This window comes from Hyla sarda, chromosome 6 (genome assembly GCF_029499605.1).
Source record: "Hyla sarda isolate aHylSar1 chromosome 6, aHylSar1.hap1, whole genome shotgun sequence".
NCBI classification, from domain to species: domain Eukaryota; kingdom Metazoa; phylum Chordata; class Amphibia; order Anura; family Hylidae; genus Hyla; species Hyla sarda.
Genome location: NC_079194.1, coordinates 116,220,534 through 116,346,222, shown reverse-complemented (window position 1 = coordinate 116,346,222; position 125,689 = coordinate 116,220,534). Strand labels below are relative to the sequence as shown.

Sequence of the window (125,689 nt, the reverse complement as noted above, 5' to 3'; positions counted from 1 at the left end):
AAAACGTATGCGGGAACCGTAGTTGAAAAACGTAGTGTGAACCCAGCCTAACATTAGGAGCCAGGAGATTCACGTTATATCACAGCACACACATACACAACTTCTGTATGACTGTACATGAAGTTGTTGCAGGTTCATATTATGGACGTATAGGTACTCTATGTGCTGCCATATGGCGTCTCAAGGAATAAAGAGGGAAAAATACTACCGTAATATGACACTAAGCCAGAACATAGCATTTTGTGAGAAATCAGAGACACGCTGAGGCACAGTATGGCCCCATAGCTGGCTTTATGGCACTGAATATGAGACCTTATTCTGATTGGCCGATCAGCTATTAAGGGGGATCTTAGCTTGGCTAGGTGAAATATTATATGTAAGCTGTACAACAAAAATAGAGAAACATAGTTGAACATCCACCATTTGTATTTTGATCTACTTGCTTCTCAGCATAATTTCAAAAACTAACAGGTTGTTAGTATACATTTTGAACATCAAAGAAAAAACCAGGGTATTCAGGGACACAAATTTCAAACTTTATTGTTTTAGAAAAAAGGACATACATTTAAAAACATTTTTAAAAAAAAGGGGGGTACAAAATACCAAGATGGTCCTACAAATGCACAACCGGAGGTCCATAAAACAAAAGGTTAATCACCAAGGAAATATCTATATATACAAATGGCTATAAAGAGCCTACTTTATAATAGCAAAAGTGTCCCAGCTAATGGCTATAATAGCAAAAGTGTCCCAGCTAGTGGCTATATTTAGTAAGGTAACAGCCATATACATTTATACATATAGCAAGAGGATGTTAGTATCACCTTCTAAGGACACACCAGGACCTCCGTCACCCAACGTTTCGCAATTAAATGCTTCTTCCGTATACATTTTGATCAAAAAGTACAAGCCCACTCGCTAAGTCAAGGCCACCTAGTCAGAGTGGGTCCCTAACCTGACACTGACGTAGTGCCAGGTGGCGACCACTGCCTCCAAGACACCAAGCCCACCCCACTGCTGCCCAACCAAGCTGATGGCTCTGGGCCACACCACCCCACAGACAAAGCATCATAGAAACATCATGAATAGCCATCCATGTAATTTATAGATGTGCCAGGTCTACAGCAGATACAACAATGTTTTGGCCCATAGAGGGGAACCTAATTCTATGACGTCCATATTCTCCCAAAGTCCATATTGTGCTTGGGGAGACACCTGCTTCAGTTGTGCTTTGTTATAAGAAAATCAAAATGTAAGAACAGAGTGGTCCCATAGGAGGTTGCATTCTCACTGCTCTAAGGTTTTATGGGTCTGTAATATGTACTTTTGCATACATTTTCATTTACAAAATAATAGAGATTTATCAAAACCAGATTTCAACTCTCATCTACCACAGACTCTGAGAAATTAAGCATTGATCCAATCGATTGCAATAGTCAACTACTCCCCTTTTCTCTAGCAAAGTAGTAGGACTGCTGGTGAAGCAATACGACCATATGAAACCATTATACACAGCTTTTCCTAAATAATTTCCTCAGAGATGTTGCAGCTGTTCATGGTGACACTTAGGCCATTAGACAACAAAAGGGTTAATATTAGAGGTTAAGTGACCTCCATACTTTTCTTGGATCCCAATTTCTAAGGACTTTAAATGGGTGCAGTGAAGTGATAAATAATGCAGAACAAAACAGTCATAAAAGGGGGAAACTGGACACCGCACATGGGTATAATGAATGAGGTAAAGTGCTGTGGCCCATGTTCTCAGCTTTGTTCTTCACCTGCGGGGTGAAATTACATACAACAGAATGGTGTTAAGGAAGAGACCATAGCAGGCTACCCTAAAATGGAAAAGAAATCCCATTCATTGAATCTTCCGTTTCTGTCCACAGAAAACTAAAATCTATTCAGCACTTTCTGAGTGATATGCAATATGGCCTCCATCAGAATTCCCTTAATTGTTTTTATTCAACTTTTCTTAAGTCCAGAATGACACATCTACCCAAAAATGAATCCCATAGTTAACTAGATAAGTTTTGTTTATTAATCTATCATTGTGTGCTTGGTTATGGAAGAATGTTTGGATAGAGGAAAGGCAAACCTAATGCAATGTTCTGTAGCTGTTGACTCTTTGCTGCAAGACATCGCTTTTACTTTTCTATGTAATTTGAAGACTTTATAAGGACAGCTCCTGGATGTCACAACGATCTCAGTGACTGATACCTGTTCATTGAGTTAGAAAAAAAATGCGGACACTCCCATCCCCCCCCCCCCCCCCCAGCACTCCAGATTGCATTTTCTGTGTTTAGAATTCTGCCAGGCCAGCAGGAGTCCAAAGTCTGTGCAAAATATGGGGGGAAATGTGCTCTGGACAAATAGGGAGACACCTAGTGGCAGCTTTTTTAAAACACAAATAAAACATAGAAAACATAACAGCCAAATTTTTTTTTAAATAAAGTATATTAGAAATAATTTAAATTTACCATAAGGAGTGCAATAGCAAAAATTTGTTTTAATGAGAATGCCCATTAAAATTTTTGCAGAATTCAGCGGCGGAAGCCCATTGAAGTCAATAGGACTTACTTTTCTTGACTAAATGAAGATATAGGCCCTTATTTACGAAGAGTGGAGTGTAGGTTTTTTTGTGGGTTTTAATTCCCTACAATTTATTTTCCACAGTATTTACTAAGGTTTCCCTACTTTTAGGGTGCTTTCACCCCACGTTTTGTACTTACGGTTCCCGAATATGGCTGGGAGGAGGGGGGCGGGGCTTAATCGTGGCGCCCGCACTCAGCCGTATTCGGGAACCGTATTTAATGCATGTCTATGAGCCGACCGGAGTGAACCGCAGCCTCCGGTCGGCTGCGTTTTTGGCCGTATGCGGTTTCCCGACCGTAGGCAAAAACGCGGTTGACCACGTTTTTGCCTGCGGTCGGGAAAACGCAGCCAACCGGTGGCTGCGGTTCACTCCGGTTGGCTCATAGACATGCATTAAGTACGGTTCCCGAATACGGCTGAGTGCGGGCGCCGCGATTAAGCCCCGCCCCCCTCCTCCCAGCCGTATTCGGGAACCGTAAGTACAAAACGTGGTGTGAAAGCACCCTTACTAAGATTTTCCCTATTTTCCACTTTCCCTACATTTTGCTTTTTTTTTTTTTTACACATGCTCTGATCTGTAGGGTTTTCCTCAGCTCAAATCCACCACATTTTATGTGGAAACCTTAGTAAATATGTTGTGTTTTTGTGAAAATGTTGGGAACACGTCCCTTTTCTGAGACCACGCCCCCTTTTCCCAGTGACCACGCCCCATTTCCCGGGTTTTCTTAGCAAAATGGAGAGTTAGTCCGGTTTTTACAATTATACAGAAATTCTGGCGCAGACAGATTTTCTGGCATAATGCGACAGATTCTGGCGCACAACCCGACAAAACATGTCGGGTTTGCAATAGTAAATGTGAGCCGTAGTGTGAATTTTGTGCAGAATTTGCACGAAATGTAACTTTTGTAATGAAAAAAAAGCACTTTTCTCTTCAGTGCACTGTGGATTCATGCAGAATTTCTGACATCTTTGCATAAGCCTTGGCTTTAGCTTTTGGGGTCTCTTGGCCTCTGATTCCCTGTGCAACTACAACACATGCACTTCTCCCGTAAAGCCATGCCACTGCTCAAATGATCTGGTGACACACAATGTGGAAGAAATAACAATTTGGAGAATATAATAAAAATTGAGGTTAACAGGGGATATCCATATAGTGTTCACTCAGCTACCAGTCCTAACTGGCATAGCAGAGGGGCCTGGATCCATGTATTGTCTGCACCATGATAACATGGAAATTAGGATAAAAGCATGTGACATATTCTGTTTCATGCCTTGTGTGTGTTTTTTTTTTTTTTTTTTTTTTTTTTTTTTTTTAGTTTTGCAAGAACCTTCAATACAAATAACTTTATTTTATGCCAAATAGTTTGGTTTTGTGGAAGTGACTGCATGTTGTAAGCGGAAAAAAAATATGACTCACTGGGTAGGTAGAGCAAGATGTTCTTGCTCAAGCAAGTGAAGGGAGGAGAAACTCTAAAGTTCAGCAAAGTGGATGGCGTTTACAAATAATCTATTAGATCCTGTATTATTGACCATGTACCATTAAGATTCAGGAGCCTGAACATCACAGCTAGACTACAGCCACATTTAATTTACTATAGGAAGATGGGACGTGCGAGATGTTGTGATTACAGATGAGCGAACTTACAGTAAATTCGATTTGTCATGAACTTCTCGGCTCGGCAGTTGATGACTTTTCCTGCATAAATTAGTTCAGCTTTCCGGTGCTCTGGTGGGCTGGAAAAGGTGGATACAGTCCTAGGAAAGAGTCTCCTAGGACTGTATCCACCTTTTCCAGCCCACGAGAGCACCTGAAAGCTGAACTAATTTATGCAGGAAAAGTCATCAACTGCCGAGCCGAGAAGTTTGTGATGAATCGAATTTACTGTAAGTTCGCTCATCTCTAGTTGTGATCTTTGCAAAGAGTCCGAGAAAAGTTGTGAAATGTTTCACCAAGTATCGCCTTGTATTGTCTAAAATGGAAGCCCTGCCTGATTTATGGAATATTATACAGTAAATAGAAGCCCCTGATATACTGTTGCTTTTAGAATTTGGTTATGCTGGAGAATGCCAGTCGTGCTAGTGGAGTGGTCTGCAAACTATTGACCACCAGCTGTTTCAAAACTACAACTCCCAGCATGCCCGGACAGCCGTTGGCTGTCCGGGCATGCTGGGAGTTGTAGTTTTGCAACAGCTAGAGGTCCATGGTTTCGAGACCACTGTGCTATTCATATTCCAAACTGCTGACACTGTTAGGCTATGTTCACACAATGGAATTTTTGTGCGGAATTCAATGGGACTCTGCTGCACTGTTCACATGTGTCTGGTGCGGAAATTCAGATTCCGGCATCTGCAGAAAGAATAATCATGTCTATTCTTTCTGCGGAGTCCACACAGAACTGCACCGGCATCTATGAGACGGCACATTTTCATGCGGTCCTAGTGCTGGTATGTTCTGTCAGTGGTCCCCTAACAATAGAATGTCCGCGCGAAAATTTTCCATGTGGTCATTCCACCATGTGAAAATAACCATAGATAGCTGTTAGGCAAAGGAGACACATAGTACCTTTCCTGTATCTGTCAGTGCTTCTGTAATGTAGAAAAATGCTTTTATGTTCTGATGCCAAGTGTCAAAGAGGTGTTCCCAAGCTCATGAAGTGCTTAGGACTGGAACCCCACCTCACTCCCCTTCCTATCCCTGCTTGATTGACAGTCAGGGGCTTGGGAAAGGCTCTCTGCACCATGGAATAAAAGGTTTTTTCTACAATATTGATGCACAGACGGATATATGAAAGGTACTATGGGTCTCCTTCTCCTAACAGCTATCTAAGGGTATGTTCACACTACGGATTTGTAGCTGAATCTCCGCTCGCGGAATCCAGCGAGTGGAGATTCAGCCTGTCAGTCGGCGGCGGCGGTAGGACCGCACGGCACTGCGCCGTCATCATTGACGGCTATGCAGTGCTTGTGGACTTGCGCACAAAGAATGAACATGTTCTTGCTTTGCGTGGAACAATTAAAGTGGTGGAATTGTCCGCTGCTGAAATTCCACAGTGTGAACGGGTCTCGCGGAAGACCCATTCACACAGATGCTAACGTTCACTGTGCGGAATTTCACTCGCTGAATTCCGTAGTGTGAGCATACCGTAACAGTGTCAGCAGTCTGAGGCCACTAGGACAGCTTTGAAATGCGCCGTCTCATAGACGGGAATGCATTTTCATGCGGAATCCGCAAAAAAAAACTGAACATCTGGTGCGGAAATTGTGCTGTGTGCATACTGTGACAGAATCCCATTGAAATCAATGAGACTCTGCTGTTGTGGAATTTCAGTGCAAAATTATTGCATGGAAATTCCATTGTGTGAACATATCCTTAGGCCAGGTTCGCACATTCGAAATTTCCGTGCGGAATTCCGCATTTGAATTCTGCTGAAGATTCTCATTTAATGTGCACACTGCAGAATTTCTGCACCACATGTTTTTGGCACAGAAATTCTGATTTTCATGTCTGCAGAAAGAATGACCCTGTCCATTCTTTCTGCGGAATCCGCACAAAATGCATTGCCTTGCGGACACTCTGCAGACAGCAGCGGCGCTAGGACCTCACAGAGATTTTCCGTGCAGACATTCCGGATGTGTGAACATAGCCTTACAGTGTCATCAGTTTAGAACGAGGACAGCTGACAGAGTTCCTTTAAAATTGAGTTTCCAAATCCTCTGCATAGACATAGGTATAGGATAATCCGCAGGCTTCATTTTATAGAGCAGGAGGAGCTGAGCAGATATTTTGGGTCAAAGATTTAGAATAAAATGTTTGAAATTACTGCTCAGTCTGTGTTTAGGAGTCCAGTGGGTGGTCTCATTCAGTGATTGACAGCCTTATTTGTATGAGCCTTATATTGTATACCTATGTAATTCACTGAGTAGGACCACCTACTGGACTACTATAGCCCAGTTACAGCAAAGGTTTAAAGGGGTATCCAAAGAATAAGGGATAACATGTCTGATCACGGGGGGTCCAGCAGCTGGGACCCCCGTGATTTCCAGGCCGGAGCTGGTGAGGCCCTGGGGACCTAACATTTGTGAATGAATAAAATACAAGTTATAGGACTTCCGGTTCCGGCGCCATGCTGTGAGGACGTGCAGGGAGCCCGCTCCTCTACCTTCTCCTACTATACCCGCAAATTTCACCTGCCTCATTCTAACGCTGAACACCAGTGTCCGCCCGGGGTATATGGACAGATTCTTGTCTTTATGGTTGCCCATCGGGATCAAGTAACAGTCCAAAAATAAAGGTGAGCCGCGCTCGGGGAGTCGGTGCGGAAGATCAAGCATGGCCTCCTCCCCTGCATCCAGCAGAGCGCCCTCTCCCTCGCTCTCCACGTGTAGTGGGCTTAATGGGGATGATCGGGTAGAGCTTGCAGGGATCGACTATGAGACCCTGGCTGCTGCGGTGGCCGAGAAGATAGTGCCCAAGGTTAAGGAATCAATAGTGGCCGCAATACAGACTACCCTCTTAGACCTGCAAACTACTGTGTCGCAACATGGCGCACGTATGGCGGCGGTAGAAGACCGTGTGCAGGCATTCGAGACCACTGAGGCTGCCTCTCACACACGACTCTCTTCGTTGGAAGCTGAATGCAAGCGTCTGGGGGATAAGGTGGAAGACTTAGAAAACAGATCCCGCAGAAATAACTTGCGAATAGTGGGGATACCTGAATCAGTACCGGCTGTAGATCTCATCCATGTGTGCGAATTCATGTTACCAAAATTACTGGGCCTGCCCCGACCATGCAAGGTTGAGCGGGCGCACCGCTTGGGCCCGGATCTCAGAGAGGGCCGGGACTCTGGACGGCACCTGGGGTCGCAACAGCGTATTAGACCGCGCCAGGTCATCACTAGGTATCTGGATTTCCAGGACAAGACCGCAGTTCTTCGGGCGTTTAAGAGAAGAAACACTGACTTGACCCTGGACGGAGCAAAGCTTCTAATATTTGGCGACTTCTCTGCAGACGTTAGCCGCAAGCGGAAATTATATTCCCCTCTTTGCTCGTCCCTGCATCGGCGGGGTATCAGATTCACTCTTCAATACCCGGCTATCCTACGAGTTTTCTTTCCCGACGGCCATTCTGCGATCTACAGCTCACCGGAGGAAGCTTCTGCGCAGTTGGAGGTTCTTCTCCGCAACGACACCGGCGGCTCTCCTTCTCATCAGCGGAGGCAGCGGGAGGGGGTTGGAATCGCTCCCCCTCTGGATCGTCGCCCGGATCCCACAGTGGTTTCTTCTCCCCAGCAGGGTTCACCTTCACAAGAGCGCCCCCCTCTAGACAGGAGGGACAGATGGAACTCCGAGAACCCATCGTGAACATTGTATAGACTTGAGCTGCATCCTCAGGTACCTCTTTTCCTGTCTATATGTTATCCCTGTTTACTACATGTGTCCACCTGGCAAATCGACATAACACTCGAAGGTGCCCCGGTAATCTGGGAGTCTTTCTCCTCCTGCTGAATCGGACTCTGTGGACTTGGTGCCATTCTAGGCCGTGAAACCAGAAAATCCCTATGGACTTTCTCTTATTTTGATTCCATCAGAGACTCTGTGCATCACTGACTGTGCACCAGATATATGATCTAGTCATGGCCCTAGACAGGACTTTTGTTGTTCATGTTTTATTATTATTTTTCAGTATCCACCATGTCCTGACATCATGATATGTGGGGGTTCACTTGAATATGTTGGAGGTTCTGTTTTTAATATACGGGGTAGATTAAGGAGACTACCGGCCCTACTGGGTGGGGAAGTTGGAGACTCGGGAGGGGAGGAGGGTGGGGGGCTGGGAACAGGATCTTTGTATTGGAGGGGGGGTGGGAAAGTAGGGATCCTCTAGCACCTCTTCAAGTTCTCTTTTTCTGGGCTATGAGAGGGTGGGGGCCTGGAGAATTCCGGCAGTTAGGGAAGTAGTGGGGAAGATTGCTTTGCGGAGGGGGGGTAAATATGGGGAGGGAACGAAAGGGGAAGGGAAAGGGTGGGGGAGGGAGGGGGGGAAATAAACAAATACGGTAGTTCAGTAATGTTGAGGTTCTTCCTTAGGTTAGAAGGGGAATACTTAGGAAGGGGGGGTGGATTGGTCATAGTATACCCATCTTTCCCAGTTACCGGGTTTTTAGCCCTGCTACTAAGACACGGTCTCGAGTCTCCTCAGATACCTCATTCTTCGGTTAGCTGATTATTGGTTCTCCTTTGGGCATTGGGATACTTGTATGACTTGTTATTTTCACTCGAGAGTCCCCGGGCTCTTTACTATAATCTTGGCGGACATACTCACATTTCTATCTAGTCACTCAGGGGGAGGAGGGGGGGGGCTCCCTTGTTGGCTTGGCATATCCTTAGGTAGTGGTAAAGGGAAGTCCCTAGAGCAGTGGATAAGTGGTCCCCTAGGTAGGGATATCCAGCTCGGAGTAGGGGTGGGATTGTGTATCATTCCTAAAGAGTATTTGGAAGTTCCTCTTTAGTCCCAACTAGAGGTATACACAACTCATATCCTTGGTCTATTTCTTAGCAAGTCCTTTCTATGAGGTTGGTGTCGTGGAATGTGAAAGGGTTGAGATCCCCTCGCAAGAGAAGCCTAATTTTGAGACATCTTAAAAAACTTTCACCTGATATAGCATTACTCCAAGAAACTCACCTTGATTTAGCCGATTTCTCTCGCATGAAAAAATGGTGGGTAGGGAGGGTAGAGGGTTCGGCGGCTGTAGCGAGAAAAGCCGGAGTCTTAATACTATTTAATAGGAACTTTACCTGTGACATTCTTAATGTAGTTTCTGATGACAGAGGACGTTTTTGCGCAGTTCACGTAAAGACGGCCTCTGACGAATTCTCCTTGGTTAATATTTATGGTCCCAATGACGGACAGGACCAGTTCTTGACTGACGTAACAGGGCGACTAGCTCCTCTTTCTCCTTCTCAACGAGTGATAATGGGCGACTTCAACATGGTAATGAATGGGACGGAAGACAGACGTTCCAATAGGACCTTGGGACCGGTTCCTAGGCGAGCAGACGGCCTCCTGGGCCCGTGGACCTTGAGTTTAGGACTGACGGACATTTGGAGAGCGAGAAATCCCGAAATCTTGGCAAATGAGGTAGCTCCCTCCCTGCTGGCCCTGTACAACTCTTACCTTTCTGGTGACCCGATCCCGCCGTCCTCTAATGTGGCGCACATCAGGGTCTTGCCTAAGCCAGGGAAGGATCCTTTATTACCAGGGAGTTATAGACCTATCTCTTTAATCAATGTAGATTTAAAGTTAGTCTCCAAAATTTTGTCTGACAGACTGGCAACTGTATTACCAAGATTAATATCTCCGGCCCAGGTGGGCTTTATCAAGGGACGCTCCTCGGTTTCTCATATTAGAGCGGTGCTCTCGGTATTGGATGAGGTAAATCTACGGCCCCACAGACATCCCACAGCGGCATTGTTATCGATTGATGCCGAAAAGGCCTTTGACTGTGTTCGCTGGGAATGGCTGTGGGAAGTACTGTCGGCAATGGGGTTCGGTGGGCCCTTTCTCGGTTACTTACGCTCCCTTTATGCCTCACCGAGAGCACGTCTCCACACAATGGGCTTCTTATCTGAACTCTTCACTCCTGAGAGGGGGACTAGGCAGGGTTGTCCCCTATCCCCTCTTCTTTTCGATCTGGCCATTGAACCATTATCTCTCCTCATTGAGAGGGAAAGGGGATCATTAGGTATACAGATGGGTTCCCAAAGAATTTCTCATACTTTATTTGCGGATGACATCCTTTTTTTCTTATCTGATCCGGTAAGGACTGTACCGAGGGTGTTTGCCATCCTATCTGATTTTGGGGAGGTATCGGGGTTCCGAGTTAATGTAGAAAAAAGCGTCCTACTGGACATTTCTCCTATTCCCCTGTCTCACAGTTCTGCATCAATGCCATTCCCGATCCTAGTTACCAGATCCTCCTTTAAGTACTTGGGAATATTGGTGGGGAGGTCCCCCTCTTCAATTTACTCTCTTAACTTTACTCCGTTGTTCCGCAAAATAATAGGAGAGTTGCAGAGGTGGATGTCTCTACCGCTTTCCCTGCTAGCCAGATGCCACCTACTAAAGATGCTTAGCTTTTCGAAGATGCTTTACCCCATTCAAATGATTCCACTCCTCCTTAAGAGGGTTGATATCCAGGCACTTCAGTCAGCATTTACTAAATTTATTTGGGCCAATAAGAGACCCCGTATTGCCTTATCAAAGTTGATGCTTCCTAAAGAGAAAGGGGGGGTGGGGTTCCCGGATGTGAGGCACTATAATGTGGCATGTATATATAGACATTGCATAGACTGGCTTAGGGGTGAATCGACATACTCTAACATTGCACTGGAGTCAGCCATGGTCGCACCGTGGTCCTTGGCTGGAATTCTTCACTCCAAACTCCAGAACTTGCCAACACATATAAAAAATAGCATTATTATTAGGGACACAATTGCCACGTGGAAAATTGGCAGGGACCTTATGCACCTGCCCTTTTCCCTGTCTAAGTACATGCCCCTATGGTCCCACCCTGAATTCCCACAAGGTTCGGAGAACAGTTTATTTGCCCTGTGGAGATCAGCTGGCCTTCAATCTGTTGGCCAACTACTGCACCCTACCGAACGTAGATATCTCTCGTTTGCCGAAGTGAGTGCCCAATATGGTCTTGGTCCAGGTCAGCATCTGTCATACCGACAGGTTCTGTCCTTTCTAACACCAAGATTGGCTGACCTTTCTCGAATAAGCACAACTACCTCTTTTGATAGTCTGGTGACCTCAGCCAATCCATCTCACTCTCTCTCTACACTATACCGACATCTGACCAGAAAGGGGAGTGGGATTGCTTCTGCCTCTCTATTCAGATACTGGGAAACCACACTCGGGATCTCTGACTCCTCTGTGCCAATACTGGAGGGATGGGCTAAGGTACGCAAGGCTGTAATTAACGAAAATTGGAGGGAAACGCAATTTAAAATATTACACCACGCTACCTACGGATTCACCATACCCCGGACACCTGACAGACCTGACAGACTGACTGAATGCCCTAACTGTAATGCCCCCTTTACTGATTTATTGCACGGCTTAGTTACCTGCCCTAAGACTCAGGATTTCTGGACTGCTCTCTTCACGCTGATAGATAGGAAACTAAAAGTCGCTTTACCTTTGACCCCTTTACTTATAGTCCTACACATACCGCCGGAGGATGTCTCTCTGACATTATTGCACCACACGATTCTACTGGGAGCCAAGCGGTGTCTCCTAACTCATTGGCTGTCGGCTTACATGCCCTCGCCTATGGAAGTTATAGTGCAAGTGAAAAAATATCTGATGCTAGATCGCCTTGAAATTTTAAGAACAAGAGAGAAATCGGCTAAATGGTTTTTTAAGAAATGGAAAACGTTCATGCTGGCCTTTTATTCGAATGAGGAATTGATTTCTTTGATGCAACCATTTACAGACACGACCTGGTATCTTACTAGATCCATTTCCGGCTCGTTGGGCCGGCTTCGAGTTCCTGTTTGACATTGATTCGTATTTCTTTATTGGTTTCTGGGTATCCGATGCGAGGGGATCTCACCTATAGTTTCATGATACTCTCCTGAATGACTTACGCCGGTTGGCGTTCTGATTACCGATTAGGATGGGGTGGGGGAGGGGTACGGGATACTAGATTGATTTGATAATGCTGTATCGTAATATGTCTTGTTGTTATAGTTAATATTTCTATACTACACCTTATTTCACAGGAATGCCCTGTGTACTAGTTTATAAAATTTGGAAAATTTTGAATAAAAATATGTTTAAAAAAAAAAAATACAAGTTATATTTAATATTTTCCCACAATGTTTTATATCTCGATAGATCACTTTGCTCGGCTCCCCCAGCTTTAAGGGTGGGTTCACACTGCGTTTTTGTTTCCATTTAATGTAGACTTCTTATACATTTGTAAAGGTAAAAATAATATAGGTATATGCTAAAAATAACAGATGCTAAAAATGCAGCTGTATGCCATACAGTAGAATCATTTTCCCAATTGACTTATGTTCTAAAAAGTACAAATAAAAAAAACTAAATTGCAACCTATACATACATATATATCCAAGAAAGAGCTGCAGCACTCAGGATTATGAACGTAACAAAAGGTGTTTATTCCATATCAATACAGCAAGCAAGCTTGCTGTATTGATATGGAATAAACACCTTTTGTTAGGTTCATAATCCTGAGTGCTGCAGCTCTTTCTTGGATGTGTAACCTGCCTTGACCGGGGACTTGTGCTGCTGCTTGCACCACCTAATAATTTGATTGGGCGCTGCTCTACAAATCTGTTTTGCTATATATATATATATATTTATATATATATATATATATTTTTTTTTTTTGCTGTACACAATAGCATCGTTGACTGTTTATTTTTTTTTTTACACAGTAAAATTAAATGCAATGTAACAGAGATAGTGAAATGGGAACAAAGATGCAGTATGAACATGATGCTGGCAGATCAGATTACATATTGAGTATTCCAGGTACTGTTAAATAATAACATTTTGTCTGCCTGTTGCCACCACTAGGGGGAGATTACTTTATACAGTTTTATTATTAAATTCAGTGTATAGATGTATGCAGTAGCAGTGGTCTTCACACCGAGGACCTACAGCTGTTGCACAACTACAACTCCCAGCTGTCCGGGCAGGCTGGGTGTTGTAGTTTTGCAATAGCTGGTGGTCCACCATTTGGACCCAACTGTCTAAAGCATTGGTGTTTTCCTGTCTAATCGCCTATTATATAATAGATACATGGCCCCCGTTGTATCTATAAGCCTCCAATATCCGGCTTCATTGAAATAATATGGACATTTAGAAATTATTGTTCAGTCAACACATCTCCTATGTGTATTTTGGATCATATCAGTATTTATAAATAAATTCATATATATATATATATATATATATATATATATATATATATAATCATTTTTAAAAGGTATGTGCCCCCCCCTTCTCATTTCCATATCTAATAACTGTCGGGTTAACATCAATCCGTCGCGTTTACATCAATACTATGTTTTTTGGCCAGTTGTTTGCCTTTAATGCAGATGTGAAAATAACCTGCAGAGTTTTAACAGGTCCTTTGGAAATGATAACATTTTCCTTTGCATTTTGTCCCTTTGCTCTTTTCACCTAAGCCAGTCAATGACCCCTTTTATATCCTTATTCCTTTACTTCCCATTGCTGGGTATTACAACACATTAAACACCTGTATCCACAGAACCCAACATGTCTATATTAGATTGATTTACAGGTTAATTTTGTGTATACAACACAGTGTAAAAAGGAGAAACACCATAACTTCCTTTTTTTCCCACCTCCAAGTTACTATCAATTCCTACCTGCCTCATAGGGGACAGTACCCAGAGAGGTGTTTGGATTTCACTGTTTCATATCCATGCTGTTATTCATGGTTTTCCTATCTGACAGGTGGAGGGTATCCGAGAGGGACCCCCTTCTATATAGAAATTGCCCAACTGAGACAACTGTCACCAGTTTTATGGGCAGCGTAAAACTGGAGCAGGCAGCACAATGCCAGGGCACTATATATTATGCTGATATGATTGGGTGTTTTAGAGAAGTCTTAGTTAAAAAATGCCAGGGGGCATAGTTTAAAAATGGAGGTGGGTCCTGGCTGCTGCTCTAGCAAAGAGCAACCGCTGGGCCTAAGTCTATCTTTGTATAGGGAGAGATGCGCCACTCATTGCTGGTGTGGTGCGTCTCTCCAATATACAGATAGACTTAGGCCCAGCGGCTGCTCTTTGCCTGTGGTGCATCTCTCTCTTTTCAAAGATAGGAAAAAAGCGTCACTCAGGAGGGAAGCAGTCACAGGGACCACCCCCCTTTACTAGGCACCAGGGTGCCAGCTGCATTTTTATACTAGGAGTACTCTGAAACAACTAAGCATATTCCCACCATGTCAAAGACAGACACACCCATACCACAATGTAGTGGCCCAAACTTACCCGTTAGTGCATATGAGGCAGTGTTATTAGGGTTAGGTGTAGCATTGTTACTTGGGCATTGTAAGATGGTATTATTTCAATAATGTAAGTGCAGTAAGTAGCTGGGACAGTCTTTTGGGAACCATGTGGTGGTATTGTTTGTCCACCACATGGCAGTATTATTTGTACGTGTATTGACCTTGGTTATAATTCACTATGGGGCAGATTTATTATTGCAAATGTTCTAGCATTCCAGAACAATTTGCAAAAAAAAAAAAAAAAAAAAGTTCAATATGTCACTTTCTCCACATTTGTTATGTTTTTTAGGCACTTTTACATCTTTCTTGACAAGGGGGCAAAGGGGTACAAAATCAACTGGTGCCAGAAAGTTAAAAAGATTTGTAAATTACTTCTATTTAAAAAAATCTTTATCCTTCCAGGACTTAGCTGCTGTATGCTCCAGAGGAAGTTCTTTTCTTTTTAATTTCTTTTCTGTCTGACCACAGTGCTAGCTGCTGACACCTCTGTCCATGTCAGGAACTGTCCAGAGCAGGAGAAAATCCCCATAGCAAACCTCTCCTGCTCATGACAGTTCCTAAAATGGACAGAGATGTCAGCAGCTAGCACTGTGATCAGACAGAAAAGAAATTAAAAAAGAAAAGAACTTCCTCTGGAGCATACAGCAGCTGATAAATCCTGGAAGGATTAAGATTTTTAAATAGAAGTAATTTACAAATGTCTATAGCAAAAATATTTACCCAAAACCTCAAGGAAAGTGTATAAAAAATTATAATGAGTAGAATAGACCGTGCTTAAATTAACAGTAATATTTATTAGAATATCACATCAATTATATAGAAAAGATTAAGATGATCCCCTCACAGGGCCCTATCCCCCCATAGGGCCCTGTGAGGGGATCATCTTAATCTTTTCTATATAATTGATGTGATATTCTAATAAATATTACTGTTAATTGAAGCACGGTCTATTCTACTCATTATAATTTTTTATACACTTTCCTTGAGGTTTTGGGTAAATATTTTTGCTATAGAAATTTCTCCTTTTGCACCTAGGGTATAGGTGTCTACCCAATTTAACCTCGGATTAGTGTATTAATTGTGAGCTGCACTTATTCTTTTTTCTTTAATTTACAAATGTGATTTGAAAAAAATAAAAAATAAATAGTTTTTTTACTCGAGTACCCCTTTAAGGAAAAGAGGTTTGGCCTAGCAAGAAAAGGAGCATGGCTTGCGATGCAACATTGTGCACCAAACTTTCTGTGCAAAACTCTGGTGTAATTTAAGAGAAGCAATACATGCACTAAAACGATCACACATCATAAGCCACCTGATGAATTCTCAATGTGTGTAGTCTGAGTAATAGACGATTTTAGCTAATCTGTCCCAGCATGTATGGATTATTATAACGACAGTATAGCACGTTTACTTGGAATCTATATGATAATATTACATGGTCATTGTATGACATGAGTATTTAGGAAATCTATGGCTGTATAGGATTGGTGTATAGTCTGCATTTTCACTTGTAGATTGTTTGTCTCTAAACTGTTTTCTCCCCCTCCCCCAAGCAGTGCACCCACATTAATTTGCTCAAGGGCCTTCACAGCTCTTGACAGGCCCTGTCTGAGGCGGATATAAAAATTCAGCAGTTTAATTCCCATCCACATTACATAGCTGGAGGCTTGTGTTCCATATAAAGGAAACATTACTGGGTATTTGTATGAGGCATGTGAGCAGGAGAGATGCTGTATGTCAACAGCGGTGATGAGATCCACAGGCTGACTGCTGTAAGGAAACTTTTTTTTTCTCCGGTTCCCCACAGGTAAAGTCCACCTTCCCTTTGGGAAAGCCTTGTGAAGTGTCACAGAGTGTCGCTTTTTCAGTATCTGCACTGTTGACCACATTCACTTATTACCATAATTCATGTAAGGTTAGTGATGTTGACAACCACATTTATTTTGATTTAAAAAAAAAAATGCTAGCAACTGGGAAAAGGCTATGACAACTTCACTCACAATGTATTCGGAAAGTTTTCTGACTCTTCCACTTTTTTCACATTTTGTTATGTTAGAATAAAAAAGTCAAGTTTGCCCCCATCATTCTGCACTCAATACCCCAAAGTGGAAACAGATTGTAACAAATCTTGGCAAATTTATTGAAAAGGAAGAACTTAAATTTTGCATGGACATAAGTATTCGGACCCTTTACTCAGTCAGTCAGTACTTGAAGTCCCTTTGGCATCGATTACAGCCTTCAGTCTTCTTGGACATGATGCCTCAAGGTTTACACACCTGGATTTGGAGATTTTCTGCCATTCTCGTCTGCAGATCTTCTCAAGCTCTGAGGACCGTCAATGTAGGCCAAGTTAGGTCTCTCTAGAAATGTTTGATTGGGTTCAAGTCAGGGCTCTGGCTGGGCCACTCAGGAACATTCACAGAGTTTTCCCCAAGCTACTCCTGAGTTATCTTGTATATGTACTAATGGTCATTGTCTTGTTGAAAGGTAGATCTTCAGCCCAGTATGATGTCCAGAGTATCTCTGTACTTTGCTCCATTCAGATTTCCCTCAACCTTGACCATTTGCCTCTTAGCCCTTGATAAAGCCACAGCCTGTGGCGAAACGTCGGACGGGCGGGCAATGTGTTAGATTTTTAATTGTCTCACACTATAGATTGTGGACTGCAGCCACAATCTATTTTTTCAATTCAACTAATATAGCATGCAGTGTCATGCCAATCAATGGATTATGGATCAATATGTGTGAGGTTATTTTAATCTTGGCTCATTAAACGTTAAGTTTTATATTGGGTGGGAAATTTAGGGTCTTAGTGACCGCTTAGCGGTCAAATGTTAATAATATTGGTTACTTCAGACATGACACTTAGGCTAGGTCCACACTACGAAATTTCCAAGTGTAATTTCACTTAGAGTTTACACTCAGAAATTTAAGTGCAGCAGAATCCCATTGCTGTAAATGGGATTCCATTGCACAGTCCACACTACAGAATTTCAGTGGTATATATTCCGCTGTTTAAATTCCGCCATCAAATGAATAATCTCATGTATGGGTACAGTAGTGTTCACGTGGTCCTAGCACTGATTTATTCAGTCGGTGCCAGACAAACTCAGAATCTCTGTCCATCATTTTTGCGGCTGGAGATTCTGTAGTGTGAACCTAGCCTTAGAATTGAAGCTAGAAAGATAAGTCTTGGTTTAATCAGACCAGAGAATCTTGTCTCCCTGTCTGAGGTCCTTTATGTGCATATTCCAGGCACTTTCGTCTGTTGTTTACCTAGGAGAAGCTTCTTTCTGGCCACTATGCCATAAAGCCCAGATTGGTGGAGTATTGCGGTGATGGTTGACCTAAAAGTTTCTCCTTTCTACACAAGGGGAGGGGGGGGGGGGATTTAGCAAAACTTGTGCAGAGGAAGAATGGTGCAGTTTAATAGCAACCAATGAGATAGTTTTTTTTCCATTTTCAGAGGCCTTTTTAAAAATGAAAGAAGCAATCTGGTTGCTATGGGCAACTGCACCACAATTCCTCTATACAGGTTTTGATAAATCTCCCCCAGGATCTTTGGAGCTGAGCCATAGTGACCCACCTTGGACACACCTCCTACTATCTCCCCTAATTTCTGAGTTTGGTGGAGCAACCAGCTCAAGCTCCTGGTTGTTCCAAACTTCTTCTATGTAAGAATTTATTTTCTTCAGATTTGTGCCTCCACACAATCCTGTCTCTGAACTTTACAGGCAGTTCTTTCTACCTCATGGCTTGGCTTTTGCTCTGATATACATTTATAGCTGTGAAATCTTATATAGGAGTGTCTTTGTGTAAAAAAGGGAAATTTGGGAAAAATGGGATATTTAAAGTGTTGTAGCAAAGGGTCTGAATACTTATGTCCATGAGAAATGATTGTTTCCTTTTTAATAAACATGCAAGAAATTCTAAATTGCTATTTTCACTTTGTCAGTATGTGGTATTAAGGGCAGGATGTTGGAGGGTTATTTTATTTTTTATTATTTATTTAAGCACAAGACCGCAACATAACATAATGTAAAAAGTGAAAGGGTTTCCTTGTAGTATATTGCTATGTAGGGTCCGGAACCCTGATCCCTAAGGCTAGGTTCAGACCACGGAATTTCCACCTGCAATTTTGCTTTGAAATTGCAGGCGGAAATTCCGCTTGCTAAAATGTATAGTGTAGTGAATGGTTTTCCATTCACAAATTCACACTTCGGAATTTGTGAAGCGGAATTTGTGAACGGAAAATCCGCTTAGAAACTTCCGCCTGAAGAAAGGCGGTGCTCTTTCTTCAGGCGGAAATCCACGCAGAACACATTGCAGTCTATGGGAGACTGCAGTGTCCGCGCGGTCCTAGCGCCGACTGATTCAGCCGGCGCTGGCCGCACTCAGAATCTCCGGGCGGAGATTTTCTGCCCAGAGATTCCGTAGTCTGAACCTAGCCTTAGGCTGGGTTCACACTATGAAATGTTCACCCATACATTCCATGTAGAGCATCTCCGTCTAATTCAGTTGGTGCTAAGAGCGCTCGGACATGCTCCATCAACATTGGCTGTGGATCTGCCAAAAGAATGAACAGGTTCATTCTTTTGGTGAAGTCCGGAATTTGAACTTTGGCAACAGAATTCTCTGCCACGAAAATTCATCAGTGGCAGATGCTGCTGCAACAGAATTTCAGAGCAGAATTCCACTCAGAAATTCTGTAGTGTGAACCAGACCTAACTCTTTGTGCAGAGCTACAGAACATCTTCACTCACATTTCAGTTTTCAGAAAATAGGGACAGAAAATTGAAGAAGAATATAGATTATATGAGACAGCTAGACAGATATGAGATAGATAGAAATCAGAAAGATAGATAGATTAAACTGCACACTTAAAAAAATCAAGAAAAAGAGAAGATACAATGGTCTATCTCTCTGCTCACACTTGGGATCAATGCCTCATTCAAACCTCTTCACCTTTACAAATTCTTTTAGAATTCTTGAGATGAAAGTTTAACCAAGAAGTACTCAAGTGTTGAACCAGATACATTACATTAACCCTTTCCTGGCCAGCCACAATAAATTATTTTGTTCAAATACACTGTTATGCATATTCTGTGCAATGTGGTATGAGATGGTAAATTTTAGGATTTGTGCAAATTGTATTGCAGCCATATGTAAATGATTCAATTCTCTATTATAGACTGTTATTGTGGTCTACTTCTGTGTGAAGCCCTAGCTAAAGACAATGTGAGGTTAAGGCTAGGTTCAGACTACGGAATTTCCGCCTGCAATTTTGCTTTGAAATTGCAGGCGGAAATTCCGCTTACTAAAATGTAAAGTGCAGTGAATGGTTTTCCGTTCACAAATTCACACTTCGGAATTTGTGAACGGAAAATCCGCTTGGAAATTTCCGCCTGAAGAAAGGCTTTGCTCTTTCTTCAGGCGGAAATCCGTGCAGAACACATTGCAGTCTATTGGATACTGCAGGGTCTGCGCAGTCCTAGCGTCGACTGATTCAGTCAGCACTGGCCGCACTCTGAATCTCCGGGCGGAAATTTTCTGACCGGAGATTCCGTAGTCTGAACCTAGCCTAAAGGGTCCTGTAGATTATAACCGGTGATCTCTGTAATTGGAACCTATTTGCGGAGGCTTCACACTGTACGATCTCGGCACATTATACACAGGGCATTTGTATACACAATAGCAATGACAATGAAAAAGTGTGTTCAGCCAGCATTTGCTTGTTTGTAGGCCGATCGCTGTCCCTTTTACACAGGCCTATTATCTGGAATGCCAATTCATCTGATATTCGGTATGGGTAAAAGGGTTATAAGCATTGTCCATTTACTATATGTGCTAGGAAAGTTCACATTGTATACAGTTATTGTGGGAGATTTATCAAAACCTGTGCATAGGGGAAGTTAACCAGATGCCCATAAGCAACCAATCAGATTGTTTATTTTAATTTTCAGAGGAATTTTCAAAAAAATAAAAGAAGCAATCTGATTGGTTGCTATGATCTGGTCTAACTGATCAACTTTTCCTCTGACCAGGTTTTGATGACCCTCCCCAATTGTATCCATAGCCATAGAAAAACAAAAAAAGCAACCCCAATGTATACCACTGAATGAAGGCCAAAGGGTCACTCTATTCAGCAGTACTGTATTTACGGGGGATTTATGTGTATATATGTATTGCAGACTTCATTCGCAAGATACCTGTGATGCACCTATAATGAATCGCATGTTCTACCCTTGATAAAGAATCCTAACATTGCGCAAAATGATCGTTACATGGACAGAGCCCCTCATTATAGCAAACTATTTCTGAACTAGTACTTTGGTCATTTTCCAGTGGGATGAGGTAATTAGTCTTCTGGGTCCCCTGTGGCTTATCTTCACCCTGCTAAGCTTGATAGATCTCTTCTTATACACAAATAGGAAAAGTCCTGTCAGTCAAGCCCAGCGGGGTGGTAAGAAGCCATATGGAGCCGCCCAGATGACTAATTACCCCATTCTCTGCTGATAATGCCATCATTTGATGACTGCTTAAAGGGGTACTCCGGCGCTTAGACATCTTATCCCCTATACAAAGGATAGGGGATAAGATGCCTGATCGCGGGGGTCCTGCCGCTGGGGACCCCCGTGATCTTGCACGCAACACCCCAGTTAAAATCAGCCCCCGGAGCATGTTCGCTCCGGGTCTAATTACCGGCGACCACGGGGCCGGCTCCGCCCCTCAATGCAAGTCTATGGGAGGGCGCGTGACAGCGGGACCCCCGCGATCTGGCATCTTATCCCCTATCCTTTGGATAGGGGATAAGATGTCTAAGCGCCGGAGTACCCTTTTAAGTTTTTAGACAGTGGAACCAGAAAACTAGAAGTGATTAATTGATATAAGGTAGGTAGGTAGGTACACAGATAGATAGATATTTGACAACTACATAGGAGAAAAAAATATACCGATAGACAGATATGAGATACATGAAATAGGTATGAAATAAATATTAATCAGATGCCTAGAAATGAAATCGATAAATATGAAATAGATTTGTAGATAGCATAGTAGTAAAATATTAAGTCATATATTACGTTAAGACAAATAATCAGTAAGCCCTCTAGACAGACAGATTTTTAGATACTGTGGTATAACAGGTCGGGTGTTATTTTTTTTTCCAAAACAGTTTTATTTAAAACAATAATCAAAGAATAAGTTCCCTTTTTGTCAACAAGAGTTTTCAGTTTCCCTCCTGGTAACATGGGCCTGCCCTCAACGGTAGTTTTGAGAAGTACCAGGCATTAACTATTGTCTGCCTGCCACACCCCTGTGACAAGCCTGCTTCCTTCTGCCCGCACATGGCATTGCCAGCCATGATGATTCCTTTACAAAGGGAATCCTGGGCACAGGATCATCTTAAAAGCACCTGGCTTGTTGGGAGCGCTCAATCGTGACAAAGTGAGGGGATTGTCCTCGGGTTTCACCTTACATGATCTTCCTACACAAAGCAAAACACCTCTTTTCAATACACCTGGCTTATCAGGTTCCAGTGATTCTCTGTTTAAGGAAAGTCTATCTATCTATCATTGACAAATTCATGGTCCAGAATTCCTGCCAATCCAGCAATGGGCAAAAATGATCCCTGGACAGATTATCAGAATTGTACCATAAAGCCTATTATGCCCATTGTAGATCAGGTGATATATAATCATTTGGAAGGGATATAGAATATACAACACCATATATCAGTGGTCTCCAGACTGTGGCCCTCCAGATGTTGCAAAACTACAACTCCCAGCATGCCCGGACAGCCGTTGGCTGTCCGGGCATGCTGGGAGTTGTAGTTTTGCAACATCTGGAGGGCCACGGTCTGGAGACCCCTGTCATATGTGATTACTATTCACTAGAACTGTATACTGAACCTGTCCACAAAAGGGTTAAGACTGGTGTGCCAGCTGCTGCCCCGCTCTTTATTGCACTTTCACTAGCAGATAAGGAACATCTGTCCCACCTGTTCACCTAGTTTCCCATTGTCTGGGTGTCTCAAGTGCCTCCTCTCCGTGCAGGACATGGTCACAATCTAAGACACAGAATTAGTTACTTGAGTTACTGTGCCAGAGCAGAATCACTGGGCATGCTGGAGCTTATGGTTCTATAGCCTTTCTAAAATTCTTCTGCATGGATGTATTTTCAACTATTTTGCTGGGTAAAGCCACATGCATTCAAGTTTACAAGATGGACACTTTTTCTGTATCCTTACCCCTCATTGACTTCGAAACCCTCAATATTAAAATTTAAAGTAAACTGGTATGTACAGTTTTTTGGAACACAAAGGAATCTTTTTTTTTTTTTTTTACCAGACAACCTATGTGCCAACAGGGTGCAGATAAAACAACATGGCAAGTATTAATCTGCATCAGTCATGAAGCAGCACATGGCAGTGTGAAAGGTCTACATGAATTGTGCAACAAAAAAAAAGTGATCATTCCTACTCACCCGTCCTGGGCTCCGTCTGATACCTGTTGGGACGCATTGTGCCTTTTTATACTGCCTCTCGCCCACACCCCCCTCCCACACCTCCTGCCCTCTACAAATTTATCATCCTCCAATCACGCTCGCATCAACTTCCCCTTTTACTCTGTGGTAATAAAAAAAAAAATCACTTTTTCTTTGATGGCAGGAAAGTTTGAATGACTTGTACTCAGTTAGGACTTGTTCACATTTTGCAGTAAAATAGTGCATGGCGGAATTGAACAATTTTTGTTCTGCGTTTTTTGGGTTTGAAAAAATCACTACAAAAAATGCACCTTCTTTTTTCGTCTTTCACCATAAGGTTTATTTTTTCATAAAAAAAGTGCGTTTTTATTTTTTCCTTTTTTTATTTTTTCCTTTTTCCTGCATTTTGCGTGATACTTTTATCATGCAATTTCTATTAAGGAACTTGGGGCAAAAATGCCTGCAAAAATGCCCACAGATTTGACCCTGCTCCATGTTTGTAAGCCCCCCCCCCAAAAGGAAAAAAAATAAAATAAAGAAAGAAATGTGGCGCATGTGCCATTTTTTTTTTTTTTTTTTTTTGCTTAAGGGTCTATTGATACATACAGTATTCTATGCATATTTGATTATGCAGATTTGAAGCTGTGTTCTGTCATTTAGTTTACATTGAACTCTGCAGCATCTGCAGCTTTAAATCCTGCACATCAAACATGCTTTGGATACTGCACGTATGAATACACCCTGAAGCTACGTTCACATGTGCATATTTTTCTACCCATTGACTTTAATTGATAGGAAAATCATCAGCAGAAAATCTGCAGCAACATATGCACGTGTGAACGTACCCCAAAAGGGGTATGTTTAAATCTTCCATTATGCAGTCTGCCTTATTCTCCTATCCATCTGATTCTACAGCTGTTAGAAAGCTACATTTCCATTATGTTCTTTGAGTTGTAGTTTTGTAGCAGCTGGAGGGCCACATGCTCGAGGAACTGAGTACTGTATAATGTATAAATCTAATTTAAATGTTTTTGTTTTACTGTAAAAAGAATATTTGAGAGTTGTTTTCAGAAAGGTGTTGGATTTTTAAAACATACCAGGGTATTCCCAAAAAAAATGTCAGCCAGAGTGTCCCTATAAGCAGTTTCAGTCAGAAAGCACCCCATAAATATTGGTCAGTATTTCTGCAGCAGAGTCCCGTTGAATTCAACATGATTCTGCTGCTCTGTGCACATGGCGGAATTTCCGTGCCAGATGGTTCCGGCACGGAAATTCCCTTTTCCATGTCTGCACAAAGAATGAACATGTTCATTCTTTGTGCGTAGTCCGCACAGAGTCTATGAGATGGCGCAATTCTGTGTGGTCTTAGTGCCAGCATATTATGCCGGTGCCCTGCAGTGTCTGGATGTCTGCATGGAGATTCTCCGTGCAGACATTCCGACATGTGAACATAGCCTAAGTGTCCTCATAAACAGCACCCCAGTTCCCCATAAAAAGGGTCACCAGTATCTTCATAAACAGTGGTCAGCCGTCTTTTTAAAATTGCTGGCCAGACATTGTACCCAACAACAGTGCACCCAGAAAGTATCAGTCCAAGAGTGTCCCCATAACCAGTGCTAGGAAAGAGTGTCCTCAAATACGTATTAGACCATGTTCACATGTCCAAAAAAGTGCGGAATGTCTGCATGGACATTCCGCACATTTGCATTTTTCAGTAGGCGCTAGGACTGCTTGGAAATGCGCCGTCTCATAGAAGGCAATTCATAGCCAAGCAAAATAGACATGTTTATTCTTCGAAAGCCGGAAACGGGTTTCCGCGGCAGAGACATTCCACCGCGCACAAGCACAGTGCAGCAGAATCCCATTGAAATCAGCAGTAGAATTTTCAAGCGTAATATACCTACCGAATTCAGCTCTGAAATTTTGCCGTGTGTACATAGCTTTTACAAGAAAAAGGGGACAGGTGGAAGAGAAGGGATTTTGGGATTTACTCTTGAATTTACACCTTTATGTGGAGTAAAAGAAGTTGCAGCTTTTTGCACTAATGTAATTTGCAGAAAATCACATTTACACATTTTAGGCTTCTTTCACACTGCCGCTGTGCTCCTTCCCAAAATGGCCATTAGGGTCTTTCTTTCTTTTCTTTTTCTTTTTTTTTTGCCTTCAACGGAGGACGGAGCACAACGGGCAACAATGGGTCCTGATGGATACTATTGACTATAATAGGGTCCATCGGGCACCATTGTTTATAGCGGGAGAAAAAGGCCCGCTAATCTCCCTTCATTTTTCAACAACAGCTGTACTGTAGGGACATAACTGCAGTGTGAAAGAAGCCTTACACTGAGCAGGCTCAGTGCATGGGAGAGCTGAGGTGCGGGGCAGAAGTTTGCCAAGGGTCCCAGTGGTCGGACCCACAGTGATAAGACACTTATTCCCTCTCCACAGGATAGAGAATAAGTTCTTAAGGACCGGGGTATTCATTTAAAGGGGTTCTCCGGTGCTTAGACATCTTATCCCCTATCCAAAGGATAGGGGATAAGATGCCTGATCGCGGGAGTCCCGCCACTGGGGACCCCCGTGATCTTGCACGTGGCACCCGTTTATAATCAGTCCCCGGAGCTTGCTCGCTCCGGGTCTGATTACCGGCGACCACAGGGCTGACGGCGTGTGATTTCACACCTCCGCCCCCGTGTGACGTCACGCTCCGCCCCTCAATGCAAGCCTACGGGAGGGGGCGTGATAGCTGACGGCCCTGTGGTCGCCGGTAATCAGACCGATTATAAACGTGGTGCCGCGTGCAAGATCACTCCCGCGATCAGGCATCTTATCCCCTATTCCTTTGGATAGGGGATAAGATGTCTAAGCACCGGAGAACCCCTTTAAGAGAGGTGCACCTCATAATTAATCTGCTGCATCCAACTGCAGCAGAACTTTACTGTGTGAAATGCTGGTCTTGGTTAATTTGCAGTCTGTAACTATGGAAACACATAGGTCGGCATAGAAGCTGTATACATAAAGTCATACATAGGTTGCAAAGGTTGTCATGTCCTTTAAGTGTGGCATTACTGATCCCAGAATGCTGTTTATTAGACATAAAGGGGGAGTTTTATCAAAACGTGTGTAGAGGAAAAGTGGTGCAGTTGCCCATGGCAACCAATCAGATTGCTTCTTTCCGTTTTGATAAATCTCCCCCAAAGAAACGATATACTCCAAAAGTGAGGCATTGATCTAATTTATTTTTGTCTATCTAATTTACCCACGTTGTTGTTTGCATTATTTATTGATAATAATACAGTGCAAGCTCTCGAAAAGACCACCTCTTTGAGAAGACTACCCCCTTATTCAGTCCTGATTTTCTGTCATAGATTTCAGTTCCACGTTTATTATGCATTCTTTGAGAAGACCAATTTGTATTAGTATCTCCTTTGATAGACAGCAGTGTAAACTAAACTAATGAATCACAATCAGGAAATATTAAGTGAATCACACCTCATAGTGGGAATAGGTGCCATTATGAAAAAAAAATAATGGGGGAGATTTATTAAAACCTATGTATAGTAAGAGTGGTGCAGTTGCCCATAGCAACCAATCAGATCACTTTTTTCATTTGTCAGAGACCTTTTAAAAAAAAGTGAAGGAAGCGATCAGATTAGTTGCTATGGGCAACAGCACCACTTTTCCTGTACACAGGTTTTGACAATTTTCCACCAATATGTTTACAGGGTATCAGCCACATAACAATCTCTGTTCCCTCATCATTCATTCTGTAGCTAGACTACAACTCCTAGCATGCATGTAACTTGTCAACATCTGCAGAGCCACGAATAGGAGACCACCTCTATAGGACATTAGTACGATAAGAGAATGAATTTATGACATGGCAGCCTGTGTGTTGGACTTTGGTTCTCCCTGTAGTGCCGAGCGTAGATACCATCAAACGGTCACAGATATTTCCGTCTTTATCTAAGAGGTAGTGGAGGGCTCAGGGCTGGTATCTGTTGCCCATAATGGCAAACCCAAGATAACATTGAATAGCATTGTAGTAAAGGGTGCAAACATATAATGATATAAGTTACTATCCAAAGGCATAACCTGAAGCAGAATTTGTAAAATGTAACTACTATGCACCATTTATGATACTGGTGTCTGGAGTGTGGCAGAGACACCTTTGGTCCTCTTCAGGCACTAGGTCCCTGGTGAGACTACTACCCTTTCACTCTCTATAGCCATGCCCTTACCAGGAGAGAAGCGATAGCAGGTGCTTATACAGTGCAGAATAGCCAATCTGGCATATCCTACTGTATGGTGCATCTTCAGGACTATGGACATTTTACAGCTTCAAAAAATAATTTTTTCACCATATTTCACAGAATCCTGAATGGTTAATCTGTCTAGTAACATAGCAGTTTGGGAAAGAGGGGTGGTTCACTATGGGAGCTGTAGTGGCAGCCATATTGGTCACCACTCAGCTTTTCCAGAACCAGATATTGTCCCCTTTCTTGTCACGTCCATTGTAAGGTAGCTGGGATTAACCCCGAAGCCTTCAGTCCTGCCACACCTGGCATTCACAAAGACTGTTTAATTACCCCTAAGAAGATGCCTAGTAATCATGAGGCCGGGTGAGCGGCACTGTCTACAATTACACACTGGCTGTCGCGCACTTCTGTAGAAGAAAACAACAGCCTGTGCCGCCTGTTGAGGATGGTGGTGGGCACTCTGGGAGAGAAGGTGTCCCCCAGCAGGTGATGTCTAATTATTGGTGTATTGTTGAGGGTGGGCGGATGCATCACAGATGGTCCCTGTAACCGACACTCTCATTATCCTCGTTCCCAGGAAAACTTTCCTACTAAGAAAAAAATTAGGATTTAGTTAACTCCTTATATACCATGTGCTTACACCAGCTATAGAGCTGCTCCCTAAAAGAAAAAATGACCCTAAAATGATTAATTCCCAATAAGTATAAGCCCCAGATTAATCCTTTAAAGATTTTGTACAGTAAACACCTTTTGAGAAAGATGTGTGACCACCAGAAGGGCTACCTTTAGCTTTCGCATTGGTTGTCACCTAGTTTTCCTTAAAGGGGTTCTCCAATCTTATGAAAAAACAAACTGCTGCTTACTAGGGTTGTAAACTACACTGTAATCACCTCACCCGCTCTAGAGCCAGTGCTCCAGGCTCAGTTGACGTACAGTATTGCCCTAGCTTGTCATATAGATGTTCAGAACACACTACAATCTAAGGCCCCTTTCACACTACCGTTATGACCCGGTAGTGTGATGGCTGTCAGGACCGCCGTGGAGAATTGCGGAAAAAAAATAGTACTTGCACTGTCTTTTTCTCCCGCTATTCTTTGAAAATAGAGGTGCCCGACAGACCCCATTGACTATAATGGGGTCCATCAGGACCCTTTATTGCCCGTTGCGCCTGTCAAAATGACGGCCGTCAAACTCCCCCCCAAAAAAAAGAGATTTTGACAGTTGTAATTGACGGGGCGCAACAGTAGTGTGAACGTACACTAAATTGGCTAAATTGGATTTGGAAGGTCATTACGGGGGTTATCCAAGAATATAAAAACAAAGCTGATTTATCCAATAAAATTGCACCCCACCGGTCCACAGGTTGTATGTTGTATTGCAACTTAGTTTCATTGAAGTGAATGGAGTCAAGTTGTAATACCACACACAACCAGAGGACAGCTGTGATGCTATTTTTGAAAGAAATTGTCTGTGTATTTCTATTCCTAAATACCCCCTTCAAGCAACTTTTGTGAGGGTGTTATCATTCTACATGTCATTATAATTACAGCAATATCCAATTTATATATTTTTTTTGTTTCACAAAAAAAATGAAACCTATTTTCTGTGCTGTGATCTGTTGTTTTTATTAGTGATGCAAATTTTTCAGCAGTTTTTCTTCCTTTTTTTTTTTCTTTGCTTTTTTTTCTTGCTTTGTTTATAGCATTTATTCACCATGTCTGATCACTTACTTTTTATTTACTGTAATTTCAGACATTTCTGAATCTAGTGATACCAACTATGTATATTTTGGAGTTCAAATATTTGTATTTGACAAAATGGGAAAAAGGTGTAATTTTTAATTTTTCAGTTACTTTTCCAGTCTCTCTAGGGTACTTGCTTAATCACTTGTACAGTTCAGTGCAATACATATATTATGCAGTGATCTGCCATATTGGTGATCTGGTACAACCTTCCTAGCTGGTTGTAAGGCTAAGTTTCTACTTGTGTTTATTCTTTTTGTTTGTTTGTTTTTTTAAACGCCAAAAAAAAAAGGCAATTCTGCCGCACTGTGTTTTTTCGGCCAAAAAACGCTACGGCCAGATGTTAGCTGTAAATCAATGAGAAATCACAAAATTCTTTTTCCACTTGGCGTTTTTCAGTGTGCCATTTTTTTTTATCCTTTTGGTGTTTTTTCACTTATTTTTGGCGTTTTTCAGCTCCTTGGCGGTTTTGTAAAATCACAGAATGTTGAGCCACTGGCGTTTTTTTCCCTGAAATCGTGGCGTTTTTGTCCCATAGAAGTCTATGGGAGTAAAAAAAAAGGCCAAGAAAAATGCCATGTGGGTTTTAACTTTGGTGTTTTTTCAGGTGTTTTTTATTCTCTTTTGGACTTTAATGATCCAAAAAAGTGATGGACATACCTTTTTTTAAATAAAATTTCGTAGGGTACCATTTAAAAAAACCTAAAAAAGATACAGTAGTGATGGAAAAAATTGTATCGAATGAAATTGATGTTTTTTATTACAAAATGTTTATAAATTTTTAAACAGGGATCAATATATATGTGCGGTCAGGGACCTAAAAATGTAGCAAGCAATAATAAAAATGTAGTGTGTGTGTGTGTGTGTGTGTGTGTGTGTTTTTCACTTTTTTTAATTTATTTTTTTACATTTTTTTAGGTAGTACTACTACTCCCAGCATGGAACACACTGTTCCCTGATGGGAGTAGTAGTACCTGTACTAATTGACAGATCGCCCGTTGCGATCCTCCTGTATAATGTATAGATGCGGCTGCTCTTCTATGCTCCCCTGCACTGCCGTATATATACACATATTCATATTTCCCGCAGAGAGCTGTAATTGGCCAGATGGTTCCAGCCAATCACAGCTCTTTGAGGGAAATATGAATAGGTGTATATATACGTCCGTGAAGGAGACTATAGAAGAGCGGCTCGCCGCATCTATACATTATACAAGAGGATCACAGCGGGTGCCAGGAGTGACATCCGCTGTGATCTTTCCTTAACTGCAGGTACTACTACTCCCAACATGGAGCACACTCTGCTCATGCTGGGAGCTGTAGTTCCTGCATTTAGTAGACAGATCGCAACAGGTGTCAGAAGTTACACTCACTGCGATCTGTCTATTAATGCAGGTACTACAGTACCCAGAATGCAGCAGAGTGGGCTCCATGTTGGGAGTACTAGTACCTGTAGGTAAGAACAGATCACAGCGGGTATCATTACTGATACCCACTGCGATCGTCCTGTCTATAGCAGAGATGCAGAGCGGCTCTATACAGCGCTCGCATCTCTGCACTATACTCGGCCACTCACTCACTCATTCATATTTCCCTCTGAGAGCTGTGATTGGCTGCAACCATCCACTCACCACTCTGGGCGGAAAATATGAATGAGTGATGTTCTATTCACATCACTGGCCAGAGTATAGTGCAGAGATGTGAGCGCTGTATAGAGCCACTCGCATCTCTGCTATATTATGGACGATCGCACCGGGTGTCACGACTGACACCCAGGGCGATATGTCTATTAGTACAGGTACTACTACTCCCATCATGGAACAGTCTGTTCCATGCTGGGAGTAGTAGTACTACCTAAAAAATGTAAAACATTGAGGAAAAAAAAGTTAAACACACACACACTTTATTAAAAATTAATTGTAATTTAGTTATTACATTTTTTAATTTTGTTAAATACATTTTTTCCACCACTACTGCATCGTTTTATTATTATTATTTTTTTTTTGGTACCCAACAAATTTTGGGTACCAAAAAAACTGCCAAGGTGCCAAAAATGCAACTTCCACACAAATGAAAAAACGCCAGACGCAGGAAATTGCACTGCCGTTTTTTCAGGCGTTTTTTTCAAAACAAAAAACGCAGGACAAAAAAACAAGTAGAAACTTAGCCTAATAGTAGATCTGAAAGGGCAGCAACAGAGCTGAGTAGAGCTGTGCTGTAATACCAGTGTCACGCCGAGCGCTCCGGGACCCGCTGCCTCCCCGGAGCGCTCGCGGCGTGCCTCTTCATGCAGCGCTCCGGTCGGCACCGCTGACCGCGAGCGCTGCTCCCGTGTCTCCGGAGGGGACGCGATCCGAGGCACAGTACGTGCCCGCTCTCGGATCGCGCCCCATGTCTCTCACCTGCCCCGTCCTCCTGCTCAGTCCCGGCGCGCACGGCCCCGCTCTCTAGGGTGCGTGCGCGCCGGGTCTCTCAGATTTAAAGAGCCAGTGCACCATTAATTGGTGCCTGGCCCAATTAGTTCCAAGCACTCCCAACACTATAAAAACCCACTTCCCCTTCCTGTCCCTGCCGGATCTTGTTGCCTTGTGCCAGTGAAAGCGTTCCCGTGTGTCCTTTGCCTGTGTATCCAGACCCTTGCCGTTGCCCTTGACTATGAACCGTTGCTGCCTGCCCTGACCTTCTGCTACGTCTGACCTTGCCTTTTGCCTAGTCCTTTTGTACCGCGCCTGACTCAGCAGTCAGTGAGGTTGAGTCGCTATTGGGTGGAAAGACCTGGGGGTTACCTGCCGCTGCAACTCCATCCCGCTTTGCGGCGGGCTCTGGTGAAAACCAGTAACCCCTTAGATTCCGTTCCCCTGGTACGGCCCACGCCATCACCTCACTGACATAGAGGATCCACTACCTGTGTCTACCCGCATACCACTCCGGATCGTGACAACCAGACACAACCAATGGACTACTGTGGCACTGTATGTAGAAAGGAACAGCCATATTTATCTATTCCTAGACAAGCCCTATAAAGGCAAATCTATGGCCCATGCACAGTACTCAATATTCATTGATTTACCAGAGGTTAACCATTGGGTGATCAAAGATACCCACCAAACCACATGGATCACAAGTAAAGGTCACTAACCCTGGATTGCAGAATGCAGGGAATGGCACTAAACACTATAAATGTTTAAGTTCGATCAGAATAAATAGAATAGGGTATGTAAGACAAAAACTTACTACAGGACCGTAAAATCCAAAAAGGTCCAACAGATAGGTCAGTTGATCAACAGGAAATACAACTAGATCTTCAGAGGTAGTGAAGACACCATCAACAAAATTATGTCTGTTGAATTTCCTGGAACAGTCAGGATAATAACATAATCAGGGAAGACCTGTGGACCACCAAGGCTGGCTACAAACCACTTGATCACCATGGCACTAAGCTGTGTAGTGTGTGTCCAGTTATTATATAATTGGATTTCTATGCTCTTTAACCTGTACTATGGAAACACTGATTGGTTGTTATATTAACCCCTTAAGGGTTTTTTCCGTTTTTGCACTTTCGTTTGTTCCTCCTTACCTTTTAAAAATCATAACCCTTTCAATTTTCCACCTAAAAATCCATATTATGGCTTATTTTTTGCGTCGCCAATTCTACTTTGCAGTGACATTAGTAATTTTACCCAAAAATGCACGGCGAAACGGAAAAAATAATCATTGTGCGACAAAATCGAAGAAAAAAACGCCATTTTGTAACTTTTGGGGGCTTCCGTTTCTACGCAGTGCATATTTCGGTAAAAATTACACCTTATCATTATTCTGTAGGTCCATACAGTTAAAATGGCACCCTACTTATATAGGTTTGATTTTGTCGCACTTCTGGAAAAAATCATAACTACATGCAGGAAAATGTATACGTTTAAAAATGTCATCTTCTGACCCCTATAACTTTTTTATTTTTCCACGTACAGGGCGGTATGAGGACTCATTTTTTGCGCCGTGATCTGAAGTTTTTATCGGTATGATTTTTGTTTTGATCGGACTTTTTGATCACTTTTTATTCATTTTTTAATGGTATAAAAAGTGACCAAAATATGCTTTTTTGGACTTTGGAATTTTTTTGCGCGTACACCATTGACCGTGCGGTTTAATTAATTATATATTTTTATAGTTCGGACATTTACGCATGCGGCGATACCACATATGTTTATTTTTATTTTTTTTTACATTGTTTTATTTTTTTTTATGGGAAAAGGGGGGTGATTCAAACTTTTATTAGGGAAGGGGTTAAATGATCTTTATTAACACTTATTTTTTACATTTTTTTTGCAGTGTTATAGGTCCCATAGGGACCTATAACACTGCACACACTGATCTTTTACACAGATCACAGGCGTGTATTAACACGCCTGTGATCAGTGTTATCGGCGCTTGACTGCTCCTGCCTGGATCTCAGGCACGGAGCAGTCATTCGCCGATCAGACACCGAGGAGGCAGGTAAGGGCCCTCCCGGTGTCCAGTCAGCTGTTCGGGACGCCGCGATTTCACCGCGGCGGTCCCGAACAGCCCGACTGAGCAGCCGGGTCACTTTCACTTTAGAAGCGGCGGTCAGCTTTGACCGCCGCTTCTAAAGGGTTAATACCGCACATCGCCGCGATCGGCGATGTGTGGTATTAGCCGCGGGTCCTGGCCGTTGATGAGCGCCAGGACCGATGCGATATGATGCGGGATCGCGGCGCGATCCCGCTTCATATCGCGGGAGCCGGCGCAGGACGTAAATATACGTCCTGCGTCGTTAAGGGGTTAAAGGGGTACTCCGGTGGGAAAAAAAACATTTTTTTAAATCAGCTGTTGCCAGAACGTTAAACAAATTTGTAAATTACCTCTATTAAAAAATCGTAATCCTTCCAGTACTTATCAGTTGCTGTATAATACAGAGGAAGTTCTTTTCTTTTTGAATTTCTTTTCTGTCTGACCACAGTACTCTCTGCTGACACCTCTATTCATGTCAGGAACTGTCCAGAGCAGTATAGGTTTGCTATGGGGATTTGTTCCTGCTCTGGACAGTAGCTGAAATGGACAGAGGTGTCAGCAGAAAGCACCGTGGTCAGACAGAAAAGAAATTCAAAAAGAAAAGAACTTCCTCTGTATTATACATTAGCTGAAAAGTACTTGAAGGATTAAGATTGTTTTCCAAAAAATGTTTTCCACCGGAGTACCCCTTTAAGATACATCACAAAGTAGTGATTGAGATAGATCCCACTGAGGATTTGAAACACTGCTGTATCTCACTTGATGGGTGAATGAACCAGATTGTCTCTTCACTGAAGCCTCCGAAGTGCCACCTTTTTGGACTTTTGGTCAGGTCTTTGGGAGATGATCACTGGCAGGCAGGACTGCAAGCCCCTGCACTGTGCCTCTAGTTAGTGGAAACACAGTAGTGCTAGGTGGCATTAGTCTATAAATCACAAGCTTTGAATAATATTCTATTTCTCACCCTGTCACCCAGTTTAAAGTCATAAAACATAGTTGTGATGTCACAGTACAGGATATTATCATTCCACAGTCGTATCAGCTTGAGTCCCTGTACGTCCTCAGGGCTCACCTGCAGTGTTCCCTCATAATGTAATTAGTTGTATATGGAATGTAAAGGACCTTTGATATGGTCACATGGTTATTAGTCATATGATAATGGTTGTCACATGTTGAAGTCACATGTTTTGTAACCCAGAGAGCACCGGGTGACCAGATGACCCGCAGCTAGCCTATGGGCTCCTTGCACAGCCCCACTTTATAAGGAAGGGAGGAGCTGCAATCGGCCTCTTTTGCACTCTTCCACCACACTTTCTGCTGAGGTCAAGTCTAGTCCAGACGTCTCAGAGCCAGTGTCCAGTACATCTGGAGGCCTCAAGCCTAAATTGCAGCCACAAGTCAGTAAGTCAAGTCATCTATGTCTGCTGTCACTATTTTCAGTCAAGTCTATTATAGTCAGCGTGGCTGCTCTATAGTCTGTCCAAACACTGCAAGTCCCAGCAAGCTGCGAGGTCCCATGTGTTACTGGTCACCTCTCTGGGATCCAGACCGAATAGTAAAGACTGTACCATCTGTCTACCTCAGTAAAAGCTACCGTTAACCTTAACCTGGCCTTTGACTATTATTTGCCCTGTCTAACCAAGGACTAGCGGTTCAACCTTCGGGTGGTTACATAGGCAAACCACGCCCTGGCGTCACAAACACAAAGGGGTTAATACCATCTACCCCTGGGCAACACCATCTGCCCCTTACACCTCATCTCACACCCCGTGGCTCCCCACATAGTAAAATGTTGATGTTTGCAATGTAGGCCCCAAAATGTAGAAAGCTGGCCACTATTGGTCTATACTAGGTCTAGCTATATTGTTTCTCTAGATTTTCCATAAAAGGCATGAGCGGCCAACAAGCTTAGCCTGCGGTATACTCATTACTATGATAATTATAGAAAGAATTTCAGTATCACACCATGTGAGGACAATCTGCCCATAAATATTGCTTCACCAGCGTCTACCCGGTCAACAGAAATCAAGATTAATGACTGTGTGGTACTGACATGGACATTCTACTTTGATAAATGAGATGGCAATGCTGTAAAACCTAGGATGTCCAAGACCTAGGTACTTTCCACATCTTAATGGGCCCATTCCTTACATATTGAAAGACCAATTTGCAGCCACCCAAAGCGGAAATGTGATGAAGCCTGGTTTGTGGAACAATTATAGAAGCGACTATGCATGACGAGATCTTGACACCACACCTGTCCATATGCGTCCATTCCCACAACACCCCTTTATGAACCTAGATATTAAAATGTCATATTAACTCTTTCATAGTGTCTAACTAATCTGTATGGAGAAGATGTCGCTAAAATTGTAATGATATTATCAGAGTATAGGGGCTCATACACACAAGAAGAGCATAGGCTGATTTCTATGGGGGTATCCTGACTCTCTCCTTGACAGATGAAGTTTGGGGAAATAAGAATTGAATATGTTGGATTTTAGGGGTCTGGCAGAGATTTATTCACCCCATGCATGTTCAGCTAAGCCAAATGTGTATGAGGGTTTGGGAAGAATAGCTGTCGGCTGGCTGAACAAGTATTCAAGTAACAGCTATCTAAGTTGTAAGAGCTCCTGTATGCAGAGCAATGTGCATTAAAACATGTTGATACAAGCAAAAGTCCAGTAATTTGTCATGTGTGGGATCAGTGTGATAGCAACTGGATTTCCCATTCTATAGGTTGGACTTCTTGAACTTGAACTGTAGTAATCGAAGGTTCAAGATTGTCTTAGTCCAAAATCTTAGTACAAAATTTAGACTGTTGCAGGCCAAACTACTAAGGCTAAGTTTCCACTTGTTTTTTTTTTCTGGCAGTGTTTGAAAAAGTCAGAAGTGGATCCATAAGGGAGGAGAAGTATAAGTCCTTCCTTTATATGTCCTATTCCTTTTGAATACATTTCAGGCTTTGGCTCAAAATCTGCAGTGGCAGATATCCAAAAACTGCCAGAAAAAAAAACTAAGTGGAAACTTAGCCTAACAATGTCCATCCAGTCCGCAAGGGACACTGCAATGATATTTCTGAACCTTGCAAAGACAGCTGGACTCTCCAAGGGGACGATGGAGATGGTCTATTACCATTCCTGCCTTCCCAGTCACTGTATACATGGTGTTTAATCAGCTCTGTATATTCAGTTCAGCAGATGCCAGGTAGATACAGGAGCTACTAGGTCTAAACAAGCCAGGATCAGCTCTCCAGTAAATGTGAGGCCATGTTCCAAGGTGGAATGTCTGTGGAAAAACTCTGCACGGACATTCCGCCGTAGCAATTCCGCATTCCAGATTCCACACAATTATAAGACATGTCTTTAAATTTTGCAGAATTCAGTTCAGAGACCCATTAAAAGTACGGTAATAGGATTCCAAATTCGAGCAGCATCTGTGTTTTGAAAGCACAGAAATTTTTCTTGAATTTTGTTGAAATACCGCAAAAATACAGTCTGCTTTTCTGAGCGGAATTTGACCAGACCAGCAGTAATTCCGCTTGTGGGAACATAGCCTCAGGCCATGTTCACATGTCTGAATTTCGAAGTGGAATTCCGCTGGATTGATTCAATGGGATTCTGCTGCACTGTGCACATAGCACACTTTCTGCGGATGCCTGAATCAGGATTTTCCCAAATCAGGAAATCCTGATTCCAGTGTCCGCAGAAACATTGAACCTGTTCTGCTTTTGAAATGCATTGCCATCTATGGAGACGGCGCATTTTTTAGCGGTCCTAGTGCCACTAAAGAGAATTTCTGCCCATATTTTCCAGGGGGCGTTCTGCACATTTTTGGGCATGTGAATATGTTTGTGAGTTGCCCATAGCAACCAATCAGATTTCTTCTTTCATTTTTCAAAGACCTTTTCAGAAATTAAAGAAGCGATCTGATTGGTTGCTATGGGCAACTCAGCAACTTTTACTCTAGACAGGTTTTGATAAATCTCCCCCTATATTCCCTCTGTTACTTGGGTAAAACTAGGTCCACTCTGCATTAGTGCTTCCATCAGATGTATCCATTAGTGTCCCAAGAAAAATGGGATACCTATACCTATTTGGGATACTGTAATGGAATGGAGTCACCTAGTGGCCCTATTCGGGACAAATGCACTGTTTTAAGCTGACTCAAAAGCTCAGTCTGCTACGTTGTCCAGTCAAATTAAAAAAAAAAGCAGATGTCCCCAACAGAGTCACTAGGTGACTCTGTTCAGGCCATTGGAATGAATGGAATACGCTACTCTTTTTTACAGTATACATAGGCATCCTGTTTTCAGGGGGATGCTGATGTATACGTCTGACAGAAGCACTAAACTCATTCTGGATCTAGTCTGGATCTAGTCACTAAGGAAAACGTCACACGCCGCCCGCCCTGCGGTCATCCATAATCAGACCCGGTGCGAACACGCTCCGGGCACTGATTACAAACGGGGTGCCGCGTGCATAATCCCGGGGGTCCCCAGCTGCGGGACTCCCACGATCAGGCATCTTATCCCCTATCCTTTGGATAGGGGATAAGATGTTTAAGCACCGGAGTACCCCTTTAAATCAATAGGACTCTGCTGCTGCGGAATGTCCATGCGGAAGATTCATGTGGAATTCCGCATGGACATTCTGCCGTGTGAAAGTATTTTCGAGGCACTTGTGCTATTACAAAAAATATTGAAAACAAAATTAAAAAGTATTTTTTTTCCCCGCATTATCCCCACATATTAAATCTGCTGTATGCAAAAACATGATCAACTACGCTATTGTGTATGCCCCAAAAAAATATACATTATGATTCTGTTTTTTTGTCGATAATATAAGTCAATGAGAAATAAAATATGCTGTATGGCATACAGCGGCATCCATTTTTAGCATCCATAACCATATATATATTTTCCCTATAAAACATATACATTAAAGGAGTTATCCAGGAAAAAACTTTTTTATATATATCAACTGGCTCCAGAAAGTTAAACAGATTTGTAAATTACTTCTATTAAAAAAAATCTTAATCCTTTTAGTACTTATGAGCTGATGAAGTTGAGTTGTTCTTTTCTGTCTAAGTGCTCTCTGATGACACCTGTCTCAGGAACCGCCCAGTTTGGAAGCAAATCCCCATAGCAAACCTCTTCTACTCTGTGCAGCTCCCGAGACAAGCAAAGATGTCAGCAGAGAGCACTGTTGCCAGACACAAAACAACAACTCAACTTCAGCAGCTGATAATTATTGAAAGGATTAGGATTTTTTAATAGAAGTAATTTACAAATCTGTTTAACTTTCTGGAGCCAGTTGATATATAAACAAAAGTTTTTTCCTGAAATACCCCTTTAAAGGAGTACTGCAGTGTAAGACACTTATCCCCTATTCCGCAGATAAGGGATAAGTGTTTTACACTGCACATCTCCTTTAAACGGACAGCCTAATGCGGTATGAATGCATCCTAATATAAAAGGACATAAAAGTAAAGCCCTATGTATCACAGAAAGAGGCAACAATAAAATTGCCACTGTTGTTTAAAGGGGTACTCCGGTGCCTAGACATCTTATAAGATGCCTGATTGTGGGAATCCCGCTGCTGGGGACCCCCGTGATCATGCATGCGGCACCCCGTTTGTAATCAGTCCCCGGAGCAACGGAGTGTGACGTCACGCTTCCACTCCCGTGTGACGTCACGCTCCGCCCCTCAATGCAAGCCAACGGGGGGGGGTGTGATAGCTGTCACGCCCCCTCCCATAGACTTGCATTGAGGGGCGGAGCGTGAGGTCGCACGGAGGCGGAGGCGTGACGTCACACGCCACCGGCCCTGTGATCGACAATAATCAGACCCGGAGCGTACACGCTCTGGGGACTGATTACAAACGGGGTGAAGCGTGCATGATCACGGGGGTCCCCAGCAGCGGGACTCCCACGATCAGGCATCTTATCCCCTATACTTTGGATAGGGGATAAGATGTCTAAGCACCGGAGAACCCCTTTAAATAAAAACTTTTGCTCTGTTGTTTGATGTGTCATAGAGACATGTGTTCAAAACCCAACCAATGAATAGAATGAGATAGAAAAAGGGCGTGCTTAGGACGTTCTCTCCTGACTTTGTGTCACATGACATAAATGGTCATGGGGACACGCCAAAAGTTTTTTTTTTTTTTATTATAACAAATACACTTTAATAAAAAAAAACTGAACATGAAGAAACTTTATAGCTTTCAAATCCGCATGTGCCCAATAAAAAAATAAATAAATAAAAAAATCTAAAATGTGTCCTGTCATGAAGGGAAACGGCTGGGTCCACACTACGTTTTGTCCCATACGGGAGCGCATACGGCAGGAGGGAGCTAAAACCTCGCGCTCCCGTATGTGACCGTATGCGCTCCCGTGGTTGACCACAGTTTTAGGTCCGGTTGTAAAAGCGCATACGGCGCAAAAATGAGCCGACCGGACCGAACGTTTCACTCCGGTCGGCTCATTGAAGTGAATGGCATACGGGAGCGCATACGGTCACATACGGGAGCGCGAGGTTTTAGCTCCCTCCTGCCGTATGCGCTCCCGTATGGGACAAAACGTAGCGTGGACCCAGGTCTTGAAAAGGTTAATAAAATAAATAAGAAAAGTCTGACAACCAGCCAGGGGGCGCTCTTTGCTTATATATTTTATACATTTACAAACTAACAATATAACAAAAACAAAGTTTTTAATTAAAAGATAAAAAACTATTTTTATCTCAAGAAGCTACAAATAAATACTAAAACAAAAAAACCTTGTAACTGTCTTCAAGAAACGTGCATGTAAAATGAGCAGCGTGTGATAATGAAGCTAAAGTCAGTGTTTCCCAAGCAGGCTGCCTCCAGCTGTTGCAAAACTACAACTCCCAGCATGCACGGACAGCCTTCGGCTGTCCGTGCATGCTGGGAATTGTAGTTTTGCAACAGCTGGAGGCACCCTGGTTGGGAAACACTGGGCTGTCTATTCAGAGTCTGTTAGACTCCTTACCACAGGGGGGCAGCAATGTGCACAGGGAATGTCTGTAGTGGATGTTATCTATCATCGGTGTCATGCTTTGGCGTCCATGCTGTGTGTACAAGGACATACACTGTGTTGTAATGTGGCCATGATCCTGCTTCTCCTATAGGTGAGAACTCTGTTTGTCATACATGTCTTCTTTTTCCTACGAGGTGCACGGATTTTGCAGTGTGAATGACTTTTTGCACTGTTGATTTCCTATTAGATTGTCAGCTCTGCGGCTTATTCACCTGGCTGGTCCTGGTCTATCAGTATATAGGTGATAACAGGGAGCAGTAGAGCTGCACAGCAAATGGGGATAAGTCAGTATTAGGCTGGGTTCACACCACGTTTTTCAAATACGCTGACCGTATACGACTGTATCCGAAACCGTATGCATAGAGAATGCATTGTAAACCGTATTCCAAATGCTGTGTACGGCTGCATCCGTTTTGCCTCGGATACGGTTTTGCCGATTTTTCAACCGTAGGTAAAAACGCTGTCGACCACGTTTTTGCCTCCGGTTGGGAAACCGTATGCAAACCGTATGCGGTTCTTTTAACATTGTTGTCTATGAGAACCGTACACAGAATTTCAGAACACGGTTGCACACGGTTTTTCGAATCCGTTTTTGGAGTTGACACATGCGCAGATTGGAATTTCAATAGAACAATAGTAACTTTATTAAATTGCTGGAAAACTAATTCCAACAAAATAGCAAAACCGTTGGCAAAAACTGATGCAAACGGATAGAACCGTATGGGGAAAAACCGTATACGTTTTAATTTGGAGTCATACGGTTGTATACGGTTTTTGCCATACGTTTTTTTAGCGGAAAACCGTATACGGTAACCGTATTTTAAAAACGTGGTGTGAACCCAGCCTTAGGCAGTATCGCAGCTGTATGTGACTCTGTATAGTAACTGCATTATTGTATATTTTCTGCAGGGTTGTGTCCAACTGACCCCATGGCACCTTTATCTTCTCTTGGTCTTCCTCTGTTGCGGCTGTCTGCTCCGTGGTTGGTGAGGTGTAGGCCGGCCATCGCTGCACCTGCATGGTAAGTCATATGCTGCCCGTCAAGTCAAGCCCCTTTATATAGGACACATATAATGGGCCTGTTGTCTTTGTTGCACATAGCAAGCAATCAGAAATAAGGCTTTCATATATAAAACCCACCTATATTATCACAGATCTCAATACACTGAGCACCCCTCTGTCGTGCCATAACATTTAGCCTGAGCCAATAAAAATAATAATAAAAAATCCCAGTATGTTAACCCCCTTCCTTCACCAGGACCTATGGATACGTCCATGCAGCTAACATGGTAGTGTGCGAACGGACGTTTTCATACTTCAATTCGTACAGAGTTGCCCAAAAACAGAGCGCACGGGCTGCAATCCAGCCATATCTGATAACTGCTAGCCGAGATTGTGCCGGTCTCTGCACTTTTAACCCTATAGATGCTCTGGTCAGTACCGACCATGGTATCAATAGGATGAACCAGGAGAGGGAGCAATTGCAGCGTTTCAACAGTTGCCATGGCAGCAGGAAACCAGATCATGGCCTCTGAGTCTGCCAGGTACAGAAACCTTTGAGGCCCAGGCAAACTCAGTGTAAAACTGACAGGTATAGTATACAGAATTTCATGTTCTGCTATATACTGTACTTGCAATCAGACGATCACAGCTTCAAGGCTAAAAGGTATAAGAATAAAGTGTAAAACAAATAAAAAATCAATGACCCCTTTCCAGATAAAGCTCTATATTGTCCCACAAAAATACCTCATACATAATAGGTATAGCTGCGTTCAATGACTACTTTTACTATAAAACTGTAATTTTATTTATCCCACGTAGTAAACGCGGTAAAAAAAAAAAAAATTTCTTTTGGTCAACTTGCCTTCAAAAAAGCAGAATATAAATGATCCGACGATAGCATGAATTATAAAAATGGTACCAATAAAAAGTACAGCTCGTCCTCCAAGTTATAGCTGTCTGAATGTGGCAACACAAAAAGAGAACAATTTTTAACCCCTTTCTGCCCTATGACATAGTTTACCGTCATGGCCGGGATAAGGTTTGTGCAATTGGACGCTTATTTACATTGCCACAGGGTGACACTTTCGTGATCGCTGCTGCTATCTGTAGCAGCCGCTCACAGTAACACGCCGGGGGACAAATAAGAGCGGTTCCAACCTGGCGATCGCTTTGATTGGTCAGTCAATTGCAGAATATGTGATGTTGCTGGGCCCAATCTCCTGCAGCATCCCGCACTCAGCTCTTTATTTCTGCCTTAGAGTTGGAGAAAGCGTGTCCTGCTTGCTGGTCAGCAGTTTAACTGTAGATCAACCAGTCAGTAAAGTGTGCGAAAAACGTGATTTCTCAGCCTGTTTCATGTAGAAAAACCCTGGTTTCTTATTGAGAAATCCCCACTGAAATGCATTTCATTGGTGCCAGTTTCCTATAGGAAATGCGGTTGGGCTCAGGCTAAATGTTGTTGCATGACATGACAATTTGGGTGAGCCAAGATGGGTTTTATATAGGAAAACCTTGGTTACTTATTAAAAAAAATCCTCATTGAGATACAATGAGATGATGTTAAAAATCAGCTTGAAAATAAATTATTTTTTTTACAAGTTATAATACAGTTCATAGTACATTTTAAATGAATAAAATTCATTTTTGAATAAGAAGCTAACTTCAGCATCATTCGATTTTAAAGGGGTACTCCGGTCCTAATAAATCTTATCCCCCTATTCAGAGGACAGGGGATAAGATGCATGATTGCGGGGGTGCCAAGTATGTAGTGTGACGACCCCGGGGCCGGAGTATCGTGACGTCACGCCTCGCCCCCTCAATGCAAGTCTATGCCCCCTCCCATAGACTTGCATTGAGGTATCATGTGACATCATGATACTCCGGCCCTGTGGTCATCAAGCCTCACACTCGGAGCCTCCAATGCTGCGGAGAGCTCACAAAGGTGGGTGTACAATGACAGATTGTGGGGACCCCCGCGATCATACATCTTATCCCCTATCCTTAGGATAGGGGATAAGATGTATTAGGGCCGAAGTACCGCTTTAAGCAGATTTGTTACTATATTTGTAGGCAACAGAGTAGATCCCACCGCCTGTCACCGACTGGTGATGAAATGTATGAGAAGACCACAGTGACGCATGTCGAGAGAGACTCAGCGGAGATTATGTTTGTTGAGAGCTACAGCTCCCTTGGGTTCATCATTAATGGAGACCGAGTGGTGGGGCCCTGTGCGATTATACCCAGGAGCATCCTGCAGTGGAATGTGAGTACAGAGCCGCAGTGTCTGATACATCCCTGCACATGGTCCTTTTGACTTATCCTACATGTCATAAATCACAGTACCTCACATAAGTGAGTCCATCCCTCGCATTTTTGTAAATATTATATTATATCTTTTCATGTGACAACACTGAATAAATGACCCTCTGCTAAAATGTAAAGTATTGAGTGCACAGACTGTATAACAGTGTCTAACCGGTAGAGGACGCAGGGCATACAGGTACGCCCTGGGCGCCTGGGACATAGTACATCCTGTGCACTCAATATGTCCTGCCGTGGCTATGAAGCAAGTGCAGGAGCTCTGCTTGCATCATAGACTGCGGGTCCCAGATGCTATCAGCAGCCAGGGACCCACCCGTAATGGTGAACATCAGCGATCGCACTCATGTCTGCTATTAACCCCTCAGATGCCGTGATGAATATTGGTCACAGCATCTGCGGTGGTTCCGGTGGCTGATCTGATCGCCCTCCTTCAATAAAAAAATTGAATTCCCCTCTTCCCCCATTATGTTGATGATTCCCCCCCCCCCATGGTAAACAGTGTAAATGTAAAAAGCCCAAAAATACAGATTTTTTTTATCACATCATATATCAGGAAAAAAAAAGCCCTTATACAGAATCAAAAAGTTACTGTATATTTTATGGTAAAATGAAAGGTGTCATTACAATGTGCAATTGGTCATACAAAAAAACAAGCCCTCATATTGGTCTGTAGGTTGAAAAAATAAAAAATGTTACGGCTCTTAGAAGGCGAGGGGTTTATGTTGTGTCCCATCAAAATAACTTAAAACACAGCCATTAATGTCTATGCCAAGTGAGTACACCTCTAAGTGGAAATGTCCAAATTGGACCACCATTATTTTCCAGCACTGCCTTAAAGGGGTACTCCGCCCCTAGACATCTTATCCCCTATCCAAAGGGAGCCGTGACGTCAAGATCCTCTGGCCCCTGTATCACCCGTCATTACACCCAGAGCGAGTTTTCTCTGTGCAGTAATGACAGCAGGGTGCTGCAGCCGAGATCCCGGGGGTCCCCAGCAGCGGGACCCCCGCGATCAGACATTTTATCCCCTATACTTTGGATAGGGGATAAGATGTCTGGGGGCGGAGTACCCCTTTAAGCCTCTTGGCCATGAGTTCACCAGAGCATCACAGAATAACACTGGAGTCCTCTTCTACTTCTCCATGACGACATCACAGAGCTGGTGGTTGTTAGACCTTGGGCCCCTTGACCTTCTGTATGTGGATGCCCCACAGATTCTCAATAGGGTTTAGAGACATGCTTGGCCATCCATTACCCTCAGCTTGGAAAACTGCCCTGTGGCCCAGTCTCTGAAGGAAGGGTATCATGCTTTGCTTCAGTATGTCACAGTACAGGTAGCTCCCCAGTGCCAGCTGCACTCATGCAAGCCCAGACCATGATACTCCCACCAACATGCTTGACTCTAGGCAAGACACACTTGTCTTTGTATACCTCACCTGGTTTCCGCCACACACGCTTGACACCATCAGAAATAAATACATTTATATTGGTCTTATTGGACCATAGAACATGGTTCCAGTAATCCATGTCCTAAGTCTGTTTGTCTTCAGTAAACTGTTGGCAAGCTTTCTTGTGCTTCATCTTTAGAAAAGGCTTCCTTCTGGGTGACAGCCATGCAGACCAATTTGAGGCAGTGTGTGGCATATGGTCTGAGCACTGACTGGCCCACCCCTTCAACCTCGGCAGCAATGCCGGCAGCACTCCCATGTCTATTTCCTAAAGACAACCTCTGGATATGATGCTGGTTTACCCTCCTTTATGTAACCTCCCCTATTTACATATAAAACATGGCGGAATAATTTGGGGTGTAATATTGTGATGTGTGATACTTTTCTTTATTTGTACCTGCAAAATTGTAAAGTGATGTGAAATCTGTTGGTGCTATATAAATATTTTATAATTTTTTTTTAGATTTTGTTTATTATTATTATTCAGTCAATTTTTTTTGAAAGAAACTAATTTCTCTGCCTTATTTGATAGTCTTAATCTGTTCTGTACAGGTGGCTTCCTATAAGGACATTTCAGTGGAGAGTTTATCCTTGTTTCATCTACTGGTTCCCCAAATAGGTAATGCCACCATTATTTTTTATTTTTTTTTCGACACTTTCCCTTCCCACACTCCATGGGAAAAAGACACTGCAGAATGTAAATATAAATGCATACACAGTAAAGGGTCCCATTAATGGATTGAGGGTAGGGTTCCATGTAGCTTGCAGAAAATCTGTAGCATTTACAGTTGTGCACGTCAAGTCTGCAGCATGTTACTATTGGTGTCAGATCCACAGTGTTTCTCCAGCAAAAACCACAACACTTATTAGTGTTCTTTTAAAGGGGTTATCCACCATAAGGTGATTTTAGTAGTACGTACCTGCCAGAACTGGGTATTTCCTGTTGAATTTTGTTCTCTGAAATACACATCCCATAGTTCCATAGTTTGAAAGTAAGAAGTCTCTCCTCCCTCTTACACATCAGCCACCCCACCCCAAAAAAAAAAAAATTCCACTAAAATGCTGGTTTTACCCTAAATTTTTTCATTTTCACAAGGGAGAATAGGAAAAAAAAATATAATTTGTAGCCCCATTTCTTCTATGTGGATGTAAAGTGCTCTGCGGGCGAACTACAATGCTCAGAAAAGAAGGAATGCCATTGGGATTTTGGAGAATGTGTCCGAAATTGAAGGCCATGTGTGTTTACAAAGCCCCCATAGTGCCAGAACAGTGGACTTCCCCCCCCCCCCCCCCCACATGTGACCCCCATTTTGGAAACTACACCCCTCACGCAATGTAATTAGAGATGAGCGAACTTACAGTAAATTCGATTCGTCACAAACTTCTCGGCTTGGCAGTTGATGACTTTTCCTGCATAAATTAGTTCAGCTTTTAGGTGCTCCTGTGGGCTGGAAAAGATGGATACAGTCCTAGGAGACTCTTTCCTAGGAATGTATCCACCTTTTCCAGCCCACCGGAGCACCTGAAGGCTGAACTAATTTACGCAGGATAAGTCATCAACTGCCGAGCCAAGAAGTTCGTGATGAATCGAATTTACTGTAAGTTCGCTCATCTCTAGATGTAATAAGGGGTACAGTGAGCATTTACACCCCACAGGTGTCTGACAGATTTTTGGAACAGTGGTCCATGAAAATGAAAAATTTAAATTTTTCATTTGCACAGCACACTGTCCCAAAGATCTGTCAAAGATCTGTAAATGTTCACTGAACCCCTTTTAAAATTCTGTGAGTGGTCTAGTTTCCAAAATGGGGTCACGTGGGGGGGGGGGGTCCACTGTTCTTGCACCATGGGGGCTTTGTAAACACACATGGCCCCCGACTTCTACTCCAACCAAATTCTCTTACCAAATGCCCAATGTCGCTCCTTCTCTTCTGAGCATTGTAGTACGCTCGCAGAGCACTTTACATCCACATATGGGGTATTTCCATATTCAGAAGAAATAGGGTTACACATTTTGAAAGGCTTTTACTCCAATTACCCCTTGTGAAAATGAAAAATGTGGGGTAACATCAGCATTTTAGTGAAAAAAAATTTAATTTAAAATTTTCCTGTCCAAATTTAGCGGAAATTTGTCAAACACCTGTGGGGTGTTAAGGCTTATTGTACCCCTTGTTACGTTCCTTGAGGGGTATAGTTTCCAAAATAGTATGCCATGTTTTTTTTTTGTTTTTTTTTGCTGTTCTGACACCATAGGGGCTTCCTAAATGTGACATGCCCCCCAAAAACCATTTCAGAAAAACTTACTCTCCAAAATCCCATTGTCGCTCCTTCCCTTCTGAGCCTTGTAGTGCACCCACAGAGCACTTGACATCCTCATATGAGGTATTTCCTTACTCGAGAGAAATTGGGTTACAAATTTTGGGGGGCTTTTTCTCCTTTTACCCCTTGTAAAATTTCAAAAACTGGGTCTACAAGAACATGAGTGTAAAAAATGAAGATTTTGAATTTTCTCCTTCATTTTGCTGCTATTCCTATGAAACACCTAAAGGGTTAACACCCTTTTTGAATGTCATTTTGAATACTTTGGGGGGTGCAGTTTTTATAATGGGGTAGTTTATGGGGTATTTCTAATATGAAGACCCCTCAAATCCACTTCAAACCTGAACTGGTCCCTGAAAAATTCCGATTTTGAAAATTTTGTGAAAAACTGGAAAATTGCTGCTGAACTTTGAAGCCCTCTGATGTCTTCCAAAAGTAAAAACATGTCAACTTTATGATGGAAACATAAAGTAGATATATTGTATATGTGAATCAATATATAATTTATTTGGAATATCCATTTTCCTTACAAGCAGAGAGTTTCAAAGTTAGAAAAATGCTAAATATTTAAAATTTTTATGAAATTTTAGGATTTTTCACCCAATAAAGGATGCAAGTAACGACGAAAATTTATCACTAACATAAAGTAGAATATGTCACGAAAAAACTCTCGGAATCAGAATAATCGGTAAAAGCATCACAGAGTTATTAATGCTTAAAGTGACAGTGGTCAGAATTGCAAAAAGGGCTGCGTCCTTAACCTGTTAAGGACCCAGGGCGTAAACTTATGCCCTGAGTCCCGGTCCTGCGATATAACGGTGACCCCCCCCCCCCCATCATATCGCGGCGGGCCCGGCGTCATAGTGAAGCCGGGACCCGGGCTAATATTAACCCTTTAGCCACGTGTACAAAGCCGAGCCGTGCAGCTAAAAGCGAAAGTAAAAGTGCCCGGCTAGCTCAGGGAGCTGTTCGCGATCGCCGCGGTATAATTATAATAATTATACCGCGGCATCCCGAACAGCTGTAGCACAGGAGGAGGTCTTCTTACCTTCTTCTGCGCTGTCCGATCGCCGAATGAATGCTTCAAGCCTGAGATCCAGGCTTGAGCAATCAATCGCCAAAAACACTGATTGATCCATTCCTATGGAGATGCATCAATCAGTGTAAAAGATCAGTTAATGCAATGTTATAGCCCCCCCTATAGGAGCTATAATACTGAATAAGAAAAGTGTAAAAAAAAAAAAAAAAAATCATTAACCCTTTCAATTATCCCTTCCCCTAATAAAAGTTTGAATCACCCGGCATTTCCAAGAATAAAAAAAAAACTGTGTAAATAAAAATAAACATGTGGTAACGCCACGTGCGTAAATGTCCGAATTATAAAAACATACCGCTTTTTAAACCGCACGCTCAATGGCGTACGCGCAAAAAAATTCCAAAGTCCAAAATAGCGCATTTTTGATAACTTTTTATACCACAAACAAGTGAATAAAAAGTGATCAAAAAGTCTGATCAGAACAAAAATGGTACTGCTAAAAACTTCAGATCACGGCGCAAAAAATTAGCCCTCATAGCGCCCTGAACACAGAAAAATAAAAAAGTTTTATAGGGCTCAGAAAATGACAATTTTAAACGTATAAATTTTCCTGCATGTATTCATGATTTTTTTTCAGAAGTCATACAAAATCAAACCTATACAAGTAGGGTATCATTTTAACCGTATGGACCTACAGAATAAAGATAAGGTGTAATTTTTGCCGAAAAATGTACTGCGTAAAAACGGAAGCCCCCAAAACTTATAAAATAGTGGTTTTTTTCATCAATTTTGTTGCACATTGATTTATTTTTTTTCCCGTTTCACCATAGATTTTTGGGTAAAATTACTGATGTCATTACAAAGTAGAATTAGTGACGCAAAAAATAAGCCATCATATAGAATTTTAGGTGAAAATTTTAAAGAGTTATGATCTTTTAAAGTTAAGGAAGAAAAATTGAAAAAACGGAAAAGCCCGGGTCCTTAAGGGGTACTCCGGTGAAAAACTTTTTTTATTAAATTTTTTTTTTTTAAATCAACTGGTGCCAGAAAGTTAAACAGATTTGTAAATGACTATTAAAAAATCTGTGCACTGTGCTCATGATGTCAGCAGATGGCTCTGTGTTTAAAACGGAAAAAAAATTCCGCTGTAGTATTCAGCAGCTAATAAGTACAGGAAGGATTAAGATTTTTTAATAGAACTAATTTACAAATCTGTTTAACTTTCTGGCACCAGTTGATTAAAAGAAAATTTTCACCAGAGTACCCCTTTAAGGTGAAAAAGGGCTCAGTCCTTAAAGGAGAACTCCAGAATATAAAAATTGTCCCCCATACTGCCGGCAGTAATAAAATAAAGATGTACATACCTTCCTCCGCTCCCCCGGTAACAGTCTCCGGTCTCCGCCGTGATCCTCTTCCTGTTTGCCGGTGGACGGAGAGTCATACTGCGCTCAGCCAATCACCAGCTGCAGTGAAGTCCCGACTCGGCCGGCGATAGGCTGAGCGGCAGTGTGAGAACGCTTCAGGACACGCGTCACACTGCCGCTCAGCCTATCGCCGGCCGAGTCGGGACTTCACTGCGGCTGGTGATTGGCTGAGCGCAGTATGACTCTCCGACCACCGGCAACCAGGAAGAGGATCGAGACGGAGACCGTAGCCGGTTACCGGGGGAGCTGAGGAAGGTATGTACATTTTTATTTTTTTTACTGCCGGCAGTATGGGGGACAATTTTTATATTCTGGAGTTCTCCTTTAAGGGGTTAATGTTTCTTAGTTGCTTTGTACCACAATTCTCGTATATTTGAAAACACATTTCTGGCGCAGCACACCAGTCTTTTTTAATTTAAATGGCATATTCTCAGCAGAAGATTCACATCAAATCTTCATAAATTGGTTAAGATTTTCCACAGTTTACTAAGGGAGTTTTAGTTGGGAGTTTAGTTTAGTCTAGTTGGGCATGTGTTAACTGCAAAAATATTCCTCTTTATTTCCTGTGGCAGAAATCCTGGTACTAGGAACAGGAGACCGTGTGGAGAGATTAGATCCCGCCATTGCCAGGTTTATGAGAGAGAAAGGAGTGGCCATAGAAATTCAAGACACGGTGAGTGATTAAAATATGATAAACATGTAACCCTAGGTAAAAGGGTATTCAGGCTAGCTATAGAGCTAACTACTCATATACATAAAGACAGCATCAGGTGGATGCCTCTGTGCAAGTGTTCAGCCAGGCGGCCAACCCAGGTGCAATACAAAGTCCAAAGAATCACAGCACAAAACATACCCAGGATCTTGTGCAAAAGCTGGAGTATTTTATTTATCCCATACAAAATGACAACGTTTTGGCAGCAGTAACCTTTGTCAAGCATTCTTGACAAAGACTACTGCTGCCAAAACATTGCAATTTTGTATGGGATAAAAAAGACTCCAGCTTTTGCACATGATCCTGGGCCTGTTTGGTGCTGTGATTCTTTGGACTTTGTACTCCTATACATAGATGTATTTGATTGCTATACAGAAGGGCCAATAGTAATTTGTAATAACACAACTTATTTTGCTACAAAATCAACTGTGAAGCAAAAACTAAAATATTGTGGGTTTATATAAAAAAAATGCCCAATTTTATATAGGTTTTGTTTTACTACTTTAAAAGATAATCTGGCAGCTGGTTCACTCACACTAAACTCAATATACTGGGTTATAGTGTGGGTGAAGAGCTGTAAAATGAGGGGTCATTTACTGATTTTCGTTGCATCTGTGCAGAGTTATGGATGTTTATCATAATGCACCCCAAAGCGCAATGGAGGCAGGGAGCTGGCTCGCCTAGCTCCCCAGCCTCCTCATTATTACTTTCTACTTTTAAATGGGGAGATAAATTATAGTAAATTACAGTAAAGTTATGAAATAATGTATTTCTTTTAAGTTCAAGTGTAAGGCTGTGGTGAACTGCGTCACGCATGCCTCCTCCCCTGCAAGATTGATGTGCAGTATTTGGTTTCCAGCACTTTGCCTCTCTGGCACTTGAGCTTAAAAGAAAAGCTGGTAATTACTCACCAGTAATTCTGTTTCCCTGAGCCATGACAGCACCACCCGAGAGAGGGACACCACCACTAGGAACAGGAAACCTGGAGGATAAAAGGGAGGACCCTCCTCTCCTGCCTCAGTGAATTTCCTAGAGAAGAGCCTTCCTTACTGATTAGCATAACATACACACAAAATATATGCATATAACAATAACTAATAAAAAAAATTAGAACCCAACATCAGTGTAATAAAGCAAATATAACTCAGAAGAACATAGGGTGGGAGTGCCCCAGTGCTGTCATGGCTTAGGGAAACAGAATTACCGGTGAGTAATTACCGGCTTTTCCATTTGCCATGACAGCACCACCTGAGAGAAATATCAGAGAAGAAACCTAGGGTAGGACATCAGCCTGTAAGACTTTATGGCAAAAATAAATATCAGAAGAAGAATTCCCAACATTCACCCTGTAGTGTCTGAAGAAAGTAAGGGGTGATGACCAGGTGGCTGCCATGCAAATTTGATCTATAGAAGCCCCTCTCCTCTTGGCCCACGAGGAGGCCACTGACCTAGTGGAGTGGGTCCTAAGGCCTGAAGGGGGAGTAAGCCGAGAAGACACACAAGCTAGGGCTATGGACTGTCTAATCCGCCAAGCAAGGGAATCCCCAATAACTTTTGCCCCCTTATTTGGACCAGAAAATGTAACAAAAAGAGAAGAGGATTTTCCAAATAATTTAGTCCTGTCTAAATACTCTATGAAGAACCCCTTAACATCTAGGGTATGAAAAAGCTTCCCATTGTCATTAGAAGGATGTTAGAACTATGTTTTGAGACACATGATACCTGGAAACTACCTTAGGCAGGTAAGCTGGATCTAGATATAAGATAACTATCATTTAACACCTTAGTGTAGGGCTCTGAGCTAAAAAGGGCTGATAAGTCTCCTATCCTTCAAGCTGAAGTAACCGCCACCAATAGTACAGTCTTTCCTAAGAGGAATAGAACTTAGGGGTTCAAAGGGGTCTGTCATAAAGAAGTTAACACTAAGCAGAAATCCCGGGATGGTACTTTAGGAAAACAAATTGCAGACTTTTAATCTCTTTACTGCCCTATAAAATACTACTGCCTAGAATACTTGGAATTTCTGAAGTGATGAGGCCTGTAAGTGGTTTGTTTAAGAACTTTAAAGTAAGCCTTCCAAATCCTAAAATAAATATTTGATGTTACCCGTTTTCTACTAGCCTTCAAGATAGATATAACTGCATCCAAGAGACCTCTTTCTCAAAATCAACCTTTTAAGGGACCAGGCAGTAAGATGGAGATTCTTGACTTTCTGGTGGACAATCTGCCCCTGAGATAGTAAGTCTTTGATTTCTGGAAGTATCCACGGGTCGGACTTGGACAGGGCTTTTAGGGCAGAGAACCAGGCCCTCCGAGGATAGAATGGGGCTATAAGGATTACCAAAGTTTTGTCCTCCCTGATTTTGTTGATGACCCTCGGAATTAGCTGCATGGAAGGTAACGCATAAGCTAGGTCCTAGTCCCACTTGTGGGCTAAGGCATCCATCGCCCAAGAATTTTCCGCTGGGTTTAGGGAACAAAAGGTCTTTACTTGACAATTTTGCCTTATGGCGAACAGGTCTACTTGAGGAACTCCCCATGACCGTGTTATTTTCTTGAAGGTGTCTCGATTCAGTCACCACTCTCCTTGGCACAGTTTGTGGCAGCTGAGATAATCCGCCCTTTCGTTCAAGTGGCCCTTTAGATGTACCACTGAGATGGACAACAGGTGTTTTTCTGCAAAGGAAAAAATTCGAGTTGCAATAGCCATCAGATTTTCGCTTCTTGTTGTATCCTGATGATTTACTACTGCTACTGTAGTGGAGTTGCCTGAAAATAGTTTGACATTTCTCTGATGAAGGTAAGGCTGCGCCTGAACTAGACTTCTCTGAACTGCTAGCAGCTCCTTGCAATTTGAAGAGAAGAGAGACACATCTTCCCAATTTCCCTGGAAATCTATAACCAGCACATGTGCTCTCCAACATAAGGACTGGCATCTGTGGTAATGAGAATTGGATCCTGTTTTTTTCCACTCTAACCCCTTGACAGATTTTCTGTTAGCAACCACCAGTGGTGAGGCTAGGGCATTTTCTGATAGATTTATTGAACTGTATAGATCTCCCACTGATCTGTCCCAGGCCGCCAAGAAATCTAGCTGTAGGGCCCTCGAATGTAACTGCACTCAAGGGACTGCTTGGATGGCAGCTGTGAAAAGGCCCATTAACTACATTCCTCTTCTGATGGATATCCTGCGGAGCCGCAGAACTTCTTTTACTGTATTTAAAAAATGTGCAAACTGGAGTCTAGTAAAATTCCTAGGAACAATTTTCTTTTTGCGGGAACTATTGAAGATTTTTTTATTCAGTTGACAATCCAGCTCAAGAAATAGTAGAGTGTGGGCCAGAAAAGAATTTACTTCCTCTACTGACTGACCCACCATAAGGTAGCACCCTCTCTGACGTGAGCTCCCGTTTTTTAAATAATTTTCGTGAATACCCTTGGTGCCACCACAATACCAAAAGGAAGTGCACAAAATTGTAGATGTCCAATCTCTGAATTTATTGTCACTGCTATTCTTAGTTTTTTTTGGAAATCTAAATGGGTAGGCACATGTAGGTAGGTGTCTTTTATGTTAATGAGACCATGTAGCAGTCTTTTGTTAGTAGATTTATGGTTGAGTCCCCTCTTTCTTCCCAAGGGACTGGTGCTAAGACTTCTTTTTGAATTAATGACAACCTCATGCTCCAGGGCTGACTGAATTTACAGATCTGACTGATATTTTGTTACTACTAGGCGAGAGGGGCAGACTGGAGAAATCTAGACTTAAGCAGACTCTGATGGTATTGAGGAACCCAACTGCTGTTTGATATTCTTTTTCAAGCTGGGGAAAAATTCCTCAATCTGCCTCCCACTCGTCACATAACCTCATTGCTGATTTTTTTAAGCATTGGAGGACTGGTTGAACAGGTATCCAGATGGTTGAGGTATTTGCTGAGACCTCAGCTGAGTCCCGCCTGGGGTCTTCCTTGGAACTCATGGTGGCTTGCTTCATCCAGATCACACTCTTGCACACAGGGATAGGCTGGCTGACTCCTACTTGGAGGCTGGTGCTAGTGCAGAGGGCCACCTCAATACCATCAGGCCACCCTCTGCACCATTCTAGGCATCTGGCGCCATTTCAGAGTTCCCGGCAGTGACACTGTTTGCTTTGGCTTCTGCCTGACATCACTTCCGGCTCACCATCCCCCTGGTTTCTGACATTGCAGGGCCAGAGAGATGCCGCAGAATAGGAGTGCTCCCAGCAAATGCCGTTATCAGAACCTTGCCACGCAACTGCCTGGAGGTTCGGTAAGAGGCTCATCATATCTTCCCTAAGGGAAAACAAGCCAGCAGGGACAGTCTTAAAGGTCTTCCCCAGACTAGGGGAATCTACTAAGGATAACTGTGTCCTCCAGCCTATAGTATCCACCTGAGGCAGGGACTCCTGCCTCAACCAGGCTTCCCAGGAACAGGAAACCGGCAGGAGAAAAGGGTTCTTCCTTTTATCCTCCAGGTCTCCTGTTCCTAAGGGCGGAGTCCGTCTCTCAGGTGATGCTGTCATGGTGATTGGGAAAGCATGATTTCTTTTTATAACTTTACAAACAGACATCAGTTAAGAGGCATGTATAATTTGCTTTGTGCTCATGGCTGCAAATGCTGCATACGTACCTGTATGAATGATATTAACCTTACCATAGCGGTCAAAGGTGTGCTATAAACCACATCCGAGACACACCTATAAAAGGCATACCCTGTAGATGAATGAATAATTAAGGGAGGGTTTTGCAAAAGCCACATACACCCCATCTTGAAGTGCAGGGGGCATTATATACTCATACAAATACAGCCTTGACAGGCTTAATACTTGTCAGTAATCTACAGCTCTGAGAATAACCTAGATCTGACAGATTTCCTTAACTCTTGAGGAACAAAAGATTGAATGTCTTTAAGGTCTCGCCCACACTGCAGAAATTCCTCTACCTCCCAATTCATGAACCATAGCACATAGCAGTAATTTGAAACTGATTTAAGCTTTCAGTGTGGAAATTCTGCCTGGAATATAAGCCCCACTGATGTAAATAAAAGGTCCTGACCAGGATTATTTTCTGCTTCAAGAATTGAAAATGTCCATTCTTGAAATAGAAAATAATCCTCATCAAGTCCTTCCATTAACATCAATGGGGCTTGGATTCCAGGCAGAATTTCCACATGAAAATTCTGCCTTAAGCCATCTTCACATAGCAGAATATCCCCAAAAAATTCTGCCCAGACATTCCGCTGCAGCATTTCAATGGGATTCTGTTGCTCTATGCACACGGCAGAATTTCCCGATTCCGGTAAATGCACAAAAAAGATAGATTTTCTGCAGAATCCGCTTGGAAATGCATTTCAGAGTCGTCCTAGTGCCAGTCAGTGTGTTCTGCCAGCATTCACTTTCGGCCATGTGAACATAGCCTTTATGTGTTTCAAATTACTTTGTGTGCTATGGTTTTTTGCATGGAGAAGTGGAGGAAATTCAGCAGTGTGGTCAAGCCCTTAAAGGGGGTACTCTAGACATCTTATCCCTTATCCAAAGGATAGGGGATAACATGTCTGATCACGGGGGTCCCACCATATCACGCTGCACCCAGCGTTAGTTTAAAGCGTCGGGTTCACCGCCGGAGGCTTGTTAGGTCACGGCTGCGCCCCCTCAATGCAAGTCTATGGGAGGGGGCATGGTCGTGACCGCAAAGTCACAAGCCTCTGCCCCACATCGCCAGTCACCCAGCACGGAGCGAAGTTCACTCTGTGCACAGGATGCCTGGAGTACCGCAGCAGAGATCGTGGGGGCCCTTCAGATATCCTTTGGATAGGGGATAAGATGTCTAGGGATGGCGTACCCCTTTAAAAGTCCTCATTATCTGCTCTTAGAATTAAATGTTATACTGGGACTGTGAGGCTGCCCCTGTATGAACAATATTGTCATTCTGTAGCATGCCTTTAGCATGTATAGGTAGAATCCATCGCTCAGCTAAAGCCAGGTTCTTCCCATTAAATAGAGGTGGGTACGAGCAAGATTCCATTCATACAGCATCGAATATCTCCTCTCCTAACTTTATACACAGTAAAAGAGACTCCTCTTTGAAGGAAGGGGAATCTCACTTTCTCGGTCGGCTCCATTGGGGGACACACAGACTGTCGGGTATATGCTGCTGCCACTAGGAGGCTGACAATAGGCAACAAAAGGAAAGTCTGCCCCTCCTGGCAGGATATACCCCACCTACTGACTCTGAGCTAATCAGTTTTAGCTTAGTGTCTGTAAAAGGCAGACACAGGTCTGGAGTTCTTTAGACCTGGTCTATTACTTTTTAGTTCAGGGAGGTGTAGTTTTTTTTTTTTTCTCCCTTTTATTTCTCTTTTTAGGTGGAGGTTCAGGAGCATGGTGCTACCTGTTCCCCCATATGCGAAGAAGGGGCAAAGGCATAGTTATGCACTGTCAACCCCTTCTTGCCAACAGCCAACAGCCAGCAGGGTTGCACCTAGTGTCCAGGTCCCCCCTGCCTTCCCTTCTCATCTTGCTGTCTCAGCCCGGCATGATCCAGGTGTTTAATGGCTGGCTGAAGACTTCGGTAGGTAAGTCTTCTCCAGGACAGGGTAAGTATTCCTCCTCCCCCCCCCCCCTTTTTTCCCTGGTGTCTATCCTTTATTCGGGATTCTCAACCTCTAGAGTTTGGGGCCCACTCTTCCAAACCTCCTTTCCAGGGACCAGTTTTCCCTGCTTGGCCATCCTGAAGTCTGGGGTGCTCTGTTATTTCTCTGGGGCCAGCACTCTGTACTTGGGTGCATCCTTCCAGAGTTCCACAGCTCTGCAGTTTCCCTTATCTTAGAGAGTGGTGCGCTGGCCGCTACCTTCAGCTCATGCACCTCTCTCCCTGTCAGCTGCGCTGCACGCACATGGCCGACAGTTACTTTTGCTTTCGGCCACCTCCACTTGTGAGGCGACTGGAGCTTTGGGGGTTGTTAATTGAGGCTACGGCCTAATTACCTGGACGACTCCTGATTAAGGCTCCAACCTGGGACCAGAATCAGGAGTTCTCATTCTCATTGTCCAACCAGTTCGACACGGCGAACGCCTGGGTTTGGCTCCCGAGGGACAAGCGCCGCTCTGTCAACAGGCGTTCATCTTCTCGGTCGTCCTGTTCCAGTTTCCTTTTTGGTTCTGCATGGAAGTCCTGGGTCGGATGGTGGCAGCACCCACCCATTTGTTCTGGTGCCTTTTTGGTTCGGTTGTCTGTCCGCAGAAGCATATACCCCACAGTCTGTGTCCTCCAAATGGATCCTCTGAGAAAGATTTATGGTTTAGGTTTTTAATTTAAAATTTTTTTTTAAATTTTAATAAAAAAAATATATTTCCAGTGTAAATGTCTTTGTACTATTGACGTGCATGTTCTTTATTCTCCACAGCCCAATGCTTGTGCCACATTTAACTTTCTGACGAGCGAGCGAAGACTCACCGCAGCAGCCTTAATCCCAGTATCAGAGTAAATGACAATGGACTATTTATTAACATCTGGATGTGAGGCAGAGGATGCCCCCAGTTGGTCTAGGATTTATATTACAACACTGCAGGCTGACCACTAAAGACACTTTTTTGTTCCATTATTAAATAAATGAATGTTTTTGACCCAAGTACTCAGAAGACCTGCATCACGACGAGTCTAAATTTTACTTATTCAATTGCAAGACACAGATTTTAGATTTTTATTGCAAAACTCTAGCAGCAGTAGTGAGAACAATGAACAGTATTTACCAAATACCAAACATCCCTTGTAATGAAGACTGGCCAGTGAGGACAAGGCAGCTGCTGGTGTGGTCTCCACCCAGACGACATGCAATGCAGGCAAATGCTATGTTCCGTGTTGTGGCTGGTGGAAGAATGATGGTTGCCAAGGTTAAAAGAGTCTTTTTTCATATCTGGAAGAGAATTGAAAAGTTAGAAATGTTCATGCTGTCTGGTTCATAATAATAATAAACAGATATGCTTATTGCAGAACCTGATGAAAGGAGCACAACACAAGACTAACTCAAAGCTATGTTCACACTATGTAACGTTCGCATGGAAAGTCGCCGTGTGGGCATTCCGGCGATTGTGGGCAATATGCCGATGCTAGGACTGCACAGTTTTATGCTGTCTCAGACTTCTATGCATTTCATGCAGAGTCTGCAGAAGGAATGAACAGGTTCATTTTTTTCTGTGGATGTGGAATTTGTAATTTCCATGTCGGAAACATCTGGCACGGAAATTCCACTGTGTGAACATAGCCTAACTATTCTGCTTGGAGTGTTCCTTTAAACAGTCATGATCTGAACATTAAGATCCCAGCTAGTTTCTAAAATGAAATGTAGGTCAATCATGAATCCTGTTCTATTATAGTTTATGGGCGCTAGAGCCATTTAATCCCTCTGCATTATTTTGCTTCCTGTTTTAGCTATATTATTGTCTGAATTCCTGGCAGTGCCTAGGTCATAGTTCTACAGCTGCAGTCTATATTATAAGACATCCAATCCTGCCTACCAACAACCCACATCACATCTGCACAGTGTCTTGGCAGAAGTTTTCCAGAGTGCTTACCTCCCTGTGAATTATTTCTTGTTGTTAATAAAAGAAATATACATTTGTACATAACCAGTCTTGAGTTTCTAACTTTTAGACAAGGTAGTTTGTTCACATTGTGGGCTTTATGGGGCTCACAAACGTTGCCTTAGCAAGCTCAGCATTCGCCAATGTTTATAAGCACTCATCGAGAATAAATGTGCATATGTACTGAGCTCCATTGATTAACCCCATAACGACATAGGACTTAAATTTATGTCCTGGTGCGGTGGTACTTAGCGCACCTGGATGTACATTTACGTCCTGTACATGACCGCGAGCAACGGAGCGATGGTCGGGTCATGCTTGGCAGGTCCCAGCTGCTGATTACCTGCCAGTAATGGCAGACATCCGCGATCATGCGGATGTCCGCCATTAACCCCCCCAGATGCAGTGACCAATACAGATCAGGGCATCTGCGGAGTGCGGTCACTAAAATGGATGATCGTCCGCAGCGCTGCCGCCGGGATCTGATCATCCATATTGGCGGACGGAGGTCCCCATACCTGCCTCTGCCGCCTTCCACGGGTCTTCTGCTCTGGTCAGAGAGCAGAAGATAAACAATAATACTGATCAGTGCTATATGCATAGCACTGAAAAGTATTAGCAATCAAATGATTGCTATAAATAGTCCCCTATGAGTGATGTAATTACAAAGGACAACTGGTCGTGCAAAAAACAAGCCCTCATACTAGTCTGTGGATGAAAATATAAAAAAAAAATTATGATTTTTTTGAAAAAAAGAAGAAACAGAAGGCACTCCGTGTGTAGGATCTCGAGATGGCAGGGTTGGGGAAGGAGAACCAACAGCCGCTTACCAGAGTAGGTTGCGTGAGCTCACACAACAATGGGTAGCGCGTGGATATAATATGGCGTCTGCAGCCTTCCTGAAGTAAATGTATGGAAAGTAGTGACTGGAAAATCTATGAAAAATTATTTGGCGCTGGATGTGTGAAGACAGCTGGACCACAAGGATAAAAACCAGGTGCTGTTTATCGTGCAGAGATGCAACGCGTTTTGCTGCGCATGTGCAGCTTTATTGGGCATGTAAACTAGGGGCAGTCGCCCAGGGTATATACCCAAGACAATTAACCCTTTACAGAGCTACATTTCAAGATTGACAACATAATATGCATATATAAAGTAGAGATGAGCGAAGTTACAGTGATTCGATTCGTCACGAACTTCTCGGCTTGGTAGTTGCCGACTTTAGCCTTGAGTTCAGCTTTCAGGTGCTCCACTGGCTGGAAAAGGTGGAGAGAGTCTCCTAGGACTGTATCAAACTTTTCCAGCCCACTGGAGCACCTGAAAGCTGAACTCATTTAAACAGGCTAAAGTCAGCAACTGCCGAGCCGAGAAGTTCTTGACGAATGGAATTACTGTAACTTCGCTCATCTCTTATAAGTACATACAATAAATCCATCTTGTGTATGGAGTTTTTGAATGTTACTGTCCTCTTCTAAGATTGTGCTCAATGGAAATGCACAGTCACATAATATACATAACGCAACCCCATATTAAATGTTGCATCCTTTTGACCATGCAAATCAAACGCATGGACATAAATCAGCAAGCATTTATTATTATAACCAAACAGAAACAAAAAAAGTTTACCTTGAAAATAAATGGTTAATGGTCAGAAGCAGAGCAGCAATCACATTACATAACACTAAAAAGGACACACAAGCGCATATAAAATATGCAGATCGCAACCCCCTCTGGAGTATATATGTTGTTACCGCACAAGCATAACCCTCAGATAAAGTAAAAAGGCAGTTTAAAAATGTACGTCAAAAGAGATGGTTGTTAAGGGTAACAGTCAGGAGTAAAGCAGAAATCATACTACGTACCGCCACCAAGGAATAACTTGACTCACGTGACATACCTCGTGACGTATCTTAACCTATTACAACATTAGTGGGTCTGACTAACTGTAAGCAAAGTAAGGAGCAAATATAGTGATAATTATTACCCACCTTCCACACAAACTATTTGAAAGTAGTCACTTCACTTTTGATCCAATTACAACAAAGACATTAGTTTTTCATACATGGTGTGCAACCAGCTACTACATGAGATTACGAAGATTCTTCGGACGACTAAGTGACATTATGTATTAAATCTCTGTATGACTGGCCAATTTTTTTTGCAGGATCTTTTTTATATGCCATGTTATAATTAGTTAGAAACGTTTAATCTGGATCTACTGAAGTCCCACTTGATTGTAGATCATTTGGTTTATTAATAGTAGTTGGTTGTACATCATTTTGTTTTAGAGATTCAGCAGATGTAATTTATGATATCCAGCAACTTTCATTTGTAATTTTTATTTGTGACTTTGGAAGTGTGCTCCCTCTACTCCAACATAGATACTGAGCTAGGTGTCTCCGCAATAGTTTTTTTTTTAAGCGGATATATGTATATAACATGTATATAACACCCTTGACTCATCCTCATGAGCTGAGTGAACCAGGGCCTCTTGAGCCAGAATGGTATGATGGCAATCACTGGAGGTTTGGTCTTGCCTGACTCAATACCTTCGGTATCATGGAAAGTGGAGGGAATATGTAGGCCAGCCTATAACTCCATGGAATGGACAAAGAGTCTATCGCCACTGCATTGTCCTCTTTGTAAAAAGCAAAACCTGTTCACCTTGGTGTTCAGACCAGTTGCCATGAGATCTATCTCTGGCACTCCCCACCGTAGAGTTATCTTCTTTCAGAGATATCTTCGTTCAGGGACCATTCGCCTTGGACTGGAAGGCTGCGACTTAGGCGATCTGCTACTATGTTGAGATCTCCTTTGATGTGGACTGCTGAAAGTTGGGTTAGGTTGGTCTCTGCCCAGGATAGAATTAGTCCGGACTCCTTGAGGAGCACTTGAGACTTTGAGCCACCCTATCTGTTGATGTAAGACACCACCGTGGTGTTGTCTGACCTAACTCTTATCGCTTTCCCTAGAATAAGGGGTGTGCAGTGGTGGAGAGCTAGACAAACTGCTCTCAGCTCTCTCATGTTGGAGGAGATAAGTCTCTCCTGAGGGGTCCAGGTACCTTGTACAGGATTCTCGTCCAGATGGGATCCCCAGCCCAGAAGGGAGGCATCTGTAGTCAGTGATCCAACAAGGTTGAATCAAGGACTTCCCATCTGTCAAATTCGTCCACCATCTGAGAGATGCATGGACCTTGGTTGACAATGGTGCACTTTTTTTTCCAACCCCTTGAGTTGAGACTTGATCTTGAAGCGGTTGGAGAGGGCCCACAGAACTGCCTCTGCAGACGCTGACATATGACCCAACATCTTCATCAGAGTTCTGATGGATACCTTGCAAGGAATCATCAGAAACTCTGTGGCTCTTATGACCCGTTCTTCTATCAGTAGTGAGGGACAGTCATCTGAGAGGAGTTGGGAACGAAGCCCAGTAACCTTCTGGAGGTGGAAGGGATGATTTCGGACTTTTCCCAATTTATAATCCAGCCCAAGTGCTGGAGAAAATCTAGAGCCAGATGAATATGAGAATGTAGAACGGCTAGAGTAGCGGCTTTTAGAAGCCAGTCGTCTAGGTAAGGCATGATCTCTAGACCCTTCAGTCTGAGGGCAGAGACCACCGCAGCCACCACCTTTGTAAAGGTGTGGGGAGTGGAAATAATGCCGAAGGGCAGAACTGAAAACTGGATATGCCTTACCATACCTTTTATGGTGACGGCAACCCACAAGAACTTCCTGCGAGCAGGAAATATAGGGACAGGAAGGTAAGCATCCTTCAAGTCGATGGTAACCATAAGACCTTGAGGGTCCAGGATGCTGACGACTGAGCGAATGGTTTCCATTCTGAACCGTTGTTTCTTTATGAAGCGGTTTAGAAAGGGAAGATCCATGATCATACGCCAGTCACCCGATGGTTTCGGTACTAGAAAAATTGGGGAATACACTCCTGATCCTCTTTGATCAGGGGGGGGGGGGGGGGGGGGGGGACTTCCTCCAGAGCGTGCTTTCCTATATACTGGAGGACAGAGGAAGTAATTTTGTTAAAACACATTTCCTTGGAGGAGGGGAGATGAAATTTATCTTGTACCCCGACTGAATAACGTCCAAAATCCAAGGGTCCTGGATTTCTTGCATCCAGGTTGACAGGAATAAACTTAAACGACCTCCGACCGGAGGGGGATCGGTAGATAACCTCTCTACCTGACATTCTAGAAGGGAAGGGAGAGGGGAAACGTTGGTGGACCTTATATGAGACTCATAGCTCGGCCTTACGATCTTTTCCACAGCCGCGTCCACCACCACGCTTCTGATTAGACTGACACCTAGATAGGCAGCAAGAGGCCAAATAAAGGCCAATGCTGTCTATATATAGGGGAAAGGGCACCAATTTCAAATAGGCTCTGCCACTCCTGGAGGTGACCTAGCTGCTGGTGTACTAAAGTTTAGTATATTTATCAAAATATAACAAATTTAGCCTGAGCTGCTCCTAGCTGCTGGACGGGACAGAAGCAGCTAAATCTAAACAAATATTCGCAAAAACTAGCACAATCGGCGCTAGAGAAAAACTGCCAGACCGGAAGTCGTCAAGATGACGTACTTCCTGTCAGCGGCCCCGCACAGGCAGGTGCTGCTGCCCGGGCGCAGGAACACAGCCCGAAACACAAACAAGCGGCACCTGAGCACCGCCCGAGAAAGCCGGCAGCTAATTAAAAACATAAGGCAGCCGGAGTCAGATCCCCTGGTCCGTGGCAGACTTTACAAACGCTGTCCGACACAGGAACCCTGGTCAGAGCCGCAAAAGCTGCAAGGGAGTAACATAAATAAAAAATAAAAAAAAACAGGTGGGGGGGGGGGGGGGGAGGAATCAATCCATGCAGGCTCTGGATAAAAAGAGCCTGCACCATCCTGCTGTCCGCTCAGGACAGAAAAAAGCAGTGTGGTCTGTGGGAGGAGGCCTTATATGGGGTCTAATTAAAGGTTTCATTACTTGGGCGGAATTAAAAATTCCACAGTCCTGCCACAGGGGCAGAACATCCCACTTGTGCTGCTGGTTAGGACGTAAAGGAAAAAGTTTTTTTTCAGTAAAAGGTAAAATTTAAATGTGACACCAAATACGCTGAATATCTCCTTTCATGTAGTTGCAACTTTCAATATGTGGGTCAGAGATTCAATCCATACCCGCAAGGATTAATAAACATAGATGGAATATTACACACGGATTTATGCTCCATAGTGTGTCGAGGCACTTTAATATTTCCCATCATAGAAATATGGATTCAAATTAACCTGACTATATTAGAATGTATTCCACCCGAAGTTCCTAATAGATACCAAAAATTTCTAAGCCGTGAATCCTTCTGGATACACAAGCTTGTTACCCTGACCCCTCAGGGTTTAAATGAATGTAGAGAGAACAATAGATCCCTATATGGAATATGATTATATACATTCACATTATGTATTTGACATAACTGTTTCATATGTTTATTTTCTGAGATTATATATTGTGATTTGCGCATTCATACTTCCCTTTTACTTTAGCGGATCATTACGGTTCATCTACAGTTATACATTATGAATCCTTTATGACAGTTATGTGTGGAAGGTGGGTAATACAAATCTGAATAATTCTTGTCACTATATTTGCTCCTTACTTTGCTTACAGCTAGTCAGATCCACTAATGTTGCAATAGGTTAAGATATGTCACGTGAGTCAAGTTATTCCTTGGTGGTGGTACGTAGTAAGATTTCTGCTTTACTCTTGACAGTTACCCTTAACCATCTATTTGAGGTGAATTTTTAAACAACTGCTTTTTCCCCTTTTTATCCGCAGGTTATGCCCGTGCTGTAACATACCCCAGATGGGGTTGTGATCTGCATATTTTATATGCAGTTGTGTGTCCTTTTAGTGTTATGTAATGTGATTGCTGCTCTGCTTCTGATCATTAACCATTTATTTTTAAAAAGGTAAACTTTTTTGTTGTCCGTTTGGTTATAATATGGGGTTGTTTTATGTATTTTATATGTGACTGTGCTTTTATTGGTGTGTTTCCATTGAGCACAATCTTATATAGAGTTTTTGAATAATGTTACTGTCCTATTACACAAGATGGATTTATTGTATGTACATATATGTGATGTTGGCAAACTTGAAATTTAGTTCTGTAAAGGGTTACTAGTCTTATATAACCCGAGCTACTCCCCCAGTTGACATGCCTGATGAAGCTGCGCATACGCAGCAAAACGCATTGCATCTCTGCACGATAAACAGCACCTGGTTTTTATCCTCGTGGTCTGGCTGTCTTCACACGTCCAGCGCCAAAGAATTTTCCTAGATTTTCCAGTCACTTCTTTCCATGATATTTAGAAGGAGAGGAGTAAAAAAAAAAAAACGAAAACTTAAAAAATAAAATTTTCTGAGTCCTTAAGGGGCACAGTTTATCAGTATCTGATCAGCAGAGGTGCCAGATGTTAGATCTCCACCGATCCACTAGTTCTCACCTTTCCTGTCAATATGGGATAACTTGTCAAAATAAGTATACCCCCTTAAAGGGGTACTCCACTGGAAAAGTTTTTTTAAGTCAACTGGTGCTGGAAAGTTAAACAGATTTGCAAATTACTTTTTTTTTAAATCTTAACCCTTCCAGTACTTATCAGCTGCTGTACACTACAGAGGAAGTTCTTTTCTTTTTGAACTTCCTTTCTGTCTGACCACAAGTGTCCTCTGCTGACACCTCTGTCCATGTCCGGAACTGTCCAGAGTAGGAGTAAATCCCCATAGCAAGCCTATCCTGCTCTGAACAGTTCCTGACATGGACAGTGGTGTCAGCAGAGCGCACTATGGTCAGACAGAAGGGAAATACAAAAAGAAAAGAACTTCCTCTGTAGTATTCAGCAGCTGATAAGAACTGGAAGGATTAAGATTTTTAAATAGAAGTAATTTTCAAATCTGTTTTACCTTCTGGCATCAGTGGATTTAAATTAAAAAAAAAAAAAAGTTTTCCAGTGGAGTACCCCTTTAAGGACACAGCCCATTTTGGTCTTAAGGACAAAATTTTATTTTTGCGTTTTTTCCTACTCGCATTCAAAAATCTAACTTTTATATTTCCATTCACAGACCCATATGAGGGCTTTTTTTTTGCATTACCAATTTTACTTTGTAATGACACTAATTTTACCCTAAAATGTATGGTAAACGTTTTCATGCTGTACACTTTACAGTAAAAATTACATGTTTTTGTTATTTTGTGGGTCAATAAGATTAAAATGTTACATGCTTTTCTATTGTACCGCTTACATTTTTTTAATACAAAATCAGTACATTTAAAAATTGCCCTATTTTGATCACCTTTAACTTTCAAATTTTTCCGTATACAGGCATGTGTGAGGGCTAATTTTTGCTGCCATGATCTGTAGTTTTTTATTACCACTTGTCCGTGAAATATGCACTCAAGGCCCAAGCTATTTAAAGACCTGCATTACCAGGTATGAAAGTGTGTTTTCCACTGGAAAATCACTTATGGTCCATTATAAATTATAATAATTACAAGACTAGGAAAAAGTTCCCATCTGGATAGCAGTCTGAAATTATGTTTATAACAGGGGAAGTGTACAGTACTGAAGTTTCCATCCCAGCAACACACAAAACAAGTGATATAAGACTTACGAGTGAAGACTGTGGACGCCTCCCTCCACCTGTGCAGACATTGTTCTCTTCTCAAACTTGAGCTCTCCAGAATACATCATTGCCCTGTAGCAAAGCAGAAGCCAGCAATTTATGTCACCCTTTATGATTATTGCAGTCAGTAACCCTTAGCACTACTGAGGGCTCAGCTTTAGCCTCCCCCTCCTCCTTTCAAACAGGCAACAATATTCTCTGATGCCCATTTATCATTGCAGAGCGCCATTAACTGAGTGCCGTTTTGCCAGCTCAATCACGGTTGCCCAGGTTGCATGTTCTCATAGCAGATCACCTACCTGACTTGTGTTAAGCTTTTTGCACCTATATCCTGGCAGGAGTGCTGGATTCCAGCAATCAAATAGGGGACAAACTTGTGAATGGATCCTTTGTCCTGTACTGCACCGGACACACCCTGGGCTACTTTAATCTTATCTGCCTCACTGAAATAAGAAACATCAATAAGATACAGACCAGGGTTATATGTTGTAGTCAAGGAAAGTTTCAAACTGGACCTCACCTGAAATATCTTTTCTGACTGCTTATGTTCTTGTCCATAGCATCTAAAGAGCCCATACCACGGTATTTTTTCAGCCGTATGCCATCTGAGAAGAAATATTCACCCGGTGCTTCAGTAGTTGCTGCCAACAATGACCCCATCATCACTGTAAACAAAGCAAAAATAGTAACTGGTTATAGTCTGCAAAATGAATCATGCCCCAGGATACTTTTCGTATAGTCCATAATGTTAATGAAGACCCACTGAGAAAGTGTTTAGAAAGGTGTCCATAGCATTTAGGGTAGGGTCACAAGGGACTCATTTTGTTACAGTTTGCTACCCATTGACATTAATGGGCAGGAAAATATGCAGCTGCATAATATGGCACGTGTGACCCTACCCTCAATGGGGTATCCGCAAAATGTGCCATAAGTGTCTGACAGATGCGGGTCCCTTGTTGACCTGCTGGAGGTGGTCGGGATAAGTATAATGCTTAACACAATTTGTGTAGCTGTCATTTGCACAAACAGCAGAGCACCACATGCTACACCATTTCCGTAACTTAGGGGGATGGAAATTGCATATCATAGATGGAAATCTGTAGTATGGCCATTTCAATTATCTGTATCGGCCGCACATGACCCTGTGTAAAACAGGATGTGCTGCTGACAATTATGCATTTAAAACCACATGACTGATCCAGCCTGGTAAAAGAGCCTTTAGTGTGAGAGGTCAAGAAGAGAAGTGACACCTGCTGAGCATACATTTTGGTTATAAGTGGCTGAATTAACAGGCCAAGTAACAAGTCTTTACTGATCCATTAAATAATACTGCATGTAGAAGAGTTTTAGATTCATCCAAGGGCATGATGGAGCAGAGACCTGTCCAAATAAATTGTGCTCAGTACACTTTACACAGAAATGAAGGACTACTGAACTCAATGTATAGATAAAACTGACACTAAAAAGTATTAGTTTGTAAAGGTTTCCACCCCATTCACATATTAAAAAATATCCATAAAAAGGTTTATTTACCAGTGGAGGCACCAAGGGCCAGAGCCTTCGCAATGTGTCCAACTGTCTGAATTCCACCGTCTGCAATGACCGGTACCCCGAACCTTCTTGCGTATTCAGAAACTTTGTACACGGCAGTAGCCTGAGGCCTCCCACACGCCAAAACTACAGTAACAAACACAATTGTATCAGTAGCATAATAACAGAAAGTCATTTGTACAAGGGATCTTTGACAGTGTGTATTCCTGAGGTGCATATTTTTTTTATAAGATACTGTTTCAACCAAGACCCAGTCAGCTGAGTACAATAGGATATAGCTGATGTACTGGTATCTGTGGGGATACTAAAGCAATCAATCAGTCATCAACACAGGAAAGAATTCTTTACAGTTACAGCAGTCCATCTCAAATGTTCTACAAGAGGTTGTCACTGCCAATTAAAGGGCTGGGCTTTTATGGCTAAAGGTGGTTAGAATAATGTCTGTCTGATTCAGGGACGTGTATGGGGAGACTAGATCAGAAAATTGATTTTGCATACAGGACTCTAGGGTTGTGTTTAAGGCCACAAAATGTCAGCCTCCAGTCCGTTAAAGTGACAGGTCTGCTGCAGTGACATGAACTCATGCAAGATTAGTATTCCGGGTGCAGAAACACTACCTGATAAAAGGAAAATAAAAGATGGATGAGATATTCGTGCTCCTGTACACGCAAACTGGCATAACACAAGGCAGGGCTCCATGAATGTGAGTGAAAGGCAGGCGGATTACAGATTGTATGGTATCATTTGGTAAAAAATAACAAAACCCAAACACCATGAGGTCCGACTGAATACTGGAAACACAGCCCATCATGTCTCACTGACAACAGCTGTTGAGAGGAGATTAAAATGTCGACAAATACATCCCAAGTCCTTGTGCCAGGTAGTTAAGAAGGTGCAAATAGTCCCTCAAAAAGCAGGGTTCAGAGGGGAGGTAAATAGAGTGGATACCTCCAGACTCAGGGCCTCAACATCTCCCTCCTAATTATATCAGTGAAGGGAGGAAGGTGAACAGCCCACATAAGGGTAAGAATGCTGTCCACAATAGCAGGAGTAAATAAATAGAGACATTTATAAAAAAAAATGGTTTAATTAATGCTTTCCTCCTTGCCCCAACTAAAATGTATGGCTACCTTTCTACACAGTTTTAGGTATAAAGTGGAGTCATTCATTCTGTTAATACACTACTTATCCTGTTATGAGGTGTTACATCCTCAGGGTGTGTGCATGTGTGGGTTTTCTGCAGACTGACTTCAATGGGTCAAAATCCACAACAATTCTGCATGTGAGTTGCACTCACTGTTCTGCTGTTCATACGCCCAAGCAGGCGCTTTAGCTTACCCAAGTGCATACATAATAAAAAGTGCACAAGTAAAGTCTATCACAGAGCACACTTTAAAGAGATGGACCCCTCGCAAATCATTTCCTTTTTAGGAAAAAGACTTTCTGCAAGGGTCCAGGATCGATGGCCTCCCTTTGTGAAAGCTTAAAAAGGGGTAAATCAGGCTGGGTTCACATCACATTTTTACCAATAGGGGACCGCATACGGCTGGGGGGAGCTAAAACCTTGCGCTCCCGTATCCCTGCCGTATGCCGCCCATATGTAATTCATTTCAATGAGCCGACCGGAGTGAAACGTTGACTCCTGTCGGCTCATTTTTGCCCCGTATGCGGTTTTCCCACCACACCTAAAACCATAGTCGACCACGGTTTGAGGTCCGGTGGAAAACCACATACGGGGCAAAAATGAGCCGACAGGAGTAAGCGTTTCACTCCGGTCAGCTCATTGAAATGAATTACATATGGGCGGCATACGGCAGGGATACGGGAGCGCAAGGTTTTAGCTCCCCCCAGCCGTATGCGGTCCCGCATTGGTAAAGACGTGAAGTGAACCAAGCCTGAACTGATGCCAGAAAGTTAAACAGATTTGTAAATCGCTTCCATTTAAAGACCTGACAAGGACAGAGGTGTCAGCAGAGAGCACTGTGGTCAGACAGAAAAGAATTCTAGAAAGAAATACAACAGCTGATAATCCTTCCAGTACTTAAGATTTTTAAATAGAATAATCTACAAATCTGGGACCTCCCAAAATGGTGCTGCACCCTGAAAGATCCTGTGAAACTGGAAAGTGAATACACAATGAAATACAAAATTAAGTAAATAGAGATGTGGGCTGTGAATAACAGCCTTGGACATCTGGCTAAGTCTATATAAATTCCAGAAGGCCAGGCAAATTAAAGTGAGTGTGCTTAAAGAGTGAAAAAGGGCTGTCACAAGAGATGCCGCTCAGTGGGATCCAACCCCAGTAAGTTAAAGGGGTACTCCAGTGGAATTTTTTTTTTTTTTTTTTTTTTAAATCAACTGGTGCCAAAAAGATTTGGAAATTACTTCTATTTAAAAATCTTAATCCTTCCAGTACTTATCAGCTGTTGTATGCTCCACAGGATGTTGTATAGTTATTTTCTGTCTGACCACAGTGTTCTCTGCGGACACCTCTGTCCATGTCATGATCTGTCCAGAGTAGGAGCAAATCCCCATAGCAAACCTCTCCTGCTCTGGACAGTTCCTGACACAGACAGAGGTGTCAGCAGAGAGCACTGTGGTAAGACTGGAAATAACTATACAACTTCCTCTGTAGTATACAGCAGCTGATAAGTACTGGAAGGATTAAGATTAATAAATGGAAGCATTTACAAATCTGTTTAACTTTCTGCCACCAGTTGATTAAAAGAAAAATGTATTTTCCACCAGAGTACCCCTTTAAAGGCACCCAGGTCACCTGTGCTCCACAGGCTTTCAAATTTAGATTAAATGGTCTGGGTCACCTACAGGTAACTGGTGAGTAGAGATGAGCGAACTTACAGTAAATTCTATTCGTCACGAACGTCTCGGCGGTTGCTGACTTTTCCTGCATAAATTAGTAAAGCTTTCAGGTGCTCCCGTGGACTAGAAAAGGTAGATACAGTCCTAGGAGACTCTCTTAGGACTGTATCCACCTTTTCCAGCCCACCGGAGCACCGGAAAGCTGAACTAATTTATGCAGGAAAAGTCAGCAACCGCCAAGCTGAGAAGTTTGTGACAAATCGAATTTACTGTAAGTTCGCTCATCTCTACTGGCGAGTCATCCTGCATATGCCCAGAACAGAACCTCCACAAAAACATATCCATCCGAGGGTGGTTTCACACCACGTTTTGTACTTACGGTTCCCGTATAAGGCTGGGAGGAGGGGGGGCGGGGCTTAATCGCGGCGCCCGCACTCAGCCGTACAGGGGAACCGTATTTAATGCATGTCTATGAGCCAACCAGAGTGAACCGCAGCCTCCGGTCGGCTGCGTTTTCCCGACCTCAGGCAAAAACGTGGTTGACCACGTTTTTGCCTATGGTCGGGAAACCGCATGCGGCTGAAAACGCAGCCGACCGGAGGCTGCGGTTCACTCCGGTCGGCTCATAGACCTGCATTAAATACGGTTCCCCTATACGGCTGAGTGCGGGCGTCGCGATTAAGCCCCGCCCCCCTCCCAGCCATATACGGGAACCGTAAGTACAAAACGTGGTGTGAAACCACCCTTACATCAGCAGCCCAGGCCATAGCCACTGAGAAGAACTTGATCTTAGTCAAAAGGCTGAGAAGCAATTCTGCTGGTGGGGTTGTTGTGTATATATATATATACACACATGGCTTATCTTGTACTGATTGCTTGCTAAGCATTTCCAATAACTGTGCTTGCAGACATCCCTGTGACTAATTCTAAAATGATGAATGCAGCTCTGGAGTATAATAATGAAATAAGTAGATTTTTTATGCTTACCGTAAAATCTCTCTCGGAGGATCCATTGGGGGACACAGACCGTTGGTATATGCTCTTGCCGCTAGGAGGCGCTGACACTATGCAAATAAAAAAAAGTTGGCTCCTCCCGGCAGGCTATACCCGGCCTACTGGCCCTGAGCGCATCAGTTTAGTCTCAAAGCAATAGGAGGCAACGGACAAAAAAAAAAATATAATAAATAAATAAAAAATAAAAAACAGCAAAAGTCCGAGAGAAACAGACAAAAGAAAAACCCAGAATCACCCCTCGGACAGAACAAACGAAAAACTCTACCCAAACTGTGGGTGGGCGCTGTGTCCCCCAATGGATCCTCCGAGAAAGATTTTACGGTAAGCATAAAAAAATCTATTTTTCTCGGTCGGAAACCATTGGGGGACACAGACCGTGGGACGTACCAAAGCAGTCCCCGGGTGGTGGAGAAAAATACTCAACCCAAAATCAAGCAGAGGAGGATGCTACTGCCGCCTGCAACACCTTGCGGCCCAAACTAGCATCAGCAGACGCTAAAGTATGTACTTGATAGAACTTTGCAAATGTATGCAAGGACGACCAGGTGGCCGCCTTACAGACTTGCAGGGCCGAAGCCCTATTACGGAGAGCCCAAGAAGCCCCAACAGAGCGCATGGAATGCACCGTCACCCGAAAGGGTGGCACCTTGGCCTTGCGGCGGTACGATTCTGAAATGGCCGAGCGAATCCACCGAGCAATGGTCGCCTTGGAAGCCGGAAGACCCTTACGACTACTCTCAGGAATCACGAAAAAGGAGCCCCCCTGGCGAAAAGAGGAGGTGACCGACAGATAAATCCGGACTGCCCGGACCACATCAAGGGTGTGAAGAGAACGCTCCTTGGCATTGGAAGGAGAAGGACAAAGGGAAGGAAGAACGAGCTCCTCGTTTACATGAAAAGAGGAAACTACCTTGGGCAGGAAGGAGGGAGGTGGGCAGAAAACCACCTTATCCTGATGAAGAACCAAAAGGGGGGGAACGGCAGGAAAGTGACGCCAGTTCCGAGACCTTCCGGATAGAAGTGATGGCAATGAGAAAAGCGACCTTCCACGAGAGAATACGAAGGGAGGCATCCCTAAGGGGCTCGAAAGGAGCCTCCCTCAAGGCTCCAAGTAAGGATCGACCGATATGGGTTTTTTAGGGCCGATAGCCGATAACTTATACCGATATTCCGGTATAAGTGATCAGCTATTCATCCCACCGCGACACCGCTGCAGATCATTGATTTAAAGCGGGCGCTTTAAATCAATGCACTGCAGTGGCTTTTGCGGTGCCATAGGCCGCCGCCGCCACCACCCGCTTCTCTCCCCCTACCTGTCAGGGTGGTCCGGGCCATCCATCCTTCCTGTAGTGTCCGGCGGCATTCCGGGTGGAGGGTGAACCGGTCCGGGCTGTCCTTCTCCGGGGGTCATCTTCTCCACTCCGGGCAGACTCCGGCCTAGTACGCTGCATAGTCGCCGCTGCGCAGTGACGCCCGTGCGCAGCGACGCACCTGATGTCACGGCGTAGCGGCGTCTATGCAGCGTACTAGGCCGGAGCCTGCCCGGAGTGGAGAAGATGAGCGCCAGAGAAGAAGGACAGCCCGGACCGGTTCACCCTCCACCCGGAATGCCGCCGGACACTACAGGAAGGATGGATGGCCCGGACCACCCCCATTACGGGTAAGTTTAATATTTTTTATTGACTTGGAGGGTGGGGGAGGGGCCCGACCGGTATAGTGGTATGGGCAAAAATCCATACCGGTATACCGCCCAGCACTACGGTGGGGGGTGCGACGCGGTGCGGTGGGGCGGTCGTGGTGCGGTGGGGGGGTGAGGGGCATTATCTGCTTCTCGGCAAGGTAATTGCCAATACCGATAATGCCCAAAATCGTGATTATCGGCCGATAATATCGCCAATACCGATAGTCAGTCGATCCCTAGCTCCAAGCACCTGATTGAGATCCCACGGAGGTGTTGGAGACCGAGAAGGAGGAGCCATGCGGACCACACCCTGTAAAAAGGTGCGGACATGGGAATTAGAGGCCAACTGCCGTTGGAAAAGGATATTAAGAGCAGACACCTGGCCCTTAAGAGAACTTGGGGTCAAACGTTGATCCAGCCCTGCCTGAAAAAAGGCAATAAGACGTGGAAGGGAAAAAATGACCGGAGAAAAGTCTTGCGCCTCGCACCACCGAAAATAAGCTTTCCATTTCGTCCCTCGGCGGCACACAAAGGGTTAACATCTTTCTTTTCTCCTACTAGACAGAGCACCTGGCCCAGAGACCTCCTATCTGATAAATGCACCAAAGAAACCAAGACACATGTTTTTTTCCTTCTGTCCTTCGGACAGTATGGTCATTTTTCCTTTATAATTTTATTTTTTTTTCTACTTGGAATTTCTTTACCATTGGCTCTGCCTGTGGGGTCCACAGGCTTCCAATGTGTATGGGGCCCGTGTTTCTTCCCAGTGTTTCTGGGAAGTGCATGTGGGGTACTCTCAGTTTGGCGCCCCCTGCATGCTTACCGGCTGTTTAGTGCCCGTTCCCCTGCCTCCTTTTCAGAGCGCATCTCAGGAGCGTCGCGACTTCCGGGTCGGCGGTTCGCCACGCTTGTGTCGGCAGTGCGCATGCGCTGCCAGTGACGTATTTCCGGAGTCCATGGTGCGGACAGTTTTCATGCGGCGCACAAGTATTCTGTTTTCCCCTTACTACTACACCGCATTCCCCTCATTTCCGCCGGCTTGGATTTCTTATTTATTGCAGGGCTTTCCCGATGCTCGGTCCAGCCTCTGCCTGGTGCGCTATCCCTGCCACTGCAAGGTATGTCCATCTGCAACAGGGGGACCTGTTTCTTTTTTAAATTGGACTACGTTAATGTGTTATTCACTTAGGCTGCCCCTCTGCTTTTTGGGAATATTTATCATAGTGATTATGGGTTCCATTTGTCATACTAGGATATGTTTTGCTGTTTACGGGTACAAGTATCATATCTTATGTGTACTTTCCTTGGATTTTCAGAATGGACAAACCTCAGGATGCCCATACTTCTAAGAAGAGGAAGAGAAAAGAGCGTCATAGGTTATGCCTCCAGTGTGCCCAACCACTGCCGGATCATTATTCCCCGGATCTGTGTTCGGTATATTCGGACTACGCCCCTGCTTCCAGTACCTTTCAGTCTGAGGCTAAGCAGCTGTTTGGGTGGTTTAGGTCTAGTCTACAGTCAGTGTTGTCAGACATGTCTTCCCATCATAAAACATCTAAAACCTCCAGATCTAGTGCCTCTAAACCTCCTGTTTCACCCGTGTCTTCTTCAGTATCCTCATCTGACTCTGAGGGTGAAATTGTGTCCTCCTCATCTCAAGAATTTGCTGAGATCGGCTCTCCACAGGATTATTATCTCCTGAGAAAGGAGAAAAATAACTCTTTGATGAAATCGGTTATAAAAATAAAACGTGGAGGGAGAACCTGGTGAAGACAATCTTCCTAAAAAGGAGGCTCTTTTATTTTCCACATTCTAGTGCACTTTCCTTTCCAGGTCAGCCTCTGCTGGATCCCCTTATGAAAGCGGAATGGCAAAAGCCTGAGAAAAAACCTGATCTAGGTTCAAAATGCTTAATAAATTAGATCCTAAAAGCACTGATGATTGGGAGGCTTTACCTAAAGTTGATTTGGCGGTAGCAAGACTATCGAAGAAGTCTATGTTCCCCTCTGATGAGTCCTCTTTGCTGAGGGAGCAGATGGACAGAAGAGCTGAAGGCTCTCTCAAGAGAATTTACACCTCAGCCTCTTCAGCCTGTAGGGCATCGGTGGCTTCGGTCTCTGTTGGTCGCGCTCTGCGACTATGGCTCTCTCAACTCACCAGGGACCTGCAGGATGGCGTCTCCAGAGAAGAGATCTTACGAGATCTCCCTAAAATGAAGATGGCTGCTGATTTTTTTTGCGGATTTTCCTTTAGACATCCTACGCCTAAACTCCAAAATACTTGCAAGTTCCACCTCTGCCAGAAGGGCTCTCTAGCTAAAAGAGTGGTCTGGTGATGTCCCAGCAAAAAATCATTTTTGCTCCTTACCCTTTGAAGGCCGAGAACTTTTTGGGTCTCAGTTAAATCCAATATTGGAGGGTATGAGTAATAAGGAGGGAGTATTTTTTCCCTCTCCTGCTAAAAAATCTAATTACGACAATAAGAGAAGACAATATCGCTCTTCCCCTCCACATAGATGCTTTGGAGCTCAAAGGGGTAGGCAAAGACTGCAACCTCGCCAGCAATCCTCTTCTTACAAAAAGAAGTCCCCGCAAGGAGGGGAGAAGAGCAAGGGTTTTTGACGCCATCTCCTGTTTACCCCGAGTCGGCGCCAGGCTCTCCCTTTTTGCCTCTCACTGGTGTCGAACATCCTCAGATTCATGGGTAAACTCCATCATTTCAAGAGGTTACGCAATAGAACTCACTTAAATTCCTCCAAACAAGTTTTTCATAAACAAAACGATCCTCATGTCATTCCTCTCATTTCAGAATGGCGCCTTTGAACCTGTACCAGTCCATCAAAAGGGTTTTGGCGTTTACTCAAGGGTCTTCGCGGTCCCCAAGAAGGGCGGTTCATGGAGACTTGTAATAGACCTTACTTTTTTGAACAAATATATAGTCAAAAAACATTTCAAGATGGAAACCATAAGGTCTGTTCTGGCTCTCATCGAGGAAGGGGACTTCATGGTAACCATAGACATGAAGGATGCCTATCTTCATGTACCAATTCTGAAATCTCACAGAAGGTTTCTGAGGCTGGCGGTAGTAAAAGACAGAGAAATCCTACACTACCAATTTACGTGTCTCCCTTTCGGCCTGTCATCAGCGCCTCGAGTGTTTACAAAAGTAGCTGTTATTCTGGTCACCCATCTTAGTCTTCAGGGAATGAATCTCATTCCATACTTGGACGATTGGCTGATACTGGCTCACTCCAAGGATCTGTTGCTGCCTCATCTTTGTCTAACCATCTCCGTACTGCAAGACCATGGATTTCTCATCAACTTCAAGAAGTCCAGCCTAACTCCAACCACACAGGGGAGGGTTCTAGGCTTCAGAATCGACTGTCAACATGAGGCTGTCCCTGTCGGAAGACTCAATCTTCAGACTGAAGTTCGATGGCCGTCGGGTCCTGATACAAATCGGACAATCTCCCTTCCGTGTTCTACCTGAACAAACAGGGAGGAACAAGATCATCCCAGTTGATGGAGGATTGTCGCCCTCTCATGGCTTGGGCGGTAGAACATTTGATAGATCTTCATGCTGTTCATATCAGAGGATCTCCTGAATTCTTGTGCAGATTTTCTGAGCCGGAAGATTTTCAATCCGCCAGAGTGGAGCCTCAATGCGATAATATTCCAACAGCTAGGCCAGAGGTTCGGTCTTCCAGAAATGGATGTTATGGCTACGAGGGAGAACAGGAAGATTCCTTCATTCTGCTCCATAAATCCAAGGACCTCCCCGACCACCTAGATGGTCTGTCCTTTCCGTGGAACAGCAGATTCCTGTATGCATTCCCTCCGATTCCTCTGATTCCTCGCATGCTGTTGAAAATAAAGGAGGACCATGCCAAGGTCTTAGCGATCTTTCCATTCTGGCCCAGGAGGGCCTGGTACCAGCTTGCGTGGAAGCTTTCGAGAGGCTGTCTCTGGGAGCTTCCACTTCTACCGGACCTACTTCTCCAAGAAGGCTTATGCCATCCGGATCTTCACAAGTTGAGGCTGACAGCCTGGCTGCTGAAAGGGTAACTGAGCTCCCAGGGTTTCTCTGATGATGTAATCAAGCTTCTTGCTGCTTCAAGAAAACAGTCTACTCTTAAAATCTACTCTAGAGTATTAAAAAAAAATGTATTCCTGGTGTATGGATTGTAACATTGATTCTCCCTCTCGGTCTCAAATATTGGAATTTTTGAAAGATGGTTTTGACAAAGGCTTGAAGCCGAACATCCTCAGGGTGCATTTTGCTGCCATTAATCATTTTTTTCCAGGGATCTTTTTCCAACAATGCCCTAGTCTCCAGATTCTTCAAAGGAGTATCTAACCTCAGACCATCAGTTTCACCTCCAATACCTTCATGGGACTTACCGTCAGTTCTTCAAGCACTAACAAGTAATCTTTTTGAGCCTATTGATGAGTAAGATATAAAATTTCTCTCCTGGAAAACACTTTTTGGTAGCCATTACTTCAGCTAAGTGAGTCTCGGAGCTTCAAGCTTTGTCCAGTCTTCCTCCCTATATTAGAGTTCAACAAGACTGTTTAATTCTTCGACTGAATCCATCTTTCAGACCAAAAGTATGTTCTGATGCTAATCTTAGCCAAGAAATTTTTCTGCCGGATTTCTACATTCTTTGGATGTGAAAAGAGCAGTTCTCTCCTATATTGATAGAACCAAGGAGTTCAGACAATCAGAGTCTCTTTTCGTGCAGTTTCAGGGTTCTAATAAGGGGAAACCAGCATCCAAGGCTTCTCTGGCACGCTGGATTAAGTCAGTGATCTGTTTCTGTTATTCCCTCCGGGGGGGGGGGGGGGGGGAAGATTCTCCTTTGGGTGTCCGTGCCCATTCCACCAGGGCCATGTCCACATCCTGGGCAAGCCTAACTTACCGAAATGTTTTCTTTTCATGAGTCCCGAGGCGGCATAGATTCCCTCCCTATTAAAAAAAAAATATTTTTTGCTGCATTCTACACATGTCTTGGTTTCTTTGGTGCATTTATCAGATAGGAGGTCTCTGGGCCAGGTGCCCTTGATTAATTAACTTAATTGTTTTAATTAATCCTGTGATTATATCTTCTGTCTAGTAGGAGAAAAGAAAGATGTTAACCCTTTGTGTGCCGCCTCGGGACTCATGGAAAGAAAAAATTTCGGTAAGTAAATTTTAACCTTCCAAGTGCGGTGGTAGATCCTGGCCGAGGAAGGTTTGCGTGCCCGAAGCATAGTACGAATAACCCCCTCAGAAAACCTGCGGGCCTTCAATACCGCCACGCCGTCAAATGCAGCGACAGTAAATTGGGGTGGCAAAGGGGACCTTGAAAGAGAAGATCGGGACGAAGTGGTAGGCGCAGCGGCACTTCGTCGGCCAGTCGGACCACGTCTGCGTACCACGCGCGTCTGGGCCAGTCTGGGGCCACCAGAATGGCAGAGACTCCCTCCGCCTTGAGTTTCCTCAGAACCCTGGGCAGGAGGGGAAGAGGCGGAAACAAATAAGGGAGTCGGAAGGACGCCCACAGGATGACCAGAGCAGGGCCAGGTGATCCCACGATTTTGCTACAAAGAGGGGAACCTTCCTGTTGAGGTGAGATGCGAAGAGATCCACATCCGGGGTCCCCCAACGATCACAAATCTGTGAAAACACCTCCAGGTGGAGAGCCCACTCCCCCGGATCCGCCGAGGAGCGGCTGAGAAAGTCCGCTTCCCAATTGTCCACGCCCGGGATGTGGATCGCCGACAGAGCAGGGACCAGAGCCTCGGCCCAGAGGAGAATCTTGGAGACCTCCTCCATTTCCGAGCGACTCCGGGTGCTGCCTTGGCGATTGATATATGCAACGGCCGTCGCATTGTCCGACTGAACCTGGACCGGTCGACCCAGAAAGAGACGTTCCCAATGGAGGAGGCAAAGGAAGATCGCCCGAAGCTCCAGAATATTGATGGGGAGACCGGCTTCCCCGGGGGGGCCAGTGACCCTGGACCGTCATGTCCCGAAAAACCCCTCCCCAACCCATGAGGCTCGTGTCGGTGGTGATGATCTGCCACTGAAGGGGAAGAAAAGACTTCCCCAGAAGAAGAAGGGGAGAGTGGAGCCACCAAAGAAGGGACTGACGTACTGCCAGGGGCAGGAGAATCCTGCGATCCAGGGACAAAAAGGGGACTTGTCCCACCTGCCCAGAATGTCCAGTTGGAGGGAATGGTAAAGAAATTGGGCGAAGGGGACTGCTTCCATGGCAGCCACCATGCAGAAGCGAATCGGGACCAGGACGGGGCGTCGAAAGGCGACGGACCCCACCTGCAGAGAACGCCTTTTGTCCAAGGGAAGACGGACCCGGGCTACTGCGGTGTCGAAAAGGAGCCCCAGAAAAATTAGGGACTGGGAGGGGAGCAGATGTGACTTCTCCCAGTTGATAACCCAGCCGAAAGAGGACAGGGTGTGAAGTGTGATCTGCAGACTCTCCAAATTCTCGGACCGAGAGGGAGCCTTGATTAGGAGGTTGTCCAGGTAGGGGAGGATGGAGATCCCCCAGCTGCGAAGGATGGCAACGACTGCCGCCATGACCTTGGTAAAGACCCTGGGAGCCATGGCTAGAGCAAACGGGAGCGCCAAACTGAAAAGGACCCTCCGGCACAGTGAAACGAAGGAAACGCTGATGCGCTGGGAAGATCGGAATGTGTAGATAGGCGTCTCAGATATCCAGTGAAGAAAGAAACTCGCCCTGGTCCATGGAGGCCACCACAGACCGGAGGGACTCCATCCAAAAATGACGGAGGCGCAGATGGTAATTGAGCAACTTGACGTCCAGAATGGGATGGAACGAGCCCTCTTTTTTTGGGAACAACGAAGAGGTTCGAATAGAACCCTGATCCGCGTTCCCCCGGAGAGAGAACGCAGAGCAGTCTGAAAAGTCGCCAAGGAAGGGGACTGAGGAGGGCGGGATTGAAAGAAACAGTGTCTTGGGAGAGAAGAGAATTCTATGCAGTAGCCTCCTGAAATAACATCTCGCACCCAGGCATCCTGGACCGGAGACAGACATATTTCCTGGAAAAGAGACAGCCGCCCTCCCACCAGACGCGGGTGGGGGCGCCCCTTCAGGAAGATTTCCGGGCAAATTCTAGGGGTCTCCAGAGGTTGCAAGCCCACTAGGAATAATAAAAAAGGAGTGCCTCTGTAATAGACACACCAGGTAATGGGGCTGAGGGGAACAAACATACTCACCTAGCACCATACTCACCTGAAGATGTCTTCCACCTGAAGATATCTTCAGCCAGACTTATGGATGCCTGCATCACGTCATCCTGCTACAGACGAGCAGGGAAAATAGGGGGACCTGGACCCAACGGTACTACCCCAGGTGCTGGCCGTTGGCGGGAAGGGGTTAACGGTGCATTTGTATCTATTGTCCCGTGCCCCTTAGCCGCATATGAGGGAACAGGTAGCGCCATGCTCCTGAACCCCCACCTAAAAACAGTGAAAAAATTTAATGAATGAAAGAAACTAAACAGTCCCCAACTATAAAATAAGAAAAAGAGAAGACCAGGTCTGGAGAACTCCAGACCTGTGTCTTGCCTCCTAGGACACTAAGCTTAGACTGATGAGCTCAGGGCCAGTAGGCGGCGTATAGCCTGCCGGGAGGAGCCGACCTTTTTTTTTGTTTTTCTAGTGTCAGCGCCTCCTAGCAGCAAGAGCATATACCCACGGTCTGTGTCCCCCAATGGTTTCCGACCGAGAAATAATGTTCTTTTAATATAGTTTACATCATTAGAATAACTCAAAAATGGTGTTTAAGGTAGACATACAATTTAGTAGAGTAAAGTGTAAAACTGGTTGTTTGGGCTTTCTGATACCATCATGTAAAAAGCTGTACCTGTTGGGACTATGCTGATTAAGCTACTTGGAGGAATAGGGGTAAAAATTTATTAAAAAAAAAAAAAAAAAGCTGATTCTCAAATATTACATCACATTATTCAAGTATTGTAATCTTGTAGGAACCCTGCTTTCTCAATGAACGTCCCACCCTCAAAACATTCAACCTGTCGCCCAAAGCCGCAAAACCCCAAGTGCATCTACAACTACCAATCAGTCAAGCAGGGCGCTGCCTTGGGGCTCAGGCCAGACAAACCTGTGACTTACTATAGGTGCCTGTCACACTAGAGGGGCATTTGGGGCTGTGAGACTTTAGGTCTGGAGGGATCGTTGGAGCAGCTGAATAGAGAAGATAAATAAAATGAATTCATTCACAGCAGAGACCCTGAGGTGGAAACAGCTAGCACAGAAACATAACACACGTGGATTTTGCTCCCCCTGTTAATTTCCATTCTCAGATACAGCAACAGTAGCATCCCCATTACACCCTATTGGACACAATCAAAAAGTCTGTGAAAGAGTGCAAACTCCTGGTGGTGTAAGTCACATGATGCCGCTATTTTCTTTACTTCTTGTTGACTGATCAATATACCTGCCCCCTCCTTTATACAGTCCATGAGGTCTAAGAGATAAGATGGTAGTGACATCACGCCAGCCCTTCCTTTATAGCCCCACCTCCTCACTGACATCACCAGCCCTCCTAAGATAAACCCTTTAACTCACTGTGGCATCTCCACTCCAAAGATAAAGCTGCTTCTCATTGTGACATTTCTAGAAATGAGTAGAGAACCCATCCATTTTCAGTGTGACATCACTAGCCCTTCCAAAATAAACCTACTGTCTTACTCTGCATCTATTTACTACACCCTAGGTCTTCAAACTGTGGACCTCCAGCTGTTGCAAAACTACAACTTCCAGCATGCCCAGACACCCACAGTTGGCAGTTCGGGCATGCTGGAAGTTGTGGACTTTCAGCTGTTGCAAAAATACACAGTTTGTAGACCGCTGCTTTACTCTTACTTTTCCATATCTGAGGCAGTACCTAAGGCAGTGTTTCCCAGCCAGTGTGCCTCTAACTGTTTCAAATAAAACTGAAACTCCCAGCATGCCCGGACATCCAACGGCTGTCCGGGCATGTTGGAAATTGTCGTTTTTGCAACAGCTGGAGGCACACTGGTTGGGAAACACTGACCTAAGGCTTTGCCATTAATTTTTTGCCTAGTAATAAGAAAGTGGCACTTTTATTCAATCTACTCTATATACTTTATTTGGCCACTAAAAGTCAGTACATTAATAAAATTAAAGAAATTAAAAAAAAATTTAAGAAATTAAAAAAATTTAAGAAATCTATATAGAGTATAATATACATTTAACATTATGTACAATGTGATACTACCTAATTATCAAGAAAATGCCATTTTCACATAAAGCAGAATCCATCCAAACACATAAGGGATGAAACTGTTCTGCTGTTCTTTTACCTTCTTGCGTTATGCAAATCGATCCACTTCCCATTCCCACCCTCAATGCATCTGCTCCGGCATCAATCAAGTTCTTAGCCTGTGCGGCAGTGACCACTGGAAACGAAAAGAAAAAAAAGATTACAATTAGATTTCATTAGGTCAAAATCATTACTTTAGCACATGACAGCTAGAACTCACTACTGCCCCTTGTGGTGGAACTTGGAATATGGCCCAATACAGAGTAGAGTTCTGTTTACTGCAGTGCCAGCTTGGCTTTGTTCCTCTTACATGTGACTTAAAAGGAAAGAATCAGGGTAGGGAATTATAAAGATAGCAATGAGCCACCGGTACGGGGCAGACACTTGTCACTGACTGTCAAACCACTTCAGGCTCACATTCCGCCCGTCCTGCTATTGGATGTGTCACTGTCTATTTATATAAGATACAGACACTCTTTAAATGCCGAGGAAAGTCCAGCACTCATGGTTCTGGATTCATATGAAACTGATGAGGAATAGTTATTTTTGGTCTAGTGTTGCTTCCAAAAATGTAACATAATATATAGCACAGGGAAAACTAGACCACACACAGCAGTCCGTAATCGTAAATGTCCGAACCTGTATATTCCACTGTTCATAGTGTACCATAACCGGGGAACTATATTGGCCAACCCGGATAGGCACCGCAAGTGTTGGAAGGGGGCCTATAAAGTAAGAAGCCTCACATGAGCACATGGCTACAAAGGGTAGGTTTTCCCCCCCCAAAGCAGCCAATCACAGCTAAGCTTCAATATCTTAACAAGCTCTAGTAAAATTAAACCTGGGCTGTGATTGGTTGTTATGGGCAAATTCAGACAACATACGTCATATTAAAAAGGTACCCTTAAAAGGGGTACTCCGCCCCTAGACATCTTATCCCCTATACAAAGGATAGGGGATAAGATGTAAGATTGCCGCGGTCCCGCTGCTGGGGATCCCCGCTGCGGCACCCCGCTATCATTACAGCACAGAGCGAGTTCGCTCTGTGCGTAATGACGGGCGATACAGGGGACGGAGCAGCGTAAAGTCATGGCTCCGCCCCTCGTGACATCATGGCCCGTCCCCTTAATGCAAGTCTATGGGAGGGGGTGTGACGACCGCCACGCCCCCTCCCATAGACTTGTATTGAAAGGGACGGGCCGTGACGTCACGAGGGGCGGAGCCGTGACGTAATGATGCTCCGGCCCCTGTATTGCCCGTCATTACGTGCAGAGAGAACTCACTCTGTGCTGTAATGATAGCGCAGAGCCGCAGCGGGGATCCCCAGCAGCGGGACCGCGGCGATCTGACATCTTATCCCCTATCCTTTGGATAGGAGATAAGATGTCTAGGGGCGGAGTACCCCTTTAAGCATTATCAGACAGACCCCACCCCATATATCTGCCCACAGCATTACATAAAATACATAAAAGGCCCCAAGAAAATTTACCATTTCCAGCAATCACCTGCAGATCTGAATACTTCTCTTTTATGTATTGGATCATATTTATCTGAAATAATGAGTTTCCTTGGGAAGAATCCTAAAAATTCAGAAGAAATGGTCTGTCAAAAGGAAAATTCTTTACAAGTAAGTATGTTACTTAGAAACGGTCAACTGAACCTGTCAACAGTACAGCACATCTGTTGAGAGTATAACCCATCGTAACCCCTTAAGGACGAAGCCCATTTTGGCCTAAAGGACCAGACTAATTTTAGTTTTTTGCACTTTCGTTTTTTCCTCCTCACTTTCTAAGAATCATAATGCTTTCAGTTTTGCACCTACAGACCCATATGAGGGCTTGTTTTTGTATCACCAATTGTACTTTGTAATAACTTCACTTATTTAATAACAAAATTTGCGGTGAAACAAAAAAGAAAAATACCTTATTAGTGAGGTGAAATAAAAAATAAAAAGACACCATTTTGTAACTTTCTACGCAGAGCACTTTTCGGTAAAAATTAGATATTTATTCTGTAGGTCCTTACGATTACAAGGATACCTTGTAGGTTTTATTTTACTACTGCAAAAAAAAAAAAAAAATCCTATCTACATGCACCAAAATTAGTATGCTTAAAATTTTCATCTTCTGACCCCTATAACTCTTATTTTTCAGCATACAGTGCTATGAGGGCTCATTGTTTTGCACCGTGATCTGTAGTTTTATCGATACAATTTATTTTTTAGATGGGACTTTGTAAAAATTTTTTTATGGCATATGAAGTGACCAAAAATGCCCAATTTTGAACTATTGGACTTTTTTTTTATATGTGTATGACTTCAACTGTGCAGTTTAACCTTATATTTTAAATAGTTCGGACATTTACACATGCAACGGTACCAATATCATAATGTTTATGTTTGATTACATTATTTTATAAAAAATAAAAAAATAGGATAAGGTGGAGGGATTTAAACTTTTATTAGGGGAGGGGCTTATTCACATTTTATTTTATTTTTTTCGATTGCATACACTGTTCAATGTTGAGCTTTGGCTCCGCACTGATCAGTGTTATCAGTGCTCTGCTGCTCCAGCTTGCAGAGGCTGAAGGCAGCAGAGGATCACTGATCCGATGGTGAGGAGGCATGTCCTCTCAGCTGATTGGGACATTGCGATGTCATCGTGATGGTTCGGATCAGCTCTGCTGAACTGCCGGGATTGTTTTACTTTTATTTTAGACCCTGCAATCAACTTTGATTGTGGTGTCAAAAGAGTTAATGCCGAGCACCTGCCCGTACGGTGATGCCCGGCATTAACCCTGGGTCCCAGCTGCTGATAGCAGTCAGGACTCATCAGATTTGAAGCATGCTCAGCCCGTGAACATGCTATAAACACTGGTAACGGGATGGTCCTTAAGTACCAGGACGCATGGGTGTACCTATATGCCCTTCGTCCTTAACAGGTTAAAGGGGTTGTTAGGATCAGACATCTGTTTACTTGGAAGGTTGTAACTGGTGTTCGCTCCAGCAATTGCTAGAACAGAGTTGTAGCTACAGCTGTGGTATACCACATGGAATCCTGTCAACTCTGATATTTTAGTTTTGCAACATTTAGCCACTAAACATAATAAGCTGAATAATAATATGGCCTCCAAATACAAGGAATCAGGAGACCACATGCCTTAGGGTCCAAAAAATAAATAACCACCAAAACCTCAAGACATACCAAGACCACAACATCCACTCCAGCCTGCACAAGAAGATCCAGCCGATACTTGTCATCCTCATGGGTTCCTATAGCAGCTCCACACAGCAGCTGTTTCTTGGAATCCTTAGAAGCCAATGGGTAGTCTCTGTTTTTTTTCAAGTCTGTCCGTGCTATAATGGCCACAAGCTCATCGTTCTCATTTACTATGGGTAATTTGCCTAAAATAAAGCATAAATTTCAATAAAACTGAAAAATAAGCAGAACATGGCCACTTGCGTCCCACTGCTGCTCAGTTCTATAGAAGTGAATGGGGCTAAGCAGTAATACCACACAACCTGTCGACAAGTATGGAGCTTTTTCTAGGGGAAAAGCAGCCATGATTTTTCTAATCCTGTACAACTACATTTTAACCTATATACCTTTTTTACTTCTCTGAAGAATTTCGTTTGCTTCCTTCAGTGTAACACCAGCTGGAGCAACAACAAGATCTTCTCGATTGGTCATGATCTATAATTATAAGAGCCAGTATACATAATGAAATGTGTTATAAAAAAGTAAAACAAAAAACTCAAGAAAAAAAAAATGTAACCTTTATTTAACGTCAGTACCCAGCACTCACCTCACTTAGGGGTACTTCATGTTCCTCAGGTTTAAGGAAGTCAATATCCCTGGATGATATAATTCCCACTAGTTTACCCCCCATCTTCCCATTGTCTGTGATAGGAATGCCACAGAAACCGTGACGAGACTTGGCCTCAAACACGTCTCGTACCCGATGTGTGGGGCTCAGTACCACAGGATCTGTAATGAATCCTTGCTCGTATTTCTGGTATGGGGTAAGCAAGAGATCATCCACTTGAATCATTTCTTATCATTCAGAGTACATAAAGAAGGAGCAGAAGGAGAGACTCACTTTTACTTTTCGAACTTCATTAGCTTGAAATTCAGGCGTGCAGTTGTGATGCATGACACCAATGCCACCAGTCAGCTAAAAACATGCAAGAACAACAAAAACATAAATAACCAATCGTCAGAAAAAACACAGGAGGTCGGCTCCAATTAATATTCAACATATTTCTTACCGCCATAGCAATTGCCAGATTTGCTTCTGTTACTGTATCCATTGGGGATGAAACTAGTGGAGTTTTTAGGGTTATTTTCTTAGTAAGGGCAGATGTGAGGTCCTTAAAGAGAAATATTAACTACATGTCAATATCCTAATAGAAGTATCTGCAACCCATCAGTTCTAGTACTCACCGATACCAAGTACGAATACTTCTATTTTAAAAGGAATCTGACACCAGGGTGACCCGGTTTCTGGCGCTGTTTACCGTATGATATGTGGGTCCTTGTTGTGTACAATGGAGGCGGCTGCTGTAGTATGAGCCAAGATTTCTCTCTTCTCCATTGGACAGAACAGGGAATTTGTATTGGCGGCGAAACGGATGACCACATGGTGAGCAGCGGCAGAAACCGGGTCACCTGCACTATCTACCTATAAATTCAAGTTAGTGCAGGTAACTGCTGTAAGATTGTCTTTAATAGTAGGTAATATCCCCCTGCAGACATTAGCTGCAGCCCCCTGGCAGTCATTAGTAGAAGCCACCCCTGTAGACCGCTGCCCCCCTGTAGACATAAGTAGCAGCCCCCCCTTTAGACAGTGGGCCCCCATTTAAACAGCAGCAGGGACCCCCCCCCCCTTTAGACAGCACCAGGGCGCCCCCCCCCCCCCGTTTAGACAGCACCAGGAGGGCGCGCCCCCCCCCCCGTTTAGACAGCACCAGGGCGCCCCCCCAGTTTAGACAGCAGCAGCCCCCCCCGTTTAGACAGCAGCAGCCCCCCCCCCCCCCGTTTAGACAACAGCAGGGCCCCCCCCCCTCGTTTAGACAGCAGCTGGGCCCCCCCCCCTCGTTTAGACAGCAGCTGGGCCCCCCCCCCTCGTTTAGACAACAGCTGGGCCCCCCCCCCTCGTTTAGACAGCAGCTGGGCCCCCCCCCCTCGTTTAGACAGCAGCTGGGCCCCCCCCCCTCGTTTAGACAGCAGCTGGGCCCCCCCCTTTTAGACAGCAGCAGGGCCCCCCCCTTTTAGACAGCACCAGGCCCCCCCCCCCCCTTTTAGACAGCACCAGGCCCCCCCCCCCCCTTTTAGACAGCACCAGGGCCCGCCCCCCCCCCCTTTAGACAGCACCAGGGCCCGCCCCCCCCCCCCCCTTTAGACAGCACCAGGGCCAGCCCCCCCCTTTAGACAGCACCAGGGCCCGCCCCCCATTTAGACAGCATCAAGGCCCCCCCCGTTTAGACAGCAGCAGGCCCCCCCCATTTAGACAGCAGCAGGGCCCCCCCCATTTAGACAGCAGCAGGGCCCCCCCCCCCATTTAGACAGCAGCAGCCCCCTTGCAGGCAGCTCACCTCCTCTGTCGGGTGCTGGTGCTGCCGCTCTGCTGCCCCGTTCTCCCGTCCTCCGGTATGTGACATACACGTCACTCTGCTTCCTCCGTAGCGTTACGCTAGGCGCAGGAGAGGATGCGGAGTGACGTGTGTGTCACATGCTCCTCCATAGAACACTATGATGCGGACGCGAGGATGGAAGAACTGGGCAGCAGAGCGGCACCAGGGATCGGGCATGGTATCGGGGACATTAAACGAGTCCCCAATACCATGCAAATGGCTGGTATCGGCCCGATACCAGTATCGGTATCTGGACATCCCTAGTGTTTAATACTCTAAATAGAAAACTTCCACTGTACCCTTAGCCTCCTTTTCTTTTTGAATTTTTTTTGTCTTGTCCACAGTGCTCTCTGCTGACACCTCTGTCTGTGTCTGGAACTGTCCAGAGCAGCATAGGTTTGCAATGGTGATTTTCTCCTGCTCTGGACAGTTCCTGATACGGGCATCAGTTGTCAGAGAGCACTGTGGACAAGACAAAAAAGAAATTCAAAAAGAAAAGAAATTTCCTCCGTAGCATACCGCTGCTAAAAAGTACTGGAAGGGTAAAGATTTTTTTTTTAAAGTTTTCCACCGGAGTACCCCTTTTAAGGGAGTTGTGTAACCCGCATAGCACTGCAAGTTCAAGTGTTAGGTATACCGCATAGCTTGTAGTGCTGGTAAGTCAATTCCACTTCCATTAACTCCAATAAGATTTACACAGACTGCCACAACCAAGCTGTCTATGGTGTCATCAGGACACTGTATATTCCCACACACTAATACTCACCACTTGATCTGCTGTGAAGTCTATGTACCCAGGGAGAATAAGAAAGTCGCTGTGAAGGAAAGGGGGGGGGGGGGGGGGGAAAAAACTATTAGTCAGCAACTAAATACAAAAGACTCTGGTCTTATCCTCTTTGAATTCTTTATTTTATCAGTCTAGATAATCAACACAGCTGTCATTACAGCTCTTGCAGGGACAGTCGCCTCGCTTTCCTAAACTCCTGAATATCAAATCTGTATTTATGGCTTAAAGGGGTACTCCGGTGCTTACACATCTTATCCTATCCAAAGGATAGGGGATAAGATGCCTGATCACGGGAGTCCCGCCGCTGGGGACGCCCGTGATCATGCACGCGGAACCCCGTTTATAATCAGTGTTCGCTCTGGGTCTGATTACGGGCGACCACCGGGTCGGCGGCGTGTGACGTCACGTCTCCGCCCCCATGTGACGTCACGCTCCGCCCCTCAATACAAGCCTACGGGAGGGGGCGTGATAAGCACCGGAGAACCCCTTTAAGATCTCTTGGAAGAGTTTCCACTGCTAAAATATTTGCCAACGCCTTTCTATTTTGCAAAAGGTTTACAGATGGGCCATAAGACTGGTGTCACGCAGTTTATATTTTTTTTTTGTGGCCTTATCTGGAGCCAAAGGCAGAAATGGATAAAAAAAAAATATAATAATTTTTAAATGGTTGTAGTTTAATAAACTACATCAAACTGCAGTGATAGAAACGTGCCATCCAACCTTAGGCTGGGTTCACATTACGGAATTTCCATGCACAATTCTGCTTTGAAATTCAGCTCAGAAATTCTGGTGCCAAAGGGATTCTGCTGCACTCAACATAATTTTTGTAGCGAAGCTATGGAAATTCATTGACCCGAAAGAATGAACTTGGCAGAATACACTTTGGCCCTCATTTACTATTCTAAACCCGACCTCTTTTGTCGGGTTTTTTTGTCGCATATTTGTCTGCGCCATGTCGCAGACATCGTGCGCCAGTCTGCGACACGATGCATCATTTTTTCCCGATGGACCCGATGTGGATTCTCCCAAACCCGAAAAAGGGGCGTAACCCGACATTTCTGAGCTTTCCCACGTATTTATTAAGGTTTCCAACCCGAATTTGTTGTATTGTTGTGGATTTTTTCCCCCCGAGAGCTCAGAGGAGTTGGAAACCAAAACCAAAAAAACCCACGTGCGACAAACAAGATGTGACATAATAATAAATACCAGGGGAAAAAAGCAGTCGGGTAAGAAAGCAAGATAGACTTACAACCCGATTTTCTTAGTAAATGAGGGCCTTTATGTGGACAGCAATTCCCTCGTGGTCCCAGCACTGACATTCAGTCGGCACCGGTCAACCTAGGGATCTCTGGCCCAAATATTCCATAGTCTCAACATAGCCTTAGGGGGGAGGGGTCATGAGAAATGAGAATAAAAACATGGCTGCTATTTTCTAGCAATAGTGCCATTCTATTGTACAGGCCATGTTTGTTATAAAAGCTCAGCCCCATTAAAAAATAAAAAAAATAAAAATAATCCATGGTGACAGCATTTATCATAACCGTTCTAGAGGAAGTGGTGCAGTTGCCATAGCAACGAGATTGCTTTTACTTTCCACAGGCCTGTCAGATAAGTTGCTATGGGCAACTGCACCTCTCGTCCTCTGCACGGTTCTATAAATCTCCCTCCATGTTTTTCCATAGTCATACATCTCCATTCTCACTGTGCATCACAAGTAAACACAATTTCATGCAGGATTCTGGGATAGACGTGAGATTTGTGATAGCGGCCATATTGGCAGACAATTTAACTGGTCTTGTTACTCCTAGCAACCAATAGTGGAGCGGCTTTTATTTTCCCAGAGGAGTCGAAAGAAATGAAAGCTGGGCTCTGGTCAGTCTTTGTGGGCAACAATGACAATGTTCTGTCAGAGTTTTCATAAATCGACCACTTCTGGTTTGTTCCTCATTGGGAGATGAAACAGGGAGAGAGTAATAAAGCTCAGGGCCTTTTTCAGGCTGGGAAGACATCCATGGCTCCTCTGACCTAGTAATGGAGCCGCACCAGTGCCCCTCAACCCCTCCTCACACAGCACAATGGTCACCAGCTTCACATCGTGTATCAGGACGGTAACATGAACCACGTGAGGCCTCAAGTTACAAAGAGAAACACAGGGAGGACGGCGACTGACAGGAAACCCAAACATGTTACCTTATAATCTGTGTTTATATCCTGACAGGACAAAATGTCTTCCCCATTACTGCCTCGTGTACTCATTGGGGGCTCCACTCCTGAAATACTTTTCCCTCACACCAGCTTTCTGTGGTATTCTACAGTAGTGGTCTTCAACCTGCGGACCTCCAGAGGTTGCAAAACTACAACTCCCAGCATGCCCGGACAGCCAACGGCTGTCCGGCCATGCTGGGAATTGTAGTTTTGCAACCTCTGGAGGTCCGCAGGTTGGAGACCACTGACACTGCATGTGTCAATTTGATTACCCACAACAGAAGCAGAAATCACTCCTGACATACTCTGTGCTGCAGGTGACCTAAAAAAAAACCTTTGACCTTGCACTCGCTTCCATTTTTCCTCACAGCTCCCCTCCAATCAAATGAAGGCCAAGATCACCGACCCCTATCGAAACAACATGAATCTCCTGAAATACTCTGTGCTGCTGATTATCCCATTATTTTCACTCATCTCCAAGTTCTTTCTTACATTAAAAAACTACCCTGTCCTAAGCAAACCTGATCTTCTGAAATACTCGCTAAAACATGGAAAGTGATTTATGAATCGTAAAAAAGGCAACGGCTTTTGAAGGTCATTTTTTTTTTTTGCTGTTTCCGGGTGACCTTCAATATGGTCCTATCACTGAACCTACAGTAGCGATCAGCCAGCTTTCTAGTCCTGAATAGCTAAGGGTGGGTTCACACCACGATTTTGCTATACAGTTTCAGCATACGCTTTCATTAAAAAAAAAAACATATGCAACCGTACAGAAAACCGTGCCCATAGACTTCCCATTCCAAACCGTATGCACCATAATGTATACGGTTGTCTCCGTTTTTCAAACCATACGTGTTTTTTTTTACTTTTTTCTGGACAGAAAACCGTGGCCTACCACGGTTTTTGGTCCAGGTGAAAAACCATTTTAAACCGTATGTTTTTTGTTTTTTTTTTAACATGGGAGTCAATGGGAACCGTACAGAACTGTATGTGTGTACGGTTCCATCCAGTTTTCACCATACAGTTTTTGACTTTGCAGTTTTTTTTTCTTGGAATTTCAATCAAACAAGTGAAACTTTATTCATAATGGAGTGAAACGTTCAAAACGTATACTTTTTTTTTCTTAAAAAACGGATGCAACCGGACATCACTTTTCAAACCGTATACAGATAAATCTTTGTACGCACGTTTTGATACAGTTTAGTCAGGTTTTGAGGAATCAGGTTTTTTTTTAATCAAAAACCTGATACAGGAACTGTGTTGCAAAAACGTGGTGTGAACTAACTGCAGAACCTGTGTGAATAAAGAATTATCATTATAAATGTAGCAGTATGTATCAACATGAAACACTGCATAATTAAGCAGAGATGCCAATCAGGAGTCTGGAAAAGCTGAGTGATCAACTTGATGAGATCTGCTGGAAGACCAATGTATAGAATAGGAAAGGAGTATCAGAGGAGACACAGTATTATAGCTTTATCTGTCCATGGTCAGTGAGAATGGGTCTCACCGGATTTGGGGGGGGGGGGGGGTCCTAAAGCACCTCCAACCCAATATACAACATCCAGGGGTCTCCACTGTGGGGGGGCACTACCCAACTGCAATACAGAAGACAAACATGGAATCTTAAGTCGCCTGCCAGAGCAAAACCGGTCAGGGTACTCTGGATATCATAAAAACACAGAATTAGCCATGGAATGCTGGGTCTTCTGGAAGGATCTAGAAACTTCTCTCATTGATTTAGAAGGAAGAATACTCATTATCTACTAGGGAACATTGCCCTTAACAGTATCATGGCAGAAGATGGCAAAAGTCTGACCCCCTATAGTACTCCACCAAAACTGTCTGGCATGCATCCAGAGAATTTCAGAATTTTGGAGGAACACAACAGGTCACATGGGGTCGTCTTGTAATAAATCCTGCCAGGGGATGTTGAGTCTATAACAGTGGTCTCCAACCTGCGGACCTCCAGATGTCGCAAAACTACAACTCCCAGCATGCCCGGACAGCCAACGGCTGTCCGGGCATGCTGGGAGTTGTAGTTTTGCAACATCTGGAGGTCCGCAGGTTGGAGACCACTGGTCTATAAGTACCTACACAAAGACTGGCATACTGGGTCATATATTACTTCTCAATGAGGATGGCATAGCTTTTTTTTTTTTTGTGTGTGTGGCACTATAACATTACCAAAGAGACTGACAGAGCATGATAGGTCTTGTAGTACCACCACAAAGCTGAGGGCATTCTGAGCATTATAGTGTTACCAAAAAGGCTGAGAGAGCATGATAGGGCTTGTAGTACTAGCAGGAAGGCTGTGAGGAGATTTGGGGCACTATAGTATTACCAAGGAGAATAACTGAGCATAATGGCTCATGTGGTAGAAAGACTATGCGGTATTCTGGGTATTACCAGAGAGGCTGGCAGGACATAGTAGCCAGAGCCAGACCCTCTCCTTGGCACAATATCATTACAGGGTGCATATAGCAGGTGACATTGAGGGTCAGGGGTCACACCAAGACTCTGCCCCCCACCCCCCATACTCACTTATATGTGAGTCCTTCGCCAGCCCCAAAGAGCTGCTGGGCAGTGAGGCCATCGTCCGGGACATAGGAGGTGCCCCCGCTGATCAGGTAGTCCGCCATGCTGCTCTGCACAACACGCGGTCCCGATCCTTCCTCTTAATACCCGGCCTGCGCCTTCACAGACAAGAGGCCAACCTGTCCGGCGCTGACACTTTATAAAGAGCTCCCGAGCGCCACCCACCGGTGACTTCATCTCCCTGCGCCACCTCACACCGCCACATGTGACTCCGGGGACTGTAGACAGCAACTGGACTGTTTTCCTTAACTGGGGGCAGCGATCTTTCCCGGTGACGTATAGCAATACAATTATTGTATCAGCGCCTGGGAAAGCTGGGTGGCCTCTATTATAGTTATGTACTCCCCCAATGATTAAAGTGGTATTCCTGACTAGCAAAGTTACCGTCTATTCACATGGCAGATTAGTGGGTGGTCCGACTATTGAGACCCCCCCATTGAGTACGGAGATAAATAGCCCCCTGAACGAATTTGTTCTCTCTGGGGCTTCTGAACATTGCCGAGCACTTGAGCTTGGCAATATTCAGAAGCCCAAATGAATGAATAAAGAAGGGTTCCCAGCAGTCAGACCCCCACAGATAGGCTTGTTACCCTTTATGCCAGTGTTTTTCAAACAGTGGGCCTCCAGCTGTTGCAAAACTACAACTCCCAGTATGCCCGGACAGCCTTTGGCTGTCCGGGCATGCTGGGAGTTGTAGTTTTACAACAGCTAGAGGTCCACTGTTTGGAAAACACTGCTTTACCAGAATGCAGGGTATATAACGTTCCCTAGCGTCCCTCAGCAGCACAATATGGGGGTGTTTTACGCCCCTGTACGCCCATTAGGAATTTTAATAACCAAAGCAATCAGGAGTCCCCTCCCCCACTAGCCTATATAATGGACTTACCTTCCGCCTAATGCAGAGTTTTTCTTTGTTTTCTTCTCTTTCTCGCGCTAATTTCTTAAGTTGCACGTTTTTACTGTCTACTGCCTTATTTTAGTCAGGCTTCTTAGAAGAATTGCCCTGCTCTCTGCCCTGGATCAGTGATCCTGATGGGGGTGGGGCTTATTTCTGCAGTTTGGAAAGGGGCGTGTCCTCCGAAACGTCGGAAGTATCCGGCAAACGCTCACATGTCTACCCCTTTGTGAGAGGAAGGAAGACCAGCTCCGATATGCCCGTGAAAGGGTGAAACTACACCGGCTGCTGGATCGGGACTGTCGGACGTTTATTAGTGAGCACTGTGGGTGAAGTAACTTTTGTACCTTTATACTTTCACAAAATGGAGATTGCTCCGATTTTGTACTAAGAAGTTGAAACTACTAAAGAATTTCTTAAAAACGCATATTGTTGTCAAGTGTGAATTACTTCTTATGTTGGATCCTACAACAAGTCACCCTAGCCTCTAAAACCATGGCCCTCTCTACGGCCGCTCGTAGGGCTCTGTGGATACGCCCTTGGGGAGCTGATAACTCAACAAAATTTCAATTATGCAATTTAGATATTTCCCCTGGAAAATTATTTGGGCCTCAGCTAGACGGCATTATATAGGGTATGTCTGATCGCAAGGGGAAGTCCTTACCGCTTCCCAAACCTGTAAGCCGGATCACTACTAGAGGATATTCACCTCCTAGATCCAGACGTGGGCCACAGTCTTATAGAGGAAGAGGTTCCAGAAGAGAGGTGCTGGGTCTTCTAAGGATATAAATAAGAAGTTGGATTTTTGATGTTTTGCGTCTTCCTGTCTTCATATTTTTTCTTACTGCCTGGGAACGTCTAATACTGGACCGTTTTGTCCTGTCAATAGTGTCAGACGGGTACTTACCTCTTCTCCATCAGTGCCCTGGAAAAAGGATGATTATTTCCCCCAGTTGTGTTCTCCAAGGAGAGAGATACTGGAGGAGTCCATTCTGGAACTTCTTTCCCTAAGGCAGTGCTTCTCAAATAGTGGGGCGCGCGGCTCCGTAAAGGGGTGCGAGGCTCCGTAAAGGGGGGCCCGACTCACTCGCAAGCAGCGTCCCACACGGCGTCGGTTGCCTAGCAACTCTACGGCTGGATCTTACTTACAGCCCTGGGTTGTCAGTGTGGCTGCCTGGGAGAGGCGCTTTGAACTCCGGTGTGGCGAGCTGCTACGTTCAGACGTGAGGTCACCGGGGTGACGTGACCTCACGTCTAAGCGCAGCAGCCCACCATGTCGGAGTTCACTGTGCCACCGAGCAGTGCGCCCGCCGCCCTGCTCTCTCTCGTACAGGCCCTGCTTGTCCTCAGGTACAGATCCCTGCTTGTCCTCCATGTAAAGAGCCCCGCTTGTTGTCAGTGTACAGAGCCCCGCTTGTTGTCAGTGTACAGAGCCCCGCTTGTTGTCAGTGTACAGAGCCTCATATACGTTAATAAGGATACAGTGTTATGCAGAGGTGTAATTATAACAATTTTATAGACAAATGATACTATTTACAGCCGCGCGCTAAATGTTTTCTTCTTCCTGGGGGGGGAGGGGCATGACAGAAAATAATTGAGAAGTACTGCCCTAAGGGCAGTTTCTCCTTCCGAAATAGGAAGGGGAGTGTACTCTCCAGTCTTTTTAGTTCCCAAACCATCAGGCAAATTCCGGTTAATAATAGATCTCAGGTATCTAAACCAGTTTATTGTCAGGAAGAAATTCAGAATGGAGACTATCCACACAGTGAAGACATTGCTTCAACAGGGGGATTTTCTAGCATCCTTGGACCTGAAGGATGCATACTTCCACATCCCCATTCACAGGTCATTCCAGAGGTTCTTGAGGATTGAGGTATGGGTTCAGGGAACCCTGTTGCACCTTCAGTTTTGAGTACTTCCCTTGGGGATCTCGACAGCCCCCTTCATTTTCACAAAGGTTGTTTCCACCATGACGGCGGGTCTTCGTATAAAGGGAATAAGAAAAATAATTCCTTATCTGGACGATTGGCTGCTATTAGCAGAGTCCAGAGAGTTATTGCAGAGTCACATACAGATAACTCTCAATCTCTTAGACGATCTAGGCTGGATAGTAAACCACGAAAAATCTTGCCTCTGCCCATCTACAATAGGATTCTTTCTTGGATACAGGATCGACACAAGTCAGATGGTCATCTGTCTGTCACAAGAAAGGAAGGAGCGATTAAAGACCGCGGTGAAGCATACACTCAGACTTCGCCATATATAAATAAGGACCTTGATGAAGGTACTGGGACTAATGTCCTCTTCCATAGTAGCAGTCCCTTGGGCACTTTGGCACCTGAAACCTTTATAGTCTGAAGTCCTCGGTCAATGGAACAGGTCACTCTCCAGCCTAGACAAGATGACTCTGACCTCGTCAGTTGGAGGCTCCCTAACCTGGTGGACATGCCTATAGGATGGCGAGCACTTAGAGGAGCCGAATTGGATCATAATTAACACAGACGCCTCAGGTACCGGGTGGGGAGCCCATATGCTTCACGAAACAGTTCAAGGAACTTCGAAGCAGGCAGAAAGGATAATGTCATCCAATGCCAGAGAACTGAGAGACATTTACTTGGCCCTACTACACTTTGCCCCCTTCCTCAGGGACAAACCAGTAAAGATCAGAACCGACAACATAGCGTCGGTATATTATCATCAACAAGCAAGGGGGCACCAGATCAAAGATCCTGCTCAGGGAAGTAGGCAAGATCATGTCTTAGGCAGAGAACTGGGTATCACGGATATCTGCAGTTCACATCAGGGGGACTCACAATGTGCTCGCAGACTACCTATCCAGGGACAGGACATTACCAGGGGAATGGTCACTGAAACCTTAAATTTTTCTTCAAATAACCAAGATGTGGGGGATGCCAGAAGTGGAGTTAATGGCCACAAAGAACAATGCAAAGCTCAAAAGTTTTTGCTCCCTCCCTACGGAGAATCCGCTGGTAGTGGACGCCATGACCATTCCTTGGAATTTCGACCTAGCTTAAGTCTTTCCCCCTGTGCCCATGATTCCCAAGGGGTTGAGGAAGATCAAGATGGTTCTGGACCAAGAGATCCTGGTTTGCCCTACTCATATCCATGAGTCGAGGGATATATTGGACCCTTCCTCTCAGGTGAGATCTGGTGACACAATGAACACAGTTCTGTCACAGCCTCAGATCGTACAATCTAACAGCCTGGAGGTTGACCGCTCCTTACTAAGGGACAGAGGTTATTCTGGAAGAGTATTGGACACGCTAGCACACTCAAGGAGTGAAGCTACCAACAGGTCTTATGCAAGAATTAGAACATTTTTTCAGACCTGGTCTTTATCCAAAGGTATATTAATCCTTCTGATCCTTCCAATCCTGAGATCTTAGATTTCCTTCAGGATGGATTTGATAAGGGTCTGTCACACAGTACGCTAAAAGTTCAAGTTTCAGCTCTCTCAGCGGTTCTTTACAGAAGACTTCTTTTAATACCAGAGTTTAAATCTTTTATTAAGGCTGTGTCTCACCTCAGACCGAGAATCATTAGACCGGGTGTTCCATGGGATTTGCCTTTAGTCTAAAAGAATTTGTCTCTTCATGCTTTTGAACCCATCCAAGAGATAGATCTAAAGCTGCTTTCTTTTAAGACTACCTTTTTTTTTTCCCATTAGCTATTACTTCAGCTAAAAGAGTAGGTGAGTTGCAGGCTCTTTCTTCTAAGGAGCCTTACACAATTTGTCTCGAGGACAAGGTTCTATTGAGATTTCTCCCTATTTTCCTACCCAAATGTGCATCCTTCCAGAACACCAATCAGGTTATTGCCCTACCTACTCTTCCAGAAAGTGAGGACCAACTTCTAAAGAATTTAGATGTTGTCCGTTGTCTCAAGGTTTACCTTGAACGAACTCTTCCATTTAGGAAATGAGAGAATTTGTTTATCTCTTTTCAGGGTCCTAGTAAGAGCTAAAAGGCCTCTAAACCCACTATATCCAGGTGGATATCAAGCTGTATTCACTTTTGCCACACTTTAGAGGGTCTAGACCCTCCTTTTTGTAAGGCTCATTCTACAAGGTCGGTAGGTTCATCCTGGGCATAGAAATGCTCTGTTCCAATTGAACAGATATGTTTAGCTGCTACCTGGTCTAGTCCATCAACTTTTTTTTTTGTTTTTATAGAATACAGTCTAGACTTTCTCAACAGCGGAGTTTTCTTAACTCGGTTATCAATACTGTCAAGCACTGACACCCTCCCTATGGAGTACTCTCTTTGCTGAATCCCCATATTGTGCTGCTGAGGGACACTAGGGAAGATATTATTTGATTGATAATCTTTTTTCCCTTAGTATCCTCAGCAGCACAAGACTCCCCCCCCCCATACTTAAATTTTATTTTTTCTACTTTATTACTACTCTGCAGTAGGCAGAAGGTAAGCCCATGATATAGGCTAGTGGGGAGGGGACTCCTGATTGCTTTGGTTATTAAAATTCCTAACGTCCCATGGGCGCACAGTGGCGTAGAACACCCCCATATTGTGCTGCTGAGGAGACTAAGGGAAAACAGATTATCAATCAAATCATATCTTGTCAGTTGTAATAAGGCCACAAGACCTGGACCACCAAGGTTCTAATGCACAGCCGTTGGCTGTCTGGCCATTTGTAGTTCAGCAACATTTGGAGGTCCACAGTTTGTAGACCACTTTACTAGTTAAATTAACAGGAAATCCCTGGTCATCTTTCTGGTCCAGTTCTGTGTGTTAGATCTGTTAGGCTGGGACAATGCTGTAACTTTTTGTAGCTCTGCTGATTTTAAAGGGAATTCCAGTTAACCTGTTCGGGACGAAGGGCATATGGATACACCCTTGCGTCCTGGTACTTAAGGGAATTTCGGTCCCCGCCGAGCACCGGGCGGGGACCGGAGCAGGCAACCCGTGCAAATGAGGCAATAGAGAAATACAGCTGGCACTAATACCGCTAATGAGCAGGACAACTGTCATACAAATGCTGATCCACGTCTTAGGGACGATAAATGCAGCCTCCAGTCTTAAATCCCGCCTCCAGCGGTGCTCTGTCCGACAGACCAACAGGCAGTAATGTCACAAAGAAGATAGAAGAGACGGCAACTCACTGGAAAATCGTGCGGCTTTATTCTCAAGACACAGGGTACAGCAGGTACACAAAGAGCAACGTTTCACCGATTGGCTTCTTCCGGCTCACTGGTACGACGTGGTGCCGACGCGCTAGATATACGTCCGCAGCAGTCGGCACCATGACAACCAAGATACACAAACCTACGGCGCATGCGCCGACAGGCGCTGACACCGTGGTGTCTAATTGGCGCGTGCGTATTAACGCTACAGCGTCCAAGTAAAAAGATAAGTGATATCAATAATAGTATAAATATAGTAAGGTGAATATGAAACAGAGTAAAAAACATTAAATTCATATATTCAATAACAGTTAGAGAAAGACACTCATGTCGTTCTTATCATTAAGTCCAGCCGGACCGATAGCGTCAGTTCTCAGGATCCAGGTGGATTCTCTCTGGAGCAAACGTTTGTGGCGATCGCCACCATCTTTAGTTGCTTTAATCACCTCCAGTCCTGAGAAAGACAGTACATCAGTATTACCTGCGTGCATTGTTCTCACATGCTCAATTAATCTGGTACACCCTTTACCTGTACGAACGGAGCAAAAATGCTCCTGAATCCTGGTGTACATACATCGGATGGTTTTACCGATGTAAAACCTACCACAGGTACATTCGAGCAAATACACTACAAAATTAGTTTTACAGGTAATAAATTGTGTGACATTCCACTCAATACCTCCTACTCTACAAAATGTACTCTCCTTGTTATATTGGCACATTATTTACAGTGTTTACATCTAAAGTTACCTCTGGGTAAGGTCCTTTCTAGCCAATTCTTATCATCTTCTACGGGTGCAGCTAAGCTGGTTACCCAGCGTGCACGTCCGACGGTAGGAAAAAAGGGGCTGTCGTTTGGCTATCAGACCCAGATCGGTATCACTTTCAATTAAGTGCCAATGCCTCCTTATAGCAGCTTGGATTGTATCATTCATCGATGAATGCTGAAATGAAAAAATAAACTTCTTATGGCGCTTTTCTAGTCTCTTCTTAGAGGATAGAAGTTGGTTTTGACTGAGGGTCCTAGCTTTGTTTAAAGCCCTATCTATCTCTTTAGGGGGATAACCTCTTTGAACTAGGCGTATAGATAATTCGCGTGCCTGTGATTCAAAACCCTGGTCTTCACTATTAAGTCGTCTGAGACGAACAAATTGCCCATATGGTAAAGCTTTCTTGACATGAGGGGGGTGGTGACTCTCGTAATGGAGCAGCCCTGGGGGGTCATTAGACCCGCCCATGTCGGCGATCGGCGCAAATTGCAAGTGAATTTACACTTGCGATTTGCGCCGATTACGGGTCTATGGTGACCCGGAATAGAAGGGGGATCGCGGTTGTCTAAGAAAACTACGATCCCCCTGAAGCGATAGGAGTGAGGTGGCAGGGGTGCCACCCCTCCTATCCCTGCTATTGGTGGTCTAGACGCGACCACCAATAGCAGATCGGGGCGGAGGGGTTTACTTTAATTTTCCCCGTCCTGCCCACCCACAATAGGCGGGGCAGGAGGGGGAAATGACGGGTACCGAACACCGAAGGTCCACTTACTCCTCCGGAGGCTGCGGGCGACGGTGATCGGCGGGCGGCGACGGAGATCGGCGTGCGGCAGAAGAAGACGGCTCCCTGGATCCTACGGAAGCCGGTTAGTTGCCTAGCAACATCTGGAGGGCTACAGTCTGAGACTGTAGCCCTCCAGATGTTGCAAAACTACAACTTCCAGCATGCCCAGACAGCTGTTTGCTGTTTGGGCATGCTGGAATATGTAGTTTTGCAACAGCTGGAGGGCTGCAATTTGAGACCACTATATAGTGGTCTCTAAACTGTATCCCTCCAGATCTTGCAAAACTACAACTCCTAGCATGCTCAAACAGCTCTTTGCTGTCTGGGCATGCTGGGATTTGTAGTTTTGCAACATCTGGAGGGTCTCAGTTTGGAGATCACTGTGCAGTGGTCTATGACAGTACATCCTGGGAGTCGTAGTTTTGCAACAGCTGGAGGCACACTGGTTGGAAAATACTGTTAGGTAACAGAACCTAACTGAAGGTTTTCCAATCAGTTTGCCTCCAGCTGTTGCAAAAGTACAACTCCCAGCATGCACGGCATGTCAGTACATTCTGGAAGTTGTAGTTTTGCAACAGCTGGAGGCACACTGGTTGGAAAATACTGTTAGGTAACAGAACCTAACTGAAGGTTTTCCAACCAGTGTGCCTCCAGCTGTTGCAAAACTACAACTCCCAGCATGCACTGTCAGGTGGAGGTTTGCCCCCCCATGTGAACGTACAGGGTACATTCACACAGGCAGGTTTACAGTAAGTTTCCTGCTTCAAGTTTGGTCTGCGGCAAATTTTTCGCCGCAGCTCAAACTCCTAGCGGGAAACTCACCGTAACACGCCAGTGTGAATGTCCCCTAAAAACACTACACTACACTACACTAACACATAATAAATGGTAAAACACTACATATACACCCCCTTACACTGTCCCCCCCCCCCCCCCCAATAAAAATTAAAAACTTATTGTACGGCAGTGTTTCCAAAACGGAGCCTCCAGCTCTTGCAAAACAACAACTCCCAGCATTTCTGGACAGCCACTGACTGTGCAGGCATGCTAGGAGTTAAGCAACAGCTGGAGGCACCCTGTTTGGGAATCACTGGTGTAGAATACTCCTATGTCCAACCCTATGCAATTCCTAATTTAGTCCTCAAATGCGCATGGCGCTCTCTCATTTTGGAGCCCTGTCTTATTTCAAGGAAACAGTTTAGGGCCACATATGGGGTATTTCCGGAATTGGGAGAAATTGCACTACAAATTTTGGGGGGCTTTTTCTCCTTTTACCCCTTATGAAAAGGAAAAGTTGGGGGTTACACCAGCCTGTTTGTGTAAAAAAAAATGTTTACAGCGGTTCTGACATAAACGCAAAAACATAAATACCCACATGTGACCTCATTTTGGAAACTACACCCCCCACGGAACGTAACGAGGGGTATAGTGAGCCTGAACACCCCACAGGTGTTTGACGAATTTTCATTACATTTGGATGGGAAAATGAAAAAAAAATGTTTTCACTAAAATGCTGGTGTTACCCTAAATTTTTCATTTTCACAAGGGAAAATAGGAAGAAAAAAAAGCAAAATTTGTAACCCCATTTCCTCTGAGTAAGAACATACCCCATATGTGGATGTAAAGTGCTCGGCGGGCGCACTACAATGCTCAGAAGAGAAGGAGCGCCATTGGGATTTTGAAGAGAAAATGTGTCCGGAATTGAAGGCCACATGAGTTTACAAAGCCCCCATAATGCCAGAACAATGGACCCCACCCCCACATGTGACCCCATTTTGGAAACAACACCTCTCGTGTAATGTAATAAGGGGTATAGTGAGCATTTACACCCCACGTGTCTGACAGATTTTTGGAACAGTGGTCCGTGAAAATGAAAAATTAAATTTTTCATTTGCACAGTCCACTGTTCCAAAGATCTGTCAAACGCCAGTGGGGTGTAAATACTCACTGCACCCCTTATTAAATTCTGTGAGGGGTGTAGTTTCCAAAATGGGGTCACATGTGGGGGGGTCCACTGTTCTGGCACCACAGGGGGCTTTGTAAACGCACATGGCCCCTGACTACCATTCCAAACAAATTATTTTTCCAAAAGCTCAATGGCGCTCCTCCTCTTCTGAGCATTGTATTTCGCCCGCAGAGCATTTTACGTCCTAACATGGGGTATTTCCATACTCAGAAGAGATGGGGTTACAAATTTTGGGGGGCATTCTCTCCCATAACCCTTTGTAAAAATGGTACATTTGGGGAGGAAACTGCACTTTAGTGAATCAATTTTTTTTTTTCATTTACACATCCGATTTTAACGAAAAGTCGTCAAACACTTGCGTGGTGTTAAGGCTCACTGGACCCCTTGTTATGTGCCTTGAGGGGTGAAGTTTCCAAAATGGTATGCCATGTGGGGTTTTCTGCTGTTCTAGCACCATAGGGGCTTCCTAAATGTGACATGCCCCCCAAAAACCATTTCAGCAAAATTCACTCTCCAAAATCCCATTGTTGCTCCTTCCCTTCTGAGCCCTCTACTGCGCCTGCCGAACGCTTAACATACACATATGAGGTATTTCCTTACTCGTGAGAAATTGGGTTACAAATTTTTGGAGGCTTTTTCTCCTATTACCACTTGTAAAAACTGGGTCTACAAGAACATGCGAGTGTAAAAAATGAAGATTTTGAATTTTCTCCTTCACTTTGCAGCTATTCCTGGGAAACACCTAAAGGGTTAACAAACTTACTGAATGTGATTTTAGATACTTTGAGGGGTGAAGTTTTTATAATTGGGTCATTTGTGGGGTATTTCTAATAGGAAGGCCCTTCAAATCCACTTCAAACCTGAACTGGTCCCTGAAAAATTCCGAATTTGAAAATTTTGTGAAAAATTGGAAAATTGCTGCTGAACTTTGAAGCCCTCTGATGTCTTCCAAAAGTAAAAACATGTCAACTTTATGATGGAAACATAAATTATATATTGATTCACATATACAATATGTCTACTTTATTTGTAATATCCATTTTCCTTACAAGCAGAGAGCTTCAAAGCTAGAAAAATTCAACATTTTCAAATTTTTCATAAAATTTTGGAATTTTTCACCAAGAAATGATGCAAGTATTGACAAAAATTTACCACTACCATAAAGTAGAATATGTAACAAAAAACAGTCTCGGAATCAAATTTATAAGTAAAAGCATCCCAGGGTTATTAATGCTTAAAGTGACAGTGGGCAGATTTGCAAAAAATGCTCCTGTCCTTAGGGTTATAATGGGCTCTGTCCCCAAGGGGTTAAAAACTATTCTTTTCATATCAACTGGCTGCAGAAAGTTAAACAGATTTGTAAATTACGTCTATTAAAAAATCTTAATCCTACCAGTACTTAGCTGCTGAAGTTGAGTTGTTCTTTTCAGTCTGACAACAGTGCTCTCTGCTTACACCTCTGTCTGTCTCAGAAACTGTCCAGAGAAGGAGCAAATCCCCATAGTTCTGGCCAGTTCCTGAGACAGACAGAGGTGTCAGCACTGTTGTCAGACAGAAAAGAACCACTCCACTTCAACAGCTGATAGGTACTGGTAGGATTAAGATTTTTTCATAGAAGTAATGTACAATAGTGTTGCTCGCGAATATTCGCAATTCGAATATTATTCGCGAATATCGCATATTCGCGAATTTCGCGAATATAGCGCTATATATTCGTAATTACGAATATTCGTTTTTTTTTTTTTTTCACAGTACACATCACAGTGATCATCCCTCTCTGCTTCCAGCTTGTGTGGTGTAAAGAAGGCTCTAATACTACTGTGTGAGACTGGCGTGCGAATTTTCGCATATGCGAACATTTGCATATGCTAATTTCGCATATGCGAATTTTCGCTTATGTTAATTTTGTATATGCTAATTTTCGTATATGTAAATTTTCGCATGCGCGAATTTTTCGCGTTTACGAAAATAACACGGGAATATTACGAATATGCGAATATTCGCGAACATATGACGAATATTCGTCCATATATTCGCGAATATTCGCGAATTCGAATATGGCCTATGCCGCTCAACACTAATGTACAAATCTGTTTAACTTTCTGGAGCTAGTTGATATGAAAAAAATAGTTTTTAACTGGAATACACCTTTAACTATAGTGACCTCTGCAGTCCACAAGATAGCAGACAACTTTGGGAACTGTAGTGTCATAATATCAATTAGTATCACTACAGTGTAGCCCTATAAAGACGTGGCAATAGAGCCGTATCACAGTCATCTGTAAGTATGTCCTCTTAGCCCATTGTCCATACTGCTGCCCGATGAATTTAGATGCTACAGCCTACTGGTATCATCACAGGTACTGGAGCTACTGACTGCCATCATGCAAACAATACAAAATACATTTCTGTAGTATATTGTCTATCAAGTTCAACGTATAACCCTTACTGTGTTAATCTAGAGGAAGGCAATAAACCCTCATGAGACAGATGCCATTTGCCCCATACTAGGGGAAAAAATTCCTACCCAACTCCAAATATGTCAACCAGAAAAAAATCCTGTTATCCCGTCCGGGCTGCAAAATAAAAGAAAACACACTTTCTCTTACCTGCCAACGAGCCCCCGGAGCTCCGGTACACTCCGGTACAGGTGTTCGGTCTCGGGGCTGTATTCTTCTTACTTCCTGTTTGCCCGGCACGTCACACGGAGCTTCAGCCTATCACCGGCCGAGGCAGGACATCGCTGCGGCCGGTGATAGGCTGAAGCTCCGTGTGACGTGCCGGGCTAACAGGAAGTAAGAAGAATACAGCCCGGGGACCGAACACCTGTACCGGAGTGTACCGGAGCTCCGGGGGCTCGTTGGCAGGTAAGAGAAAGTGTGTTTTCTTTTATTTTGCAGCCCGGACGGGATAAAAGGAAAAAAGTGCGCGCCGGAGTACTCCTTTAAGTGACCGTGAAGAAGCATGCTTTTCATGTGCTTCACTATATGGCACACAACGCACAATTAGAAGCGGCAATACTTATACTTTCCATAGTGTTGTGTTATGCTGTTACAGGGAACCCATGGGTAACCTAGCCTCTCACTGATAAGGGATTAAGCAAATATGTTTTTTGCAGGACTAGAGACACTTGTATAAGTGTTGGGAATGGAGGGTCAATAGTTCAAGACTGAAGCTGTAAACCATTGGAAAAACTGCTGCCATTCAGCTAAGGCTATAAAAACTTGTAAACTCGATTGTTAGCTTAAAGGGGTACTCCGCCCCTAGACATCTTATCCCCTATCCAAAGAATAGGGGATAAGATGTCATATCGCCAGGGTCCCGCTGCTGGGGACCCTCGGGATTGCCGCTGCGGCACCATGCTATCATTACTGCACAGAGCGAGTTTGCTCTGTGCGTAATGACGGGCGATACAGGGGCCGGAGCATAGTTGCGTCACGGCTCCACCCCTCATGATGTCATGGCCTGCCCCCTCAGTACAAGTCTATGAGAGGGGGCATGGCAGTCGTCATGCCCCCTGCCATAGACTTGCATTGAGGGGGTGGGCCATGATGTCAGGAGGTGCGGAGCCATGATGTCACGCTGCTCTGTCCCCTGTATCGCCCGTCATTACGCACAGAGCGAAATCGCTCTGTGTAGTAATGAAAGCGCAGTGCCGCAGCGGCGATCCCGGGGTTCCCCAGCAGCGGGACCCCGGCGATCTGACATCTTATCCCCTATCCTTTGGATAGGGAATAAGATGTCTAGGGGCGGAGTACCCCTTTAATCTTCAAACATGACTATGGGATTCTACTAGGGAAATCATGTTTTATAATAAATGCCCCTTCCTGGATCCTCCCACTGCCCTATCTTCAGCAGCAGATCAGCACACAAACTGTTCAATACAGTAGACTGTTGTCATTACCACAGGACAACTGGCTGGGAAGCCATGTATGTTGCCTTTCTTTCCTTCAAGGAATGTATAAAATACATTCGCATATTAATACAGAGGAGTCGGAGTTGGAAGTACAAAAAACTCCGAAGTCGGAACATTTATCTACAGCCCTGGATTTCACACTGTAGACACAGTGTCTGCTCGTAGCAGATGCAAAGCATGAAATCCGCTGCTATGAGTGAAGACACACAGAGCTACCCGGGAGCGGCAGGGAGCTCGCTCTTGTGAGTGCCATCTAGGCATCCGCAGCAGTGAAATATGCTGTGGATGCGCTCCGTGTGACGTCTTTAAGTATCATGTAAAAAATCCAAATCTCCTTTGGATAGGGGGATATACGTTTTAGATTCACGGGGGGTCCAAGCGCTAGGGCCCCCTTCGATCTCCTGTTTGGAGCCCCAGCTCTCCTTCACAGCGGTGCGTCACGACCTCCGCCCCCTTCATTTAGCTATTTGGCAGAGCCTAAGATTGCCAAACAGCTCTCCCATAGAGCTATATGGAGGAGGTGTGGCTTCCCTTCTTGAACTTGTTTATCCCCTTAACAGTTAAACCCCTTGTTAACCATCCTGGTACTTAACCCCTTAAGGACCCAGCCCATTTTCACCTTAAAGGGGTATTCCAGGAAAAAACTTTTTTTTATATATCAACTGGCTCCAGAAAGTTAAACAGATTTGTAAATTACTTCTATTAAAAAGTCTTAATCCTTTCAGTACTTATGAGCTTCTGAAGTTAAGATTGTTCTTTTCTGTCTAAGTGCTCTATGATGACACGTGTCTCGGGAAACGCCCAGTTTAGAAGAGGTTTGCTATGGGGATTTGCTTCTAAACTGGGCGTTTCCCGAGACAAGTGTCATCAGAGAGCACTTAGACAGAAAAGAACCTTAACTTCAGAAGCTCATAAGTACTGAAAGGATTAAGATTTTTTAATAGAGGTAATTTACAAATTTGTTTAACTTTATGGAACCAGTTGATATATAAAAAGTAGATTTTTGTTTACTTACTGTAAAATCTCTTTCTCGGAGAATCCATTGGGGGACACAGACCGTGGGTGTATGCTGCTGTCTCTATGAGGTGTGACACTATGGTAATAAAAAAAAGTTGGCTCCTCCCAGCAGGATATACCCGCCTTCAGACCCTGAGCTAATCAGTTTAAGTTCCAGAGCAATAGGAGGAGACCAACAGGTCAAAGAAAAAACCCCAAACTGTCCGGGAACCAGAAGAAAAAACATAACTGAACACACTCTCGGACAGAGAACCAAAGGAAATTCCAAAAAGGGCGGGAGCTGTGTCCCCCAATGGATCCTCCGAGAAAGAGATTTTACGGTAAGTAAACAAAAATCTCCTTTTCTCTATCAACTCCATTGGGGGACACAGACCGTGGGACGTACCAAAGCCGTCCCTTGGGTGGGCAGAGAAGCAGTCAGGCAGACGGACGATCCACTGCCGCCTGCAACACTTTACGACCCAGACTAGCATCAGCCGATGCGAAAGTATGAACTCAGTAAAACCTCGAGAAAGTATGCAAAGACAACCAGGTAGCCGCCTTGCAAATCTGCAAGGCCGAGGCTCTATTCTGGAAAGCCCAGGATGCCCCAACAGAATGGGTAGAATGAACCACAACCCTGAAAGGAGGAACCTTCCCCTTACAGCGATAGGCGTCCGAAATGGCGGACCGAATCCACTGAGAAATGGTGGCCTTGGAAGCAGGTTGTCCCTTGCGACGACCTTCCGTAAGGACGAAAAAGGAATCACACTGACGAAACGAAGAAGTGAAGGAGAGATAAGACCGAACAGCCCGAACTACATCCAGCTTGTGTAGTAAGCGCTCCTTAGGATGAGAAGGAGCAGGACGAAAAGACGGGAGGACAATGTCCTCATTCAGATGAAAGGCCAAAACCACCTTAGGCAAAAAGGAAGGATCTGGCCGGAAAACAACCTTGTCCTGGTTAATCACCAGAAATGGAGAACGGCAGGAAAGAGCTGCCAATTCAGACACCCTTCGGATGGAGGTGATAGCAACAAGAAACGCCACTTTCCAAGAAAGGAGGCGGAGAGACACCTCTCTAAGGGGCTCAAAGGGAGCACCCTGGAGGGCACTCAGAACCAAATTCAAGTCCCAAAGGGGAGAGGGTGACCGGTAAGGAGGAACAGCGTGCACCACTCCTTGAAGGAAGGTTCGGACATGAGAATTAGAAGCCAGGGGCCGCTGGAAAAGAACAGCAAGGGCCGAAACCTGACCTTTAAGTGAACTGAGAGACAACCCCAGTTCCAACCCTGACTGTAAAAAGGAGAGAAGACGGGGAACCGAGAAGGTTACCGGGGAGAAGTCCTGAGCTTCACACCAACGAAAATAAGACCGCCAAGTACGGTGGTAAATTCTTGCGGAGGAGGGCTTACGAGCCCTGAGCATGGTGTGAATGACTTGGGAAGAGAACACGTAGGCCCTCAAAACCACCGCCACGCCGTCAAATGCAGCGACTGTAAATTGGGGTGGCAAAGAGGACCCTGAGAGAGCAGGTCCGGACGGAGCGGAAGGCGCAGTGGAGCGTCGTCCAAGAGCCTGACTACGTCGGCGTACCACGACCTTCGGGGCCAATGTGGAGCTACCAGAATGGTGGGGACGTCCTCTGCTTTGAGTTTCCTCAGTACCCTGGGAAGGAGCGGAAGTGGAGGGAACAGTTAGGGTAGGGCAAATCCCGTCCAAGGAATCACTAGGGCGTCCACGGCCAGAGCCTGAGGGTCCCGGGACTTGCACACAAAAGGAAGGATTTTCTGATTGTGCCGGGACACAAAGAGGTCCACGTCCGGAATGCCCCAAAGGTCGCAGAGTTGCGCAAAGACCTCTGGATGTAGAGACCACTCACCGGGGTCAGGTGAGGACCGACTGAGGAAGTCCGCTTCCCAGTTGAGCACTCCCGGAATGTGAATCGCCGAAATGGCCGGAACCTTGCTTTCTGCCCAGGTGAGAATCTTGGTCTCCTTGGCCATGGGTGCCGAACTGCGAGTGCCGCCCTGTCGATTTATGCACGCCACGGCCGTGGCGTTGTCTGACTGGACACGGACAGGATGGGACTGAAGACGGGACTCCCAATGAAGAAGACAAAGAAGAATCGCCCGTAATTCCAATATGTTTATCAGATGAAGGGTCTCTCGGGGAGACCAGAGTCCCTGAACCGTTCAATCCCTGAACAAGCCGACCCAGCCCGGCAGGCTGGCATCCGTTGTAACAACCTGCCAGTGAAGGGGAAGAAATGACCGCCCTTGGAGAAGAGCAAAGACTGACGGACCCTGCGAGGGAGAACAATCTGACGATCGAGGGACAGAGGAGACCTGTTCCATCGAGAGAGAATCGCCAGTTGAAGAGGGCGGTAATGAAACTGGGCAAAGGGTGCGGCCTCCATAGTTGCCACCATCCGACCTAGGACTTCCATACAAGTGCGGATGGGAGCGGACCCCCGACCGAAGTGCCAGACGTTTGTCCGGCGGGAGACAAATTCGGGCAGAGGCCGTGTTGAATCGAAGTCCCAGGAAGGTTAGAGACTGGGTAGGACGGAGGACTGACTTGTCCCGGTTGACCATCCACCCGAAGCGATCCAGAGTGTGGAGAGTGACGTCCAGATTCTCCAGAGTCTAGGCTCTGGTTGGAGCCTTGATGAGAAGGTCGTCCAGGTAGGGTATCACCGAGATTCCCATCGACCGTAACAGGCCCATCACTGGCGCAAGGATCTTTGTAAAGACCCGAGGAGCCATGGCCAGACCAAAGGGGAGGGCTACGAATTGAAAGTGCCCCTCCGGAACAGCAAAGCGGAGGTACCGATGATGGCCTGGAAATATCGGCACATGGAGGTAAGCATCCTTGATGTCCACCGATGAAAGGAACTCCCCTTGTTCCAGGGACGCCACCACCGAACGGTGAGATTCCATTCGGAAGTGGCGGATAAGAAGGTGACGGTTGAGACGCTTGAGGTCTAGGATTGGTCACACAGAACCGTCCTTCTTGGGGACCACAAAAAGATTTGAATAGAAACCCCGAAACCGTTCCCCTGGAGGAACGGGAACACTGACCCCCTGGAGAAGCAGAGACTGGAGAGCCGCTCGAAATTGCTTCATGCAGAAGTGGGTTTGCGGTTGCCTGATTTGGGCGCAAAACGGCCGAACCGGTTGGAGTCCGACTTCCAAGATGGGCGTGCCGGGAACGAAGGAGCCTTCTTGTCCCGCGAGGGTGCCTGCCCGGACCCTTTGCTGGAGCCAGAGGTCTGAAAGGAAAAGGACTTCCTTTGGGAAGTAGGGCGAGCCTTATTTTGAGGTAACAAGAAACTCTTACCTCCCGTTGCCTCAGAGATAATCTCATCAAGGTGTTTGCCAAAAAGACGGCCACCTGTAAAAGGAAGCTCAGTGAGAGACCTTTTGGAAGTGGCATCCGCATTCCAAGCTTTAAGCCACATAGAGCGGTGGAGAGCCGCTAGGTGACCCACAGCAAAGGCAGAACAACGGGCTGACTGCATGGAAGCTGCGCACAGGAAGTCCCCAGCTTTAGAGCATTGGAGAGCCAGAGCAGATAGATCCTCTGGGGGGGATTCCGCTAAGATATCCTGATGGAGCTTTTGGCACCACTCCGACAGAGCCTTGGACACCCATGTCGAGGCGAAGATGGGAAGAAGAGAAGAGCCAGCTGCTTCAGAGGCAAACTTCTAAGGATTCTACCTTCTTGTCCGTGGGATCCTTGAAGGCAGTGGCATCTGCCAGAGGCAGTGTAGTCGCCTTAGAGATCCAGGAGATTGGTGGATCCACTGAGGGAGGGGACAAAGTCCTTGTCAAATGGATAACGTTCTTGAATCATCTTGATTCCCGGGAACCTCTTGTCTGGATGTTTCCATGCAGATTCCAGAATGTCGTCAAAGTCAGCGTGAGAGCTGAACCTTTGAGGTGCTGGCTTAGCACGATGAAAGGATACTCCTGGATTGACATCCGAAGATCCTGGGTCCTCTAAGTGAAAGGTGTCTCTTATGGCTGTCACCAATGAGTTCACCGTTGCAATTGAGTCCGAATGGTCCTCTGAGTCAGATGCCGGCTCGTAAGCCTCGTCCACCAGTTCACCAGGAGAATGGGAACGAGTAGAGGCAGTCCTGGAGGGGGGTGACCCTGACCGGGTATGCAGCTCTGGCGTGGCAGAGCGGCGACTCCGAGAACGTTCTCTGGAGGAGCGACGTTTCTGCCCAGATGACAGGGGGGGGGGGGGGCGGGACCCACGAGGGGAACGCTCACGTCTATCTGAAGACTCAATGGAAGAGTCAGACGAGGCACCCCTAGTACGCTTGTGAGAGCGTGAAGTATGTGGAGACGAGGAGCGGGCCATCTCAGAGGCCCTGCGCAGGGAAGACCCCTTCAAGGCAGACATCACTTCCCGGGAGGCCTCAGCCACCGAACGGGAGACTTGGGTCAAGTCAGCCATATACTGGGTCAGGAAAGAAACCCAGGCTGGTGGAGCGGCTGAACCCACCGGAACCGAAAGGGCATCAGGGGGTACCAGGGGGTCTGGGGGAGCAGTGGAGCAGGCAGGGCAAGTGGGCTCGGTAGAGCCAGGCATTTTGGTACTACAGTGCTTACAGACAAAATAAGTCACTGAGGTTCCAGGTTTCTGTTTAGAGGGGGGAACAGCTCTGGGTATGGACATTATGAGAAAAAAGAGACAGGAACTTTCTCACCCTAGTCTGTGTCCCCTGGCAGCTGCAGTGAGGAGAACGGCTCCGTGTAGCTAGTGTGAGAAACAGGCTAGCCAATAGCAGAGGGGGCGTGCCTGAAGCAGAGGCACTAACTAATTGGCCCCCTTCTGACTGAAAATCGTGGCGCTGATTGGAGGCTATTTGGCGCCTCAGAAGAGCTCCGACAGCTAAGGACAGGCCGAGAAGAAGCAGTAATGGCAACCGCTCCTTGTCCCGAGAGCACATGTAAGCCGCATATGCGCTCGGGGGAACAGAGCGGGCGGCCGATACGCAGGCAGGGACTGCCGGAGAAAGCGAAAGTACGCCGGCACAGAGAGCGCCCGGCCCGAACCAGCGCCGTGGCTGTCAGCCGCACATAAGGCGCTGGCGGAGAAAACGAAAGTAAGCCGGCGCTGAGAGCTCCCGGCTCATACCAGCGCCGCGGCTGTCAGCCGCGTATAAGTCGCTGCAGTCTAAACACAGGAACCACACACACACACTCCAGTGAAAAACATATGCCCCCTCAGATGTCACTGCTCCCCCAGAATAAAGGTCCAGAATAAAAGACCCATCCCCAGTAAGCCAGCCCCATAACCTTAAAAGGTGGGCCAAAACACCTGAGGAGAAAAGGGGGGAAGTACTTACCTCAGTCAGAAGAACTTACCTAATGGAGTCTTCAGTGAAGTCTTCAGTCAGCTTAATTACCTGCATCACGCCTGGCTGCTATGCGTGAGTGAGGCGAGCAGGGAAATAGGGGGACCCGGACCCATGAGGTACCAACCCAGGCACTGACCATTGGCGAGGGGGGGGGGGTGAACAGCGCATATACGCAATGTCTGTGCCCCCTCACTCACAATGGGGAAACAGGGAACTGGAGTCCCTGAGTCCCCGCCTGAAAACAGAAAAGAAAAAGGAATAAAAAAAAACTAACACGTCCCTATACTAGGAAAATAAAAAATTTGAAGACCTGGTCTGGAGAATTCCAGACCATGTCCACCTCCTTCAGACACTAATTTTAAACTGATTAGCTCAGGGTCTGAAGGCGGGTATATCCTGCTGGGAGGAGCCAACTTTTTTTAATTACCATAGTGTCACACCTCCTAGAGACAGCAGCATACACCCACGGTCTGTGTTCCCCAATGGAGCCGATAGAGAAAAAAGGTTTTTTTCCTGGATAACCCCTTTAAGGACCCGGACATTTTTTGCACATCTGACCACTGTCACTTTAAGCATTAATAACTCTGGGATGCTTTTACTTTTCATTCTGATTCCAGAACAGCAAAAAACAAAAACACATGGCATACTATTTGGAAACTACACCCCTCAGGAAATTAAACAAGGGGTCCAGTAAGCCTCAACACTCCACAACTTTTCATTAAAGTTGGAAGTGTAAATGAAAAAAAAAAAATCACTAAAATGCTGGTTTTTCCCCAAATTTTACATTTTTACTAGGGATAATAGGAGAAAATGCTCCCCAAAATTTTTAACCCCATTTCGTATGGAAATACCCCATGTGTGGACATCAAGTGCTCTGCTGGTGCACTAAAATGCTCAGAAGGGAAGGAACTCCATTGAGCTTTTGGAGAGAGAATTTGGTTGGAATAGAAGTCGGAGGCCTTGTGCGTTTACAAAGCCCCCCGTGGTGCCAAAACAGTGGACCCCCCACATGTGACACAATTTTGGAAACTACACCCCTCACAGAATTTAATAAGAGGTGCAGTGAGCATTTACACCCCACTGGCATTTGACAGGTCTTTGGAACAGTGGGCTGAGCAAATGAAAAATTACATTTTTCATTTTCACGGACCACTGTTCCAAAAATCTGTCAGACACCTGTGTGGTATAAATGCTCACTTTACCCCTTATAACATTCCGTGAGGGGTATAGTTTCCAAAATGGGGTCACATGTGGGGGGGGGGTCCATTGTTCTGGCACTATGGGGGCTTTGTAAACACATGTGGCCTTCAATTCCGGACAAATGTTCTTGCCAAAAGTCCAATGGTGCTCATTCTCTTCTGAGCATTGTAGTTCACCCGCAGAGCACTTTACATCCACATATAGGGTATGTTCTTACTCAGAAGAAATGGGGTTACAAAATTTGGGAAGCTTTTTTTCCTATTTTCCCTTGTGAAAAGGAAAAATTTAGGGTAACACCAGCATTTTAGTACATTTTTTTTTTGTTTTTTCCATCCAAATTTAACGAAAATTTGTTAAACACCTGTGGGGTGTTCAGGCTCACTATACCCCTTGTTATGTTCCATGAGGGGTGTATTTTCCAAATTAGGGTCACATGTGGGTATTTTTTTTTTTTTTTTGCTTTTCTGTCAGAACCGCTGTAAAATCAGCCACCCCTGTGCAAATCACCAATTTAGGCCTCAAATGTACATAGGGCGCTCTGACTCCTGAGCCTTGTTGTGTGTCCACAGAGCATTTTACGCCCACATATGGGTTATTTCCGTACTCAGGAGAAATTGCGTTACAAATTTTGGGGGTCTTTTTTTTCCTTTTGTCTCTTGTGAAAATAAAAAGTATGGGGCAACACCAGCATTTTAGTGTAAAAAAAAGGAAAAAAATTACACTAACAGGCTGGTGTAGACCCCAACTTTTCCTTTTCATAAGGGGTAAAAGAAGAAAAAATTCTTTTTTTAACGCAAATTTGTAACGCAATTTCTCCTGAGTACGGAAATACCCCATATGTGACCCTTAACTGTTTCCTTGAAATACGACAGGGCTCCAAAGTGAGAGAGCGCCATGCGCATTTGAGGACTAAATTAGGGATTTGAGGACTAAATAGGGGTATTCTATGCCAGTGATTCCCAAACAGGGTGCCTCCAGTTGTTGCTAAACTCCCAGCATGCCTGGACAGTCAGTGGCTGTCCAGAAATGCTGGGAGTTGTTGTTTTGCAACAGCTGGAGGCTCCGTTTTGGAAACACTGCCGTACAATAAGTTTTTCATTTTTATTGGGGGGGGGGGGGGAACAGTGTAAGGGGGTGTATATGTAGTGTTTTACCCTTTATTTTGTGTTAGTGTAGTGTAGTGTTTTTAGGGTACATTCACACAGGTGGGGGTTTACGGCGAGTTTGCGCTGTTGCGGAAAATTTGCCGCAGCTCTAACGTGAAGCAGGAAACTCACTGTAAACCCGCCCGTGTGAATGTACCCTGTGCATTCACATTGGGGAGCAAACCTCAAGCTGTTGCCAAACCACAACCCCAACATGCACTGACAGACCGTGCATGCTGGGAGTTGTACTTTTGCAACAGCTGGAGGCACACTGGTTGGAAAACCTTCAGTTAGGTTCTGTTACCTAACTCAGTATTTTCCAACTGTGCCTCCAGCTGTTGCAAAACTACAACTCCCAGCATGTACTAATCACCAAAGGGCATGCTGGTAGATGCAGTTATACAACAGCTGGAGGTACGCAACTACAAATCCCAGCATGGCGAGAAAGAAGTTTGCTGTTCACGCATGCTGGGAGTTGTAGTTTTGCAAGATTTAGAGGGCCACGGTTTAGAAACCATCGCAAAGTCCAAACTGTGGCCCTCCAGATGTTGGAAACTACAAATCCCAGAATGCACAGACAGCAAACTGCTGTGTGGGCATGCTGGGTGTTATAGTTTTGCAAGATCTAGAAGGCCACAGTTTAGAGATCAGTGCACAGTGATCTCCAAACTGTAGCCCTCCAGCTGTTGCAAAGCTACAAATACCAGCATGCCCAAACAGCAAACAGCTGTCTGGGCATGCTGAGAGTTGTAGTTTTGCATTATCTGGAGGGTTACAGTTTAGAGAACACTGTATAGTGGTCTCAAACTGTAGCCCTCCAGATGTTGCTAGGCAACTCACCGGCTTCCGTAGTCTGCACCAGGGAGCCAGCCGCACGTCATCGCGGCCCGCCGATTCCCCCGTTCTGCTCGGACTACTGTGGGTGGGCAGAATGGGGGAACCGAACGTTAACCCCCCCCCCCCCCCCCGCCCTGCTATTGGTTGACACTTCTGAACGACCAATAGCAGGGATAGGAAAGGTGGCACCCCTGCCACCTCACTCCTATCCCTTCAGGGGACTCGTGGGTGTCTTGGACACTCCCGATCCCCCTTATTTTACGGGTCACCAGAGACCTGTATGACCCGGAATCGCCACACATCGCCAGTCTGAATTTGTTGGGGCGAGGATGTCTCAGGACCCCCTGGGCATTTGCACGGGATGCCTGCTGATAGATATCAGCAGTCATCGGGGACCGAAATTCCCACGGGCGTACAGGTGCGCCCTGGGTCCTTAACCCCTTAAGGACCAAGCCCATTTTAACCTTAAGGACCAGGCCAATTTTATTTTAGCGTTTTCATTTTTTCCTCCTCGCCTTCTAAAATCCATAACTCTTTTATATTTCCATCTACAGACCCATATATGCGCTTGTTTTTTGCATGACCAATTGTACTTTGTAATGAAACCTCATTTTACCATAAAATGTACGGCAAACCCCAAAAAATATTTGTTTAGGGAGGAAATTTAAATGAAAACCACAATTTTGCACATTTTGGAGGGTTTTGTTTTCACACTGTACACTTTAAGGTAGAAATGACATGTGTTCTTTATTCTCAATACGATTAAAAGGATACCCATGGCTAGATACTTTTAGATTTTTGTATCGCTTAAAAAAAAATCTAAAACTTTTTGTACAAAATCAGTAATCTAAAATTGCCCTATTTTGACCACCTATAACTTTTTCATTTTTCCATATATAGGGCGGTATGAGAGCTCATTTTTTGCTCCTATCATCTGTACTTTTTATTGATACCACATTTGCATATATAAAACTTTTATATAATTTTTTATTAATTTTAAAAAAATAAAATATGACAAAAATGCTGCATTTTTGGACTTTTTATTTTTTAAGTTTACGCCGTTCACCGTACGGGATCATTAACATTATATTTTTATAGTTCAGACATTTACGCATGCGGCGATACCAAACATTTTTTTTTAGTCTTTTTGGGGGTAAAATGGGAAAAACTGACAATTTTTATTGGGGGAGGGGATTTTTCCCTTTTTTTTGTAACTTTATTTTAAATTTTTCAAATTTTTTTTACACTTTTTATGTCCTCATAGGGGACTATCTATAGCAATCATTTGATTGCTAATACTCTTCAGTGCTACGCATAGAACTAATCAGTATTATCTGTGATCTTCTGCTCGATCTCAGACCAGAGCCGAAGACCCGAGGAGACGGACGGAGGCAGGTGAGGGGACCTACGTCCGCCATTACAGATGATTGGATCGCCGCGGCAGCGCTGCGAGCGATTCGTTCATCTATTTTAACATGCGCATTACCGCAGATGCAATGATCTGTACTGATCATGGCATCTAAGGGTTAATGGCGGACATCTGCACGATCGCGGATGTCGGCCATTACCGGCGGGTCCCCAGCTGCTGATAGCAGCCAGAACTTGCCGTGTATGACGCGAGCACCGCTCCAATGCTCGCGGTCATACACAGGACGTAAATGTACATTCTGGTGTGCGAAGTACCACCAAGCCAGGATGTACATTTACGTCTGTGGTCGTTAGGGACCTAGGGCAGTGATGACGAACCTTTTTGAGCCCGAGTGCCCAAACCGTAATTCACGCCAACTTTTTTTTCCCTCAAAGTGCCAACACAGCAATTAAATCAGAATACTGATGTGTGTGGGATGATATAGGTTTGAGGGGTGCTGTGTGTTTGTCTGTGCTGTGTGTTTTTGAGGGGTGCTGTGTGTGAGAGGTGATGTGTGTTTGAGGGGTGCTGTGTATTTGCCTGAGGGGTGCTGAATGTGGGGGTGATGGGTGTGTGTGTGCTTCAGGGGTGCTGTGTGTGTGAGGTGCTGTGTTTGAGGCGTGCTGTGTGTGAGGTGCTGTGTATTTGAGGGGTGCTGTGTGTGAGGGGTGCTGTGTTTGAGGGGTGCCGTGTGTTTGAGGGGTGCTGTGTGTGTGAGGTGCTGTGTTTGAGGGGTGCTGTGTGTGTGAGGTGCTGTGTTTGAGGGGTGCTGTGTGTGAGATGCTGTGTTGAGGGGTGCTGTGTGTGTGAGATGCTGTGTTTGAGGGGTGCTGTGTGTGTCTTTGGGGTGCTGTGTGTGAGGTGCTGTGTGTGGGGGTGATGTGTGTGTGAGGTGATGTGTTTGAGGGGTGCTGTGTCTGTGGGGTGCTGTGTGTCTGAGGTGCTGTGTGTGGGGGTGCTGTGTGTGTGTGAGGTGCTGTGTGTGGGGGTGCTGTGTGTGTGTTTGAGGGGTGCTGTGTGTGGGGGTGCTGTGTGTGTTTGAGGGGTGCTGTGTGTCTAAAGGTGCTGTGTGTGTGTGTGTTTGAGGGGTGCTGTGTGTGTGTGTGGGGTTGATGTGTGTGTGTGTGGCGCTGTGTGTTTGAGTGGTGCTGTGTGTTTTTGAGGGGTGCTATGGGTGCTGTGTGGGGGTCTGCTGTGTTTATGTGGGTGTGTGGGGGATGGGGTACATAATACATACATAATATAAAATACATACATAATACATCAAAAAATTTTTTTATTTTTTTTATTTCAGCTACCGGGTTGGATGCTAGGTCGGTGCTGTAGTAGTTTTTAGTATATTTGCTGGTAGAAGAGCACGGACTGCAGAGTGGGCCTTGTCCCGTGTATCAGAACAAAGGAAAAAAGAAAGTTGCCTCTTTCAAGGTGCTTGTAGTTTTAAAACATCAAACCTTTAATCTGTATGCATTAAAAATAGAAAAAGCGAAACTCCAACACGTTTTGAACAAAATGTAGCTCTTAATCATGGCTACATGTAGCTCGAAAAGCACTGGAGTTTCACTTTTATGATGTCCACCTTTTTCTATTTTTAATGCATACAGATTAAAGGTTTGATGTTTTAATACTACATGCACTGTTATCCTTGGAAGAGCTAGAGGCAACTTTCTTTTATATTTTGCTCTGATTTATAATACATATATACATACGTCATACATACATACACACATAACATACACACATATATATATATATATACACACACATACACACACACACACATCACACATACATTATGCATAAATACATACTATATGCATACACACATAATACATGAATACATCATCCATAGATAATACATACATCATACATATATAGTACATGCATACATCATAAATATATAATACATACATATGCACATCATACATAATCAAATCCATAATATATACATATACACATCATACATAAATACATCATACATACACACATCTTACATACACATATATATATATATATATATATATGTACTGTATGTTTTGTATGTAGGATGTGTGTATGTATGATGCATTTATGTATGATGTGTATATGTATATATTATGGATTTGTGCATGTACTATGTATGATGTGCATATGTATAAATTATGTATTATATATGTATGATGTTTGTATTTATGCATTATGTATATATGTATTATACATATATATACATACATAATGCATAAATACAAACATCATACATATATAATACATACATACATAATATACACATGCACACATCATACATCCATAATACACACACCATACATACATACATAATACACACCATACATACATACATAATACACACCATACATATATATTACACACATCATACATACATTCCACCCCCCTCCCGTCCTCGGTCGCCTTACCCCCAGTCTATGCACTTTTCTCACCTGCGGCAGCCATGTTGGGGTCAGAGGCCGGGCGCGTGCACACCCATCTGCTGCAAACTTTGCACCATAGCCCACTTCTTCCTCACGCCGAGGAATGGACACTCGGCGCCAGGAGTTGCGGCCAGGATCATCCCAGGAGGTGGAAGGAGACGTGCGCAGGGGGGGGGGGGGGGGTAGAGTGGCCGGAGGACGGGGGGGGATAGAGCAGCTGGAGCCGCAAATTTAAAAAAATAAATACATTTTTTGACATTCCGCCAAGACAGACAGCCCGGCCAACCGGTGTGCCGTGAAAGGCACCCATGACGAACTATGGCCGCGTGCCCACAGAGGGGGCTCGGCGTGCCACCTGTGGCACGCGTGCCATAGGTTCGCCATCACTGACCTAGGGCATACCTGTACGCCCTGGCCCTGTTAACAAGGTTTAACCGTTCTCACGAGCGGAAAATGCTTTAGGGTGCATTCCCACATGGCGTATTTTGCCGTGTATTTGCTGCGTATTTGGTGCTGCGTATTTTCCTACCCATTGACATCAACAGAGAAAATAAAATACGCAGCAGCAAATACGCCGTGTGGGAACGTACCCTTAAACCCGGTGGGTCTCGGTTGCTACGGTCAGCCAGGACCCAGGTCTTCTTCTGCTGCTCCCAGTGTGCATAGCAGGCTTGAGCAGCAGAGCACCAATAACACTGATCAATGCTATGCTATGGCATAGCATTGATCAGTATATGCAATCAAAAGCATGTTATAGAAAAAAGTTAATAAACCCCTTCCCTAACAAAAATTTTAATCATCACCCTTTTCCCATTTTTTTTTTTATAAAATAATGTAATAAAAAATAAAAGTAATCATATGTGGTACCACATATCCGAGCTATTAAAATATAAGATTAGCTAAATTGCAAGGTCGATGGCGTACACGTAAAAAAATACCAAAGTCTATAAAAAATTTATAAAAAGCAATCAAAAAGTCCCATCAAAACAACGGTACGGATAAAAACTACAGATCACGGTGCAAAATATGAGCCCTCATATAGCCCCATATGCAGAAAAATTAAAACGTTATAAGGGTCAGAAGATGAAAATTTTAAACATACTAATTTTGGTGCATGTGGTAAAATAAATTGTGTATCCTTGTAACCGTATGGACCTACAGAATAAAGACAAGGTGTAATTTTTAACAAAAATTGCACTGCGTAAAAACTGAAGCCCCCAAAAATTACCAAATGGCTTTTTCTTTTTTTCCAATTTTACCCCACAAATGTATATTTTTTTGGTTTTGTGGTAGATTTTGTTATTAAAGGATTGGTGTCATTACAAAGTACAATTGGTGATGCAAAAAACAAGCCCTTATATGGGTCTGTAGAGGAAAAAACTAAAATAGAAAAACGTAAATTGGCATGGTCCTTAAGGGGTTAAGGACACTGCCTGTTTGAGCCTTGTGAACACAGCCAAATTAAATTTTTGCACTTTTTTCCTCCTCACCTTCTAAGATCCATAAGGGCCCATACACTATAAGTGTCCATCTTCCTTGCAGAACTTTTCAGTGGATCCGCACCGCTCAGTCTGCACTTATTTTGCAAAGAATTTTACCCCGGATATAAGCATCTGAAATTAAAGTCCTATTGACTAATGCTTGCACATTTGTTTGCAGATTCCTCCCAAAAATTGAACATGTTCTTTTGGCAGAGTCTAGATCCTCATTAGCTGTTCCGCTACGTAACATCTGTAGTGTTCATTGACCAGCAGAATCACATTGAAATCAAAGGAATTCTAGTGCTAGTGATAATTCTGAGTGGAGTATCTGAGTGTTTATACAAGGGCTTAATTTCAGTACTCATACAAGGGCTTATTTTTTGAGGAACCAATTGCACTTTGTAATGAAAAAGAAATCAAGCCAAAAGGTAGAAAGAACTGCCTGTAGAGCTCAGAGACAGGATTGCGTGAAGGCACAGATCTGAAGAAGTGTCCAATTTTTTTTACTGCTGCACCGAAAGATCAGCACAGTAGCCTCCATAATTCTAGGACTCTTCCTAGACCTCACTAGCCCACCAAACTAGGTAATCATAGGAGAAGGGCCTTGGTAAAAGATGTGCCCAAGAACCTAATGGTCACTCTGTCTGAGCGCCAAAGATCTTGTGTGAAGCTGGGAGAAACTTCCAGGTCAACTATGACTGCAGCACTCCACCAATCTGGGTTTTATGGCCGAGTGGCCAGAAAGAAGCCTCTCCTGATAAAAGCTCTCCTGGAGTCTAAATCTAAAAGACTTTCAGACAGTGAGAAACAAGAGTCTTTGATCTAATGAACCTAAGGCTGCTTTCACACTATAAAGTTCTTACGATTTAAAGAGCCGTCATAATGTTCTGTTATGAAAACCCTTAAAAATGGCCGTTACAAAATCCCATTAAAGTCAATGGGATTTTTAAATAATAATTATTTAAATTATAACGGATGTTATTTTGTGATGGGAGAAAGATAGTGCATGTACCGTTTTTCTACAGTCACAAATAACATCAGTTATTAATAACGGGCTATGACGGGTTAAAACAGATTATGTAAAAATCCCATAGACTTTAATAGGATTTTGTAACGGCCATTATTAAGGGTTTTCATAAGGGAACATTATAACGGCTCTTTAACCCCTTAAGGACCAATGCAAATAAACCTGTACGCCCCTGAAAGACCAGGCCTGTTTTTTCAAATCGGGGATGTCTGTCTTTATTAGAGAATAACTCTGGTAACGTTTTGCCAATCACGATAATTCTGACATTGTTTTTTTGTCACACGTTGTCCTTCATGTACATAGTAAAAGTAAGCCGATATCATTTGTAGTTTTTTTTTTACAATGCAAAAAATCATGAAATTTTTACAAAAAATTACGATTTTTTGCTATTTTAACACTAATAGGTTGCATATATTTATACTTACTGACCAAATAGTTTATGAAACTTATACTTTCAGATGTCTACTTTATTTTGACGTCATTTTTTAGTTTTTAATTAACATTTTAAATTAGTTAGAAGCCTAACAATTTAACTTGAAATTTTGAAAATTTGAAAAGTACATTTTTTTTATGAGCTATGCAAGGTTTGCAGAAATTAAAAGGTAGTAGAACATAGGAACACCCCCCCAAATGCACCATTTTAAAAACTAGACCCCTCAAGGTATTCCCTAGGGGGTACAGTGAGTATTTTAACACCATAGTTTTTTGGCAGGAATTATTACAAAGTCAGTGTTAAAAATTCGAAATTTGCAATTTTTCACAAATGCATCATTTGGGGGGCATATTTTTTGTACATCACTTCTGATATTGAAAGAAATGCACCCTATATTTTATTTAGCCGCTTGTCCCATGTTCGGAAACACCCCCGCTTTGGCCATATATGGTTCCTTGGCCGCGTGGTAGGACTCAGAAGGAGAGGAGCGCCATTTGGCTTTCAGGGCAGAACAGTACCCCCACAAGTGACCCCATTTATATACCGCACCCCTACAAGTTATTGGCTGGACCAGGGACCTCTCTGATTGGTCCTTGGTCGGCTGGCAGTATAACGCGCCTGTCTGTGACAGTTAAGGCTCCTGATGGATATATCCGCCATGTTGTGGGAATAAGCACCCGCTCATGGCGAATATATCCATCACTGCTGCGGCTGGGTAGCTCAGTGTGTCTGCTCATGACTGCTGGCGGGAAATCCGCCGCTGAGTGGACACACAAAGCTACCCAGCCGCAGCAGGGAGCTCATTACCGTGACTGCTGCATAATGTGTAGGATCACATGGTGGACATCCGCAGCATATTACATGCTGCACATGTCCGCCAATGCGATCCTACACATTATGCATTTTTTTTATTAGATTCATTTAATAAATGTATTTTTAATATTTTTTTTACACTTATTACATTTATATTTATTTTTACA

General features: G+C 44.3%; 2 protein-coding genes across 6 annotated transcripts; one reads left to right on the top strand and one right to left on the bottom strand.

Moving 5' to 3' along the window:
- The first annotated feature begins 13,096 nt into the window (after nucleotides 1-13,096).
- Nucleotides 13,097-58,556, top strand: NDUFAF3 (NADH:ubiquinone oxidoreductase complex assembly factor 3). 2 transcript variants are annotated; one of them, XM_056524792.1, is made up of 6 exons: nucleotides 13,097-13,163; nucleotides 41,645-41,756; nucleotides 43,808-44,000; nucleotides 46,060-46,126; nucleotides 50,859-50,959; nucleotides 58,421-58,556. In XM_056524792.1, the coding sequence occupies exons 1-6, from the start codon at nucleotides 13,100-13,102 to the stop codon at nucleotides 58,499-58,501; spliced, it is 618 nt and encodes a 205-aa protein (XP_056380767.1). In that variant the 5' UTR covers nucleotides 13,097-13,099; the 3' UTR covers nucleotides 58,502-58,556. The 2 variants fall into 2 exon arrangements, with proteins under 2 accessions (XP_056380767.1, XP_056380769.1); XM_056524794.1 differs by lacking the exon at nucleotides 13,097-13,163 and adding an exon at nucleotides 40,708-40,826.
- A 147-nt stretch (nucleotides 58,557-58,703) lies between these two features.
- IMPDH2 (inosine monophosphate dehydrogenase 2) lies at nucleotides 58,704-95,062 on the bottom strand. Of its 4 annotated transcripts, none has more exons than XM_056524788.1 (15): nucleotides 94,837-95,062; nucleotides 90,067-90,115; nucleotides 87,936-88,037; nucleotides 87,767-87,841; nucleotides 87,473-87,679; nucleotides 87,273-87,360; nucleotides 86,872-87,071; nucleotides 85,158-85,248; nucleotides 83,709-83,804; nucleotides 82,495-82,566; nucleotides 68,808-68,951; nucleotides 67,795-67,939; nucleotides 67,574-67,717; nucleotides 67,263-67,346; nucleotides 58,704-58,930 (listed from the first exon to the last, which is right to left on the bottom strand). In XM_056524788.1, the coding sequence occupies exons 1-15, from the start codon at nucleotides 94,932-94,934 to the stop codon at nucleotides 58,909-58,911; spliced, it is 1,617 nt and encodes a 538-aa protein (XP_056380763.1). In that variant the 5' UTR covers nucleotides 94,935-95,062; the 3' UTR covers nucleotides 58,704-58,908. The 4 variants fall into 4 exon arrangements, with proteins under 4 accessions (XP_056380763.1, XP_056380766.1, XP_056380765.1 ...); XM_056524791.1 differs by lacking the exon at nucleotides 94,837-95,062 and adding an exon at nucleotides 92,278-92,340; XM_056524790.1 differs by lacking the exon at nucleotides 94,837-95,062 and adding an exon at nucleotides 91,776-91,853.
- Nucleotides 95,063-125,689: the final 30,627 nt, after the last annotated feature.

Bases quoted from the DNA above. Each gene is read 5' to 3' on its own strand.
- NDUFAF3 (XM_056524792.1), top strand. From the start codon at position 13,100: ATGGGAACAAAGATGCAGTATGAACATGATGCTGGCAGATCAGATTAC. The intron at 46,127-50,858 runs GTAATGCCACCA...TTCCTGTGGCAG, and splicing joins TCTACTGGTTCCCCAAATAG to AAATCCTGGTACTAGGAACA. The intron at 50,960-58,420 runs GTGAGTGATTAA...TATTCTCCACAG, and splicing joins CCATAGAAATTCAAGACACG to CCCAATGCTTGTGCCACATT.
- IMPDH2 (XM_056524788.1), bottom strand. From the start codon at position 94,934: ATGGCGGACTACCTGATCAGCGGGGGCACCTCCTATGTCCCGGACGAT. The intron at 67,940-68,807 runs GTAAATAAACCT...CTTTGTTTACAG, and splicing joins GGCCCTTGGTGCCTCCACTG to TGATGATGGGGTCATTGTTG. The intron at 67,347-67,573 runs GTAGGTGATCTG...GCTTTGCTACAG, and splicing joins AAAAGCTTAACACAAGTCAG to GGCAATGATGTATTCTGGAG.